The sequence below is a fragment of the Empidonax traillii genome, unplaced genomic scaffold, assembly GCF_003031625.1.
Source record: "Empidonax traillii isolate 1590-97213 ecotype Southwest subspecies unplaced genomic scaffold, ASM303162v1 scaffold396:size1303734, whole genome shotgun sequence".
NCBI classification, from domain to species: domain Eukaryota; kingdom Metazoa; phylum Chordata; class Aves; order Passeriformes; family Tyrannidae; genus Empidonax; species Empidonax traillii.
Genome location: NW_020955589.1, coordinates 381621 through 525799, shown reverse-complemented (window position 1 = coordinate 525799; position 144179 = coordinate 381621). Strand labels below are relative to the sequence as shown.

Here is a 144179-nt window from a genome sequence, read left to right as displayed (position 1 = left end):
CAAGAAATAACATCTTTGCAGAGACTGAAAGGTGAACTACAGGCTGGGTCTCCACTTCTCTATTAAAACTAATCGTTATCCTGAATTTACTTAAGGTTCATCTAGAACATATATTCAAGGTAAATATGAAGCTCTAACTTGGAGGACCAACACCATTTTTACCTTTGATCACCAAGACTTTAAAGTTATGTTCATCTTACTTGCACATCATTTCTTCCCTCTGTAATGCAGCCTCTTTGATTTTATACCTTCTCAGAAACAGCTGCATTTCCAGAACTACTCTGTGACTATTGATTTTCATTTTTATTCATTGTGAAAGAGTTTTGTGCTTGCTTGATATGCCAAAATCTTTTTCATGGGCTTGAGAAATTCCCAGATATACTCGTTATCCAGTCTGAGAGGAATGGGATACTTGCTATCTCAGCTCAGCATGTTTAAGCCGTTGCTAGACAAGTCTTATGAATCTATTAGATAATTGGCTAGCCCAAATGTTGTAGATGTTTGAAGAAAATTCTTATAGCTTTGCGTTCAGAGTGGTGTTTGAAGTTTGAGTATAAAGTATTTTCCTTACCCCTGTGCTACTTGTCATCATGCTCCACAAAAGTCCTGAAAGTCACTGACTCCTGTTACCATGCGACTGAGTGCCTCTGTCCTTGAGAAATAGTATTTAATGAAAGCCATAAATCTTCAATACAGATGAATCTAGTTTGCACTATACAGCATTGCTCATCATCTTTTGCCAGCTCTTGCCTTTTGTATTATTGTCACTACTTGAGCAACCACATAACTAGGTTTGTCACTGTCCTTGTTATCATATCTTGCATCAAGTTTTCACTGGAATTAACACTAAGTTTCTTTAATTGATGTTAGGTATGCTAGATCACTAATTTAATAGTCTTCTAAATATGGGTTAATTTCATGTATTAAAACAAACTCTTGTCAGTGAAGTAATTTTGGAAGAGCTTTTTAAATCTACCTATCAGGCACATATAAAGTGTACAAATAAATTAAACATGACAACCTGACTTCAATTCTACTAAACCCAATTAAATAGAGTCTTATAGCTGTTCAGAAGGTGTATCAGCACACAGATTTAGCTGAATTTGAACCCATTATATTAATTTGTATGTAAGAAATATTGTAGTCTATAGTTGACCTGGGTCTTAACAGCAAAGATAAATCTCAACAGAAGATATTTCTTGTGCTAAATTGACAGATCTAGATCCAGTTTCATTGGGTTTCTAACTTCCTGTACAGAGGTGTGACATTTAAACATTTCTTAAGAGCTGGTTACCTTTCTTTCTGTCAAGAAAGACCCGCAAAGATACCCAGATTTTCAGGCTAGAGCTGCCAAAAATTTCTTGACTGGTAGAATTTGCAGAAGCACAGTGCTTCACTATGAAGCACAATTGATTTTTAAGTGACCATTATTTGCAAAGTAGACAGTCTGTTCATTAATGGAACTGATGAAGACTGAGATGTTAACAGAGAGTATTTTAAGCCAGTTTTCAGATCTGTAAGGGGAATATGTAGAAGGAAAGTGAGCCTTTACAATCTCTATTCCTCATCATTACAGCTACATCTTTAGAAATGCAAAGAAAACAGAGGAACAATTTTGATGAGTTGCCTTTTACAGCAGTTCAAGCCTCTGATAGTTTAATTATATCACGTGCTTTTCTTCATATATCAGTTTGAGAGAAGTCTAGTCACTAGACTCTTATGACTCTTATGACTCTATTTAGCCTTGATTTATTGGAAGTTTGTGCCAAGAAAAATTCCAGACTTTTCCGAAGTGCAGAACTCTGAACACACTCACAGCTCTGCTGTCTTCTAGTGATGGAAGGTACATGTCCTTCTTTTGCAGCCCTACACAGAAACGGACTTGATACTGCCGGTGAAGAGTTTTCAGGGTGTATGAGAAGCATCTATATTCTCCTTTCAGCCCCTCAGTGGTTACCCCTTCTAACTCAGAAATATAACCTCCTCTCTCACTTCAAAGCTCCACTGCAATCAGGTTTTGACCATGAACCCTCAGAAGTATGGTATGGACGTGTTCAGTTTGTTTGAAAGAAGAACTACTTACCAAAGACAATAAGAGTAAAAATTACTTCTAAAATGTCAGTTATGGTTCTTAAAGGCTTTATTTTGATGTTCTTGGTGACCAAGAAGAATACTGCCAGGTATGGCTTCATTTCTATCACCTATGCTCAGAAACTTGTGAAAACAAAGGACAGAATGATGGACCTGTCCATGTTAATGGATCATAGGGTCAATTCTCAGTCATGCTCTTGTTCGTCAGCCTTGGAGGGGAGCTTCATTCAGCTTGGGCAGAAGAATCACTAGATATAAGTGTTTGGCAATAGAGATAAGGAGATATCAACACAGGATTTTTCTGTGTTCCAAGAGGCTCTAGAAATTCCTAGTGCTTTTGGATCTTGTTATGGTGACAGCATGAACCAAACTGCAGTTTAGTCATTTGACAGACCAACACATATCTCAGGAGTTCAGCCAGGAAGTTAGAAACAATAATTATGATCCCCTGTCTCAGTACATTTGAGATACTTGATGAACAGACCTTTTGGGCTAAGCCTTCTGCTAACCGCAGCCATCATGTTAATACACTTAGAAAAGACTGCAACAATCTTTTAACATTGAAAATATTAGGTAATTGAGCTGTTAAGCCATCCATCCAAACATACCATAACTTCTTTTCAAGGTCTGATGTAACTCCACTTACAGATGATAAATTTTAACTCCACTGTGACATTTTGACAATCATAATAATTTCTTCTGGTTACATCTTCCATTCACTATGCCATGGGATTTGCAGAATTTACACTACTGCCATAGGACCTGTAGCACACTTGTCTTCATTAATATTTCAGATTCTCAGAGACCAACAAGGGATACTATTAATTCCAAGTACCACATGAAACTGAAAGGAAGTTCTAATATATCTAACTTTTATACCTGGTAATCCACAATTTAGATACCATTTATGATTTCTGTTATGTTTTACATCAGTTCATAGTTTTTGTTTCTATCTGCTCTGTGTTGCAGTTCTCTAAGTTTTTATGCCAAGCAGTGTTATGTCTACATATATTTACAGTTTATTATTTATTCAAGCAATCTTGTCAAGGTGGGGTTTTCTTCAGTTTGATTTGCAAAGACCTTATCAGAAGCCCTCTCTGTGTTCTTGAAATAGGCAGTCTGAAATGTGAAAATTTGGTCAGAACTGAACAGCTTCTTCCCTTTTCTCTTAATGACACTTTCCAGTATATACCCAGAGGAACTGCAAAATTACATTATAAGGGGAAGCAAGTATGTGCAGAATAATTTGTTTTGCCTGAAATTACACATACTAAATGCATTGTAATAACACAATTTCCTTATCAGTGCCGATTGTGAGCAATGATGAAATATATTATATCTGATGATCCCAAAAGTGCTAAGCAATTGTCATGGCATTGACAAATCATCCCATGTAGAACATTTAATGCAACTGTTGGGGGCCTGTATTTTCCTACAGAAATAATAAGTAGGTTGCAGAGCCTCAGGTACAAGTAAAAGCCCCAGGTTCTTATTCCTAAGTAGTTTCTTTCAGTAAGAAGTCAGCTCATCTATTGCTGAAGTATACTGACCTACAGTTATTACTTATTAAAAAAAACAAATGAATGACATGACCTGTCTCAGTCTCTTCCCACTGAATTACTATGATGTAGTCTTTTGAGTGAATCAATCATACCAACGTAGATTAGAATCACTTGCTTTACGCTTGGGACATCTGACTCAGTAAAGACAACACAACTTCTTCTGTGAAGGATGATGGGTGAAAAATGCATGAGTACCTTGATCAATTTATTATTTTCTAAAAACAGGCTCTTAAACCTACAACACCACCTTCTCAAAAAAAAAATACAAATCAAACCAAAACAAACCAAAAAAAACCCCACACTAAATAAAAAAAACTCAACAACAAAAAACCCAACACAAACACACAAAAAACAAACAAACAAACAAACTGACCACAAAAAACCCCAAGTTGGTACTCAGCTGCCTTAGAGGATTATTACTAATTTTGTTTCTGGGTATATGTGATTCTGCTGTAAATCAAGTAAAAGCACTGCATGACAATTGAAGGATAATCTGTATATTTCAAGAGAATGTGCTGGCTAAAAAACAGTGTCACTTCTTCTGCCTGGAGGTTTGAAGAGCCATTTGATGGAATCAGCCTCAGGCAGATTTGGAGGCTGGAGTTCTACTCCCTCCAAAGCAACTAATGATGCTAAGTACGCAACTGAACTGCTTAAAGTAAAGCATTACAAAGCACAGTAATTTTAAAGGGAATGCATAACTTGTATGAAAGATGCTCTGTTATTTAATATTCTTTTTTATTGAAATTACATGTCTGATCTTCTGAATTTAACGTGTGGTGAAGAGCCCATACTCCAGCTCACCAAAATCACAGGCATGTTTGCTGCTCAAACACTTCCATGGAGCAGATTAATGCAGTAAAACGACTAGGCTTATGCAGTCTCTTCACTGCACATAGCAACTCAGTCAGAAAGTTTCTAATGTTATCGGGCCCATGGATGGGTACACAATGTTACTGTGTTGTTGACAGAAACTGCAAATACATGGGGTATCTTTTTATTCAATATGTTCTTATGGCTTTTTTTGGAGGAGACGGTGTAGCTGTAGCAGAATTGCAGTCTACAGCCTTCTCTTCTGGAGTCACTTTTTGAAGATAATGGGCTACCCTCCATGTCATCACAGTCTTCCCACAGATCTCACAGAAGCTTGGCCTTTGTGCTGCCTCTTCCACACACTGACAGACCTTCTTTGAACACAAAGCATGTTTTACCCCAGTGCTCCCTTCTCTACCTTTCATACCCTGTCTCCTATCTCTCAGTACCTTCAGCTCACATATCTTGAAATGTTCCTCCCAAACTCTCTACCCTGTCCCCAGCCTCTCTCATAAGGACTTTTAGGAAGAGAATTTCTAATCTTGATATACCTGAAATCTTATTAGCCAACATCTTAGAATACAGTTCCTTCCCCAGATGCCTCTTCCTCACTTCAGTCCTAGAGGTACCTTATATTCCCAGTGTAGCAGCCATTTGTACCTCAATAAATGCGGTCGCTCTGCCACAGGAGCAATAAGAAAGCAGTATCATCTGCTTGTCCTTGAAGCCACAAGTTGTGCTGGCAGCAGCCTTACCCCCTGCTTTCTCTGTCTGTGCACAGAGGACTTTCCTTCCTTGACTGTGGAAATTTGGGGACCAGTGGTAGTCCTTGACCTAGATCTCAGTTACAGAATCAACACTTCTATAGCAGTCTTGGACTTATTTGGCTTGGGGGTTCTACTCAGGAGAGTAACACTGTCACTCCTCCTTGAATGCACACCATGACGAGTGATTTTCTTTCCTTTAAAAGCATATCTAGGCATAAAACAAGATACAGAGACGTGAAGATTTAGATGTTTTCTTAACTGCCGCAAGCATACGTGTTGAATTACAACATTATTATTTAGACAAAGCCATGCATTTTTATGCTCTCTGTAATCAAGTAAACCCTCTGATGATATTAAGAAATTCTGTTCTGCAGTTTCTAGTTATGAAGAACAATTCACAAATTTAGATGAATTAGAGTTTTGACAACTTTGATTATTTCTGTAATTATACCATTACTTTTATGCAGAGCCAAAAATGTGAAATAATTTTCAATCATAGGTGCCTGTCCTAGGCAAGAGAACTTTGATGTGTGCTTGTGCATAATTTCCTGATGCATGGAAAGAACTGGAAAAGCTGTGGCAAAAATCAATTCCTTCCAATACCATTTCACATATATATCAGCTACCTTCAGGTTTAAACCCTGATTGAACATTTGCAAAGTTAAGACAATGAAAAAATAAACTTTGCAGATATTCTTATTTTATAAGAACAACAGAAGCAAGGGTGTGTTTTAGAATTATAACTGAAATACATTGACTGTTTTTTTTCCTCTTGCCTCTTCCAACCTAATAAAACCTGCAGTATCTCCGAGATATGTTCTCAGTTGCAAGAAGACTCCTATTCAGATGGATTCTGTAGAGTATGAATAACATTTTCCAAACTGTGGTGTTTGACATAAGACCTGTCCCCCACCATAAACAGCATTCTGCTCTTAATGTCTGCTTCATAGCTTTGTCAGGGCTTGCAGCATGGTTTTGCTCAATCTTTGAAAAATCTTCTGCAAGAGGTGATCAATTTTCCCCCTGGTTCATATGTTACAATTTAAATGCATTGTGATGAACTTTAAATGAGAGTATAACAAATTAAGCTAGAGGAGGCCCTAGGCATTTATAATATTAACAGCTGGAGCACTTCAACAAATATTTTTCCAATTAAAAAAGCTATAGGTCATTAAGTGTGAGGGAAAATTCATTTCAGATCTTCAAATGCAACAGGCTACTGAACAGTCAATTAACTTTTGAGTCATGTTTTGCCCTTCAAAATAAATGTTAATAGCACTTGAACATTATACCTAAGAGAGAACAAACAATTAATTTCATACCTAGTAATTTTTTTTAATGGGCTCACTGATAAGCCACTGTTAATGCCACATATATTACATTCCTAAGTTCAGCAGACATACTGCCTGCCTCACTGACTTGGAGATTTAAGTTCTGTGCAATAACCAAAACAATTATTATGCTGCCATAGTGAGAGTGATGGTTACAGATAGTCAAGGCTATGTTTCCTTTCACTTTCATATCAGCAATTTTACCATTTTACTATTTTAATCTATTGCCTAGTGCTTTCAGTCCTGCATGTTGCAGTTGGTAGACATGTGGATATTTGTCTTGCTTTTTTATGTTTGTAAGTACATCTTAAGATGCACAGAGTCCACATTTTAAAAAAATGCACTTGGGGATAAGAAAGGCATGTTCAGCTGCAGCTTGAAGTGGAGAATGTCTTTTATGCTGCTGAACCATCTGCTTTACTGTAAGGAGGAGGATTAGAAATGGCTGAACATTTTTCTACAAATTACTCAGAAAAAATAAAATTCCCAGAAGTATGAGCAGGGAAATGATAATCTGCAAAGAAGCTTTTAAACAGAAAGGTACCACAGGCACAGTCTCAATTCAGATAAGCCTCTACAAAGTAAAGAGTAGCTCCTTGTTGGCACAGGATAAAATTAGATGAACTTTTGTGACACAGTATCTAGTTGTATGCCAGAGATCTGCACAGACAAGCTCAGGGGTAGAGCTTGTAGGGACAGGGTTTTCTGAGCTCTATATTTTTTCCTGATATTTATAAAAGAATCACAGAATATCCTGAGTTGGAATGGACAAATAAGGATAATCAAGTCCAACTCCTGAAATGAAGAAGGAATGTTAAGTGAAGAGAGAAATTCCATAGATTTGAGGGAGGAAGATATTTGCATTAAGGAAAGGGCATGCACAGAAACATTCAGATTCCAGATATATATACCACGTTATTTTCAAGAACAAGAGTTACTGCATAGTTGTTAAACCATGATAATGTTTATCACAATTTTTTCATGGATAAGCAACAGGGGACAGATATATTTTGAAAAATAACTTTTTAAGCAGGAAGTAATGAAGAAAACCCTGTTCACAAAAGATAACTGCAGCCAGTTATCATAAGCCTGCTGACAGGTTGGATACTGAGAGATCTTAGCCTGAACAGGGATTTTCTTGAAAAACTTGCCCTTGGGCAGAGGAAGACAGAACCAACTTCAAAAGATTTTGTTTTCACTCTCCTTCATTTCATTTTTTGTTTCATGAAACAAGAATCCCCAGATCAGAAATCATTAACCTCATTTGAGGTGCAAGGATACAGATCAGGACCACCTAAGGGGTTAACACTCTTTAGCATAGCACTTGGTAACTTCATCCAGCCTGGGAAATAGCCTTCAGCTCCAGCATGTTAAACTGCTTTCCTTGAAGCTAAGCACACCATACCTAGAGTCAACTTTTATCCACATGGTACTCAATTCTGATTTAGACAACATTGCTCCTACTTGCTCTCTTGCTCCAAACCTCAGAAAGCATATCACATTTTGAGATAGCCTGTACAACTATATACAGAGAGAACACAAACCATAAAGCTATTTTTTCCAGAACAAGAACCACACTAATTTATGCCTTGGAGAAATCAAAGTTCACGGTTGAATTTAATGCCAATAGCTTGACAATTACTTACAACATCAGCTTTTACAAGAAGAAAGGGCAATAGTCCATTTTAAATTTTTTTCTGCAGCACACTCCCCTCTATTTTTACAGAGTAAAAGCACATCTTCAAAATGTTCTTCCCTTCCATATCTTTCAGAAAAAAAGCCCTCCATTTTTATTCTTACATTTAATCCCCGTAGCCTCTTGTTGGATACTATAAACTTTGAAACAAGCAATACATGTCTCCATTTCTCTTCCTCTTGTGAAAGTCTAATTCTACTCTATAAAGTTTATAGATTACACTAGCATTTTCATACCTGTTCTGTTTCAGAAAATCAGAACGTACGGATATTTTTAAATTGCTTTTACTTGAAACTGAATAATAATTGGTAAACATTAAAGGCAGCTTCATCTTCATCCTGGAGAATAATTTATCTTGGAGAAGAGAATAGGTTGGTAATGGTAGAATTGAGAAATGTCAGCCTCATTCAACTTGTCTCCACAGGAGCTATTCAGTACAGATGGATTTCAAAACAGCAAAGACAATGAAACGAATGTTAAAGAGCAATTCACTTTTTATGTGCAATCTCAAGCTACTACACTCTTCACATTCCTATCTGAATGCAATTTGAGGCAGTTATTGTAGTATAATTTCATTGTCTTAAGAATTCAGATCAGAAGCTCTTGAGCCATGAACAAAGATAACAAGAGCTGTTTTACCTGGAATACTAAAATTGTGTCTGAAGACATTACCTCCTAGGGAAACAATAAATAGGTACCATGAGAAATGTTTCCTAGCAAAATGTTATGTCACGACAGTTCTTTGCCAATTCTTGAGCTATTTCAGCTGAACACAGTCTGAATCAGTACTTACATGTATTTTAAAAAAGAAGAAAGCCACCATCTTTCCTGGTGAGTTTCCTTATCTGTTTTGATGGTTTAAAGTTCTCAAAGTTACATCACTTTACACTAGATGGACCAGGATGAATTAGTGCAAGATAAAATTTCTTGAGACAATGAGGCACCTCCTGAGATCTTTTAAAGATGTCTTATCTACACAGTGAGAGAAAACACTTTCTAAAAGCATCCTGAAGTTTTACTCAGAATAATTTCCCTTGAATGTACTACACTGGCATTCACATCTAGAGAGAAACTTGAGCAACATGAGAAAACAGAATATACATTGTATCAAGGAAAACATCCTAATGTTCAAGAAATTAAATTCCAAGTCCAGTAGAAAAGCCTATATTATAAGAACTATTAAGCAAAGGCTTGACAGTGCAACAATACATTTTCACAAATCTGTGGAGGTGTCTGGTTTGACATAAATATTCTTAACACCACCCTGGTCACCTCACTAGCATTTCAATCCATAGTTTAGGAGAAACTCTTGGACAGGTGTCAGCAGAGAGAAGTAAGACATGGAACTTAGCCGGGATGTTCCCCAAACAGAACATTTTAGTCTATTAAAGGCTAATATTAGCAAGAGACTTTAGTAGGTGACAGCACAAAATTGAGCTTTTCCCAAAGAAAACTTAGGTCCTGCTAAGAAAATGGACCAAATTATTTTATGTGGTGTGTTAGTCTATGTGCACTCCTTTTAAGTCTCCAGACAGATGCTTTTGACAGGACCAGGTGCAAACTGAAATACAGGAGGATCTCTCTGAATATCAGGAAACACTTTTTTACTGTGAGGATGACAAAATACTGACATAAGTTACTCAGAGGAGTTGTGGAGTCTCCATCCTTGGAAATATTCAAAAGCTATCTGCACATGGTCCTGGGAAACTGGCTGTAGTGGTCCTGTTTGAGCAGGGGGCTCAGATCACATGACCTCCAGAAGTCCCTCCCCACCTCAGCCATTCTATTATTCTGTTTTTCCTAATTTTGTGGCAGGTCCTGTGCCAGGAATGTGTCTGGAGACAACCTGGCTTGCATTCTGAGATCTTTAAACTTGATGCAGAGCTTGTAAGCCTTTATGGAGACTGTAATTCTCCAGGCAGAACACTTCCAAACGTCATGGTTCAAGGCACAGAAAAATTAATACTCATTTTTCATAAAAAAGATGGACTCAAATCCTAAAGGCATAGTAAGTAGCAAAAGAGAAATTTTAACTCATGATTTGTTTCTGGAGGATTCAGCTAAAGTCAATAGCTTGTGCTCAACTCTCCTTATGCAAGATGACAAATTCCTTAGTCTGAACTTTTACAAAGATGGTTTGTTAATGTCCTACTTAAAAGCTTGACTCATTCAAAACTTCACAAGGATTAGGAGTTGATTACTTTCAGGTCTGTGAAGTCTGTAGGATGAATATTCAAGCATTCATGCCCTCTGATCTGTCTTTTGAGTCTCATTGTTCAAAAGTAGTGAAAATCCCAGGTAAGTAGCTTCATTCAGAGTAGAAGTCACCAACTCTTTCCTGAGTTTTGCTGTCACCACTTTCATATAACATCTGTGACATCTTGAAAATTTATGTCCCTGAGCCTTTCAGTTACTCATGTGAAAGCTGAAGTATCCGCCCTCCCAATAAGGTACTTTTGGTTGCAAAACATAGACAGAAAAGTGACCAAGACCCATTCCTGTGGCCCGTCAATGGAAAGTATGCCTCAAGATGTTCCAGGCAGCACCAAAGCTAATATAAGAAAAGCTTAGGATCTTATGCATCAGATGCAAGGAAAATTATCTCCATGTGTATCTGGTATTCTCTCTCATGGCTGAGTTGCAAGAGAAAAAGGCACACCTACAAAGACAAGTAGCCTGAAGGAAAGTTCTTTTCCAGCTGAAGACCAGCTTTCTCAATGGATAGGGAGGAGGGAGGTGGATACCTGTGCAAGGGTACATGCTTATACATGTATTACCTTCATGGAAGAGAATGTGTTTAGCTTAGAACAGATCAGCACATTTCTGGCAAATATTTACAAGTTAGTCTGCAAGAGAAGATGTTTAGTCATAGAAACAGTTATTATTCCAAATACAAAATAAGGAGGAAACATTAGTCAGTGGTTATGTATGAATAATATTTAGGCCTCCTTTTACGAACACTTACTTAGAAATAAACTGTATTTAACTCATACTGACATATTACTTCAATAACCATCTTTGTTGCACAAAATATGCATTATAGATCAATGTGAAGTGAAATTTATTTTAATTAAAACTTTCCTTGTCTTTACTATGGATGCCATCTCATGAATGCGATTCACTAATTCTCATTCACTATACCCCTTTCATTCTCAGTGACTCAACCCTTAAGCTAGGGAGTAACAACAGTCAGGAACTCACAGATCAGGAATACCTGCTAATAGGACAGTACTTCTTTGGGGTTCATACAAGAGAGATTTGAAGTTTTTTAATGTGGAAGTTTTTAAAAGCTTAAAGTACTTTCAAGCATAGGACCCCTGATGATGCCAGCTGCACTTTGTTGTTGAGTAAGACACCACTCTGAAGTGATGAAATGAAGATGCAAGATGAAAATATCACAAAAGGACAGGCAGGACAGTATAGTTTCCCACTGTTTTTTACAGAAGGAAGCAGAATCAACTTTGCTTGCTTTTTGCAAGACCTATCCTCTTACAAGGACCAAAACAGAATCTAGATGTTGTTTTAATCACTACAGGATTTTAGAAGAGCAGCAGGAATGAAGGAACCCTGGGGCTCCTCTGAAGACAATGTCCAAAAATTATTCTAATGACTGCTGTGATAGTGACTCAACAGGTGGCAGTTGCCTTCTGCCCACAATGGAGCCAACATCATTCTAGGAGATTAGAAGATCTAGGAGATTTTATCAAAGTATTTTGATAAAAATTGCAGGAGTTATTTTATTCCAGTTCTTCATAGGGAACACTGACTCTTCATGTCTAACAAAGAAACTTTTGCATAAGAAGTGTACAAGTGGAACAGAAATTGTATAACAGGCATACCTGTTTATTAGCTGTTCCCAAAGATAGACTAGAGCAGACTCCACCCACTTTGCTGGTGGAGATACAAACCGGATTTCCCATGAATGGCTAAAGAATCATCAGGTAAGGGCCACTTAGCTTTGACAACCAAAAGAACCAACACAGTCAGTCAAGGAGTTAGGCTAGAATCATAGGATCATTGAATGGCATGGGTTGGAAGACACCTTAAAGAAAGACCATAAATATCTAGTTCCAAACCCCCTGCTATGAGCACGGACTCATTCTGCTAGTACACCTACTACTACAGGTTGCTCAAAGCCCCACCCCACCAGGTTTTGAACACTTCCAGGTACTGGGAGTCCACAAGCTCTCTGAACAACCTGTTCTAGCGCCTCACCACCCTTATAGCAAAGAACTTCTTCCTAATATCTAACCTAAACTTACTTACTTTCAGCTTAAAACCATTCCTCCTTGCCCTATCACTACATGTCCTTGTAACAAGTCCCTCTCCAGCCTTTTTGTAAGCCCCCTTTGGGTACTTGAAGGTGCTACAGGTCTCCCTGAAGCCTTCTCTTCTCCAGGATGAACAACGCCAACTCTCAGTCTGTCTTGATAGGAAAGATTTTGCGGCCCTCTGATCAACTTGGTGTCCCTCCTCTGGACTTGTACCAGCAGGTCAACATCTTTCTTGTGTTGGGGGCCCCAGAGCTGGAGACAGTATTCCAGCTGGGTCTTGCCAGAGCAGAGTGGAGGGACAGAATCACCTCCCTCTACCTGCTGGCCACATTGCTTTTGATGCAGCCAGTTGACTTTCAGGGCTGCAAGTGCCCATTGCGGGGACCTCTTTAACTTTTATTCCACAAACACCCCAAGTCCTTTTCTTGGGCTCCTCTCAATCCATTCTCCACCAAGCCCGAATTTGTTCTTGGAATTGCCCCAAACCAGGTGCAGGACCTTGCACTAGGCCTTGTTGAACTTCATGAGGTTTGCATGGGCCCACCTTTCAAGCCTGCTAAGGTCCTTCTGGATGGTATCCCTTCCCTCCAGCGTGTCAACTGTACCACACAATTTGGTGTTGTCAGCAGACCTGTGGGGGCTTTGCTCACTTCCACTGTTCATGTCACAGAGAAAGATGTTAAAAACTGCTGCTCTCAATACCTACCCCTGAGAAATGCCATTTGTCACTGGTCTCCACTTGGATATTGAGCTGGACACTGGGACATTGGCCACAACTCTTATTAGCAGTAGGCTAGTTCTCCAAGAAATGCTGGCTTAGAGGACCTAACAGTTCTCCCTCAACTCTTTTGGAGGTTTGTTCCTGAACCCAAGGCTCCTGCAGTAAGATGCTGGAGTCAGAGTGGGCTTTCAGACTGTGTTACCTTAGTGTAACCTACACACTAAAGCACTTCTCCCTGAGAAGACAGACATTAAGTACCATTTTACCTCATCAGAAATCAGAAGCTTTTACATGCACAGGCCTTACATTATTGAAGTTCTCTTACTTTAGGAATACTGGCCTGCCCCTAACTAATAGTGAGCAGTAAAAGTGAAAAGTATATGCCACTGATTAAGGACATGAAAAGCAGGCAGAGCAATTTATGACCATCAGTGCTGAAGTATTACAGGAAATAAAACCTCACTTAAATACAGTTAATATTAGGAAGATCCCAGTGACAAGGGCACATTTAGCAAACAATAGCACAATTTTCGTTTTTATCAGGAATTTAATAGTAGATGACATCAAGTGTCTTAACTATCAAATACATAAAAAAAGCTTTTGTGAAACTATCTAATTTTAATTCCACTTATAGAATAGACTAATAGAACACTTTGGGATAGAAGGGACTTTTAAAGGTCTTCTATTTTAACCCCCTGGAAAGATCACGGCATCTACAACTAGGTCATGTTGCTCAGAGTCCCAGTCTGACTTTGAATGTTTCCAGGTATGGGGCATCTAAGCAGTGCTTACAGTGTCAGGGCCTTTTCTGCCCCTTCACTCGACCACAGATCTAGAACCTTCCAGACGACTGAAAGAAGAAAGCCTGTCAGTAAAGGCATGAGATAAACTATCACACCAATTTAATACTCCAGGGAAAAAAACCCACAACATAAGGATTGTCTAATTTTTGTGATTATTTCCCGAGTCTTGTGTCTCAGTGTGCAGTTAAAGACTAGTAGGAATGAAATCTTCTGTACATATATATTATTGATTACTTAATTTCATAGGAGGTAATGTCCAGCCCTTTTAAATGTCTGGGAGTCCCAGGTTTCACTTTGCAAGGTGAGACAACCTTTAGCAGATGTTTTCTTTTCCAGTAAAAAAGCCTTCTGAAGTATGACAATGGCTCAACTTGCAAAAGGGTCTATATGGTTATAAACTTCATTTAACCAATAGAAAAGGGAATACCTTGTCTGGGGTAAGGGGCTGATTCAGGTGCTTTTGCCTTCGCTGCTGCTGTTGCAATTGCCCAAGATGCATACTTTCTTGATTCTCCTCAGACTGTCAGGTAATTTATTCTCAGTCTCCAGCACTGTGAAACTCATCAATTTCATATTACCTGGCAAACACTGTTTCCGCAGCCCAGTGAAAGGAGAGGCGACGACAGCACGAGGGGTTCTTGCTCTGTCGTAGGTGTTTATTAACACAGGGATACGTGAGGGTACAGAGTCAAGGGCGCTGTCCCTGACTGAGGGGAGAGCTAACCCTTATATAGGGTTCAGGGTAGAAGGATCTGGAAACTGGGAGGAGCATGGGACTAAACAACCAATGGGGATTCAGCAACATGCATAAATTAACTAGGAGCCAATAACATGGAAGGAGGGAAATGGTAGGACTGCCCACACAGCGGAAATCCTGGCCAATGAGGGAGAGGGAAACCTTGATCAATCAGGGAGGAGAAAATTCATGAGGGAACTAACATGTTCATACATGTCCAAATATAATATAACAAATATAACTGGGGTACAAACATTAAAAAGCATGCATTAACAGTAAACATTATAAACATTAGTCAAACGACTACAGAACATTCCATTCATTTACGAATCAGGCTTAAACTGCCTGCAAGCGTTCATGTTATTAGGTGAGAGTCCTTTTAGTATTTTTCATATATCGCGCGCCATTTCTTGTATTCCTCTTGCTTCTTTCGTTTGTCCTCCGCACACTGTGTAAGAACCCATATTTCCTTCTAGCATCTCACTATCCCATGTTAGAAAAACGTCCAAACCTAGTAAAGGTATATTCACAGATAAGTGTCAACAGAGTGTGTCTTTCTCACGGGCTCAGTGTTGCACAAGAGTCTCTTATCTTGGGCAAACTGCAGTGCAGAGAATAGCTGTATCCATTGCACACAGAGTTGCTGACCTTGATCTTAGCTCTGTTTTCCTGCTGCAGGTTTTCTGGAGCTGTCTTTCATTCCAAACTCCTTTGATTTGCTGACCCATGAGTTTGCTCTTCATCTCTGCTGCATTATTTCTCATAGTTGTGTCCACTTGCTGTGTTTGACTCTAGACACACAGGAAGCAATTTCTAGGATAGGCAGCTTTACCCCAGGCCTTGGCAGACTGTGTGAAGATCAAAGAGATTCAGAGAGACCAGAATTAATGAGGCTTCTTGCCCTGTGTGTGATGCCATCATACCAGAGAGACTGATGCATCAGTCTGTGTACTCTAGTCAGTTCATGCTGCTGCCTCATTGGGAGAAATTGTAATGTCTCTTCGCATTTCCTGGTTTGCTCTTTACACAGATCTTATGAAAGTGGGAGGCTGAAAAGTCTGAGATGCTAATCCACTGCAGAGTTTGCTTGAGGAAGATCAACAGAGCCAGAACTTATCTGGGGAAATGAAACATGGAGGACAACAGTCACACTGGCTCCCATGTCATGGTGATAGAAGTCTCATTTTTTTAAGAGGCTATACACTTTAGAGAACTTCTCCAGCTCCCCTCCAGAGTAAATTTTTTCTCTGTCTTCCCTCAATGGATGGATAGGGCTTAAAGTGTTAATTCACCTCCTTTTGCATGATAGCTTATTATACAGTGAAAGATAAGTAGGTCTGTCACTGTCTTTTCCTTCCATGACTGAAGAACCACCACCAGCATCCTTTGCTGTCCTGAAATATTCCGCAGTTTATGAAGTAAATAAAGCTTCTAAACCATATCTGGGATTATTTTTCTACCCTACCAAATACTCATGTAACTTGTGTTACTATAATTCCTACTTCTGAGGAAAAAAACAGAAAATTGTTGTGTCATTAAATTTCTTCTCAGACTTACGTTTTGCAACTGGAAGATCAATTTTCAAAACGTGCCAAATACAAACAATACATTATTTTCTTTGTGTGTTACATTCTACATTCTTATTTTTAAAGGAAAAGAAATTGGTTTTCCTCTCTGCAGCTATCAGTGTTTGAAAAGAATACATACAACTTGATCTTTACCAGCAGACAGATCATACCTTATGTTATTCCAGCCTTAGGAAATACATAATTCTGAAAATCAAAATTTTGTTATCACAACATAGCCACGTCATTAGTCCTGCTGGCCACAGGGAGAAGTCCCAGAGAATAAACATATTTGAGATCATGTCAAAGGTACTTAGCAGTCACTCTTTCATAAGCAACTTACTAGATCCTGTGTTTTCACTGCTAAATCACAAATAGACAAAGAGTCAGAGACATAAAAAATTTGCAGTAACAAACATGACAAATGATGGAATAACATTTCCTTCTTCCTTTTCTCCTTTACTCAGTAGAACACTCACTGTGATTGTGAAGGTTCAATGAAGTGTAGGTTGATGAAGATTAATGCATATTTAAAATAAGTCTTAGTAAGAGATGAACTGCTATGCACTATATCATTACAGATTGTGTATACAATTACAGGTATGCACTAATGTATACATAAGGGATTGCATTGTAAAGATTCCAGCTATAGAATTTAGCTACAAGTTCTTCTAAGACAAGAGACCAGTAAGCTGTTTATAATTCTTTATAATGCTTTACAGGCAAATCCCTAAAGACAGTGATGACATACTTATTCATGCCTGCCCTATCTTTACAAGTTTAATCTCATATTTACTTGTCTTAAGTGATTCCTAATATGCTATGTTGCAAAGTGTGATCAATAAAATGATCACTTTTTTTTTAATACCTAGGTAAGAAACTGACCATAGGATGGTCATATTTGTATGTGTTATGGTTTAACCACAGCTGGCAACTCAGTAAGTACCATGCTGCCACTCATCCGTGGTACGATAGGGAGAAGAATCTGCAAAAAAAACTTAAAACTCCTGGGTTGAGATAGGAACAGTTTAATAATTAAAACAAGTTAATATATAATGATAATGATAATGATAATGATGATCACAACAACAACAATGACAATAAAGGAGAGGAAAAGAGAGAGATAAAACCCAATAGAAACAAATTATACACAATCCAATTGCTTACCACCTGATACCCAGCCTGTCCCTCAGCATCAGTCACATTCCCCTCTGAGTAATTCCTCCAGTTTATATACTGGGCACGACATTTCTATGGTATGGAATTGCGCTTTGGCCAGTTCAGGTCAGCTGTCATGGCCATGTTCCCTCACGGCTTCTTGCGCACCTCCTCACTGGCAGAACATGAGACGCTGAAAAGTCCTTGACTTAGGGGAAGCACTACTTAGCATCAGTGTGTTATCAACATTATTCTATACTGAATCCAAAACAGCTAGTAAGAAAATATTAGCTCTACCCCAGGCAAATACAAGACAATACGAAAAAATAAATTTCTGTTGGGATCAAATAAGTACTGGCCTGATTTGAAAACTCACCAAAGGTAAGAAATAGGCATAGATAGTGGAAAACAGTTTTCAGACAAGAATAGTATAAATATTATCAGGAATAAATAAACTCTTCCATGTAAAAAAACCCAAATGTTCTGGAAAGCTCTTTTTCATTCATGAAAAAAATCAAACAATTGCACATTGTAAACCAATTTTTAAAATTCAGAAGAAGGTTATGCTTTTTACTTACAGAGAAGAAAGCTAAAGGTAGTAAATAAATAAATACAATAAATAATCTAGTGTTGAAGCCCTTTCATCAATTTTATTGATTACTCCTGTAGAACTATGGACGTCACTAAAAGGGAACTCTAGGAAGTGGACTTGGAAGCTGCTGTGACTTGCAGAGTACTGTGGTGGATATTTTAATTTTTTTTTCTTTCACATTATATAATGTGATATTAAATATGACAAGGACTGCTTCTGAAAGAAAAATACAGAAGAAATTAAGTACAATAAATCATCAACCCACAACTGTTAAGTTTTAGACAGTATTTTAGCATACTGGTTGAAAATATTTTACTTGTTCTCAGATAATGTTAGTAAATTAAATTTTTTTAATAAAAAAATGTAGTTTTCTTCTTAAATATTTAATTTGGAATATTTTGGTCTTATTTCAATTAATACATTTAGGTTTTCAGATGAAATTACTTGTATTCATACATTTCCTTAATCTTAAAAAAAATTTAAAAGACTACAAATTGAAGCAAACACATTAAACTCATTAAAACATAAGCAACAACTCTGTATGAAAAATGTTTACAGACTACTAAAATTACAGATAAAAAAGATGTTGTTTCCAGTGAATCAAAGGGGAGGTGATTTTTTTTTAATTACCTATTATGAATTATAAAATTAGGCTTCAAAAATTAGACAATAAAACACAAAAGGGAGAAATGGAAATTGGAGGGACTATTTTTGGGAGAGAGCAGGGAGGAAGGATGTAAGACACAAAAGAAGGGGATAATACAACACATTTATATCTGCAATTTTGTCCTAAAAATACCATTAAGTAAGCAGACTCTCTTCTGTTTCAAGTCACTTTTCAAAAGCTTGTTGGCCTATGTCAATTTATTGGCAAGAGCAAAAATAAATATATTAGTGGCAATTCATCCACAATGGCATTCAGTGCTTTAAAAGTATTTCTTCTCCATGGGGCCAGACCCAGGCATTTCGTCCACTGAATAGTCCTTCTTTTCAGCTGTTGGACCTAATTATGAGGACATTTTGGCAACAGGCTTAAGCAGCATGACTGTATTACTAGCTCTTGAATATGACGTCTAATTTGATGATCTTAAGTGGTACTTACTTACACTGTGCACAAGGTTATGACTTAAGGTAGGATTTACAATACTAACATTAGAGGTAGCTAAAGTAGAATATTTACTACTACAGCATTCAGGGCTTAGAGGTGTCTCATGCCTTATGTACTTTTAAGGCTGAATATTTGACTGCTGTGTAGAGTCAGACAATATCAAATGAATTAAAAGCTTAAAAGCAAAAAAGAGACAAGCAAGGCCAAGGAAGTAGATTAAAAAATAAGGATGAGCAAGTGTGAGGGGAAGGAAGAGAAGTTTTATTACTAGGATTGTTTGCCTCCTTGAAATATGAGAAACAGGAAAAAAGGGAACTAATTCTATTCTTCAGTGTCTAACGATACATGGAGTGACTTGTTAGAAAAGGAGAAGCATTCATACCCTAATCAAAGGCAGAAATTTTAATCCATAGGTTTTATTCTGTCAAATTTGCTATGGCAACCAGTATGCTATATATATTTTGTAAACATATTTCTATTATTGCAATTTATAAACAAGGAAGCCAAAATCAGTGAAGTATTTCTGTACGATATAATATTGACATGCTCTGAAACTTCTGGACTATCTGGGAAATGGAAGTCACTAACGCATCGGCTTTTTGACTTTCACTTCTCAGGAACTTCAGTGAGCAGTCCCATATTTACTTGAAATAAAATAGCATTTAGGGGCATGGAAACAAAATCCATCCATGTTCTGATTTTAGTTACAGGCATTCACAAAATGCTACACTTAAAAAAAGGAGCATATTCAGGGTTTGAGGAGGGACTGAGTTTATCACATCAATATTGCCTCTGGAGAAGAATTAGCACTATGTCCTGAATGAGGAGGACCAGACACATTCCAGTTTAATGACTGGCCTAGAGCCAAAGCAGGGAGTTACTCAGAGGAGCTAGTCTTATAGAAACAAGGGGGCATCTGAGTTTAGGCAACTGGAATTACAAAAATTATAGCAGAAGCTCAATGTTAATGGGAATTAGGTAGCTAGTGACCTGTACTACTTTAAGGTGATAAAATAAGTAAAGCTGAAGTAAAGAGAAGAAAGCTGTAAGGCAGGCTTTGATACATTTAAGTCAGGCATTTGAGTTAGCCTGGCTGTTAGTGTTCACAGCTGAGCAAAATCAAGTAGCAGGGAAGGATCACCTGGTGCAGGGCAGGGTGTTCCATAAGGCTTTTGTATACCTTGGAATCTTATTAAAGTCATGTTTATGGCAATTATAATGATGGCTGGAAGAGATGCTGGGTAGTAAAAAGAGCACAAAAGACATAACCATTAGAAAAGAATGTAGTACAGTGATATTCAGCACAGTATCTCAGCTCCATATTAATAACTCTGCTGGGAAATATTTCTTGACTAGCTGACACAGGACATTGAATAATTCTGAGATTTAGTATCGCTTAGGGCAGGGTATGTTAGACATGTTTTGGGAGGCCCAGCCCTAAATTTGCACATAATGCACCTCATTGCGTAAAGTAGTGAAAGACGAACACGAATATTTGTTTTGTCAAGGGTCTTAAGTAAAAATATATGCTAACAATTCTGCTAAAGGCATGCAATCCCATAAGAAGGCTCCCTAGCAGACAATGCAGTCCTCTGTGGTAGAAGATGGTGCAAAACCATTAGGACATTTAGGGAAACCAATGAAAATATTTAACTAGCATTTAGCATGCGAAGGCTGGAATGATTTGTCTCTCTCCAGTGAGATGTGTGCTTCCTTGAGAGGGCTAAGTATCACTAATTGAAATTATGTATACTCAAAGTAAATTGCTATTAAACTGTAAAAAAGTACCCAGCCACAACACAGAACTAGACAAAAATTCAGATCAGAGCCATTCCTTGGATATTTGGGGATATGGTGAGCAACAGCTTTCCTTTGCAGAAGAGAGTTATCATACCCGAGAGAGGAGGGAGATGAGAGTCCCTGTAAATTTGCAGGGAGGTGAGCACTAGCGAATGGATCCTGCACCTTCATGAGCTCTGCTTGTGACAGAGAAGTAGGACAGCCAGTGGCCCACAGCCTCAAAGACAGGTAAGGAATTATTACACCTTTTGTGGGGGTGCTATGATTCTCCATTGGGGCCAGCGCAGACTTAGCCAGATTGCCTCTCTCCCAGGACAGGCTTGCAGTTGAACCTGACAACAGTGAAGGAGGAAGCCTGTGCCAAGGCAGGAGCTGGGACTGGGTTTGTTGGGTCCATGACTTGCCATCTACTTTGGGGTGTGGGAGCTCCACCTCTGCTGTGGGCACAGAGGATTTCCTCCTGCAAAAGACACTGAAAACTAAAGGCAGAAAACTGGTGCCTTATGTCCTCCCTCCTGATGATGGATGGGACGTGGAAATGGTTTGTGGCACTCATGTGGACAACAGGGGCCATCAAGCAGGACAGAAGGGGCCCTTCCAAGTGCTGTTCAGTGGATGCATAAGGAGACAGGACCCATATGCTGTCTTAGAATCATGAAACTGTTTGCGTTGGAAAAGACCTCTAAGGTCATTGAGTTCAACTGTTAACTCAGCATGGTCAAGTTCACCGCTAAGCCATGTCCCCAAGTGCCACATCCACCCATCTTTTAAATACCTCCAGGGAAGGATTTCTTCCTCTAAGTCTGACCTTGTTGGATAATTATTTTCTTCTTTCACAATAGCAGCAGGAAGAAATATGTATGCAGTCGACTCTTCAACCCCACAGTCCAACTCTGGCTGAGACTAGGGTGATTGACTCACACTGCAGTTAGCAGAGGAAGGGAAGGGACAGAGCTGCCAGAGACAGAAGCCTCAAGGAGAGAAAGAAATGGTAACAAAGGACATGATAACCTCAGCCATCTGACTCATCTCCAGTTCATTTTTCTTGAAAAAGCTAATTTTGTTTTGCAGTGACAAGCTGGGAAACAGCAGTGTGGCTGAGGTGCAGAGCTGGTGATGCACAGAGAAGACACTACTCAGTATATTTGGTTTAAGGCTCTATTTCATATTGTATGGAAATGTGTAATAGTTTTATGTTTATATCAAAATGCTCAGGTTGATGGTCAATCTTGGAAGCTGAGCCACAACTATGACAGAACTATCTCTGCATATCTCTACTGCTGAGATTCATCTGCAAATATCTGCAAATGCCCTCCCAAGTGGGCATCCTCACTCCTAAGAGGTGCCAAAAGGAGCAGCAGAGCTGGCAGGGACATCCAGCTACAAGAAACAATATGAAGCTGCTGTTTTATATGGTGCTGCTATGCTAATATCCTCAAGTGAATTTATTTCTAATGGGCCTTCATGTCTCATCCTTATAGCAGTAATTAGAGGAGTTGTTCTGCATAATAGATATTTGAAATAAGCTGAAAGGACATTGAGGCAGATATAGGGAATGGAGGATTTTGTATGTGTGGTTAATAAATAAGCTATACATAGAAGTGAGAAATAGAGATACCTGTTTCTGGTTTGGCTTGATTACTTTTTGCCAAAGTAAAAAACAACCTTGCAAATATCCTTAATGTAGAAATTAATGACTCAATAACTGAGACTGGCATTTTCTGGAGTGTATTATACAGTTTGTGTTAGTCACACATTTCAGAAGATAACAATTTGACATTCATAAACAAAAACTGTGCTTGAAAGGAAGATTTCTTAAATAACTTGGATACCAAATAGACGATTCATGATGTTAGTTTAATTCTGCAGAGCCACAGTGAATATGTGTGTGTAAACCAGCACAGGCAGGGCACAGGAACAACCACAAAACCACAGACAAAATGCAAAGAGTAGATTTATTTTTGTCACCTCACCAACCAAGGAATCCACAAAGCAGCACCCAGGCAGAGACACAAACACTGCTGAGTTTGGTCCATGCTAAAGGTTCCCCCAATTGGATCCCTCGGCCCTGGCTGCTGGGCAGCATTTTGCCCTCCCTTGCCCAGCCTTTCCCCAGGGCTCTTGCACACCCGCCTTTGGCTGAGGGGCTCAGCTGTGTCCTACATGTGTTCCTTTCTTTTTGTTTTCTACAGCCTTATGCAATGCCCAGCAAGCTTCGCTAACTTTAAAAAAACCCCAATCTCTACACAATCATCCCATGATATGACTGTACTTCATTTCTATATGCAATGTATGGCTGTTTATAACTTATGAAATATTAAGGAAACTGGTTCCAAGGCTAGATATGTCTTTGTGACAGATGGGTCACAAAAACACAAAGAAGGTGGGTCCGTCGCCATGGAATTTATCCTACTGTAAGAGATATTTAAGAATGATTATGTATCTACAATCTATAATACGGCCATTTATATCAACAGCAGAAGCAATAAAAAAACTGTAAAAGTGCACAAAGTCACTGTAGTGCAAAGAGTGATGTTAGCAAATGAACTTAACTATTTCAGAAGAAATTATAAGCAAAATGTATTCATAATAAATAACAATATTCTAGGTGGCATTTTTTTCTTTCCCATTTCAGTTTCACTCCCAAATAAACCCTTGATTTCTAAATTAAACATTTCTAAAACTGTTATTTTCCAAATAGCAATATGGAAGTGAGCAAAAAACTGGTACAAAAAGTTTTGCTGCTGACTTCAGTGAAGCTAAATCTTTGTTTCTGAAGAAACTATCAATTCAATTCCTTACAGGATTCCAAAGATAAAAGCATGCACATGTACACACACTTTTTATCCTCAAAATTATGTAAAAGTGAAAATATCAAGCCAACGTCTGTACATTAGGAACATTATATGAGCCATCAATGAAATACTGAGGCAAAATAAGACAATATTAATGACAGAGAGTATAAATATAAATGATATTCTGTGGATGGGGCAGAAGCCATAAGCTGCTCTGTAGAAATGAGAAGTTCATCTCAAGCACAACAATTAAGAGAGATCACTATAAAAACCTACAGTCTTAAAGGTATTATTCAGATATTTTTTTAAAAGACACAGTGCAACTCATGAAAAAATCTGTTACTCATCAAACTCAAAAAAAAAAAAAGTACATAAAAGATATTTTAAGAAATTATATATTTTATTTTATTTTAAGAAATTTATTTTAAGAAATTATATATTTTGGGTTTTTTTTACAGACACAAAGAAATCAGACAAAAAGCGTCATTTTATAGACAAAAAGTAATTTCTCTTGCACCAATTTTAAGAAGAAAGACAGTAAAAATAAAAATCACAGAACTAATCTAAACAAAGCCAAACAGGTAACAAACAGTTCAGATGTAGCTGACTTAGAGAAAGTAATGCAACTCAAAACTAGCTCTGGGTCAGCTTGGGTTCTAGTGCCACCTGCTGAAATAACAGTAGTTTTCCCCTTGCAACCATAGCTAATATGCAATTTAAATTAATCCACTGCATTAGACAGCAATACATGAAGCAAGGTCACAAAGATGATGAAGTGCTTGAGTAATCTAAGTGCACATTCAGAGAGCCATACACCGAACCAAGTAAACTGAGAACCTTCTCTTGAATCATGTCAACCTGCTCTGAAGGGCAATAGTCATCCAAACTTGATCTGTAAAAAGGAATTGAAAAAGGCATAAGAGAATACAGATATCACCACCATGACCACCTTGTGTATTCTTGTAAGGCTCTGTGGTTAAGCTGAAGCTACTTTCAAACTTTGGCAAGTTCTGCCTCCCCATACTCCTTTAAAGTGTAGTTCTGTGGATCTTCTCATTACTTTTTAAGCTGAATAGAAAGTCTGCAACAGATCAGGAATGTGACCTAATCTTCTTTCCAATTTTACTCTCTTCCTGAATCTGACACAGAACATGTTGGCAGACAAAGTTAAAGCAAATGATCTAACTAAAGGACACATGGAAAGTTAACATTGAAATATTCAAATGCTACTCGTTAAGTAGGTAGGAAAACTTGAAAAACAAATCTTCACAATCCCTGGGATATAACATTTTTTACGGTATCTATTAATGAACTGCAAACCAATACTAGCAGAGCCGACACTTCTTGAATTTTTATCTGTCAAGATCTAGAGAGATGATTCTGTTTTCTCTGCAATACTGGATGACAATCCTGCAGCTGGAACAGGGAATACAGCTTTCTTTTATTGCAGGGATTAGCCATATTATTTCTTGTTGACAAAGACAGCTTCATGTCACCTTCCGCTATTATTGCCTGCCCTTTCAACAGCACACTAAGTATTTCTGAATGATTAAATTGCAACAATTTGACAACAGATACACTGCGGCCTCCAGATTAGGTTTTCCCATGACAGATCCCTGGTTCTCCCAGGTCCCTGGCCTCAAACTCCAACCTTTTCTCCTAAATAATACCCTTACAGTCCTGGAAACGTAACTTTTACTCCATAACAAAGCTTTACTAGAGCCTTAAAGAATATAGATTGCTTTCAGGCATTAGACGAAAACCAGTTCCAGCAGAAGTTTCACCAGAAATCCTACCTATAGTACAATAAACCCTAAACTAAGAGAAGAAGGAAGGTGGGATGGAAGCCCATGGAAGCCCATGCAGGCTTGTCCTAGCTTTGCTCTAATTAGCACAAGTAAAGGAAGTAGTGAAGATGCCTGAACTCCAGTGACAGCTCTCAATCCCAGCATACACAAGGTCTCATCACAAACTTTATAGAACGTGTGCTGAAGCAGATGAAGTCATCATGTTTTCACAGCTTTTGAAATCTGTGCCAGATACTTTAAAGCCCAGTAAAACTGGCCATCAGTGCAGAGTCTTCCCTTACCTGTGTAGATGCTGTCACTGCTTTATGATCAATATTTCCAAATGTCAATTTTTACTATACTGTAAGGCTTCCACTTTAAGACAGGACTTAAGATGTACCAACCAGTGCTATGCTGATAAAATCACTTATCTTCATGAGCATAATCTGAGCTTTTTAAACTAAAAATGTCTACACAGTCTTACCGAGCAACAGTCACAAGCGTGGGCTTGGGCATATCTTTTAGAAGAACTTTAATGGATTGTATGAGGCCTTCAATCTCGTCTTCAGTGCTAACATGGTGAGGAAGCTCCATATAATCACAGGTCAAACCAGCCTGATGGACCTACAGGTAAATTAAACAGAGATTTAATTTCTGTTGATGAACTATTGATACATACTATCTGCGTAGAAGCTCTCTAGCATGCCTTCCCTAGCCCAGTAGGTAACTTACACCTCTTCATACAGTAAGAGTTGCGGGTTTTTTGCCCCAGCTTGTTCTTTAAATGAAACAAATAAAAATCTGGAGGTTGTATGGATTGTTTCATTATCTCCAGTACACTGTACCTTTTCTATAAATTCAGACTGTGCTGCAGTCCTTGAAGATCATAGCTCTGGTTCTCTATAAATAGGTATCTTATCTTAAATTCTATAAAGAAGATCAACAGATCCTGATGAAATGAAACCTCCCTTCACAGAGTGAGGCTCAAGACATCACAGTCCTGAAAGATCACACTAATGTTGCCTAAATACAGACAAGCAGAATAGAATTTTAGCAGCTTTAAAAAGAAAAGCTGGCCTAAGTAATGAGACATAAAAACCCAGGAAAACTAACAAACTCTCACAAAGCCCTGAATCAAGAAGCAAATCTGAAAGGAAGTATGAATTTTCCCTCCCTACTGAAGCTATGCTTTTGAAATTTGTCTACTTTCTGCTCTTTTACCTTGCCACCTACCATTTCATAGTCTGGGCTTTCCATCCTGTTTTTCAAACTGTGAACTAGTTGAACAAGTGGCTTCATTCTGGAGTTAAAACAAAACAAAACAAAAACAAACAACCCCCCCAAAAACAAAACAAACAAACAAAAAAAAAAAAAAAAAGGAAGAAGAGAAAAAAAGAAGAGGAAAGTAGAAGTTATTATGGCCTAGGATTTGAAAATAAAGTTTGCCCCTCTTTGTCATCTTGCAACTGAAAAAGTGGAAATTATCAGTACTACTGCACTGTTTCACCAGGTCTTTCTCATAAAGCCCTTATACCTGCCTCTGGCAAGTCCTCTTTGTGCTTCTTTTAGGGTAGATCTGCAGAACTGTTGTGGCTCAAGTCGTACAAACTTTTACAGTCATTGTTACAGAAGTCTGACAGTAATTGCTGCATTATGTGGAAAATAAATGATTTTCCCATCAAGGAAAAGCTCAGATTTTCAGTGTCTCTTTTCAGCTGAAAACATTTGTTTAAAAGCACAGTGATGCTGTTCAGCATGGGAGACAGTTGCTGAGATACAATGTTTCACTCATTTTCTATTTTCCCATAGAAAGCTGACCCTTCGGGAGCACCAAAGAATTGCTTCTCCGTGTCCTCCTTGGTTTGTTGTTTTTTTGAGAACTCTGATACACACCAATGACTAAGTTTTTAGTCAACAAAATGCCTCCAACCACAGAAAACAGAGTTTGCACCAAGCTAGAGAAGATTGAGCTTCAAAGGCCTACAGTGCTGCTGAAGACAACAGACTGACTTTCTTTCTATTTTGTCTGACTCTTTCTCCCCTAGAACTAAAGGAAAAACAGTATCCTTGCATAGATGCTATCCTTCTCCATTATCAAAATGCTGGGCTAATCAGTTCCAAAACTTCTGTTTGCATTTCAAGCCATTTATAATTCTCCTACCCAGGATAGGAAGCCCACTTCTGTAGGGTTTCTTCATCATCACTGTCACACAAATCTGCAAATGCTGCTTCCAGGTCTTCCAGCTGATGAACACGGTTTTCAACACAATCCAGCAAGCTTTCCTTTAGATAAGCATATATAACAGTATGTTAGTAAAAAAATAAAGTAAGAATATCATGGCTTACCTTATGATTTAAACTCTGTAGTGACTGATCTACTGGAAGAGGGGGATTCGAAACAACTGATTAATTACCATGGCATATCAATTCAAGATGATCACAGTAAATGCCTGTAGAAGCTGTTATCCCTTCAGAATAAATCATCTCACTTTGCTCTGTCTTTCCCACAACAATTTTAAAAAAGTCATCTTTTAAATATGTACCTGTTTTTATTGTTGATTTACTAAGAGGTATGAAAATCGGTTTGCCAATGTTCCACATATCTCTATTTCTTTATACACATATATTAATTAGGTTTCACTAATTTGTGCTAATTATATGTATTGAATTTCTCTCTAACAGTGTTCAGATGAGATTACAAAAGCTTACATTTCCTAGACTCAGAAGCACAGATGACGTAAAATAAAAAGTACATTACAGTGGCATAATATCATCCTTTCCACATCTAATTAGAGAGGTAAAAATCCAATTAGACAATCATCACAACTCTGGCTATCGAGCAAGAGCAACTAGGACAAGGAAGGGAAGAGCCTGGAGGAGAAAAAAAAAAAAAAAGAACCTGCCACCAAAAAAACCAAAGGAAAAACCCCCACCAAACCAAAGCCCTGCTGAGCCATAAAAAGAACAACATTGCAGATGACTTACAATGTTTTCATTCCTTCCTTGTCAATTACCATTTGTTTACAGAAATTAATTTTCACACTCATGCTAAATATTTACGCAATTCACTCATTTAATCAAAACATTTAATAGGAAAGAATTCCTAAGATGCTGCTGATTAGCATTCAGCATGCCATGTAGTTTAATTTAAGACCACTTCATTAAGCACCTTTGATAGGTTCCTTCCTGTTGACGTAACTCATTTTTATTGGGTAAATAAAAAGAATCATTCCCTCATAAAAAGAATCATTCCCTCATACATCCCAAAAGGAAATATCATACCTCTGTTGCATTTTTATGCGGCTTCTTGAAATTATACAACTCTTGCAAGAGCCCATATTCTGTCTTTGATAAAGAAAAAAAAAAGAGGAAAAAGAATTAGACTCTTCAAATGTGAAACCAAATCTTCAAAGCTTTCCTTCTTCAAAAAAAGAATGTGATCACCATGATCATTCCCCTACTCTAGTACTGTAGACAATAATGAGCATAACAGCCTCTCATCAGGACAAGCTACCACTCTCTGGACATTCAACACCACCATGCCTTTTGAAAGGCAGTCTCCTGATACCACTGTGGTTTTCTAATAGCTTGTTATGAAGGGTAAAAAATGACACAATTTGCCATTCTATGGTTCCTCCCTGATGAATCTTGCTGTGGGTATTTGGAAGGTTACCTGTGGAAACCCAAGCATAGCTTTTATGTCCCAAGCAACAAGCACAAATGAGCAATATACCTCTGGACTTGAATGCACTCTCCATACTATTGTCAAATGTAAGAATTTCCCCATATTTGGTGGTTGTAAATTTTTGTCATGTACACTCCCTAGAATGTCTCTCTTTAAAATATTACCATGAATCTTTAACTCTGATCAGCTACTCTGCTAACTGAGCTTAGGTGAAAGTTTCTCCATAGACATAAACACTAAGACTATGACTAAACGAGGCCATTCAATCGTTAGGCTTACCTGTGTGTACATTTCTTTGAATGGATTTTTAACTGAAAAAAAATCTAAGTCAATGTCCAAAACATATGCATCGCCTTTCTGCAGCACTTGGCACACATCTTTAACAATTTCACTTATTGGGCATTCACTGTTTTTGAGACAGCTTGAAGCTGAGCACTCTGGTGAGGTTCCTGCCCTATTCAGGGCACTTGCATTTTGTACTTCCTTTTTCTTCACGTCTGGAGTGCTGTTATCAAGGTCACCAAGACCCACTGATGAAGAGGCAGAAGTGGTGCTTGCTATGTCATCTGTATTTAGCTTCAGTCTTTTAGCAGATGCTACTTCACCGTTTTCTTCATGGACGTGTGATGATTCAGAAGGGTTGATGAGAATGACGTGTAAATTTAGGGACTTCTGGTTTTCCAGCTGATCAGCAGGAACATAAAGACCATCACTTAGAAAGTAATGATCTGTGCCTGTAACCCTACAATCGACAGTAACTCACAGTTAATATACATCTTGGCAAAAAGCTTAGGAAAAAGCATTTTATACTTTAAAGATCCAAAGAAGAATAAACAGACTTGTTATGGGTAATGAAAGCAATAAAACTGTGTAGACAAAATTTCAATCCTTAGGTTTTTAAATTAAAATTTTTTCCATTTCTTTATTGTGGAATAAATATATATATAAATTCATCCTTTATTTTTATGATAATCCTACAAGGTTTTAATGAATAAGAAAAAAGATTCTATATTATGTGCTACTGTGATTAATTTGCCATTGCATTGCATTTTAAAGACAATATTCAGAACTGAACAAGATATTGTCAATATTATGGCATAAAAGACTGCAAAGCTATAGACAGTTTGTCCTTTCTAATTTTCCAGGAAAATTATGTTAGTTGGGCTTGAGAAGTGCCCTGAAATGTATAAATATTGATTTAGTAAAAGTAAAATATTATTAATTAATTGGTAGAATTTAACTAGAATTAAATTATTTAACGGTAACTAGAGGATAAATAGCTAGGTATCAACTGAATTCACTTATATAAAAAACCAAAAAAAAACCACCCGAACTAATTCAACAAAAGCAACAATACTAAAACCTCTGCTTATTTCAGCCATATTTCTGTACAATTAGCCTTAAGCATCATAAACTCAGACTAAAAATAAACTTAAGCATGAACTTCTGCTCATTTGTGTTAGGGCCTCATTTGATTACATTTGATACACGAAGACAATTAATTTCATAAGCAGGAGAAATCTGAAGCTCAGTTCCCCAGTGTCTTGTGGATGGATTTCCCTGAGCTTGCCAAGATGAGAGGCTGGACCACAACTTCATCTTGTTGACTGGGCATTCACAGAACCTCTTCCCAGAAATTCTGCAGGGTTCACCATGAGCTCATACTACAGCTTTTTCTTTAGTGGACACTAACTAAGGTATCTATTACCTATTCATCTGTTGTCAACAAAACTTTAAGCAAGTTTGTATTTCTGAGGACTCTCTCTTTCTTCCTTCACGGATTTGGCAAGCCTAGAACCTGAAGTGAAGATACCTGACAGTGTTCAAAAAGAAGCCTGAAAAGTTGTTTTCAAGACAGCTAAGGCCACAACTGGGAGAGCTATTCAGCCATCATGAAGTATTTCTATATATTGGTTAAATGATTAAATGTAATTGAAAGCACTAGATGCTTTACTATTATCATCATCATCATTGTTATCATTATTATTATTATTAAGGTTTACTTTAGGCTTCAGATTCAGAATAAGTAGAGATTTAGTGTTTTATTTAAGGTGGTAAAACAAAGGATTTCTCTGCTGTCTTCTGTTAAACTTGCTTCAAAAGATTTACTTCGATATGCTGAAAAGAGACATGATTTGTAAGTGTCCATTAAAGCTGTACAAAATCACAACGCAGTGAATATAGTGAATGCAAAATTATCATGGACTGCATCCTGCAGAATGATGAGGGGCTCTGATCAGAACCTGAATCACAGAATGATTAAGATAAGAAGAGACATCTGGTAGTCTCTAGTCAATCACCTGATCAAAGCAAAACTAACTTTAAAGGTAGATGAGGCTGCCTAGGTCAATCATCCTTTATCAAAGGATGGAGAATTCATCACCTGAGAACCTATTTCATTGTTTAACTAGTAGACTAACTTAAAAAAAAAAAAAAAAAAAAAAAAAAAAAAAAAAAAAAAAAAAAAAAAAAAAAAAAAAAAAAAAAAAAAAAAAAGCAAAAAAGCAAAAAAACCAACCTCACACCAGAAAAACAGAATCATGGCTGTTACCAAATAAAAATTTTACTAGGTAGACCAAAGAGTAAATAGATACAAGCTGAACTACAATAGGCATTTCCCAAGGAAATTACAAATACAAATTACAAATTAAATTTTCATCTTTATCCCAGAACACAAAAAAATTCCAGTGAAAAGCTACAGAGATAATTTTTAAATTACTAGCATTTGACAGCAGACAATTTACCTGATTGTTGTCGTTGATACATCTTTTCCAACAAGAAAGCTGTGTTTTCCTTCCGAGATCTGACGAGCCCAGGGTGGGTGAAGCCATACTACTTGAGAAATATGGCCAGCATAAACAGCAGGTATAATCCAGTTCTCAATACTTAATTCACTGTAATCGATGGAGAAAGACAAGAGGTAACAATATTACTCTCCTTATAAATAAAACATGGTCAAGAACATCACAAACATCTTCCAAATCTTTAAAACCCCCATGCAAATCATCTAAAATTAGTACTCTGTGTAAGGGTAACATCATGAAAGAAAGAAAAAAAAAGAAAATCTGCAATGTTTGTAGTAGATTTTAAAAAGTTTGGACACAGAATGCAATCAGCTTCACTCTTAGCATGGTGCTTTGATGATAAACTACTTAGTGGTGGACCTGGCAGTGTTAGGTTACTGGTTGGACTCGATAACCTTAGGGGCCTTTTCCAACCTTAATGACTGTGATTCTACATCCTTTTTCTCTTGATAAATCAGAGAGAGGAAAGTGCAAGGACACAACATTGTTCTAAATAACTCCCAACTGACCTCATGAGTGTTTTATTGTAAACTGCTCTAAGTAGATTTTAAATATCATCTCAGTAATTAAATTCAGTCAATCCACATCTGCAAGATTTGCATCTTTCCTCATTATCAAGACCCTATTTTATTTACGTGTATGATGCCAGCTGTATCCTGGACCGCATCAAAAGCAGCATAACAGGAAGGTCGAGGGAAGTGATTACGCCCCTCCACTCCACTCTTATGAGATGCCCCCCAGAGTACTGCATCCAGCTCTGGGGCCCTCAACATAAGAAGGGCATGGTCCTGTTGAACCAGGTCCAGAAGAGGCCACGAAGATGATCAGAGGGCTAGAATACCTCTCCTGTGAGGACAAGGTGAGAGAACTGGGGTTGTTCAGCCTGGAGGCTGCAGGGAGACCCATAGAACCGTCCTGTACCTAAAAGGGAAGAAAGCTGGAGAGGGACTTTTTACAAGGGCATGCAGCAATAAGACACAGGGAAAGGCTTTAAACTGAAAGAGGGTGGGTTTAGATTAGATATTAGGAAGAAATTCTTCACTGTAACGGTGGTGAAGAATTGAAACAGATTGTCCAGAGAAGTTATGGATGACCCAGGCTTGGCAGTGTTCAAGACTAGGTTGCATGGGGCATTGAGCAACCTGGTCTAATGGAAGATGTCCCTGCCAATGGCAGGGGAGTTGGAACTAGATTATCTTTAAGGTCCATTTCAACCCAAATCATTCGATGATTCTAGGATAGAGTCATTTGGACTTTTCATTAATCAAAAAAAGAGAACAAAATACTGACTATGGGTAGGACGATCAAAGTACTTACACAACAACTGCATCAGCTTGTAATTGCTATAAATCACCATAATAGTGAAGCAATCAATATTTATCTTAAAACAGGAAGAGGAAGACAATAGTAGAAACCACCCTGTGGCTTATTCCCTACCTACTTCAGATTGTGGTAGAAAATATTGGTCTTTATGATTCTAACATGAAAATCTTGTTCAATTTCACATATTCACCATGCCAACAAAGGATATGCTATTTCAATCTCAAAGTCAATTTTTCAGTGTGAAGAAAGAAAGACTCATTTAAAACTACAGCTCTTCAGAAAAAGCAACAACTTAGAGTGTTTTCCTGTTACCCAGAGCAACTACTGGGGCTAATATCATAATATACTACTGAACAACTAAACAAAGCAAATTAATACATCTTAAACTGTTTGATGCACCACACAAATATTTGGCCACATTCGTAAAACATAAAAGTAACTTTTTCCATTTAAAAAAAAAGTTTCAGCAAAAGTGAAAAGATGGAAGATACAACCTTAACCTGAATTATACCTCCTTTGTTCATGTTTCCTACTCAATTGTATCAATATTCACTGTGAATCAAAGGCAGCAAGAAGTAGACTTAAAGTGCTCTGAGGCAGTAACCAGGACCTACCTAAAAAGAGTTTCTTTGTCAAATACAGTGTCTGCAGGCATATTCACAGGAATAAGAAGGTCTGGATGGGAATCAAGATGAACAAAACTGATGTTACTAGCAGGAAGATGCTTTGAACCAATGGCACGATAGATGAAAGGCAGCACCTAAAGCAATATGAATAATAACATTTTAATGATAACCAGTAAGCTGAAAAATGCAACCACTTTAACAGCAAAAACATTAGTCCCACTCTTATTCCTTTAGAGTTTGGATTAGAGGAAGGAGGAGACAGAAGACAATACAAAGGGGAAATAACTCCAGAGGCAAGACAACTCATGAACTATAATCATTATAAGTCCAAGCATTCTACATGAGAAACTGCTAAAGAATCACAGCCTTTTTCCTTCTTTATAGGAAGTCTTGTTTGCAGTAGCTTCTCACTAAACTAATGAATCAACTCAATTCGTAGGGCTTTTTTTTCGCATTTACAACTAAACCCCAGTAATGCCTTTCCTCTTCTGCAGAACACTGCCCCTGTATTTCCTTCCCTATGCATTCCTCACCATGCATGGCTGCTGTGGAGATAAAAACATTTTGCAAAGAATCTAGTAAATAATCTGTTACTTAGGATGAAGGCCTAAATTTATGCTGCTATTAAAAATAAAACTATGAGAAACCAGAAACAGCAGTTCAAAAGCAATTTCTCCCTCACTCCCTTTTTCAATGACTTAACTAAAAAAGCAAAGCTCCACATTTAACATTTCTCAACAAGTGGCAGTCAATCTGCTTGCTGGGATGTGATTATATCTGCTGTCAGACACCAGAGTGGCTTGAGTTTCCAAGTACTGCTCTAAAGCCCAGCAAATTATAACAGCAGGGTAATGTGGGTATAATTTCTATTTAACTATAGCAACTACAACCCAAAGAAGAAAAAAGTCAGCAATAATTCCTTAAAAAGATGTCAAAATCCGATCACGGTAATGATGACAATTAACTTAATCGGTGAATGGGAAAGTCTCCTGAGTCCTGAACTTCATTTATGTTTCAGCAGTGGAAGGGAAGGCAGTTTAAGTGTCTGTGCATGGCTGTAGAGGGCAAGGCTGTTCCCACGGAAGCGCATGGAGCGGGCAGAACCCGGACAGACGGCAGGAAAGTGCATCCCCCCGGGGAATCCGTCAGCGCCAGCACAGGGGATCCACCAGCCAGACTGAGCCTCCGCGCCGCGGACAAACGAGCGAACGAACGAAGCCACTCCCCATGCACCACCGGAGGGACGGCCCATCCCACGGCAGCCCAGCGCCGGGCACTCACGTCCTGGTGGTCCTCCACCACCCACACCGGCAGCGCCGGGTACTCCCGCAGGCAACCTCCGCGGGGCCGACCCGCAGCGCCGGCCTCCGGCTTCCCCCCGCTCATGCCGCCGCTCCCTCCCTCCTCCCGGCGGGCGGTGCTTCCGCCCGCAGCACCTCCCATCGCTTTCCTGTTCCGGAGCCGGAGCGCTGCGAGCTGGGCTGGCCCGGGCAGCGGCGGCGGCGGGGCAGGTGGGCTTGGCGTGCCCGGCTGCCCGCAGCGGGACGGGCAGGGGCTCCCCGGGGTTGCTCGGTGCCGCTCTGGTGCCGCGGGTCGCCGTGCGTCTCCGCGGGCGCCGGGAGGGGGCGGCGCGCAGCTCCCAGGGGAGGGGGCGCGGCGACTCCGAGGTGCTGGCGGGGGTCGGGGTGCGGGAGGCAGGACCTGGCCGGGCGGTATCTCCGTGCTGCCGCCCCTGCGGGGGCCGTCGGGAGGACGGGTGTCGTGGAGTCACGGGGTGGAAGGGATCAGTGTGGGTCGTATGGTCCAAACTCCCTGCTCGAGCAGGGTCGTCCCAGAGCACGTGGCACAGGATTGCGCCTAGGTGGTTCTTGAATAAGTCCAGTGGGGAAGGCAATGAGTTCCAGTGCTTGGTCACTGCACAGTAAAGGAGCTCTTCCTCGTGTTCAGGTGGAACTTCCTGTGCATCAGTTTTTGCCCGTTGCTTCTTGTCCTGTTGCTTGGCACCACTGAGAAGAGCCTGGCTCCATCCTCTAGACACCCCTGTTTTAGATACTTAGAGACACTGATGAGGTCCCCTCTCAGTCATCTTTTCAAGGTGTGTCGGTGCCCTCTTGCTCTCAGAGGTGTGTCTTCAGGGAGAGGCGAGTTTGTTTGGTCTTTTTTAGGGAACCAGTGTTGCTTTGATGTGCAACGGCCCCCACCAGTGCAATAAATTTCCTCTTCTAGATGACAGGAAAAGGGGAGTTTGTGCTTTTTTGGTATTCTTGTACTTACCTAATTTTAAATAAAAATTGGATGTGACTAGAGTTTGCAGTGGAGGGAGCTTTAAAATAATTCAGGCATTTAAAATAGTTTCTTCTATTTTTTGAATTTCTTTTTCCAGCTGTGATTCTGTGCAGGCTGAAGGAGTGACACTAAGGCAGTAGAACCAGAGCAGTTCTCTGGTGTTGAGAAGATCTTAGAGCCTGTTTAAGAGTGCTGATGAAGAAAACCCTTTCTTTGAATGCTATGACCTATTAAAAAGAAACACACTTAAAGACAAGGCACTGTGGTACAGTGACCTTTGCTTTAATTAAGAGTTTAGCTCAGCGTGTTTAAATAAAATATGTATGTAAATGTTAGCAAAGTCTGAAACAGTTTACTGTTACAAGCGTGAACTGTGTAAGAGCATGACAGGAGAACTAAAGCTAAATTGATTCAATGTGTAATGGATTAGAATTACTAATAACAAAAGGTTGTACTATTGCCATATGAAATAATGGAAGTTGACTTTCTTTTTTCCCCCTTTTTTAAAATTTTTTGAGAGCCTTTACAAAGTTGGAGGGTATTGAGCAGGTAGAGGCTGACTGGAAGGAACAAGTGACTTTATACTGTTGTGGCTGCTACTTCTTAGAAACGTGGGATTCTCACTTACTTTGGCCTTTGGTTGTTCTGGAGAGGGAATGAATACCACTGCCACCAATTTCAGTGGCTTCCACTAAGCCCTGCATATGTAAGGAGAGTCTTAGGGTCCTCTTGATTCCTTCTCTTTGGTGTCAGTCCTTTTCCCCTCTGTTTCTTTTCCTTTCTCCCTGCAGTTCACCAGAAGTTGTCTGCTTTCTCTCAGCAAGAGCTACATCTTTTGCTGCAGTGGCACCGGAATGCAGCTGAGAGTAGTGCTCTGAGCAGTCCAGGTTGGCCATGTTGCATTATAGCAGGTGGGAGAATATTTTGTGCATGTACTTCACCGTCAGGAAAGCCTCAATAAAAGGGAGGCTTTGTTTTCTGTTTCTGGTGATCTTTCCAATTATATGTGTGTCTTCCCTTTCTTTATCTCACTTCCCTTTGTGGAAAACAGGATTTGAGTTCTGTGGCTGCTTAGCTAATTTTTTTCCCTCTCCCTCTCTTCCAGCTATAAAGTGGTTTTTCCCCCCATTTTTTTCAGTTTTTGAAACTTAACATTGTGATTAAAGAATCAGTTTTAACTGATGAAGCACAGTGGTTTTCATTTATAAACATTAATACAATGCCTTAAATATGTGCCTAGGTTTGAGCAACAGTTAAGCCTACTTGAAGCAGTGGCAACTGCTGAAAGGTAACAGGGCCAGGAAGGCAGCTGAGGGATTTCTTGGGAACCATTTATTTCAATGAAAATGAAGGAATAGCACAGTCTACACAAAATTTGTTTCTGTAATCTGTAAGATTCTCATTCCACAAAAATATACCTACCTCACTTTACATTTTTGGAACGGTCTGTTGAATTCAGTCCTTCAGTAAATTGGGGACTCAATTGTGAATGTAAATTACTACTATCTCATTTAAAATTTACATTATTTGTTGGATCAGGTAACTTGCAATTGAATGTTAGTCACGTTATTCTGCCCAAAGTTTAGAATTGTGTTCTACAAAGAACTCCTTTTTATGCAACTTTGGATGACAACTGCAGTTATTAATGAGTGGTTTCTTTGGTATGGGGTATTTGAGGTTTCTAAATCAAAGTTTCTAAATACTAGCAGAGGTGCTTGAATCCTTGACCAGTCCTCATACCAATAATTTTTTTGAAATTAACGTTGCCTTAAGTCAGAAAGCATGGTTCAGCTTTGGTTTAAAGACAGTAGAATGCATTCATGGACAGAGGCTTAAAGGAATCAAAGGGACATAAATGACCTGTACTAGAGGTCTGAGGAGCACAGAGCTCCCAATGAAAGTTCGTAGACATTGTTTACTGCTCCTGTTAAAGGAAACTACAGAAACTATAGTTTCAGCATTTTAGGATTAGTTCCTGCAAATGCAGTAAGAACATCTTACAAAAATTGTGTGACCCTGGACTTTTACTTTCCTCATTAAAGGTGAGCCATGTCTTTCCATTCTGGACGAGGATGTCCCCGTGGTCAGGGGGGACCAGGAGCAAGAACTTCAACACAGACCTACCGCCCTCAGAACCTACGGCAGCTTCACCCACAGCAGCCCTCCGTGCAGTATCAGTATGACCAGCAAACTGCCCCTCCAACAACCTACTCAAACCCTCCAGCCACTGGTTACATGCCTCCCAGGCCAGACTTTGTGCCCTATCCTCCTCCAGTGCCCCCTTCCACACAAAATCCCATCAGCCAGTGTCCCATGAGGCCACCATTTCCGAACCATCAGATGAGACAGAGCTTCCCAGTGCCTCCATGTTTTCCTCCCGCTCCGCCACCAGTGCCAAATCCTAGCAACACTCCTGTGCCAGGAACTCCTGCTGGACAAAGCACCTTTCCTTACATGATGCCTCCTCCCACAGTACCGCACCCTCCTCCCCCACCAGTCATGCCACAGCAAGTCAACTACCAGCCTGTGTACTCCACGGGGTACTCCCAGCAGTCGTTCCCGCCTCCTAGCTTCAACAGCTATCAGCACAATTCTGGCTCCTTCCAGAGCAGCACTGCCAACAGCAGTGGCGGCAGCAGCCATTTCCGGCACACGGGTCAGTACCAGGGAGAGAAGCCTCAGAGTGATCGGCGGTCTCCAGATAGGAGCAAGCACTATGATGAGCACCGACATCGCGAGCACGGTCACATCCATGGGGACAGGCATCGGTCTGCTAACCATGGCGATCGTCGGGATCGAGGCCGGAGTCCAGATAGGAGGAGGCAGGAGAGCAGTCGGCACCGGACAGATTATGACAGAGGAAGGATATCGCCTCATCACAGAAGTTACGAGCGAAATAGGTAACTGGAGATATTTTCTGCCTGCAGGGGGAGAGATGTCATCATTGCCCCATAGTATTTGTTTGCATCAGTGTTCTTCCCTCACCCTTGTTTTTCCCTCTAGCTCAGGAGATAGCCAGTACTCAGGTCTGATGGAAAGGCCTGCCTGTGTGGTTTTGTTCAGGTTTAAGACCTCAGCAAGCCAGCGTGTGATCTCAAGAAAGGACTGAAGTGAACATTACCATAAATCTGTTAAAGGAAATGGGACAGTTGTAGGCTGCGTCGACATCATTCAGATGGATGAGTGTGCACTGCTTATTCTGGGGTCTATCATGAAGTTTTCTGTTGCACAATAGATCCACAGTTGGGTGGACTAACAAGCTGTCAACTTTTAGTAGAATATGAAAACTGCCTGTGTGATCTTTCCTGCTTAATGTATACAATAATTTCATAGGATCATTTAGCTTGGAAAACATCCTTAAGGTCATCAAGTCCAACCCTTTACCTAAGGCTCCCAACTCCACCACTTAAATGTGTTGCTAAGTGCCACATCTGCATCTCCTTAAATGCCTTCAGGGCTCGTGATAACACGCTGGGAAGCCTGTTCCAGTGCTAAACAACCCTTTTAGTGGAAAATTTTTCGTAATATCCAAATGAAATCTCCCCTACTGCAACTTGAAGTTGTTTCCTTTCATTCTGGCACTTGTTACTTGGGAGAAGAGACTGACCCCCACCTTACTGCAATCTGCTGTGAGGTAGTTGCAGAGAGCAGTAAGATCCTCCCTGATCCTCCTTTTCTTCAAGCTAAACAACCCCAGCTCTCTCAGTCACTCCTCATGTGACTTGTGCTCCAGACCCTTCACCAACTCTATTGCCCTGCTCTGAACATGCTGCAGCTCCTTAATGTCTGTCCTGTAGCGAGAGGCCCAAAACTGGACACGAGACTCAAGGTGTGGCATCACCAGTGTTGCATATGGGGGAATAGTCACTGCCCCAGTCCTGCTGGGCACACTATAATACAAGCCAGGATGCCATTGGCCTTCTTGGCCACCTGGGCACACTGCTGGCTCACGTTCAGCTGGCTGTGACTAACATCTCCTGTTCCACTGGGCAGCTTTCCAGCCGCTCTTCCTCAAGCTTTCAGTTAATTTAAAGCTCTTTTGCCCCAGAAGTATGTTTGTGTTATCAAATACTTTATGCATATGTGCAAGCTGACTCTTGTAGGTGAGAGTTGTAGTTTCAGCATCATGCAGATTGTCTGTATCTGTCTTGTTTTTTTGTGTGTGCTTGAGGTGGCTGTAAAGAAGAGAGGGCTCACCTCAAACACTTGAATGACTGCTGTGCTTACAAAGCTGTTGTGCATGGGATAGGTTTTTTGGTCCCTTTCTTGAAGCTTTCAGAATAGTTAAGGATAGAGTATCTTACCCTTTTCCATTCCTAACTGGAGAAGAGGAAGAATGGTAACAAGTCCTGTGGTGAATTCATAGAAACTGCCTCTGCATGGTATGAATTAACTGTCCTATTGAGATAGATGGCTTTATGACAAAGGCAGAGGAGATGGATAAGTGACTTTTACACTTATCCAAAAGTCTTTTACAAATTTCTTTGACATCAGCATTAAGAATATCTTGGGTTTTAGCAGTCAGCATGTGGATATCATTTGCATAACATGATCTCAGGCTGCTTTTGTGCTCCTTTCTGGTGTGGAACGTACAAATATCAAGATTTCTCATTTAACTTACTTTTTGTACTTTCTAAGGGAGCGGGAGAGGGAGAGGCATAGGCATCGTGACAGCAGAAGATCACCATCACCAGACAGATCCTACAAAAAAGATTACAAGAGAGCAGGAAGGTAAGGGAGGTTGCATATGATCTCTTGAATATTTGAGGCTCTGTGCATTCACTCGTGAGGTTTTGTGTATGCATATGTGCCTGGTTTGAAAACTCAGAAATCCTGAGTGTCTTAAATTTATAACCATCTACTTCTATATGCAAATATCAGCTATCTCACAACATTGTAGAGTTAGAAACAGGATTTATCTCTGGAGAGAGAATTTCTCTGCTGTGTCCTAAAGACTTCTTCTTACATCTCCTTCCAGTCTGTAAAGTACCAAAATCATTTAAAGTCATTCTATTTTTAGATTATCTTTTAGGGGCTTTTCTTATATTGGTGCTCCTTCTGAATGCTGGATATCCGAAATCGGTGCAACATTATTGGTTTTGTAGGTAGAGGAGATGGAAAAAAGTAGGTATTTCTCCTAATTCATCTTTTGAAAGCATTACTCTTGCAATACATAAGGACTGTGAGAAATTGTGTTGTTCCCAGGGATGTCAGTGTTAGAGTAACAGCAGCGTGGCTTCTGTATAATCCTTCTAATAAAACCCTAAGTCTTTTGTAATGAAAATATTTCATAGGCTACGTACTAAAACTTCTTACTTTAACTTTTAGTTGTTAGTGATGTGAGTTTTAGTTTTTACTGATGAATTTTTAACTTTGGAACAAAATTAAAATAAATTCACCTAGAATGCTAGTAAGAATTTTAATCTAAGATAGCATATATATTTTATATATATTATTATTATTATACATTATTCTTGAGTAAGATTTAAAATAAAAAAGCACTTCCAGTTTTAAGTCATTTTATAGTACATCAGAACTACAAAGTGCTCTTCTACTCTATATGGTGCAAGTTAAAAGCAGGAAAGGAAACTGGATTTTGCTGAAATTTATATGATAGAATGATGTTCTGATCTGAAGCAAACTGTTTTTCATTATAAAACTGTCAGTGTTAAAATAATAAAGAGAATTGCTTTGGTTTGCTTTCTCCCACTAAGCCGATCTCCAAGCAGAGAGAGAAAGAGACCCCGATGGGAGGAGGACAGAGAAAGGTGGTCTGAGAACCAGAGCTCCAGCAAAGAGAAAAGTTATACTGCTGTCAAAGACAAAGAATCAGAGGAGAATGCATCTGAGAAAAATGAAGAGGAAGATGAGGAATTACTCAAGCCAGTCTGGGTTCGCTGTACCCATTCTGAAAACTATTATTCCAGTGACCCCATGGATCAAGTGGTATGTTTGTGAGAACTTTAAAATTACTGTACACAGTCCATTATTGAGTATTTGATTACTTGACTAACATGAACCCTTCAGCAGGATCATGTTTTGTCTCATTTAATTCTTCTCTCTCCCCAGTCATCTCAGTCTTTTAACCCTGTTAGGGGCTTTATATGTGGGTGCTATTCTCTATTTTCATCAGTTTCTTCTCTCTGTTAGCATTCAGAATAGTGGTACATGAAGCAGGGCTATTTTTTTTTTTTTGTCTCCAGGAGGGAAAGATTTTTTTTTCCCCGTTATACCTGTGTTTGAGCAAAGATACTTCAAGCACCATATATTCCCACAACCTTGGAGAAACGTTAAACTAGCAAAGGAGGTAATTTCCCTGCTAGTTCACTGGGTGAAGCAATGTAATGGTATGCTAAAACCTTAATAGGTATTTCCATGTTTCCTTGAACTACATAGATCTGTCTTCCCTCCCTCTTGCTTTTCTTCAGAAATGCTGGTACCTGTTGTGTTCATGTGCTATTTCAACACTGTATTGTTTTATTTTGTTGTTCTGATTATTTTATTGACAGGGGGACTCTACTGTGGTAGGAACAAGCAAGCTCCGAGATCTGTATGAAAAATTTGATGAGGAGTTAGGAAAGCGACAGGCAAAGGCCAAAGCAGCCAGGCCACCATGGGAGCCACCAAAGACCAAGCTGGATGAAGATTTAGGTAGGCTGAAATGATGACAAAGCTGAGGAGAAATGGAGTAATCTCTAGGTAACCTGTCTCGGTAGTTGTGTGTATTTAATAATGTTGGTAGGCTAATCTGTGTTTTTAAAATCCCTTTTTTGTGTTGCGTATCCATGGGAGTTTTACTCTAGCTTTTGACTGAAGTAGAGCTAGATTCTTTACCCAGAAAGCCTAGGGGAAAATGGAGAGTATCCAGCACTACTATATGCTAGTTTCTTCCATGGCATAAAAGCACCCTGAGCATGATCAGAGAGTCCAGAGAATGGTACATGAGAGACTTTGAGAAGCTCCTGGTCTTATATTTCTACAAATTAAGAAAAAGTAGTGATGATAAACTCATAGGTCTGCTTTTTATGTCACCACGTCTTTCTTCTGGATTGTATTTTTGTTGTGTAACTCTGCTTACTATGATCAGACTTACGCATCTGTTTACATAACATACTTTATCTTCATTGTCATGTACTACCCATATGGATCTTCTTGCAGTGAAATACATCTGCTAGCAGCATCACTTATTGGGGAAATAGTGTTGTATTAGCAGGGCATAGATTTTTATAGCAATTGGTCTACTCAGAAGTCAGTGAAAGCTCTTATTTAGTTTTGTGAGAACTGTTAGCTGTTCCTTTTATTCTTCCAGCATTTCAGTGTTTTATAGTGTGCTTTTAGTCAGTTGCTTTGGTTCAGGAAATTAGTAGGCACAGTAATTTGGATATTCTGTTGGGCTTTTCTTAACTGGTGCCTTGTGTTTGCCAGATGAGCTGCTTCAGACTCTCATATTTCAGCTTAGTAACTCCTTAGAATTTTTTGTATGTAATTCTTAAAGCTGAAATACAGACATAATGGCATAGTTGATTACATGCTGATGGTATAAAAGGATAAAGTCAAGATGAGAAAAAATCAACACCGATGAATAAAATGTGAATGCACTTTTGTGAAGGAAACAATTTTTTAACATTTTTTTGAACAGAAAATTTGCATATATTTGAATTAATTTCAAGAACCACTGACAAAGTTAACTGTAGGAGGTTTTAGGAGGTTTTTTTTCATGTGGATGAATCAAGGACAAAATTGCTACCTTCAACATACCTGTGTAAAGCTCTCACTTCCTCAGATCTCTGCAGGAAGAAAGCCTGCTGCTCCAGGCTAAAATATGATTGGGCCAAGAGCAATTTCTCTGTGTTTCTATTTCCAGTCTTTCTGGAGGACCTGAAAGCTCTCTGTCTTAACTGGTCCTCTGGGATGACTTGGTGTCTGAGCCAGCTTCTCCTACAACCATGCTTCCATAATGTCTAGTAGTTTGTCTTATTTTGTACTTCAGTAAATGCTGTCTCTGTTCTGCCTCGTGTTAGGAGTAATTGTGTATTATAGTGAGATAGCAGTGCACTCCAGGAACAATTTTTGATCATGAAAGGCTGATTACGGAAGAAATTCTTTACTGTGAGGGTGGTGAGGCTCAGGAACAGGCTGCCCAGAGAAACTGTGAATGCTCGATACCTGGCAGTGTTCAAGGCCAGCTTGGGTGGGGCAGTCAGCACCCTGATCTAATGGGAAGTGTCCCTGCCCGTGACAGAGGGGTTGGAAATAGATGATCTTTAAGATCCCTTTCAACCCAAATCATCCTATGACTCTGTGATTTCAGTGTGTGAAATCCAGAAGTTCTGGGTTGGCCTTTCAGAACTCCAGCTTTGTCTCATGGGTCCTTGTGCTCATTTTGCACCTGAAATGAAACCTAAACAATAACCACTTGTATATCAGAGAACTTTTATAATGTATGTCTTTGTGAATATTTGTAGTAATACATGCATTTAGAGAAAACTCAATTTCAGTTGAGCATATATGACCATACATTCCAAGGATGTATTTTAATAACACTTTGTGCCAAATTAAGAACTGTGTAAAAATATATCTTTAGAAAGAAAAAAGGGAAATATTTTACCAGTGATATTCTCTCATTTTTTCTCTTTCCTTTTTCTTTTAACTAAGGAGGGTCTTGTTTTCAGTAAGTACGTGTATTTTAAACCATGGTTTCACAGTATTTCAAAGCACTAACTATAGTAATATATTTTTTCTGAAGTCAAAACTTAGAAATAGAAGAAATGTTGCATTTTATTGCAAGAATAATAAACCTTTCTTGCATCCTGATATATATGTTGGCTATGAAAGCATTTATTTAAATTGAAGCTGAGGAGATCTGTGGAAATGAGTGACTAAAATTATGTGCATAAGAAAGTACCACAGGAGATTAGAGATATGTGAGATCAAGCTCTGGGCGTTTTGTGTGTGTGCTTTTTCTGATATCAAGTCGAGACACTTATTAAAATTACTTTGACAACACCACAGAAGAGATGGTCTAAGCACCAAGCCTGTCAGAGTTCAAGAAGTGTTTGGACAGTGTTCAAAGGCACATGTGATTCTTGGGGTTATTTTGTGCGGGTCCAGGAACTGGACTCAGGGATCCTTGTTGATCCTTTCCAGTGTAGGAGATTCTGTGAAAACATCTTCTTTCTTTTTCTTTAGCATTGTTGTCCCTTTTAATACACTAGAAAAATTGTTTTAGTTAGTAAAAAGAAAACCATCTTAAAAAAAGAAAAAAACACAAACCTCACATAACAGGACTTTCGTGAAACTTAAGACTGCATTCACTCAGCTAGTAGTTCCAGGTTTTCTTCTTGCCTGTGGTTTCTAATATGCGTTAATGGATTTATTAGAAAGAATTGATTTTGAAAAATTAGTGTGACAGTACATGTTCTAGAATAATTCTATACATATGTGTTGTTTAAAAAATACTTAAGTAGGCAATATCCTGCTAGAGACAGGACCATTTTTACGTAAAATGAAACTAGACATAAGCATTTTGCTCATAGGAAGAAGAATTAACTTCTAAACAAGAGGTTCTGCTTAGCTTGCGCTGTAACCTTATGTGTGTTTCTCTCTTTTCTTTCTCTTTTTTCTTTTTTTTTAATATGTGCTTTTTTTAACTTCACAGTAACACTTGTGTTGGCTATAGCTCTAAAATCTTCAACATCAAGTAACTGAAATTGGTGTTCTGTAACTGATCAGTGGTGCTCCCTGGTGGGCAGCCGAACAGCATTCTCTCATGTGTGCAAACAGGTGCTCTTGTTAGAGGTGTTTAATATCTATAGCATTTGCTGTCATTTTTAATTAAAAATGCAGTTGCTGTCCATCTTTTTCTTAGTGCGAGTGTCATGCACAACTTTGAGTATGCCAAAGTTAGATATGTCATGTTAGAGAGTGCATTGCTACAGAGGAGAGAGCATGTTGTGTTTTTCAGCTGTCTTTATTTCTTCTGTGTGAACCAGAGAGCTCCAGTGAGTCAGAGTGTGACTCTGAAGATGACAGCAGCTGCTCTAGCAGTTCGGATTCAGATGTTATTGACGTCATCGCAGAAATTAAGCGTAAAAAAGCACACCCTGATCGTCTCCATGAAGAACTGTGGTACAATGATCCAGGGCAGGTACTGGGAGAGGAAAGAGTGCTGTGTGTCCAAAAGTCATTCTCCCCACAGACTGAAAATTCTGCTTTGTTGTCAAACATGCCAGGTGACATCTATTTCAGAATGCTTTCTTTACCCCCTTTTCTCTTTCATCTTCTTCAAAGCTCTTCACTTTTGATTTCAAGAGTGTGGTTCCAGCTAATTAATCATGGGGATTATTCAGTTGGAATCATGTCTGACAGCATTAATAAAACCTGAATTGCTAATGTTGTCCTCTTAGCCTTGAGATAAAGGTACACAAATAAATTCTGTGATGGAGAAAAGGCAACATGTTTATGTCCTTTACAAATTTTTCACCTTAAAGCTCTCAGCTCGTAATGATAAATAATGTTTTAAATATGCAGTTAATGCTTCTAATTTCTTGTGTAGTGGTTCTTTTGTAATTGCATGGAGATTGTAATTCTCATTAAATGTAATTGCTGAACTCATGAAGTGTTGTTTTGAACACTGCACAGAAGACTAGCTTTTGTTTGCAAATTCACCATCTTCATCTTTCTTACTTAACTATTTTACAGTCTATTCTCTTATTGTCAAGTGGCATCTCAGTAAATTTATTTTTCTGGCACTTTGTGTGATGCATGAATTTAGCGTGCAACAAATCATAATGTGAAGAGATACTGCAGTGCATATTGCCACTGTGGTAATTCAGAGGTCTGTTGAATATTCTATTACAGATTCGTATTTATGCTTCTAGTTTAAAAAAGAAAAATTGATTGAGCATAGCTAGCTGAGTTTATTTGTATGGAAAACAGAATTAGCAAACTGTTTAGATATTTAACTATAAAAATTGCGTAGCTCTTGGGCACACTTCAAAGTTAATGTTTTATGCAGAATATTAGCTTAAAAAAAAAGTGGACTAACTGTAGAATGAATAGATTCAGGAATGTTTAGTATATGAGTTTCCTGCTCAAAAACTCTTTCCCAGAAACTTTCTTGAGATTACCTCTTCATCTTTCTTGAAAGGGCTGAAATCAGATCACGATGAGCTTGTCAGTGCTATATTAGTTCTGAGTAGATTTTACTTGAAAACATTTGAAGTTTGCATAGATATTTATTTGGCATAGATTTATGCCAAAACGCTTTCAAGCTACAGCAAAATAAAACAGGAATGCGCTGATTTGTACAAGTACACTGTCTGGCACGGAACTAGATATGTAGGATGCATCTTCCCAGCCCTTCAATCTGAGAAGTTTGTTTGTCATTTTGGATAATCTCCAGCAGTGCTGACAGTTGCCAGAAAATAAATTGTTAAATCCAATGCCACCATAGTGGCCTTTGCCTTACAAGTGTTATCTGCTTGTTTTTGCTGCCCTGTTAGTCAGAGAAAGTTAGAAGGCATTGCCTGGGTAAATTTGTGATCTTTCACCACCATTTTCATCATCACTTCCTAATTGCTCCTCTGTGTTTTTTTCCATGAGCAGTGGTCATGAGCGACAAGGTAATGTGTATCTGACTTGCTTTTCAAGTCCTGGGCTTTACAAGTACTTCATATATCTCTCAGCTTTGATCTGTGCATTTATTGTAACAGAGGCAGTATTAGTGCTGAACAATTCTAAGAATTAAGGATGAGATTTTTGAAAATAAGTGATGATTATTTAAATAGCCTCTGTAGGCCCTTAGTTGGAGGATGGATGAGCACTTAGCTGTTGACTGCATTTTTAACTCTCTTTTCTGGCTAAGACAGTGAGGAAGTATGCTTTTACTTGTAAGCATGCTTCACTTTCTTTGAGCCTGTACTCTCCTCAAGGGCCTCCGAGTGCGGGGGAAAGAATGTGTGAACAAGCTCTCATGTCACTCCATTGTTAAGACTGTATGACTTAAGTTGTCCAAGAAGTAGAGAAGTGTCCTGCTTCTTACGTTCCTTTTAACGTACCAGTCTTAAGAAACTAAACTGAGGTGGACATTCAGAGAATTAATATCAGAACTAAAAAGTTCCATCCCTATCCCGACTGCCTAAAACTAACATTTAACAGCAGTTTGGTCTTGCTTCCTGTGGCGTCTTCACATTATATCTACTGTGTGATGATGTTATTTAGCCCTACCATGGGTGCTGTTTATGTTTTCAGACTGCTTGTAGAAGCATGAAAAGTTCTGCTGGTTTTTGTATTGCATTGCAAGGTTATTGGCTTTTTTTTCTTAAGTCAAAGAAAGATTCAAGTTCTTAGATTCAAACTTTGATGAACACCTGGGGTTGGAAACCTAATTTGTTCCTCTGGTTTGGTTCTGGGCATCTTTTGTTGTATTTCTGCAACAAGCATAATGTTAAGAGCAGAAAACTTAAGGTTGTTGCAGTAATTGATAGTCTGCATTGATCTTGGTCATAAAAGAAAGACACTAGCTTTATAATGTGTGCATTGGCCCTTTTTAGTATAGCTACTTGATGCACCTGTACAGAATACTGAAGTGGTATTTTTCCCTCTTTATCTTTTTTACTGATCTGTTCACAGGTTGAATTTGAAGTGTTCCCATTAGTTCTTGAAAGTACCAAGTTAAAGACTCAAATGGTCTGCTTTTTCCCATGGCAGAGAGGTTAACTGGAGATGGATTTTCAGTTTGAGTTTAGTGGAACTGTTTCAGTGTTGATATTTCAGCATGTAAATATTGGCACATGCATGTTTGGGACCTGAATTTTATTTTAGACAGGCAATGTGCTGTTTGTATATATAGGAAATGGAAAAGATGTATATGATAGCAGAGAGGTAGAATTCTGCTGAGAATGTTGGTTTCCATCTTGTGCTTCTGAAACAGTGATAAGGTTCTAATGCTATTGTGCAGTTCTCTTACATTAGTCTATACTGTTTTCGGTTTTACTGGCTTAAGAACATCCACTTAATCTAAGCATGACAGGCTTTTAGAAGCATCAGCACTTTGGGCATTAAAACCAACATACTTTTCCAAAACCACTTCCAAGAAAACAGAATCCTATTTTGTTTTTGACAGATGAATGATGGACCTCTGTGCAAGTGCAGTGCTAAAGCTCGACGAACAGGAATAAGACATGGCATTTATCCTGGCGAAGAGGTATTAGTAATTCTAAGAATTGCAACTATGAATACAAACTTGCTGCTGTAAATTCCTACTTGGGTTGATTTGAGTTTTTTCTCCATGATTTACAGGCTAAGTAAAAAATTCCTGTGCAACTTTAATTCACTTAGTTGTGTAACCTCCTATTTAAAATGCAATATGGGTAATTAAATCCACCTGAAAACTATGGAAGACTTTCACCTGTGTTTGTCTAGTTCTATGTTTGTTTGGAGTTTAAGTTTCTGAAACACAATTGTTTAATAGAAAAGATCTTGTGATTTAAGTTCTACTATCTTAAGGTGTATGAGTATGTTGTGAAGGGCCTGCTTTGTGGAATGATTATTTTAAAAGGAAAACTAAATAGTAATTCTGCTGTTGAAAGGAGCACAGAGATTGTCAGGAGGTATTCTAGACTTAGCATATTGGTTTTACAATTTATCATTGTACTTTTTCTTGAAGAATTTAGTTTTCAGTTGGCCTTCTTACATATATTTACTGAAACAGTCTTTTATTTCTCTGCAGCTAGAGGAGTTATGCATATTTCTGTGCATTTATTGAATTTGGAAAAATGGCTTTGGTCTGAAGCTTACTAGAAACCACTTTAGTTCAGGATCAGTTCCTCAACACATTATCTCTAGTGTTTTTCTTCCAGAGAAGGCGAGATAAAATTTAGGAGGAGAAAAAAAAAAGTATAAATAAATAAATAAATATATAAATAAATAAAACTTATTGTACGAAGGCAGCTGCTCCCTGGAGCAAGGCCATCTGGAAGTCTGAGGTTTCAGAAAATCTCCAGGATGTACTGATTTTTATATTGTCCTGCAGACGAAACTGCCTAGCTTTAAACTAGCTGGCGTGTAACTGTTGTGTTGCAGCAGTGAGAAGCTTATTTTGGGGTTGAACAGCCTGTGTAATCACCCTACTTACTGGATGGGTTTTGTCAAGTGTCCAGAGCAGCCTCTGGTGTAGTTGTCTTGCCATTGCCATCAGGCTAACTTTTGTAGCATTGTTTAGAGTAGTAGTATCCTTCTCACTGCAGTGGTTTTATTTTTTTTTTGCCTATGCAGACAGATGTATTCTGAACAGGCTGGTTGCAGCCTCCAAAACGCAGTAATATGGATGTAGGGCATACGAGAAATGGTTTTTGTCTGACTGTCAAGGAGTTTTAGGTCTTTACACAGAATTTCTTCAGTAAAAGTAAGGAAATGTGAATCCCAGGTGTCTGGTGTTGCACCAGAGTGCATAGAGAGCTGGGTACCTTTGTACCTTATAGTCAGGCAGTACATCCTGGGAAACAGAGTGGAGTTACCAGAGCTGCCTCTGTGGTGATAGAGTAGTCTCCTCTCTTCAGGTCTCAGATTTGCCCCAAGCAGATGAGCTGATCTCTGTATGTTTTGATAATGTGCCTTAAGACCTTACCATGTGAGGTCCAGGTTCTTCTGTAAACTTTTAAAAATACATTTCCTGAAACAAATTTGTACAGAAGAGGAAATTAGCCTGATGTGTGAACAACTAACTGCGGTGTGTAAGAAAGATGGGAGAGTCAAATGGAAAATGAAAAAAATACAGCAATGTTTTTCACCTTTTTTTGCTTTTGAGTAGCATTAAAAATATTTCTGGAAGTGAAAGTGTAGATAAGGCCACACTTTCCCTCTTTCCAGAATGCTTAATTATGACTACCTACTTTTATTTAATTTTTCCTAATTCATATTTCATGGCTATTAGAAATGCTTTATTCTCTCTTTTAATCTAAATTTGCCTTGACTCTACATATAGTTCTACTTATCTCTTTCTTTAAGCCCATTAAACCGTGTCGCCCCATGACCAATAATGCTGGAAGACTATACCACTACCGAATTACTGTGTCACCTCCCACAAACTTCTTAGTAAGTACTTCATAAATACTTCTATCTAGGACTCTGATTTTGTTTTCACTGACAAAAGTAGTACTGCTTCTTGCTTACTCTGTGGTGATTTTGTTTGCTTTTTTCAGACAGACAGACCTACTGTTATTGAGTATGATGACCATGAATATATCTTTGAAGGGTTCTCAATGTTTGCACACGCCCCACTAACAAACGTAAGTATGTTCATTGCTACGTCTTGGGATTTGTTTAGAAGGTATGCCATTTCTGCCCTGAAGCAAAATTTCTCCAAAACAACAGTACATGCATGTTACAAACATCTTGCCATCACTGTGGACAGGGGAAAGACATTTCTGCTAATGAGTCTCAGGTTTTGTCTTAACTAATTGTGGTAAACAGCATCTTCAATCTGTGACTGAGGCTGTGATGTGCATCAAAGTAATGTTTTTATGTGTTTCACAGTTTGGAAGTGAATTAAACCATGGAATAACTTGTTAAAACTGCTAATTGGATTTAAATTGGATGAGTAGGTCTGTTAAGTTGTTGAAGTTTGAAAAACTAGCAACAGCACAGCAGAAGTTTTCCCTTTTGAAAATGAACTTTTCAGAGATCAAATCTAAAGGGTCTTCTCTCTTCTTAAAAGTTACCTAGATGTATCCAATACTTTCTAACTTCTGTTCAGCTTCTTCAAGTAGTTAGCAAATTATGATTTTTAGTAAAACTTTAGGTATTTACAGGCATTATATTTTATGTTTTCAAAGCAAGTATCACAAGAAAAGGACATGACTGGTACCTGACTGCCCTGCTTTTCCAATATAAGCTAAATCAACCAAATCTGAACAGAAAATATGCAAATACCTAATTTCTGTACACTTTTTTTGATACCTTGATTATTTCAGGGTTTTCTCAAAAAATCAGTGTGTGCTGGTTTCCATGGTTTTTACACAAATTACTAGCTACACCACCAATGCCAAAACCCAGTATAACAATGGTTATCAATACATGACTGGGATGCAACAATACCAGGACTGGAATGATATAAGGATACTGGGAACAGTCAGCACTAAGAAGAAATTACATTCTCCCCAACAGTTTGCTTTCATAATGTGTATGATAACACTTTACTTTTGGTGGGCAGGGGAAGGGACTGTTGTTGACAAGAAGTCAGGGAGATAGTGGAGTTCAGCCTCTGGCATGGCAGTGTGAAGCACTGCTACCCGGCAGTATTAACACACTAACAGCAGTATTGGGGTTCAAGGCAGATTTGTCTCAAGGCTTTACATTTTCACTTTGCAAATGAGCTGAAAGGAACGGTTTTGGTTTTCTCAAATCAAAACAATAAGGAGACCGCCTTATATTTACAATGTTTGTGTCTACTGCATCACAGGAAGGCAGAGAGTTATGGAAATCTTTAATATGTAGAGAACAAGGAAAGCACTTCTTGTCTGATATGAGTAGTTAGTGAAGATACTGAGCTTACTCTTACTATAAAGTGCATGTGTGTATTTTCTCATTCCAAAAAGGGGAAGTGATTAGCTGCAAATGATTACTTTTTAACAGAATTGAACAAAAAGCAACACTCTGGTGTCAATTTCTGTCACTAACAGATATAAAGCCCTTTGGAAGGAGTTTCTTGCTGCCATGAGAGGATTTTCAGCAACACAAAACCTGCTGTTTGAGGGACATTTTGGAACGTATTTGTTTAAAAGGAGCTAGGAAAGGGTAGCAAAAATAAAGATCTGAATACCAACATCTTTGCGTGAACCAAACTTCTGTAGTGTGAAGTCTTTATAAGTCTTACTGCTGTTATTACTGTGTAATAATTGAGCAGCTCAAGTATTAGGGAAAGTGGTTAGTACAGTCATCAGAGAAATTAAAATTTTCTTGGTATACATACCAAACCAATTTTACACGACCAACCACTTGTTCCTTTGCTATAATGTTTGCTTGGAACTCTAATTCATTGAGATCTTAATCGTGGTCACTTCTCTGAAGTTTTCAACTTCTAGTTGAAATTACATTTTAGGAAGTAAACAAACAGTCCCTGTATTTTTTTTAAAGCCCCAGTGATTTAAGTGGGGCAGGTTTTCATCTGCTCAGATTCTACATAATGTATTTAACTTCCAAGGTTTTTTTATTTTTATACTCATATGTAATATTGTATCAAATTGTAAGAAATGCAATTTTTGTTTGGTTGGTGCAGCATCCTAATTTATCATGCAGATACTAACAGATTTTTGTAAACAACATAGTCAAATGTTTGACAGGGGGCTTTAAGAAGATGCAAGCAAAATATTGCACCTCTGCTATGTACATGATTTCAGTGTAACCTAGCACTGTTCAGATATTTATTTGTGTACTTATTATTTGTGTGCTTATCAATGTAAAATAATCTTGGGTTGCTTCACTTTCACAGGCCACTGAATTGTTCTAAGATTCTTTTGTGCTTTTGAGGCCAGTGAGTAGTAAAATTTGCTAAGAGCTGCAGAGGAGCTGTGTAGGGGAGTACAGCTGTGTATAGCTCCCCTGTGTAGGGGAGAATTAGGCATTTTTGTAGTCTTTTAGAAATTTAGCATTTTTTTTTTCTGAAAATCCCATTTAAAAAAAATTACATGCCTTCAGGATTCTATGGATCGCAAAAAAAAAAAAAAAACCTTCTTCAAAGCTGAAAAAAAGGAATTAGATGTTTGTCTTGCTAGTTAGTTGAATGAACTTCTCTGTCTATTTGTTGGATGAAACTAGTATAAACCTCTCAGCTTATCCTGAAGTTCTTACGTGATGTTGCCTTGACTGAAAACCACATTTTAAGACAGTATAGCTAACAGAATTGGCAGTGTGCTAAAAATACCTTGCTTTGACCACTGTATCAATCTGACATGTTGCATCACCAACAACAAATTCACTTCCAAATATACAAGAGAGAAGATAAAGGTTTACTGAGGTTTACAGGTTTACTTTTTCTTCTGAAGAAAATTTCATCTCCAGTAGATGGCAATATTTAACCTTCCTTTACCATCCCTCCCATCAGCATTGTGTTATTACCGAGGTGGAGGTTAGAACTGGTGCTTCCTTTGCGCATGCTTGTGTCCCTGTTGCTTTGCACAATACCCCAGAGCAGATGTTTTAGTAAGTGCTGTTTTCAGTAGACAGTAATACCTTTGCATACGGTATTGTATTAACTATACATTTGATGCTGTATAGTTTTTCATGCTGAATTTCTGTTTTCCTTACAGATTCCTCTGTGTAAAGTAATCAGATTTAACATTGACTATACAATTCATTTTATTGAGGAGATGATGCCTGAGGTAAGAAGGATAATTAGTCTAAAAGTCAGAATGGGTTAAGAGTTGTTGATGTGCTTAATAGATTAAACTCTTCAGTAGCACATCTTGTGGAGTCTCTAAGAGACTGTTTGAGTTCTGAATTAATGGCTGAAGAGGAACTAGGATTCAGAGGTACTAGAGTAAATCCATCTACCTAGGCTATCATATATCAAAATCAAATAGTAAGAAGTGCTTGTATCCATAAGTTTGTTTAAGTTGTATGCAATATATATGTCAGATGCTCTTATTTGTAAGCTGAGGTAGGCATTACCCTTCTCTTGTGGATGACAAAAATAAGGCATATGTGGAGGTATCTGTTTGCCTGGACTGTTTGCCACTGACATAAGTCAGTGGCAGAGCTGAAACTTAATCGTAGGTTTGAAGTCCTGAAGATTGCTTATCAGTTCTTAATATAAGCTGTTGCCAAAACAAATTTCCTGTGGATACAAACAAAGCACGTTCAGTTCATAATCTGTTTGTGGCGGGTTTTTTTCTATCACAAACTAATCCCTGGTGAAGCCAGTTTGTGAAGTAAATTGCTGCAGTGGAGGTACAGAAACACCCCTGCATATTAACTACAAAGATAGGATCAGTGTTTAATTTAGTCACATATATTTACATTTTTCTTTCTAGTTATCTCTTTTTTTTGTTGCTCAGCAGCATCTAAATATATGCAACAGCCCTGAAATTCCTCAGAAAGAATAATGTGATCAAAGCAATTCATTTCTTGTTAGGGAATCTGCTGTGTTGTTTGCAAATCTTGATCTGAAACAACAAATACCCACCAGGGGAAATAGGGAAGTGACCATTTCGGGGGCTTCTGGTCAAATAGTTGCAGTGTTATTTGCAGACCATCTGTACTAATGATTTCTTGTGAGATAGGCTGTGGTGTTGGGTTTGAAATTTGTGGCTGATATTACACATGCCTAATTTATATCGACCTGGCCTGACTTTCTTTGTTCAGGAAGGCTTATAAGTTCCTTCATTGGACTAGCCACTTCCCCACTTGATGAAAAGAATCTTTTCCCCTTTTGTCTTTTTTCCTCCTCTTCTGTTGGCTGTTGAGATCATAATCCTCAATTGCTGTTGCACCAATACGTTGCTATGTAAGTGATAATGATACCACAGGTAGTGATTTATAAACTTTATTTATGAGTATTTAGGAAGAAGTGAATTATGAAAAAGATACATCTTGGAAATACGTCATCTGCTTAGCTTGCTCAGGTGGAAAGGATTTTAGTGCTTGCCTGGCGCATGATTGCAGATTTATAACTTCTGTCTTAAGTGTTGATTTGGACGCTGAATAAAGTCTTCAAGACCACTCTTTCTTGACAATGCTTTCTGAAGAGACCACTGTGCTATGTTACAGTTGATGATCACAGAGATATCAATACTGTTTCCAAGACCAGTATCTAATGGTTGGCAAATACGAAGACACTGGGGTTTTTTTTTGTTCTATTTAACTATACATGAGTGGCATTATTTGTGCTACAGTATTACATAATTATAGTTTTGGTTGCTTTCTTTGTTTTTGAGTGGCATTATTTGTATTACAGTATTATATAATTATAATTTTGGTTTATTTCTTTGTTTTTCCAGAATTTTTGTGTGAGAGGTCTTGAGCTGTTCTCTTCATATCTATTCAAAGATATTTTGGAGCTGTATGACTGGAATCTTAAAGGTAACTTTGCCTTTGAATGGATCCTCAAAATAGCAATGTAAATGCAGTTTTATGTGAGAGGAACAAACTTACACTTTATTCTTCAAGAAGATGAAATATATTAGAGTTCAGTAGTGTGAACTCTTTAGCAATGAAAATGCACAAACTTGGCTCTGTATTCTCACAGATAAACTAAATTTCTGCCTTAATCCAAAACTTTTTAATCAAACAGTAAATATTACTGTACATTTAATATTTCAGAGTATCATAGGCATGCTTTTTGAAAGCCAAAGTGTCAAGTCAACTATTCTCTTTTTTTTATGAGCTAACAAACAAGTTACTCATACAGTATTCCTCTACAGTCAGCTTACAAAGCAGTGTCATACAGACAGTTGTGGAAGGATAACGTATCATTAGAGCTGAAAGTTTTTGACTTGACAAGATGAAATGCTTGTTTCTATGAAGACTGCAAAAAGGATGATACTTCCCATGTTCTTAAAGAAAAATGAATTATATTTCAGTATCTGTAGGTCTTGGTGTCTTCACTTTGTGGAGATGTGCTCTGCACTCACTGCAGTTAAGCAGAGGAGCATTCAGGTTTAATACATTTTGTGTAGTCTTTGGCGTGATGCTAAATATATTGTTGTCTTTCATATCACTGCTTCTGATTGTTCTTTCATTTTCAACACTAGGTATTTACTGGTTGAGTTTTTATTTTTAAGTAAAGCTTTATATGATGAATAGGAAATGAGAATACCCCCACAAAATAGTACCATGGAAATTTCCTTGTTATCTAATTGGGAATTCAGGGCTTGTTATCTAATTGGGAATTAGATAACATTAGTTATGTTATCTATAACATAATAGCTATAGATAAATTATAATTATTACAAATAATTATTATTTTTATATTAAAACATATATTTTTATATAAAATATATAAATAAATATTAAATTATTATAAATAATTATAGATAAATTAGTTACAACTAATTAGGAGGAGCTAATAAACCAGTGCTTGTATCTGTAAGGCTTAAGTGAAATAATTAATTGATTATGTAAACCAGTGTGTTTGTATTACTGTTTTACATAAAAGTACTGGGAATTTTGTTAGATTCTTTTTATTTTGAAATTATTGTAGATTTCTTTTAAATTATCTATGTGAGAGCTTTCACTACAAGTTCTCTCTGTTCCTCTCTGCTGTGCATTTGTTACATTTCAAATTGCAACTTAGGCCCTATCAAATGTAATCACCATTCATTGATTTAATTTGCAGCAAAGTTGCTCTTCTTCTTCTTTGGCAAATATGTTGCTGTTCATAAATTTTCTGTATTTTTTTCATATTTAAGGTCCTTCACTTGAAAATGATTCTGTTTCCTGTCCCAGGTATCACTTCATGCCACGGTTTGTGAGATTTCTTCCAGGTAATGTTTGTATTACATAGCTTTATAGAAATGAGATTTAAAAAACTCTAAAGAAACTCCAAAAAATCCCCCGAAAAAAAAGATCTACAAAAAAAAACCCTTATTGCAAGTCCCATGGTTCAGTTGGTGCAGAAATCTGGTGCTTCTATCTGAAGTCTTTAGTGCAATTCTCTTGGGCACATAGCATGACTCTTGGGTATGGTCCTGTGTGGAGCTGGGAGTTGTACTCCATGATCCTTGTGGGTTCCCTCCAGCTCACCATATTCTGTGATTCTGTGCTTGCTGGCAATGTGGATGGTTTACTCAGAACTGGAATTCAAGATGGGCAGGCTAAGTCTCACTTCCAACTTTCGTTTCTGTAGTCATTTTAGGCAGTGCTGGGTCATCCCTTGTCCTGCTTTGCAGTGGAGCTGTGCCATTTGAGGAGTGCTGTTACCTAATCTCGCCTATTTCATGTCCCCTCTCCATGGTGTGATTATATTAAAAATCTTGATGTGCAATTTTGAGGGTCAGCACAATTGGTGCCCCTGAGCACGTTTCTCTTATTGTTTCTTTATCTTAATGCAAGCTGAGACCTTGTAGCAAATTGTGAAAGACAAAACCCCCCATTCCAATACAATTCAACCCCAGCCTGCAATCCAAGGACGAGCTTCAGTGTGGAGCTCATTTTGAGTGAACAGCTTTTGTAGACGTTAAACACATCCTAAGATACTAGGGCAGATTTCAGTTGATGTAAATGTTGTGGCTGCATTGAAAATGTGTCCTGCTGTGGTCCTGCCAGTGATTACTCCAGAAGGGTTGTGTGGACAGAAGGATGTGTTTCAGCTACTGGACTGAGGGTGCACATGAAACATGGAACAATATTCATCAAGAGGGCTGTGGCCTGGAGGTGCTCTTTGCTCTGGGCTTTGAAACTTAGCTGGGATATTAATTATAGCTGGAGCAAAATGAGGTTTGGCTCGTTACCATAGAGAGTACTGATAGTTAGATGACTATATTTCTAATTGTTCCTTCCTGGATACACAGCACTGTTCAATCAGAAGCAGAGCTCTGAGGCTTGCTAGCAAACACTGATTTGGTTTTGCTGAAGCAATTTACAAAATAAGCTATCAAGCCACATGTGGCTGATTAACTTGACCTCATCACAAGATGAGAACAAGTTTGACCTGCCTGGTTTGTGTAGCTTGAGGGTGTTTTCCTGTTCAGGGTTTTTATATTCTGATTCTTCTTTTTTTATTTTAATTTAGAAGTCAGCTCTTTCTGTGCTGTTGGATTGTTTAATGATAAAGAGAGATAAGTTTCTATAATATGTTATTCCTGTGTGCTACTTATTCTTTAAGGTTCCCGGCCTTCTAACTATTTTTAAAAATGTCTTTTTTCTGATATTTCTGCATATTTAGTTGCCTTTTAACATCTTTTTGACAGGCATTTTTTATTGATTATTTTTTGAGATATCCTTGGAGATTTTTAATTTTTAAATAGTGGGAATCTATTTCCTTCAGGTATGTTTGCAGAACATGTCTTATATCTAATCCAAGAATACGTTGGTGCATCAGATCTCCACACATCCATCAATTGTCTCTGTAAAGATAGAAATGAATTGCTGATTTCCTATCCCCTCTACTTTTTGTTCTTTCTTTCTTATTTTTGCAACATGGTCTAAAAATAATGAGGTTGGGGATATCAGGTGTTCTGTGTGGATTTACTTAAAGACAGGCCTTGGGGGGTAGCTCTGAGCTTCAAGCTAAACGTACCAGGTGTACTGAGTGCCAGAGATGCAAATCATGTTGCTGTATAGGAATAGTTGCTGTATTGTATTCATTGTCATAGGTTTTTATGTTGATAAATATAGTCAGAGAGTAAAAGACTAAAAAAAACCACACTTGAGGTTCTAAATACTGCGTGTTCTGACCAAGAAAGAGTTTCCAACTTTGACAGTCTGTAGTAACCTGTACCTTTCTGTACATGTCTTCAGAGGGTAAGGACACACTTTTATTTTAGTGATTGTGGGCTACCTCTTGCATAACAGTGTAATCTAGTTTGTTGACAAAGAAAAACAAGTCTAGTAAATGGAGTCCCTCTTTAATTTGAAGGAAAATTTTGCACATTGAAAAATCTGTCCCTGTAGCTATTTAGAAGTATTTTCTGTTTCCAGTGAGGCTTGTGATATACTTTTCCCATTTAGGATTCTCTCTTGGAGTTTAAGTGAATGTGGTGGTTTGACTCTGGCTAGACGCCAGGATACCTACCAAATTGCTCTCTCAGTCTCCCTCTGCAAAGTAGCAGAGGAGAAAAGAAAAGCCAGCAAGGAATTCATCAGGATACATAAGGGCGAAGCAGACTCAACGTAGGGAATAAAACTTAAATTTATTGCTAACAAGATAAAACTAAGAGAGTGAGAAATAAAACAGTCTTAAACACCTTCCCTCCACCCCACCACCCCCCTTCCCTCCGCATTCTCCCTCCTCCCCCCAGCAGTGCAGGGATATGGCGAAGAGGGTTTGCTGTCACTTTGAGTTCAATCCTCGGACAGCAGTTCTTGCCAGTCTGCTGTCCTGTGGGTTACTCCTCCATTGGGTGCAGGGATGGGTCTTTGCACCCCAGTGATCTTCTATGGGCTGCAGGAGGACAACCGGCGTCACCATAGTTTTCATCACAGGGAGGTCATAGCTCTGAGTCCTTCCCCTGCTTCTGTGGGGGTCCCTCCCCATGGGAGACAGTCTTTGATGGACCTCTCCTTGTAGGTCCATCCACCCGTCGGGCAAGAGTTCTCTTCAATTTGCTGCCCCATGGGTCATTCCGGACGAGTCCTACCCCGGAAAAACTTATTTCAGCGTGGTCTAGTGCAGGAGTTTGCTTAATCCTTAGGCCTCCCACAGGATCACAGCTTCCTTCATGCATCCACCTGCTCCAGCATGCTCTGCATCCCAAAGGTCTTCCACAGGCAGCAGGGGCCTCAGCTTTCAGTCTTACCCCTGCTGGAGGGGGAGAGGGAGGCCCCTCTGGGCCTCTCCTGCCCCCACCGCTACTCTGACCTTGGAGTCTGCTTGTTATCCCATGTTCTCCTCTGCTCTTCTCCGGGCTGGAATTTCTTCTGCTCAACAACTCTTCTCTTCTTCTGTTCTTAAGTATGTTATCACAAAAGTGCATATCATCACCAAGGAAGTCCTGTCTGGAGCTGGCTGTCATTGGTTTTTTTTCATAGGACAGTGAAAACTTCTAGCAGCTTTGAACTGAAACTACCTCTATGGCTTCCCTACTACCAAAAACCCAGCCACCTGAACCCATGACAGTGAGTTAATTGCTCTGCGAGGCCAGGTTACACCATTCCCTTTCATCTTTTCCCTATGATAGTGCTGTAATCCCAGCTGAAGTAAAAGAAGTGCTTGTTCCTTCACGTGTGTTGTAGAGGACATCATCCTGTTCAGAGCTGCTGTTATGCAGCAGTTCTGCAAGGCTTTTCCAGTGTGCCTGGAATCATATTCCTTGTGCTGTGGCATCATGCCCCATATTACTCCAAGGCTTCAGCATTACTTTTTTGTGGGTGTAGTGATAGAAAGAATATACTTAGTGGAAGAACCAGATGGTTTTTGCATCCTGTGGAAGAGAAGTAAATCAACGTTCATGCTCTGTGGAGATGAAACTTGAAGATTCCTCCATACCTACAGACTAATACCCTGTTATTGAAGGAGAGAGTTGGAGAGATGTATGTGAAGATTAAAGCATTTTAGTAACATATAGTATCTTTTTATTCCTGTGAGTGAGCATACTGAATTTGAATAGTCAGTGTCTTCTGAGTGGTGATCTGTGAGAACCATCACCTGTGTTTCCTGTTTGCATATTCACATCTCTAGCTGGCAACCTGAAGCCAGTCAGATTATACTGTCTTCTTTTGTTTCAAGCAACCTTTGCTGTGTGTTTTTCCTGGAGTCTCAGAAGTATTTAGCAATTTTCACATGCCCTTGATTCATTTAGTGACAGGAGACAGCATGAGGCTCTTAAGTCTTCATTACTGCAGTTACAGCATGTAAGCACTACAGATGATTTTAAAGTGCAGGGATAGCTTTCTACATTCATCCAGAAGTATCCCGTAAAATTTTGAGTGTTCTTAAAAAAAGCTGCATAACGCCTAAGGGCTTTTTAACTACTGTTGTAAAAAGAATGATAAAATTGTGAAAAGGAAGATATAACTGGACAATGTAACTGATTGTTCTGCCTACTCACTTTAAAGTTTTTTCAGGCTAGTTAGAAACTTATAGCTTTACAGTAGGATAAAACTGTTACTCTCGCTGCCACTTCTGTTACTGCTTTAGTTTAGCCAAGTGTTTATGGATGTGCAGTATTCATCAATAAAACATTTGCCTTCATATTTGTCAGATCACTTAAGCATTTTGCATTTTATTTTGCTCATACAAATAATTTGTGTTCTGCATATTGTGTCTTATGCTCATGCTTTTGGAGTGGATCTCTGACATGTGTTTTATTTATTTATGGTTTTAAGATGGAGGAAAAGAAGTACTGTCAATGCATCAGATTCTTCTCTACTTGTTACGGTGCAGTAAAGCTCTGGTGCCTGAAGAGGAGATTGCCAACATGCTTCAGTGGGAAGAACTGGAATGGCAGAAATATGCAGAAGAGTGCAAAGGGATGATTGTTACCAGCCCTGGCATGGTAAAGCAAATAATTGTTATTTATGAGCAATCCAATGACATGTACATGTCTTATTTCAGACAGTTTGCCACAGGCTAAATTGAAAAGGGAAAAGATGACCAATGGCAGTTAGTTGCAGATTGCTATAGGAACAGTTAATTGACTTGTTCCAACCCTGGGAAGAGTTATACCCTCTGCTGCTCTACTGAAGGGTGGATTTCCAGAGGGGTGCTTTTTCAATGTGCATGTTAAAAGGAATGGTGATATTTTACGTGTGTAAAACTTTCCTGTTTTCTCAGACAGTCTTTATGTGCATGATTTCATTCTCTTTTCCCCAACACAGGACCACAGAAACAGTAACTATTTAATATTTACTTTCCTCTTCCTCTTTTGACCCTCTATTGACAGCTCTGTTTAATGTGTGCTATTCAAATAATGCCCTGAATATGGAAAAAGTGTTTTTCTGCCTATGTAGTTTTTTCAGCATTGTTTCTGTGTTGCTCTCACACTGAGGAATTTTGTGTACATTAATTAATGCATGTATTAATTTTCAGTGCATAGTTTGAAACCCCTATGGCCTGATTATTTTTCGATCAATTAGTATTTTAAAGCATATGTTCTCTGAACACAACTCCTTTCAAATCTGATGTTAATGTGAATTCAGCCCATTTTTCTGACTTTCACTATTAAGAAATGTGGGTCACAAGAATAGATGAATGTCCTGCATTCAGGACCCATGAACTGCAGGGTTCTATTTGCATAGTTTGGTCAGTATCAGAGGGTGGTGCCTTGATAGTAGAGATGTGTTTTGGACCTAATATTTGAGACTCCATGCAGCATTCTCAGTGGTATTGTCTTTCTTTTATTTACTTCATTTTCCTCCTTTACTCATAGTTCAGCTTCTTAATTTCTGAAGAAGAAGTGCGTCTTGATATCATGCCTAAGGAGAAGTTTTGTTTGTCAACCAAAAAACATGTCCCCACACTGCAGCCAGGGCAACCTGCTAAATATTTTTTTCCAGTTCACATTTTTAAGTATGGCAGCACTACATTTAGTAAACTACTCGATAATAAGTAACTTGGGCAGGATAATTTTTCCCTTGATTTCACTCTGAGTGCTTTTGTTCTGGCTAAAACTTTCTAAAAGTTTCTAAAAAAGAAAATAGGACTGTTTCTGAGAACATGAAATACAAAAATACTTGTGAACTCTCACTGTGGAAAATTCTACCTTAGCTGCTTCAAATGTGTGCTAAACCAGGATGCCATAATAGAAACTGTTAGACAGCCTTAACAGCCTTAACTTGTCTATGGTTTCTGCAGTACAAGGTACATGTTGATCCACAAGTTGTCATCATTTGAATGGTATGCACTGACATAACTGCAGTGATTTTGCTGAAGATATGCTGATTTCAGCTATCTGACAACTTGCTTTTTTGTTTAGCATGAAGGAATGCATATATACTTGTTCCTTGTGTCACTGAACTGTGAATGTCTGTATTATATACAAGTCAGTGCTGTTTGTGAGTGGGAGTGTTAATTTTGAGATTTTGTGTGATTTTTTTACTGGCAAACTTTGTATTTTACAAGGAAGTGTTTTTAGAGATGCGTGTGGACATCAAAATAGGTAAGCATAAAAGAAATCTGTAGCGCTTTGAAATGTCATGTTATAATGGCATCATTAGAACATGTTTTTTCTTTCAAGATTGCAATGATTTTCTTCTTAGTTTGTGGATTTTTCTTGTACATTGCTGTACTATTGTATTGCGTAAGGGAAGAACAGAGTGAAAGTATTATCTATGCATTTTACAACATTAGAAGATAAAACGGTTCTGTTGGAGAGACAATGTGAAACTGTTTTAGAAAATGACAGTTCTTCAGTTGAATTTTATCCACTTGACACAACAAAGTAAAACCACTGAATTTTATTTTGCTCTTTTCTTCCACAACATCTCTTCAGAAATAATAATGCCTCTTTTGATGAGATCTAGGTTTTATATACATATGTATTTTAATTTTTTGAAATCTAGGTGTATGATGGAGAGGGGAAAAAACTTCAATAGGCATATAAATCCCATTTAAACAACGAACAATAGTTCAGCATTATTTAAACCTATTTAATTTATTCATGATGTTTCATTAGTTCAACGAAGCTTTGTGTTGAAATAGATTTAAAAGTTCACAAATTTTAGTCGTCTTTTATACTTCACTCTTCCTGAAGTATTGCTGCTATTCTCACTAGTACATATATATCTATATATATATTTTAAGATACTTTTTTAATACATCTGCTATCTCATTATGTGTTCTAATGTCAGCAGAGCCTTGGTTGATGAGATTTGGAGTAGGAAAAAAGATAACAGGCCTCGTTCTGTTAGAATTTCTTTGGGTTTGATGTGATTTTAAAGGCAAGGTTGTCATTTTTTGGTGGTCTATCACAGCACTTCTAAAAGAACACAGGGATAAAACTCTGGAAGAGTATCATCTAATTTGCTTCCATCCTGTCTACTGGTGCACCTGTTTATACTCCGTGTTTCTGTATGTTGCTGTTTGTTCATTTAACCTTCAGAAATGGCTCCAGAGAGGAGGCTGGTGTTCATCGTGAAATGAAAAAGCAGAGCCCAGCTACCCCCCTCTTATAACTGTCACTGCGGGAGCAATTGTGATTAGGTCTTAGAGAACTTCTCATCATGGTTGTTACTAGCCATCTGTGAAGAGTGTGTAACTGGATGGTGAAACTGAAGACAGTGTCATTCAAATAAATAGGAGTCTGGTTTTGTGTGGTCCTGAGATCATGTGTTTAATACAGACACTGCTGTCGGCATAGTGAAGGATCTCCTTTTCCCATTTTTGTGGATCACATTACTTCTGTTGAAGTACCTAAAATGGGAAACGTTTGAATGGAAAAATATTGTCTGTAAATTTTAAAAATGAATCGATTATAATTGGTGTATTGAGTATAATTATTATTTAATATTTTGTTAATCATATTTTTTTCCAACCTGGCTATCAGAGGAGTGGTGTATCAAGTGGTATATCAAGTGTTTTTTTAAGGGGGGGGAGGGAGAAGGAATTTTTTTTTTAATGGTATGAGTGGGAGGAACCAACAAACAACTTATGAGAAGACAAGAACTTTTCAAATTGGCTTTCTGCAAACCCCACAAAGGCAGATGAATTTCAGCTCTGGTTTAAGGAACAACATTTTGTCTGCTACAAATCCTTCCCATGTTTTTTTTTTTTTTTTAGGTTTTTTTGGTCTAATCCCTTTTTGTGAGAAATGCTGTGAGGAAAACCTTTTCTCTGATTTTCTTTCTTTCTTTCTTTCTTTCTTTCTTTCTTTCTTTTTTTTTTGTAAACTTGACAGCTTTAACTAAGGTAGTTAAATTTTAACTAAATCTTTTTCCCCTAATTATTGACTGGGGAAATGTAACTTTATATTCAGTTATCTTGTCCAAAGGGAAGCTGAGAAGCATTTTTCCCTTGGAAAATATTGCTATATCTGAAAGGCAAATTTTTAGTAAGTTTTTGTTTTTCTAGAATAGGTTAGAATTATGACCACTTGATGAGGCTGACCTTTATATATAGAATTAGATTTGCTTATCCATGCAGAAAATTATTCCTGTGAACAGTTTTACCAAGGTGGTTTGAAGGGTGAAAGCTTTTTTCTTGACACAGTTTTTATTGTTTTGTGAAGAGAATGGGGGGAGCTGTTTCTGTAACACTGAAACTCATCTCTGAGAAATTCACAGTGCTAAATGAGAAGCTTTGAGGTGCAGGTAACTAGAAGTAATGCCCTTTTTCTGAAATCTAAGACAAGCAAAATATACTGGCCTCATCCAGCTGATTGGAAAGAGGGGAGTAAGCACACACGTAACAAAGCAGCTTGACAGGTAATGGAGATGATGTTTATTTGGAGACAAACTGTGCACCTGCAGATGAGTTTTTAAACATGTTAGATCAAGAGCTCTGTAAGCAGCATGTCTGCTACAGTGATGCACAATTACTTATTTTCTGCATTTAGAGTTGCCTCCTTTTACACTGTCTTTTTAATAATAAAAAGAACTTCTATTTTGAACTGTAAAAAGGGCAAAAGTCTCCCCATTATACAAGACTGTCTTCCTCATTGTACACAGGAGCCTAGGAGCCTTTCCTAAGACTAGCGTGAGACTTTTCTTTTTGATGCTATTTAGTCAGTGTGATTGAATGGACCTGATAATGCCTTCATTTACTTTGGGAAATGAAAAACAGAACTCAAATTAGAGAGGTAACCTGATCTTAGCAAACTGCTCAGGCCACATGGGAGGCTGGATTCCAGAATGCTAATCCTGATCTTTATTTCTGGTGTGATGCTTGACCAGAGAAAGTTGTTTTACGTTCTTGAAAACAATTTCCAGTTTTGTGAAATTAAAATGTCCTTTTTTTTTTGTCATTGAGTGTTAGGTAATATAGCTTTGTTTCAGTCTCTCTAGTTGCCAAATGTTTAATATAGTATTAATTGTTAGTTTATGCTGCTTCTTGGTTCCTGGATAGTGTGGGCTGGAGGCAAAAAATTTTCCATGAAGCTGTTGTCAATTAGTTGTATTTTGTTTTTTTCTCCTAGAAACCCAGCTCAGTTCGTATTGATCAACTGGACCGCGAACAGTTCAATCCTGATGTAATTACTTTCCCTATTATTGTGCACTTTGGGATACGACCTGCTCAACTCAGTTATGCTGGAGATCCTCAGTAAGATGCTTTTCCTTCCATCTTTTGTTCAGGAACTCACTTCTGTTGTCATTTGTGGCTTAAATACGGCTTGTTTATGTGCTTAATTGAGCCTGACATAAAGCTTAGTGCTTATGGCATTGGACACAAGCTCTTGTAAATTAGAGAATATAAGGTATAACTTTTTCCTGGCATAATTCAGAAAATGCAGAATTAAACGTGCATGCATGTGCAGTATGAAATTTCTTAACCTGAGAACAGCTCTTCTGCGTCAGATGAAAAGTTCCTCAAGCTCCATGTTATTTCTCTGAGAGGCCAGTGGCAGGTTTTGAGAGAAAAGTGTAACAGGAAAGCAGAGAGGGAGAAATACTCACCCAAGCTTCCTAATGTCTGTAGCATGCAGAGTTCTGAGCTAGAGGATGTATTTATGTCATTTTGTTTAACAGCCCTGACTGGATCTTCCTTCTTTAAATTTCTCAAATCACAATTTGAATCTTTTTATGCTACTAACAGGGAGAAGAGTCCAGGTAATCACTTCCCCAGTACTATTGTGCATCATATGGAAAAGGACTGACTTTGTTTCAGAGCTGCTACCTGATTGTTTATTAGATGCTCTTTGAGTCTCATATCTAATAAGGAAGAATGTAGCCGTTTTCTCTTTGCTTTCTTCATGACATTTATGTTTCTTGCATACTTCCATATCCTTAATTGTCTCTTTCTGTACCTTGAAGGATCAAATCTACACATGCTACTTTTTTCTGTACCTTCTGTATCCTGAGAGATTTTGTGAGGAATGTAGAGAAGGAGTGGAGAGGGAATCAGGACTTCAAGTGGAGCAAGAAATACTGTTTCACTGTGGACTCATGAAGGGATGTACAAGTGATCATTGGATTTTGTTCCCAATTCTTTTCTTAAGCTCTGACAATTTCAGGGAACTCTTCCAGTGTTTGGGACATCTGTTTTCTGCATACTGACAGTATAGAGTCTGTCTCTGGTGTATGTATAGTTAAGGTTGTCTTTTTCCTCATGCATTTTCCTCTGGTGTCTTTTAACGATGTTGTATTTCATCTGCAGTTTTGAAGTCCAAACACTCGTGCATGTATGACAGTCATAATGTTTTACAACTTTAGATTTAACAGGAAGTGGGAATAGTGAATTGTTATCCAGATAAGAACACTTTTCTTTTTTTGCTTTGAGCATGACTTCTATTCCTCTTCATCTTCTAGTTTTCTTTTCCATCAAAATGAAATAATTAGACCCAAACATATGAGAATGACCTCTACTTTGACACTACATTTATTAATATTTGTGAAGTTCTAGTACTTTTCATTGAAATCAGTAAAAAGATACAAATGTTATTCTTCTCACACTTTTTAACTTTCTTTAAAATTTCCTTGTGGGTTTGTTTTTGGTTTGATTTTTTTTTTTCACCTCAAAGCTGCTTACAGAATACAGGTATACTTCTTTCTGTTAAACTAAACAAAGCAGTTTTTGTGAAGGACCTCTGTGGTGCCATCATAAATCTCAGGCTTAACTCTGGTGTATATGTGAAATTGGTAATGCACAGAGGAGATTTTCTTCTAATGTGTCTTTTATTTATGTTTTTCTAATATGCAATTTTTTGTAATGGTAATATGCTTATTAATCCTCAAACTCAATTGCAATGACAAAGTTTGTTTCACCCTATCAATACTATTATAAAAATGTGTCTTGTAGCTTATGGTTTCAGGTTCTTGTTTTAGAGTTGAAACCTCTCCATGGCGTTTATTTTTTTCTTTTTGGTTGAGTGTTCCTGTACTCACTTTTCTTCTTCAGATGGTGATTTGTCAGAAACAGATGTGCTATTCTGCAAATTGCGAAAGTGCAGAGAACGGAGCATGAGAAAAATCTATGAATTGACCATTTCAGATGTGTTCATAGACTGAAAAAATACCGGCATCTCTAGAGGCAGAAAGTATACATTCAACCATGCTGCAGAGAAATAGCTATGGAAAAAATGCCAATAAGAAAAGATCTGTTTATCTGCCTGTGAATGTGGGATCCTGGGAAGACTGTGAAATAGTAAAAGACTTGCTGCTTCATTTACTGCTAAGCCACTAGTGATAAAAACTCCTAATAAAACCACTGCTGCAAGTTGATTCCGAGGAGGATCTTCTTTTATAATGTATTTATTATTGTGGCTCATGTAATTGAAAACCCCCAAAATACGAAAAGGCTAGATGGTTGGAGGAAACCAGAAACCTTAAGTATGTGCTAACCACAGAGAAAACTTGAATTGCTGTTTCCATTCAGCACAAACCCATAGGGCAGGAAACTTCCATTTCACTGTTCATAGAATAACTTAATGTTGTGCATGACTTGTAGACCTCTTCCTCATGTTTGAGGAAATGTAAGGACAGACACTTCCTGGGAAAGGTTACTACAGCTTTTCAGTGAGGGATAGGTAAACCATGTGGAGAAGAGGAAGTTTTCACCTACTTGAATTGAGTTGTTATGTCGCAGGCAAGTCTTTTCAGCACGTGGACGTGGCCCTTGGGAGAGGATTGGCGGGTATCTGGGAGACCTGGGTTCTGCCCTGAGCTTTGCTGTTCTTTACCTCACACTGCACACTACTTTGTCCACCCTTCTGGAGCAACTGCAGAGGCACTGTCACCTCTCTTGGAAAATGCTTTGGGCTTATTTTTATTCTGGAGCAAAAAGATGCTTGTAGACGGTCTCTGTGTACATTGTGTGCGTTATTAGCAACTGATGTATTCTTAATGACAGTGAGAGACTTTTGTTGTATTGACCAAAGTATTTGTTTTCTGGTTTTGTCGTGCAGATACCAAAAGCTATGGAAAAGTTATGTGAAGCTTCGTCACCTACTGGCTAATAGTCCCAAAGTCAAACAGGCTGATAAACAGAAATTATCGCAAAGAGAGGTATGCTGGGCCTTCCTATGACTGATAATTGAGCACTGTAATTCGGGATGGAATAAAGCCATGTGACTGCCCTGTTTATGGAAACAAAAGAAATCTTTCACAAAAGATTTTCTTTTCAGGCTGTTAACAGGAATTTTATTTCTATCTATGATATTGGATTTTTTTTTCCTTTTTTCACCTGTCAAGCTACTACAAGTTTTTTACCAAATGATAGAAATTATCATTATGGAATCATAATGTCTTTATAGCTGTGGATATTAATGGTTTCAAGAATTAGCATAGAGAAGGACTTTTTATTTCACACTGTACTTTTAACTGGCTCATAATTTTAGGCGTTTCTCTTCTGAGATAGAAACTGCCACACCTGTGTTTTGTTTTAAACCATAATTTATTAGGTAGTCTTAGTGACATTGCTTAAGATCTTTGACTTGAAATCATGTGGTTGTTTTATGGTAGACAAAAGTATTTTTCTGGTTTTTTCCCCCACAGAGTGAGGAGCAATAAGCATTTCCAACATGCAAATGCTCTACCAATTGGGAATTAAAATCAGAAAAACAAAGACCCCTAAATATAGACTAAAACATCTTTTAGGTATCTATTCCTTTAAAATCTTGGACTGAAGCTTTGAATTTTTCTGATGTCTGTCAATCAGGCACTCTTAATTTAACAACATATGTAAAGAGTACATGGAAGAGAAATTAACATCTTGGGTACTGGATGGTATTTAATTAAATAGTGATATATTTCTATTTGTTGATTAGAAATACTGATTATTCATAAAATCATAGACTACCCTGAGTGGGGAAGGATCCATGAGAATCAGGGAGTAATTCCTGAGACTTCCCCAGTTTATTGTGTACCTTTGGTTGCTAGTAAGTGTTTGATACATTTGACATTGCACCTCGTTTTTATTATTGCTGCAAAGCGTAATATGCTGTTGCATAAGCAAGAATCTTAGTTAACATTTTATTTTTACTGATGTTAAATAAGCCCTTGGCTTTCTTACCTGTAAATTAATAGAAAAAAAAAACAACATTGAGACTTAACTGTGCTACAGTTGTAAGGGGCAAAAAATTTCATCCCTACAGGGGATGATTTTGTTTGTCGCAACTACACTCAGAGCAAGCAGAAGGGAAGACCATTGCTGTATGGGCATCTTTTTGTTAGGGGATAATGAGTGACTCAATTATAAAATTCTAGTGGATTGTTTGTAAGGGGGTGATCATATTTTGCTTCAAAAAATAAAATGTTCCTTTTGTATTTAGCACTTAATGCTGATTTTTTGTTTCTAGACTGTATTATCTATGATAACAAGTTTTTCCAGTAGTTTGCTATCAGAGGGGCACACAGGGTTGAAGCAGAACCTTTATGTGAGGATAACTTATGTATTTTCCAGTGGAGGTGTCAGTAACTCAGAAGGATCTGTAGGACTGTACCTAACTGATACATGGGCTTTTAGAGATTATGAATCATAAATTATGAGACAGTCAAACTGAAATACAGCTAGGTGTAGCAAATACTGTTGCACCTATCTCAAGAAAAACTCAATGACATAATTTTCGACAATGCACAAGGGGGTGCAGTGCTGTAAGCATCTCTGTTCCCTCTGCCGTCAGTCATCCACTACTATGAGGTTGTGCAATGGTATTATTTGTGACAAGGTTGTGCCTGGGGGCTTTGTTCCTCTAACCTAACTTTGAGCGTTTACAGCAGGTGCATAAATTGGGACCTGAGGGCTCACTTTGAAGTCAGTGGAGGGAGAAATGCATTTTGAAGCCATTTATCCCCCTTCATTGAATATAAAAGGAGCCAGGGCTAACTAGCCTCCTGCCTTAGACGCTTCTGTGTTGAGGTGTCTGAGGTTTGATGAATGCATGTCTGGACAGATGCACCTCTTGGAACTGCTCTGGGAGTCTCTGCAGAACAGAAAACAGAGCCTGTTCCTGCCCAGATATGCTCACAGGCTTCAAACTGGAAGCTGGGAAGAGACAACTTTGAGCAAGTGCCCTGTAGTGAAAAGGAGAAGGAGAGACAGGATAGGTTGCAGCCTTGAAGAGTTTTATGTTCTGAAGAAGGAAGAGCACTGAGGGAGTCTTTACTGTTAGTTCATGATGTGTGGAGAGCTTGCACACCCCAGGGCTTTATAGCATTGGAACCAGGAGATCTTGATCCAAGGATGATTTGTTTTATCTGGTTTTCTTTCATTCCATTTTTAGTGAAAAGATTTTCTTGGAATGATTCTGTCAAAATCTTTAATAATATCGGCCCTTTTATGGTTTCTAGAGGCAAATAAACTGTTTGCACAACACCAAACAGCCAGTGGTCAGGGCAAAACAGATATTTTTTACATATTTTAATTGAAATAATATTGGTAGATTTCATCATCATAGTCTCCAGGACCAGTGAATGTTGACCCCTTTTCTAGGCTGGGTGTACTGACATTGTTCAACAGAAACTATTGCAAAGTAGTCAAGATCACAAAACCAAGACCTTTCTTTTATTTAGTCTGTTTTACTCCTACTGAATGCTTCAAAAGAGGAGTACTCGTGGTGATGGACATAAATGAAGAGTTTGTTTTGTACATGGGGTAAAGAAGGTGCTTTCATTATAAGCACTTGAACTTTCTTACTTATTTATCATATTGAATATATGAGTTGGACTGGTTTGTTCTTTAATTTGCGGTAAAAAATGTAGTAACCCTGTTCTTTTCTTAGTCTACCAAAGTTCTCTGTTTAGACTGTGTTCTAATGCATCTGCCACAGTCTGTGGCTGGTAGTTAACAGATTTGTCCACAAAACTGAACCTTAAATGGATGTTGTGAGTGCACTCATGCACATTGATACTGCTTTGTTGTAGAAAGTTCTTCATGGGAGTTCTGTTCTCTCCCTGTTTAGGAAGCACTGCAAAAAATTCGTCAGAAGAACACAATGAGACGTGAAGTGACTGTCGAGTTGAGCAGCCAGGGATTCTGGAAAACAGGGATACGCTCTGACGTCTGCCAGGTGACTAAACTGCAGAGATGTCTGGTTTATTTTCTTTCTTGATAGCTGCAATTTACCTCTTGCAAGGATTTCCTGCAGTTCTAGGCTGAAGAACCAAATGGAAATGAATCAGTAAGTAATGAATCAGCTCAGTAAGATCTGTTGATTTAGGGAACTATTCTAGTGTCCTGTCCACCCCCTCCATACACACAAAAAAGATATTATAAAATTTTGGTTTGCTTGTCATTGGTTAATTAGCGCAAGGGAGAGGGATTAGGAATGTCCAACTTGAGGCTGGATGTTAAGTCTACTGTGGACCTCTAAGGTCTTCTTAATCCCATCAACTAGGTTAGTTTTAGATATCTTAATTTTAATGTATTTTTCTATTTAGATAGTTTAAAAAAAATTTTTCATGGAAGCATGAAGAAATATCTTTTTACTAAAGTTAAAAAACCCAAAATCTCACCATAGCTAACTTTTGGATTAAAACAGGTAAGCCTCAGTGGAAAGATATCTTTCAGATACTCTGTTTTATATGCATGACATCTCCAAGGGAAGATCTCCAAGGAATAGGATATCTGTCAGATCCTATTCTGAAGCAGTTGACAGCCACCAGCTTTGTGATATGAAAAAATAAGTGCAATTTTTATACAGTATTGTAATAGTAAAGTTCAAGTAATTGTAACAGCCAAGTAATTATTCTAGAGGTATGCTTGCATTTTTTTTTTTAGCTGTTGTTCTGGAGATGTTATTCAAGAATTAAATGCATGCAATTTAATGTTAACTTAACAGTGTGAAGTATAGACTTGGAGGGTTGCTAGGCAGAGATGTAGGTAGAAATCTCACTGTAAGTCCAGTAAGGCCAAAGTGGAAATTCTAGAGGGAAAGAAACACTAATAACTTAAACTGCTTTTTTTCTGCCTGAAACATTTCTTGTGCTTCTACTAGTGCTTCTGAAGTGGAAGAAAGAGAATAGTGGGACAGTATCTTCTCACATAGCTGAGGAAAATTACAGCCCTTTTCTAATTTTTTGTTGTGAACTATATCTGTTTTAACAGCTTAAGTCAACAGTGTAAATTTCCAATTTAGGAGCTTTGAAACCGTTCTGTGTTACTCGGAATATCTTTTGTGATTCATCTCTTAATGTCTTGGATATTCCTATTCGTTTTGTTGTTGAAGGACAGCAAAACACCAAAGAATGATGAAAGTAAAGCTATTTCACAACTTTTCTGCCCATCTGCAGCCATAACATCTAAATCAGCCAGTTCTGGTATGAAGGTCCTTTGATTTGATTTCTTTGAGAGGCCAAGAGTAGGGAACTGTATGTCTGTGAAATGAAAGATTGCTGCTGTTGCTACATGCTTTTTCCCAGATTAAAGAAGACTAAAACTAAACACGCATAAATCAAGTCTGGGGGCAGAGCTAAAGTGCAGTGATATAAAATTACTGCTTTTAAAAGCATTGGAGTTTAGAAGATTTAAATTCTTCTAAGTCACTCTTGATAGATTATACTTGCTCTAAGTTGCACATAGCAGTAATGACACTGGTCTTTCCAGTGTCAGAAATGAACCACTTGAAAGGGGAGGAAAAATGGTGAATAGAATGTTCAAAAAAATTTAAAATGGCTGTGTTCTGACAGACTCACTTGAAGTTACCCAGTAGATCAAGTGCAGCATTTGGCCACTAAGCGGGGCAGCACTTATTATAAAAGTCTGGTAGAATGGGAGCATGCTGAGAAGATATCTCCGTCTCCCCACTCCTCCCAGTTGTTACTTGTATTGCTGCTGGTGTGCCCTCAACAGCAGTGTTTAGTGTTCAGTGTGAACATCATACATTTCAAAATATTTAAGATCACTTGCTTCCTCTTAGTAGCTTCTGGTCAGGAGCATCTGCCATTCTGGGGGATGGTAGCACTAGCTGAGGGCACTTGAGAGAGTCTCTGCCTTGCCATGTCAGCTGCAGCAAGAAAAAGACATCCAGAATATTTAAAATCATACCTATTTCAAAACAAAAATAAGAAATAACCTGTATGTTTATAGCCAGATGCAAATACCAAGGTTATGGGATAAATCCTGTGGCTGTATGGTTTCAGAAGACTCTTTTTAATCACCAACCAATCTTTAGCCTAATAAAATTTTTAAAAGATATATTTTATTTTCTTCTAAAGAGATAAATACAAAAAACATTAGAAACGTCAAATAGTTATAATCCAAGATGACAGACATTAATTGAATCAATCAAGTAGTTAGTGCCATCAAAGCAGCACTTTGTCAATATGATTGCAAGAGTCAAATTAAAGTCCTTCTGTGTGCTCCCAGGGATCTGTCAAGTCTTCGTTCACTGCACCACAGCTGATAAAAGTCTAAAACTTTGTATTTCCATCCTCAAAGGTAGGGCCACACATAATGGTACAAAGAATGTTAACCCTTCCTTGAGGGACTCTTTCTGTCTGGTACAGTGGAGCATACAGGCAGGGAAGCAGAACTGTCCTGTGAAACAGTTTTGGCTTGAGTTATTTTGGGTTTTTCCATTAACTCCTTCTCTGAAGCAACACATATGAAGCACACCTTTACAGTTTATATAGCAATAACAGGGAATGTTCTTATAAATTACCTTGAGAAAACTCTAAATGAGTGGCATGGTAACAAAATAAAACTTCATTTACACTTACTCAGATTGCTTGGAGTGCCATTTTTCTGCCTTTCAGCAATCCAGGGAGTCTTTTTCTTGCTGTTATCTGGTTATTTCCATCCAACAGAAACAGACTAGGGGATGCTGTTTGACAGCTAGCTAAACATGAGCCAGCAGTGTGCCCAGGTGGGCAAGAATGCCAGTGGCATCCTGGATTGTATCAAGAATAATGTGGCAAAGAGGACAAGGGCAGTGATTGTCCCTCTGTACTTGGCACTGGTGAAACCACACCTTAAATCCTGGTTTCAGATTTGGGACCCTCACTAAAAGACAGATACCTGGGTGCTGTAGCAAGCCCAGAGAAAGGCAATGGAGCTGGTGAAGGGTCTGGAGCAGCTGCGGGAGCTGGGGTTGTTTAGCCTGGAGAAAAGGAGGCTCAAGGAGGATCTTATTGCCCTCTACCATTACCTGAAAGGGGGCTGTAGCAAGGTGGAGGTCAGGCTTTTAAGTGACAGGATAATAGTGTCACGTTCTATCAAGGGAGCTTAAAATTGGGTATTGGGGAAAATTTCTCCACTGAAGGAGTTATCGAGCACTGGAACAGGCTCCCCCAGGAAGTGGCAGAGTTACCATCCCTGGAGGTATTTATAAAGACATTTGGGGCATGGCTTAGTTGGTGTAGTTGGCAGTGTTAGTTTAGCAGTTGGACTTGATGATCCTAAAGGTTTTTTCCAATCTAAATGATTCTATGATTACCTTTCAGCTCTGCATTCAGTTCTCATTTCACAGTCTTTTACTTAAAGAGAAAGTAGTGTCATTGGTTAATCTTAATTTCTTGATCTTGTAACACTCAACAGTCTGTATCTTCTGCTGTTCTGTCTTTAGTGACCTGCAGAAATCCATAATGTCATTTATTCTGTAAATTATACATCATCTACTTTGTGTGCTTGTTTTTCTTGCTTCTCTCCATGCCATATACTCATTTCCTGTAATCATAAAATAATAGGAATTATTAGAAGAAATTAAGGTGTCATAAAAAGTCACATGCACAAAAGTCTTTAAATCCTGCATTTCTCTTTTCATTCTTATGCAAAATTCCTCCTCAAAAGGAAATGAAGCAAAATAACTGTGCTTGAAAATGGAGTAGCTACTGTTGTTTGGTGAAAGCTGGTTAAAGTTGTTTAAAAGGGGTTAAGAAGTGGTTAAAGCTGTGCAGATGAACAAATACAATTACTTAAGTACTCTGAAAATGAAGGATGGGAAACCATGAATTTTGTTTTTTCCTCGTTTAAAGCAAAACACTAAAACTCAGTGTTGTGACAGATGGAAAGCATTTGTCTTTATAATTTAGTCAACTGAGTACTCTGTACACTGAACTTCAATTTTTCCTTATTCCAACTGTTTTTTAGCATGCAATGATGCTTCCTGTCCTCACCCACCATGTCCGCTACCATCAGTGTCTGATGCATTTGGACAAATTGATAGGCTACACTTTTCGAGATAGATGTTTGCTGCAGGTAAGATATTAAAAAAAACAAAAAAAAAAAAAAAAAAAAAAAAAAAAAAAAAAAAAAAAAAAAAAAAAAAAAAAAAAAAAAAAAAAAAAAAAAAAAAAAAAAAAAAAAAAAAAAAAAAAAAAAAAAAAAAAAAAAAAAAAAAAAAAAAAAAAAAAAAAAAAAAAAAAAAAAAAAAAAAAAAAAAACACCAACCAAAAAACTGCTTGATGGTTTATCTTTATAATGTTACTGAGTTAATCCTGCCTGCTGTACAGCCTTGAGGAATGTGCTGCATTGCCACAGCTTGCATGTACTGGATTATTTCCACTGCAGATCTTTCAAAAGTTGCAGTTTTCTCTAGAGACTTCTAAATAGAAATATCTATTGGGCATGCAGATATACACCTACTTTTGCTCCCATGGTAAATCTGGACTTGCTTGTAACGTGTAGAAAGACAAAAAGATACTGTCAAGTACACGTTATTTCCATCTAAGTTATTTTTCTAGATATTTGTGGAAAATACAGTGTTATTCTGCAGATGAGTGAGTGTATGTGCCTTGCTACTTCTTTTTATAGTCTGTTTCTGCAAAAAAGAATAATGAAAGTGTTGCCTTTTTGGTTTTAATTCATAGGTAGTGAATAGAAATTTGTGAATTTCTGTTCAGCTCTTGATTTCTGCAAGTACAAGGTGAAATTTTTGCATTAACAAGCAAGAATAGGAACCGGAGAGGAGAGTTTCTTTTTTGTTTTAAAGGCATCCATGTCACATAGCCAGTCTTTTATGTTAGTGCATATTTGGAATTGGTCACCTGCAGAAGGCAATGAAACTAAGACGATCCCAGAGGAGGCAAGAAACTGGAATGGTTTATTGGACTTACAGGTTAATTTTTAAAGGGTTTAGGGTTTACATATTCAACAGGGAGTTGGAATTATTATATTTTATTACAAATAGGGGATTATTGGGGATGACGTAAGGGGAAAACCGAGGTTAACAAATTTGGGGTCGTAGCAATGCCCTCATGGGGAAAAACTCACTTTATATTAGGGGATTTTACAGGGGAGTAGGTATTCAGATTTACAGGATGCAGGGATTCAGGGGACACAAAGGGAGAGATAAGGTACAATAGGATTTCTGCAGAAGGTTGATGAAATCAAGATGTGGACTCTCTGGGCTGAGGCAGAGCAATCAACATCTGATATCTTGGTTGCTTCTCAAACTGAAGTTTTTTCCCCAGCTGTTGTAGCCCAAGGCTTTCTGCAAAGTCCACTCAAATCCCTCACTGCAGATATCATATTTTGGGATCCAACAATCACTTCTCAGGCTGATGCTTGTCATGGTGGCTCCTTTCCTCTTAGACTTTTTCTGAAGTTAGTGAAGACAAATGGGGACTTCTCTTCAGGATTTCTCCTGAATTAAGCATCATCTCTCTCTACTGACTGAACTAAGTTCAAACATGGCAGTTTCTGTATGTACCTAGAGACTTTACTACCAAATTAATTTAAACAGAGGTTTACAGGGGTATTTTTTCTTGTAGCTTTTCTGTTTTCTTGAAGTTGTTTCCCAGAGTTTTCCTACTGAAAGTTACATCAAACATTGAGCATCTTGTAGGGTTTGGTTATTGCCAGTCTGACTTTGTTTTAATGTGAAAGATAAAATTGCAGTGATGGAAATGTTCAAAATGTTGAGACCAAGCAGAAAAACCAAAAAGCAAATTCCAGTTGTAAAGAGATGAAAGCATAAAAATCAAGTGTATTAGCATTAGTCATGTTTGGTTATAACAAATGGGCTTTTTTATACTTGATCCCTACACAGATATATTTAAAACCTACAAACATTTTCCAGAAGAGAAAGAACTTTAAGAAATTTATATATAGCATCTGTCACCTACTTAAGCATAGGCAATGTTAGTTGTATAATTTTGCATTGATTTTTACCTATTTTATCATAATGTATTCTTTTTAAAGTACGGACAGGAAAAAAAAAAAGATTACACTAATTTATCTATTCAGAGAAGCTGTAATGTGCCATCCAGTTCAGATGGAGCAGAATTTGAGAATGTGCAATTACGGCAAACTTATTAATATTAACAAGGAATTATAAAGGACTTGGAGGAAGTTCTTATTGTTGATTAAATCTAATTTTACTCTCTAAGTCTTATGTTTAGAAAACAACAGAGAATGCTTGAATGAATTACTAAATGTCTTTGGTCACAGTCTGCAGCACCTGTCCTGCAAGTATGTCAGAAGTAACTTTCTGCAGCTTCAATTTGCCAATGTATCGCTTTTTTATATACAAGTTTTGTGTGCACGTACTTTTATACATACGCGACATTTTGAGCTGTGTACGTGTAAAGAAGGAGAAGAGGTGTGAGTTTGCAGGATGGAGTTCTGAGAGCAAGCTGAAGTTCTGTTTACTGCTGCCGTTTTTGTAGTGGTGGTGTCAGCAGCAGAGTAAGCTTTCGATAATGCCGGGTGGTACAAATGTAAAACAGAATCCTGCCGTTGCTCTTTACTTCCAGCTGAATAGTGAGCCCTGTATAGTCATGAGGGAAAGAGTTCTTCTGTGAATAACTGTGCCAGGAGTTAATATACTTGTTAGTTGTTGTTTGATTTTGTTTGAACTAGGAAAGCTTTATAGATACTTAAATAATGCAAATGTGGATGGTTGAGAAGCTTCTTTAATTGCTTGTATTTTTGATATGAATATTTATACTTCAATGTTAGAGTGAATTTGTGTTTAAATAAGCAAATATATTGAAATCAGGTCAGCAAAGCTGGTAAGCAAAAGTCTTTGGGCAAATTGACAGTTCATGCTTTTTCTCTTCTAAACTAATTTTTCTTTAAAGAAAAAAAAGGTTGAAAGTTAATTAGTTAAACTGATGATTGGGTAAAAATGTTGCTTCTTTTTGACATCTGAAATAGTACATCCTACATTTAAATTGCTGGAACCAAGCTGCTGATTGACTACATCACTCTGTAACCTTTCTTCAAACTGAAAAATAACAATTAGTAGCTGTTGTTCTTAGATAAAGTTTTTCTTCCATTTGCAAAAATACATCTAAGACTTTTTTTTTTTTCCTGTATGTGTTACACTATAGCTTGCCATGACTCATCCAAGCCATCACTTAAATTTTGGAATGAATCCAGATCATGCCAGAAATTCCTTATCCAACTGTGGGATTCGACAGCCGAAGTATGGAGATAGAAAAGTTCACCATATACACATGAGAAAAAAAGGTATGCTTTTACACCACTAGCATTTTTCATTTACTTCACACTTAATCAGTATGAACATCCTTTGTCCGTTATCATTTTTTTAGCCGTTGTTCTTCTAAAAGATCCCTTCAGTGAAGGATTTCAGTGGTTATACACAGACATCAGTGAGATCTTTTTAAAAGACTGGATATTGCAAATAATTCAGCAGATAAAGAGCTGAGAAAAATAAATGGGAGGATGTATTTTCTTTGATTTTTGGCAAGTATTGTTTTCCTAATTTGTTGATCAACATGGTGAGCAAACTGGAGGATATCTTGTAAAAATGTCATTAATGTGAACGTGTGGTCTGTCAGAATATTCCTTACCCCTTAAAAGTATATTCATTTGTAATGAAGTAAATTGTTTATTGTTTATCTAATATTTGGAATGTCTTTTTCATTCAAAGGTGGTATTTTTATTTGTCTCTCTGAATGGAAAAATGCAATAGTGTTGTAATGGGACTGTGGTCACTTAGGCAGAAAGCATCTGTAAAGATTATATTTGCTGTAATAAACCCTGTGAATAACAGGATGGCCTTCTGTACAGCAATTACAAAATAACGTTTTGAGTAATTATTTTCTATGTGTATTCAAATTGAATTATTGGTGTTTATTTAATGGTGCGTTGTTTATATTTCTAGGGATAAACACCTTGATAAATATTATGTCCCGTTTGGGACAGGATGATCCAGCTCCTTCCAGGTAATGAACATAGTTGTTTGCAAGTAGGAAAGCAGTTGCAGAGAGAGATATTTAATAGAAACAACCAACTTACTGTCAGCAACAGCTTTGGCAAATAGTAGAAATGAAAAGTAATTTTGAATTGACTTTTATATTATGAAGATGTGCTGAACCTCCATTAGCAGTGACATACTAAATGTTTGGTCGTGCCTGCAGAAAACTCCTGAGGAAGGTTCTAACAGATAATGTTATCATTTTTGTTGATCCCTGAAATGAGGAGGACTAAAAGGCTACCTTGGTGCTTTCTGCAGAATAAAAAATAAGATTTGTTGTTGTTGTCATTGCTATAAATTGGATTCTCCATCATGTTTTCTCAGAGTAGTACCTTCCTGGCCCAGCACCTTGTTAACACGAGTGTGATGCTGAACATGGGCTTCACTGATTTACTAGTCTAATTTTGACAGATGCAAAAATCATTAATGTTATAATGCAATAATCCTTAAATGACCACTAATAATTCTGTGCATATTAATAATATTTAAGATGTGGTTTATAGCCACAGGCACTGTATTAAGATAAAGTTGAATAAACCAAACCCACAGGGCTAATGTAGGAAACAGTTGCATGTGAAATCTCCTAAATACATGAATTAGATGACTGAGTGTGTTTCAGTTAATTAGTGCTGTGCCTTTTAAGAGTCATAATTTTAAGAGAATCCCTGAAATAAGAGAAGTTGAATTTTGCATAAATAGTAGTTGCATTGTTCCCCAAATGCTGTTTCAGCTCGGCCATGCCCCTTTCTTTTCAAGCTTATTTATAAGCATAACATGAGATAAGGCTAAATTGCATTAATTCTTGTGAAATAACCCACAAATATAAAGTCCCACTTCTAAGTGATCTATGTTTTCTCCTATGGTACTACACAGAGGAATTGTAGATTTGCTCACGCATTGTTTTACCCTGCACAGGTACTTGAATTCTTTCAGCCCATAACAAAAGCCTGCTATTTCAGAAATTACACTAATTGTAAAATTGTTGGGGGAGTGCAAATTACAATAAGTGCTGCCAAACACTTGAAAAAGGATCTTCTGGATTAAAAAATAAATAAATACATTCCTATGGCAATGGCCTTGATTCTGTTACAATCACACATCAAGTCAGAAATGGTGCTACTTACGTGCTTTGATGTATAGATCAGAAATACGTATATATTCAAACATAGACTCACATTCTTTCTCAGCTGTTGTGTCCTGTTAATCCTTTGTCATATAAGCAGGCAAAGAGCTTAGAGGAAATGAAAGTTTATGCAAGACAAAAGCAAATCAGGAGCAACTATAGGAGAGAACATGGGAAACAAAAAGATTGTACTAGCTTTTAATGGTGTCTTTGGGTGCATCTTCTTGTGCAGCCATTTTTTTCTTTTGAGCTTACAGGAAACAAGGCATTTAAAGGTGCTATGGAAACTGAAAGTACCTACTCCCTCATAGCTCTGCCATACCAGTGATCTGTTGCAGTCATCCCACCCTGCAGGTGTTGATGTTTATTAGGTACAGCTGCCTAGTTGCATCCACAAGGTTGAGGACAGGGTGTTTGTTTCGATCCCCTGGTGCCCTCTGATGGACAAAGAAACCCAACATCAGGGGCAGTCAGTGGTACTGTTTCTTTCTCCATTTGCGAAGATCTGACAATAGCTCAGAATTGAACATAAGGAAATTTCAAAGGTGGTGGTGTCATTCCTGAGTTTCATGATTCATACAGTTGTTACTCTGTTTTGCAAAGGACTGTAACGCGGAGAGGGTGGGGGAGGCTGCCAGAATGACTGTCATGGCTAATGAGCAATCAGCTCTTGATTTTTTCTATTTTAATTGTGTTGTGTAAATAACCAGCATATGTTACTTAGCTAATAGTAAACCATAAAATGTCTTTTTCAGGATTAACCACAATGAGCGTTTAGAATTTCTAGGAGATGCTGTGGTGGAGTTCTTAACAAGGTAAATGAGGAATTCTTCAACAATTCTCACCTCTAGATGGTATTATCATACTGTTTGGTTTATTAAGCTTTTCAGTGTCTACTTTATGACTCTGTATGTTTGCAGTCCTGCCTGATATTTAGACCTGCACATCTGCACACAACTCTCTTGAAAATTCCTTCAGTGCTGATGATAAAACAAGGAAGATTAGAAAATTAAAAGCTAGACTTTATGTTTCATGGAGTGCAATTTTAAGTTGATTTGGGTTAGAGATTATTCAGCTACAGACAAGTTGAACTTTGTACCCTTTTTAAAAAAGAGATATTTTTCTTAGCATGCTATTTTGTTTCCGTGGATCCTTTATCTCTAGTTGCAAGGGAGAAACATTTATTGGTAATATTGAATGTGTTGCAGTTCTTTTATTTCTAGTTATTAGGGCTGTAGCTTCCATAAAATCTGTGTGTAAATAAAGTAGTTGAGCACAAATATCATTTATTTAGCAGTAATGAAAAAAAGAGTTCATCAGAAGTTGCTTCAGTTCTGGTCTGAGTATTCTGAAATCAGTTAATAATACAGGGATATTACCAGTTATCTCGATTGGTCTATCTTACATGAGTAGCAGAGGCAGGCAGGTAGGTTGCACCAAATAAGGATTATAATCCGTTTTCAGCTACTTTGTTCTACTGTTTTTAATAGAGGAGTAGTCTTGTTGACTGGTGAACTGCTCTTTTAGCCAGGTTGTTATTTGAACAACAAAACTGCCTTTGTTGCCTCTGTTCTCTGCTAGCCTCTACTAGCCATTAGGTACAGGATATTAAAAACTATTAGCCTATAAAGGTCTTCACTGCCCTTAAAACTCATGGCCTTTTGTCTCTTACAACGGTACAGGCTGATAAGATGGAAGACTTGCTGATTAAAATGTCTTGCATTTTTCATTGTCATTGTTCATCAACCATCAGTTCACTTTCTGAGCTAACTTTTGTCTCTATTCAGAAAAAAAATGAGCTCCATTTCTGTTCAATAGAGCATGTAAGCACCTATTTAAGTCGGATTTTTTTTTTCTACCTCTCTTGACTTTAGGTGTCTGCTGTTGTGAATTATGATGCTTGATTAGGTTGCCTCTAAGTTTTATAGCAGTTTTCGTCCTTAAATAATCTTTCATCCATATGCATTTTTCTCCCTGTGTACCAGGTTAATAAAATATTTTAATAATTAGTACCATACACTGCTTTAGTTGTGGGATGTTGAAAGCCCTCTATGTGTTTACTTTTGTCAGCATGGGTTAGATAGTCTTATATGAGGATGTTCAAAATCATTGATTCATTATTCAGATCTTGATTGGGTCACTGAATTACTTGTTTTGTTTCAGTTCTATGAAGTATCTTACTTGCTTGATGAGAAATACCATTAAAGGTTGCTGAAAGTCTGTGATTTTTACTCAGTTTTCCTCTGTGGCATTAATGACTTCGCACATTTGATAAATATGAGTTGTTGAGTTTTGTTCTTTTTCTCCATTGGCATCTCTTAAAAGTACTCTAAGAAACTTATGCTATTGGTCTGGCCTGAACTAGCAGCATCACTGAAAGCACTGACCTGCAGCTTGGAACATCTCAAGGCTGAGGGGTTTCCCTTGTGCTTAATTCCTCAGCATCCTCTAGGTGTCAACCTTGCTGAACCCACCGCTGCTGATAGATAAAAACCTCAAATGAGGGAACTGGAGGTCATGACAGGAATTTAGATATTATGTGCTGCCCAGCAGAGAAATAGCACTCTTCCTCCCCTCCTGGCAGTGCTAACCTGTCAAATAGCATTGGGCATTGTTTCTTCATCTTACTTCAGGGTGAGTTTACACCTTGGGAAGGGGTCCGTTTTATCAGCTTGGGTCTGAGGGACAGGCACAGTTATCTAGAGATGTGTTCCATCTTTAATCAAATACTGACAGCATCTGTTTGGGATTTTTTTTTTGTTTTGCCAGTGTCCACTTATACTACCTGTTTCCCACTCTGGAGGAAGGAGGATTAGCTACGTACCGCACTGCCATCGTACAGAACCAACACCTGGCCATGCTGGCTAAGGTACAGTTTTAAGTGTCTCTGTACTTGACACTTGTGTGTAGAATACTATTCGGTGTGTGGATTGCTTTTTGAGGGATCTGCCTGCTTTGAACATCAGTTTCTTTACTGTGCTTTGAGTACAAGATTTAGGACACAGGAGCTCTTTTCAGTTGGAAAGTAGATTTTAAAGATAAAGTAGGATTTAGTGTTTCTCGAAAACATATTTTTGGGAATAGGAATTTTTGCAGGCAGAAGGATAAGGTTTTAGCTTATGTTGAAGGTATGTCTATATTTACCTTTAATTTGCGTAAGTAGTGAAGCTGATAGTAGAAATTTTGTGAAGAGAAAGAAACAAACTCAATGTTTGTTAAAGGACTTTCTAATAGAATATGTAGGGAATACACAGCAGCAGGTGGTAGAGAAAATGGGGGGACAATTATTGTATCTGCTCCATAACCTATGCAGTCATTTTCAGATTCACTGTGAACTGTCAGAGAGGAATATGTTAGAAATGCTTCTGGAGAAGGGTTCTGTTATCTCATGGGGAAAGTTCAGATGCCTCAGAATTTTATTTCATTTAATCCTGTGAATGACAAAACTACTTATATTTCTGTATGATACCAAGGTGTGGTACTATCGTATAGAAGATCTCTATTCATAGATAGGTGTTCCCTTATTCTTGATTTTGTAGCTTTTTTTTCTAAACAGACTTACTGATGTAATTGTTTAAGCTACACATGCGCACACACATCCACTTTGTACCACTGATAGTTTTCAAGTTGCTCTTTTAATCTTCCCTGTCTGTAATCACACAGTAACTTAAACAAGCGTATCAGATATTGAGATTTTGCTAAAAACAAAGCATGATTTCTAATGTCATCTTTTTGCTCAGCTCTCAGGAGAGACATAGGCTAGGGAGAGAACACTGTAATTTTTCTCCAAAGCTTTCTTTACTGATTTGGATAAGCACTGAATCATTTCAAATCAGGGTTTTGTTTACAAATGTGGTACTGAGGTGCCTGACATTTGAATTCATGATACTGTTTTTAAACCTGCATCAGGAAAGCTCATATGTTCTTACCATCTGTTCACAGCCTGTACCATTGTACATGAACAATTTTTGAAAATTTTTATTGCAACATTGTAAAATTGTAATTATATTAGATACAACTGTAAATATTAGATATCTGTATATACCAGATTTTCCAACTTACCCTTTGTTCTTCTCGTGTGTCTTGTATGATGTTCCTGGTTTCATCTCCCTGCAGTGTCGTGTTACATTTGGTTTACTTAATATTCTCAGCTTCTCCACTTCTCTTGAGCTTGTGGAATGCTCTTTTAATTGAGGATCAAACAAAGAATTTCTGTAGCTTTTAAGGGACATTGTAGCATAGATTTTAAAAAGAATCTGAAATGTGTTGTGATCAAAAAGGAGAACTGAAACCCTATGCAAAAAACAATGAATGCAAGATCTGAAAATGGATGTAAGCCATTGGAGGTGGGGGAGACACACCAACACACAAACAATACTTGTCAACATGAACAAATTATATAAGAAGTTTAAATTTTATATGAAACAGTTATTACTCTATTCTTATGTTGACTCTATGGAACACTCGCCATACATTATAAAGTGTGATGGAACATTGTAAGGGGTAATTCACTGTATTCTGGAGCAGTTAATAGTGGAAAACTCTTTTTTCCATCTGAAACACATCTACATAATGCACCTCAAACAACTTAGTCTCCAGCTTTACCCCTTAAATATAATCCAGGAGGATGAAGTTGAAAGTTAATGAGAAATTAATCAGTAGAAACTTACATCCAGTTGGGAAGAACCTATTCTCATGCAAACTTTGCAAGACGTACAAATCTCTGTAAAACTCCCAATAATGGTTTTGTGTCAAAAAGATAAATATGGAAAGAGAATCTTGTAGCTCTTGCTTGCATTTCTATAGCAGAATTATCATATATTATAGAAGATATCTGACTCACTACCTGAGATTCTGACTGGCAAGCAGAACTATAGTTCAGGCAACAGATGAATATTAATGATGCACATTTGAAAGGAAGAAGGAAGCTAGGTGGCACTGTGGATTATAATATCAACCTTCTGCTTGCAGTGCCCAGAGGCTTTTGTTACTACCAGTAACAAAACAACTACTGTTGACAGTGTTAGAGGAAAAAGCCATATGTTCAATGGATTGTGTCTACCAGATTTCCTATTCCTCACTGTTCTTGTAGGGAAAATATTTTTCCTCAGTTTTAACTCCTCTCCCTTTAAATGTACCTTTGACATTTCTGAAGGCTAATCATACGAGGGCAAACTACCAGCAAGAAGCAAAGCGTATTATTGCACCATTCCAGCAATTTTTTCCATCAGGCTATTTTTCTGTCACTCACTCAGCCCTTCTCTTGAACTCATTCCTAAAATTTACCCGTAACATGTTTTGATCTGGCTTTCTTTGACAGTTTGGTTTGATAATTCGTAGTTTTTCTGTGATATCACACTGTAGTTGCTTGCCTTTAATAAAATAATAGGAAGTTTTCTAATGTGAGCCTATGTTTGAACTGAAACTATGGAGAAAAAGGTCCATAGTTCCCTCACAGTTCAAACCTTGTTGCTGCATGATAACAGTGTAATTGAGCTCTAGTGGTTTTAACTATTTTCGTATATTCTGCAGAAGCTGGAACTAGAACGATTTATGCTTTATGCTCATGGTCCAGACCTTTGCAGGGAATCGGATCTCCGTCATGCCATGGCCAACTGCTTTGAGGCCCTAATAGGTAAAGTGTTTGTATTTGTGTGAGCAGACAGTCATGTTTTATGTGTGTCTATGTGACATGTTGACTGTGATGGAGGAGATGTGAGTCTGCTGAGCAGTGCTAGTACGAATAAGCAGTAGTAAAGCTTCTTGCATCTTCTTTGTCTCTTCCCTTCTCCTGCACATGTGCTGCATTTATAACACGAGTGTGTAGTATTACAGTGAAAATCTCGCCTTCCATATCCTGCCTCCCACGCACTGAAGATGAAGCTGTTTCATACTGTCGTGGCCCAGTCTTGTGTCTGTCACTGCCGAACTTCACCTCTCATGCCCACCATGGCCTGCCACCTGCCCTGGTGTGAGGGGAGCAGTTCAGTCACCATGACCTGGCAGAAGAAAGGCAGGTTCACTGCTTCCAAAAGTATTTGAACAGACCTGCAACCTCAGCCCTGAATTTTGAACTGCAGCTTGCTTTCTGAATGCAGAAGGCACTCCCAGCCAAGTCACCAGCCTACTTCCTCTGTGCCCTGCTAGCCTTCCATGAATTAAATGTGAAGTTTGCCAAGTAAATATTTTCTAGTCTTTGCATTCTCCTTACAAATAAAAAGCATGGCAATATGCCATGGCTGGTGTAATAAAACTACAAAAACCCTCTAACTGAGGGTGAAGGACAGTTGTATCAAATTTGCAGTTGGACACTAAGATGCTGATGAGTGACTGGCTGCACTAGTCAATAGATTTATGTTGGAGAAGAAATCAGGACCTGACCACAGTTACCAAATAAACAAGAAGTAAGGCAGAAATCTCTCTGGCTACATCTACACAAGTTCTATTTTAAATAGCATATTTTTATGAACTTCAGTACACAAAGCAAGCTAAATCTCACTAGTTTGACTTCATATTCATCTAATGTACTGTACAGGATATTAGCTATGGACATGGTTTAACCCTGATCCTGGTCATTATGTACTACACAAGCTCCTAAAGCATTTTGTCCTGCTTTGAAAAATAGATCATAGTTGGCTTAGAAGTCAGCAGTTCTGTGCATTCTGCCTTGGGCCAGATTGTGTTTCCTCTTATCAAGAAAAGAGTTTTCTTTTTAGCTCTATTTTGTTTTCCATGAATGCTTTGATCTTTAATTTAAAAATAAAAAACAAATAGAAGAGGAACACTAGATATGTATCTGTGTCTTTGTTCATATGCTTCAGCTTGTCTAGGATGTAGTGATGAGAATTATTTGGCAAGCATTGAGATGTGCTGAGAGAGCAGGCTTGCTGTTTAACCTCCAATACAAAGTTATTCGGAAAGGTAATTGAGCAATAAGGTTTTGTCAGGGTCATAGCTAAAATCTGGGAGCTTGTTAAGGGATTGTAAAAGTACTTGTGGGGTCTGGAGCTCCTACTTGAGACTCTTTTACAAAGTCTGGTGCTTATTCCCTGTGACAAAAATAAAAATGAGAAGTATAAGTAGGCTGCCTAGGAGATGTTTGAAATTCTGTGCTCTCATAATATACCTCTGCAAGATAGTCTTGTAAACCGCAAACTGTTCTCCAAAGAGTCCAAAGAAAGTAGTTGACCTAGTGAGGAATTTAAAGGAAAGAGAGAGGGAAAGACAGCAAGGCAGTCTTCTGTATGTGGAAACATGGACTCCCTTTCTCTGCATTCTTGAGATAACTGTGTATTCCATTTGTTTTTATGCAAATGTGCTTACAAGAAGGAGTTGGAGATTTTCAGAAACCCTCCTGTAAAGAGTATTGAAGGAAAAAATGTTGACACTGAATTTATGAAGTGCTTGTACAGATATAAGGTATATAGAGTACACCCAGAAATATTAACATGCTAGCACAAGTTTTGCAGAGCTTGTAAATGGCAGGCATGTGGAGGGGACTAGTGAGGGTTGTATGGGAAGTTTTAAATTAATAAATAAATAAATAAATACCATAATCTCCAAAATCTGAGAGATGCAAAGGTGCAGTTTCCAATCTATTGTTGTATCACAATGTATTATTGTGATACTGGGAAGACCTTGAGGTTTGTAATGTTCCTGATACATCATTTATATGCAGAATATGTTGTTGTTGGAAGTACAGAATAAATTGCAATTATTTGCTAGCTATTGAAACTTATTTCATTGGTTTCCCCATCTGCATATATTGTATAGTTAGCTGTTTACTGGGAAGGACTTTTAGAAATGTATTGCTTCTGGGCTAGTTTGTTTAAACTTTGCTCTTTGGATGTATCATTTTCTATCACTGATATAATTATTTCAGGTTTTTCTGTGCATTTTATGACGATTTATGTTGGTGTTTAATGTGCTTTAAACTTCTCCAAAATAGGTATTGCTGCAGAAAGCATGCTTTTAAAAATAAATGTGTTGGAGATAAAGAAGGCAAAGATCTTTTACTTTCCTGTTCTTAGTAATTTTCTAGATACTAATTGCATTATTGACCTTTTGGCATGTTGATCCCCTCACGTAGGAGCTGTTTATCTAGAGGGGAGCCTAGAAGAAGCAAAACAATTATTTGGACGTTTGCTCTTCAATGAAAAGGTATTTACATGATTTGATTTCCATTTTAAAAATAACTTTAAACATGCTTTCTTGTCCATTCTTTTACTTGAGGATCACAAACGAACAGGAATACTACATCTGTTGTGCGTAGTTCCTGGAGATTGAATGTAATATAATGTGTTTAGGACAGCAAACTGTACTGGTTCATGCAAAAAAGTTATGGTGTTTCCTCTGGTGTGCTGCAAGTTGAGTGGCTGAAATAGGAAAGGGTGACTGGCATGGGAAACCTGCAGGCTTCAATTCAAAGGGCTGCTGTAGCAACAGAAATGGGTGCTGTGGATCCAAGTGGCAGGCTTTGAGGAATGATACACATGTAGAGCAACTATTCCTGTTTCATCAGTTACATCATCCCACCCTTAAAAGCTTGGAGAAAAAAAAAAAAGGAGGGTGTTTCATCCAGCATCTACCCAATTGCATAATTCAAGTCTGATCTCTTCTTGCATACTGTATCTCAGATGATTTTTAGTTCGAATATAGGCCATATAATGGTGAAGGAAAATACGTACTGCTGAGGACAACATGTGGTAGTGGTGAGGGGATGAACTATACAGAATTCTCCTTCCTCTGAGTCTGTGAAATGACAAAACTTACTAGAAATAGAATAATTTTGAAGCTTATTGTAACTCAGTGTTTATTTGCTGCACAGAGGCTGTAGCAAAGAAAGCCTATATGAAATGGAAAATAAGTGGGTTTTTTTTTCTTTGTCAGTCCTTGCCTTTGTTGAAATCAAACTTGATACTGAGGAGCACTTGCAAATAAAGTTAGTCCTGAGGCTTAAACAAATCTTTTTCTTCCTTTAACCACTTTTTATTTGTTTCAAGGATTTTTCCACCTCTTTGTCACAAGCTAATTGGGAGAACTACAGGCAGTTTGAACAGCAAATACACGATTTTAAAAATTAGTTTGCCAGCACTATTGAATTTGCAATAAGCAGAGTCAGCATCTGAAATAGTTCAGTATTTCAAGTAATGACATTTTATTTAGTACTGTGGAATTTGTTAAATGACTCCCTTGAGCATTAAAGGCATCTCTCAATGTTTGCAGGACCTGCGGGATGTATGGCTTAATTATCCACTACACCCACTTCAAGTAAGTGTATCCCTTTCTATAATAAATTTCATAGCTCTCTTTTATTTTTAGGGATGCTTTTCCATAGGTTTCCATTGTGATGACATCTCAGAAATTGTGCTGAAAAGTAGCCAAAGGAATATATATATGTATTTGCCTTTGTGTTTGGTTTGAGATATGGGGGTTTTGTGTTTTTTTTTTAATAAATTAATTTCTGTCTTTCTGAGGATTAATCATTCACCTTTCCTGGACTTGTGTTTGTTATATAACTGTGCCTATAAAATAAATCCAGTGAGAGGTAACATTTTGGCAGCTTCTTGTCCATCTTCTCTGGGGAAGAAGGGTGCAAACACAATCTATGTACATATTCTCTTAACCTGAAATTAAGACTGAAACCTTAATAGTAGGAAGACACATTAGTTGAATGGAGTAAGAGTTTTGATTTAATTCTGTTTTGATAGGGGTGTGTGTGTGCAATGATACAGGTTGTTTCAGTGATGCCAGTAACTTTAATACCAAGTGAGCACTAAAATTGTGAAGGTGTCTGAAGGCTAACTTATTCTCCATGTGTCGAAGGATACAACTTCACAAGTTGTCAGTTTATGAAGCTGGACAATGGGAGAATGGTTTCCTAGTCCTTTTTCCAGGACTGAATTTTGGGGCATACCTAGAGCAAGTCTCAGAACTTCTTTGCACTGTAGCTCCTTGTCTTCACTGGACATGGGAGTGTGCAGGCGTGCTGCAATAACAGCAATGGGTGCATAGCCAAAATCTTCAGCAACAAATCAGAAACAAATGTGGTTTCTAGAACCATCTCTTTCTGAGTGTAAATAGAAATAAACTCTTAATGGCAAGATAAACTTGAGATTCAGAACCAGCTGTCTGCATGGTGGCACAAGCTCCCAAGAAGATTTTTCTTACTATGAATTTCTTTCTTTTCTCTTTATTTTAACCTTTTAGTCTCTGCTTTCACAAAGACTTAGAGACTGGAGACAGTTAGTGTATGAAGCTTGTAATTTCTCGCTACTGCCTTAAGTTGTGTGATGAAAATTTTCTTCCATGTCCCAGAAACCATCCTGGGTGGTTTTGCCAGTAAGTGAAACACAGGCTGCTCGGGTTGGCCTTTGGGCACAGCTAGCCTGAAAAATGGCATTTTAAAAGTACTCCAAATGAGATCCCAGTTAAAAAAAAAAAAAACAAACTCTGAGTAAGATACACAGAACTGGAGATCTGTAACCCTGTTGTTTTGCAGTAGCCAGGTCTGTAAAAATGGTAATGAGAAAATAATTAGTGGTCACCTGGATATATATGGACTCTTTCTAAAAGAGTTAACATATGAAGTCCTGCCTCCAAATGAAGAGAAGACAAAAAAGCATGTAATAATGCAGGTGATAATGTGTGCTGGGTTTACTAAGAGGCTATTGGAAAGACACTCAGGAAAGGCTTTTACAAATTTTTTTTAAAAAAGCAATGAAAAACACCACCCCAGTGAATACTGTCAGTCCTTACAAGATTTAAAGGAATGGCTGAAACATAAGAAATGGAGAACAGGAATGAAATGACCGCATCTTCCAAGAGGTGGTGATCACTGGCAGATTTCCTTAGAGATCTTTGCTTGAGTACAGGCTGTTCACATTGACAGCTTAGGGAAGAGGATGAGCAGTGAGGTGGCAGTTCGTTGACAATACCAAATTCTTCAGGGTAGCAGGGACAACAGCAGACTGAAGGATTTTAGTCTGATTGTGAGAATGCAAGAGTGACTAACTGTGGAGTTAAAAGAGCAGACAAAATTCTGTGTAGGTAAATAGAAAGGGCTGTGCGTGAGGAAGAAAAAAACAGTCTCAGCTCCACGTGCAACTGAACTCTGAACTGACCACTATCACCCAAGTGTGAGATTTTTATGCAAGGATATGTAGTTCTATGAAAATGTGAGTCAAAAGCTCAGTGCTGTTTAAGAACAAAGACAATTTGAATGTAATCAGTTAATAGAAAATGGACAGACAACAAACCAAAAATTATGTGAATGCCACTTTAAAAAGATGTGGCTAGTCTTACTTTTCTTTTAGGCATCCTCTTCTGGATGATTCCTCCTCTAAGGCGTTACTATACAAAAGATATGCCCAGAGTGGCTGGAGGAAATGCTTAAGCCATGTCCCAGCTCCACAAAGGCATTTAACACTGTCAGCACATCTCAAGGACATCAGACAGGAAAGTGATAAGAAAAGATACTCACCCAAAGCAATAATTTTAATTTTGTTGTTACTGCGCCCTTTTGAATTTCGTATACAAAGTATTTATTCTTGATTTTTGATATTAAAGGAAAGTGGGAGAAATTGATTTGGGTTTTGTCTCCCTTGACAAGCCGTCAGTCTGCCAGCCCTATTTTAATAATTTTTGAATCTGTTGCTCAGTTACAAACAATATGATAATACTGCAAAATGCAGACGTGCAATTGTACGTGTTTTGTGAAACTAAATATTCCATGCTATCCACATATAGAGACATGTAAGTGGTGTATTTAATGCCTCAGTTGTTAAAAAAGCATACATCAGAGCTCATATCATCTTTGAGTGGTAGTTAACCAAGACCAAAAAGCAGAGGAAACCTGGTTTTCTTGGTTCAGCTGTCCATATATCAACTTGTCCATTGCATTCTTTGCCCTTGTTTTACAGAAGGCTTGCTTTTCTCTGAAAAGTTCTGCAGCAGCGTCAGTTTGTCATTACTCACACTTAATTTTTCTTGCAGCTGCAGGAGTCCAATACTGACAGGCAACTCATTGAGACCTCTCCAGTTCTTCAAAAGCTTACAGAGTTTGAAGAGGCAATTGGAGTCATCTTCACTCACGTTCGGCTTCTAGCACGTGCGTTCACTCTGAGGACAGTAGGCTTTAACCATCTGACTCTGTGAGTACATAGCAAGAGTCCTCACATGACTCTGTTGTCAATTCTGTTATATAGCCCAGAGCGCCTTATTTGTAAACAAACTATGTTATATCTGTTTTCTGGAAGAGAATAGAGCAGCTATGTTCACAAGCCTCCCTGGATCAGTATTGCATCTCTGACAGTAGTCAGTAGTGGATACCTTGGGAAAGACTACAGAAGATTTTGGAGACCTATCCCAGTGTTTATCTTGAGTTTTCTGCATCACTGATATTTGCACATCACTGGTCCAAGTGCAACCCTCTTCTGTTGTAAGCAAAGATCCTGTTTCAAGGAAACAGTATCATAGAATCATACAATATGCTGAGTTGAAAGGGACCCATCAGGATCATCAAGTCCAACTCCTAGCTCTGCACAGGACACCCCAAAAATCACACCATGTGCCTGAGAGCATTGTTCAGATGCTTCTTGAACTCAGACAGGCTTGGTGCTGTGACCACTTTGCTGGGGATCTTTTTCCAGTGCTCAATCACCCTCTGGGTGAAAAACCTTTTCTGATCCAAACTAAATGTCCTCTGAGTCAGCTTCATGCTGTTTCCTTGAGTCCTGTCACGGGTCACAAGACTGAAGAGATCAGTACCTGCCCATCTGCTTCCCCACATGAGGATGTTGTGAACCAGAATGAGGTCTCCCCTCAGTCTCCTCCCCAGGCTGAGCAGACCAGGTAACCTCAGCCGCTCCTCATTCAGCTTCCCTTCCAGACCCTTCACATAGTATTGTCTTTTGCAAAAAGCTGCACACAATATTTAAGGTGAGATGACCTCAGTGCAGAGCAGAGCAGGACAATCGCCTCCCTTGACTGGCTGGCGATGCTTTGCCTGATGCCTTCCAGGACACAGAGGGCAGCCTGATGCCCTCCTGGCTGCCAGGGCACTGCTGACTCCTATGCAACTTGTCATTGACCAGGCTGCTCAGCAGCCTCACTCTCTAGTCTATAGACACAACCAGGCTTGCCCTGTCAAGTGCAGAATCTAGCACTTGCCCTTGTTAAACTTCGTATGAGTGGTTACCCACTCCAGGATCTTGTATGAGTTAAAACTCTGATTCTTTTCTTTCTTGTGAATGTTCAGACCTTTTTCTTTGTTGAAGTTGTTGCCTTTATTAGTTCACTTTCTTACCAGAAGTTTCAGATAGAAACCTTATCCTGTTACAAATTTGATGTCAAGTGCTCTTCTCCTTGAATTGGTTCCAGATCTGTGATCTGATGATTGTGTTTGTATATATTCTATCCTCATCTGTTTTTTGCCTGAAAGTTAGTGTTACAATAGTAATGAACTAGATTTTCATCTCACACGATTAACACTGGAAAATTGTCTTAAATGTGTTCAGAAATGAGCAACGCTCACTTTCAGATTGCTCTTTATTTTAATTTGTGTGTGCATGCTGGTTTTGTTTTTTTCCTCCCTCAGTGCTTATTGATTTTGCTGCATTGATGTCTCATTTTTCAGAGGCCACAACCAGAGGATGGAATTCCTGGGTGACTCCATAATGCAGTTGGTAGCCACGGAGTATTTATTCATACATTTCCCCGATCATCATGAAGGGCACTTAACGGTGAGATGGCCATCAATCATGCTCTCCATAAGAGCAAGAGGGGGATGGAGACTGAAATTATAGGAACAACTAGTGAATTATTCTGAGTTTGATTAATAAAAGAAGCCTCAGCAACCACTGCTCTTAATAAGGCTATGTTAATTTTAAGTCATGAGCACTGCAATGAATAAGAAATGGTGATTTATGAGCCCAGTGCAATAATTTCAGTAATTTCTGTTCAGTCTGTGAAATGGATCAATAATTTTAATGATGTCAGCAATGAAATTGGGACATAAGACTAGTTCTTGTGTAAAGATGGGTATCTTAAACCATTTATTTAAATAGGTATATCACATGACTTTTTTTTATTCATAAGTTTTGGTCTGTTGAACTGGCAACCAGGCAGGTTATACTTCCTGATAAAAAGTTTATACGATCTGTTTTAGTCTGGTTTTCCTGTTATCTTCAATCTGGAGCTCCTGTGGTAGCTTTTGAATTTTATGATACTCTTTCTATACTCATCTGTTGTTGATTACTGTAGTCTTTTAACTTCATTCTGAAAACTCAGTTCAGGGATGTTTCAACAATTTACAGTGCTTTAAAGATAGCGTAATAGTATATGTAGTTTTTTTCCTGATTGATTCATTTAGTACTGCAGCTGAACAGGTGGCATTGTTTGCAAGTAAGAAATTTTCTTGGACTTACTAAATTTTTTCTCCGTTTAAAAGTCTTAATTAGAACAAAAAAAGCAATACATGTATCAGGAGGGTAAGTCAAGTTTTCTAGTTAAAATTTAGGAAGTAGCCAAATTTTAGAATGGCTTCCTCAGATCAGTAGAGAGATGGCAATGCTAAGTGTCTAGCAGGCAATGTGTTATCAAGAATATGCTTCTTGGGTCTTTGGGGCTAAAGCTGTTTACAAGAAAGAAAATAAATATGTACTCTGACTAAAAGTAACTTCAGATTTTCTTCACCACTTCCTAAGTTTCAGTTACATATGTGTGTGCATTCAGGAGACAGTGGATATAAAGCCTGGTAGGATTTTTTTGCTTTGTACATGACTTTAAAGAATCTAGGCATTAGTGGTGTTATAGTAAGATAAATCTTGCAAGAACTATTTGGACAGAAGGAAATGCTATTAATGGATATAAATACTCAGAACAATGATCAGAACATCTTCATGTTGCTTAATTCAATGATTAGTGAGTTGGCAAGTACAAGTTGCACAGTTTGAGTCTGTAGGTTAAACTACGAAGTTGGAGTGAAATGGATGCTGAAGCAGGCAATACCTAGGATAAAATTTGAAATCTGAGGATGCACATGCAGAGAAAAAGAAAATTATCTTAAAATGTTTTTAATTTTGAGGACAAATGGAAGGAGACTGATAATGCAGAATCTGAAGAGAAACAGCAAACACTGAGCTCTTTGCCCTGTCATCTCGGACCATACTTAAATTTGAGAGAATAATGAAACATCAGCTGATTGGTGTCTGGTGCGCTAAGGGTGATTTTGGCCAAGGATTCCACTTGACTAGTAATGCAGTGGCTTCCCAGAGTGGAGTGATTGCTTGTGGAGACATGTCTATAAATTAACTATATTTAGGAAAAAGGAAGGAGAACATAGTCTTATCTTCATACTTTGAGATAGCCAAATAATATGCCAAAAAAAGTTAACATTTTATTGGATATTGGAAGATACAGCTTCCCCACTATGGGTTCTTCTGGTACAGTCACAGGTAGTAGTATGCTATGTGAAGATGAAAGAATTAAAACTTTTTTTAAAAATTGCCTTGTAATTACAGTTAAGCTTCAGCTGAGCATCTGTCACGTGTTACAGCATCTGCAGTGATGCAGGCTGTTTGTTGTCAGAGTGGAGACTAGTTTAGGAAAGCTGCTGGAAAGGCACAGGTAGTGTGTCTTCTCCATATGATTAAGGGGAATTGAGTTTCTTGCTGGATCACACTTGTGAAGGAGGCAAATGCTAATACAGAGCAAGTTATAACCACTGTGCTAAAAGGATACCTGGGTGGTGTTTTTCCATCTCTAATTCACTGTGTAGTGTGTATGTTACTCTTTGTTTTATGATACTACTAATCATGATTATGGATCCCATCAAAATAAATACTCTATAAACACAACAAAAGAAATCCTGTTACAAGAAACAAATTGTTGTCATGGGGCACTGCACTTCTGTCTTGTGGGTTTCATATGGTACTTTGGAATTTTGGAAAGAAACAAGTGGAAAACAAGTTTAGGCAGAGGTTAGAGAGGCAGGTGATAATCCTATCTACAGTCTGCCTAGTTTATGAAGATCAAGTTGTGGGTACCTGCTTCATACATCACTGCCAAACAAATTATGAACATACTGTTCTTTATTTATCTGTTGTGAGAGATGAAGTATCAAGTACTGCAAATAAATCTTGATTTTTCATAAGCTCAGTTGACAGGCTGGAGCCAGGTAGAATATAAGTTGAATCTAATAAGATGAGCAAATGTGATATGGAAGACAAAGAGAGAAAAAATGTGTATGCAGAGTCTCAACTCTGGATTACACATAAACAGTGGAAAAGAAAGACATTCTTTACTTCTCACCCCCACCTCCTGTAATACCTCTAACTTCTTAAATTAATGCTGTTTCATTTAAAGCAAAGAAGCAAACAAACAGGGAAAAAAAGCTCACCTTGCCAGGGGTTCAGAAAACTGTATAAACCTCTAAAATTCCAAAGGACTCCTTTAAGCTGCATGGGATTGTATCTTTGGCAGAGCTTTATGTTTAAGCAATCTGCCTAGAACCAAGGTTATGCGTTTTGGGGCACCCTGCTAGAGAACCAGGCATCCTTGACATTTTTACACATTGAAAATGTTACAGGCGAGCCTTGTGAGGGATGCATTGGCTCAGCTGTACTGTCTTCTGGTGGGAGCCCCTGGCGGTGCAGTGGTTAAGGATGCAGTGCTGTCAGTGCCGAGACCCGGGTTCGATTCCCGGTCGGGGACGCTCCCCGGGCAGATGGAGCTCGTTAGCCCTGTAAGGCAATCCATCTACGTCCTGAGGACCTCGCTGCCACCGTCCAAGCTCCCTTGGCCCCGGCAGATGAACCTTAGGATTAAAGGGTGGGCTCAGTTCCGCACACACTGTGTCTCACCTAAAAAATCCAGTGAGCAGGTTGGAAGGTGTAAAGATCTTCCCCGGTTCTTCGTTCGTGAAGACTGGCCATTACTTACTTACTGCCTTCTGGTAGAGCAAATAGTACATGCAGGCTGTCCAAGTATGCATTTTTTCTCAGGCCAAAGGAATGGAGAAGCTTCCTCATCTGCTTGATCTGAAACAGTGCACTGTCTTGTGTCAGTGTGTATTTGTTTTAATTGCTGCCTATTTATTTCTTATTTGATGGACACTGGGGACTGCTCCATAGACTCCAGAATATTGTTTACTTACACTTTGTGTGGAAAAATGTATATAACTGTGTATTACTTAAACTAGGGAACTGCACATTTGCTGAAAAAGTACAAGACTCCTGAAGAGATGGTATATAACTGTAAAGAAGTTCACAGGCATTTTAAATGCAAGACATATATACAGAAGTAATGTGTTCATATAATAAATAAAGATTGGTGAGAAGAATTGAAACAGAAGGAAAAATCAGCAGTAGAAGGAATGACTCTGTGTGTTTATGTAAATCACTTGAGGTGCCGTGAAACAAAATGTCACTAAACTGAGAAAAGTGAGTGACTTTGAATGAAACTTCTTTCTGTTCCAGCTGTTGAGAAGTTCTTTGGTGAACAACAGGACGCAGGCCAAGGTGGCAGAAGAGCTGGGTATGCAAGAATTTGCCATCACTAATGACAAGACAAAAAGACCTGTAACTCTTCGAACTAAGACTTTGGCTGATCTCTTGGAATGTGAGTTAATATGGTCATAACAACTCAGTGACTTCCTTTTCCTTGGGGCTTGTTTAAGAAAGCCATTAGAAATCACCCGAACTACTATTAAAACTGTATGTTCATGTTTTCATGTGAATTATGCCTATACCTCTGAAAGCCATATTTTTGAAATCTAGCATAGGTTTTTGAAATCTGTATGAAAGCATGAAAGAGGCATAATTGCAGATAGAAAGCTGAAGACATAGAAATTGAGGGGTCACAGTGACCAGGTCAAAAGCATGTTTTGAAAATTAAAGTTTGTAATCTGAGCTGAACTATTTAACAGCAGTTTCAGTGTTTAATTAATATTTTCTTGTCACAAAGTAGTTCCTTCAGGAGGTGAGTATTGCTGTGATTCATTTGTCTGGATTTTGGGAGGTTTTAAAATGTTCATTCCACAGGGGGGAAGGCTATGTGGACATAAAATTCATTTTAGTCCATTTTTGGAAGTTTGTGCTACCTTCTTTCCAAAGAAAGTGGAAACAGTGATAAATATTCTGCTAAGAAAGTTAATCCTTATCTTGTATATTTTGATATATTTTGTGATGCATTCAGACCACTTGGCTTTTGCCAAATCCTCTAAGCAAATGGAAATAGCACACAAACAGGAGTGATTTATATCTAGATTTTTTAATGGTACCCAATAGAGATTTATTTGTAAGTATCCATGGTCTGCTGGTTAAAATGTGAGATTAGGAGCTGAGTGTTGTTTCTAGCACTTTAAATGACTGGGTGGATTTGGGTAAATCACTTAATCTCTTGGTCAACTTGATTTTTCCTGAGTATGCAGGATAATACCGTCATCGGATCACTGCTGTGAAACATAATTGAACATGGCTTTAAAGTACTCAGAGATACTTCTTTCTGAAAGTGCAAGCACCTAATGTTCTTCTTAGATGAGTGACAGTACCTTTTTTCCCCCCCAGCCTTTATTGCTGCCCTGTACATTGATAAAGATTTGGAATACGTTCACACTTTCATGAATGTATGCTTTTTTCCACGGCTAAAGGTAAGATCAGTCAGGTTCCTACTTTTCTGCCACTATGTTTTAGCACATTATTGCATTTGAGACTCCTACCACAGTCTCTCAATCATAAAACATCTCTGTGAACTTCTTACAGGAGTTTATTTTAAATCAAGACTGGAATGATCCTAAATCTCAGCTTCAACAGTGCTGCTTGACTCTCAGGACAGAAGGAAAAGAGCCAGACATTCCTCTATACAAGTAAGAGCAGGAATCTTATGGATACCAGCTAATTATAGGTCTTCCTTGTATATGGAGGAAGATGTGGTCAGTCACCCTACATTTTTCCCATAGTTTGCCTTTATTGTAGTTATCCAAGCCCTCTAGTCTCTATCTGAAGATGGAATTGTTGAACCAGTGTTTTCTAGGCTTTAGTTGTTTTAAGCCATTACAAGGAAGAATTAGTAAGCATTTTACTTTGTACAGTTTCTAATCCATGGTCACGCACTGAAGGGCAACACAGGTTTTGGACGTTTTTTGCTGTGCAATTCATCCCACGTATTTTCTCCTGTTCAGTGACAGAGCTCACGGCAGTGGACCTTTCAACTTGTACATCTCAGTTACATAACTGAAGCTGGGTGGGATGGGTCTCCATTCTCTCTTTCCATTGTAAAACAGTGTAATAGCTGCTTCAAAGAGGCAATAATAAACCTAAAACTGTATATGGTACCCATATCCATTCAATTAATGTAGGATGGGTACAATGTTAGCCCCCAAAAGAAGAGATAAAGGCTGTTTATAAATTTCAAGGTTTGTGTTGTTGTGATTATTATATTAAAAAGATAGGAAGAATGATAGTTTAAGTGCATTTGTCACATTTGCTGAAGTAAGGTTTTCAGTGAAATGTAGCAGTTCAGTTATAGTGACAAACAGTGCACTTCAGAAGTGCTGTCGCTTTAATACTGCAACCATTGCCCTGCAGATCTGACTCCTCAGTGTATGGATGAGGGTTCTTTGAGTGAGGGGCATGAATGCAATAAAAGCAACCCCTGATTTTTGTAAAAACCACTTAGTATCAAGTACCAAATCTCTATTTTGTTTTGCTGTGATGATAAATTGATTTTTGTAGTTCAGCTTAGACCTAGTAATACACTGTTATCTTCCTATTATCTTGTTAAATTCCTTTTCTTCTTATCTGTTTCACTGTAGTCAGTACTATTGGTTTTAAATTCAGGGTGGGTTTTATTTGCTCTTGTCACAGTGCACAGATAATAGAGTAGTTTATTTAGATACTTTTTTTAAAATTGTTGTGAAATTCATGCTCCTTCTAAAGAGAAACAAGGTAGTAGTCAGAACTTGATCTGAATGTGGAGAGACATTTTGGACAGCAGGAAGAAACTGCAAAAGAAGCAATTCATTGCATGTCTAGGGGATTATCTTTTCCTCTTTAGATGGGTGTTGATGCATGTTCTAGACTTCAGCTCAAATGGAAAGTTTGATTTGTGACTAACTTTCCAAAGCTGATTGAAAATTTCTTTGTACTGTGGTAATTCAGTGTGTAGAGAGCTACCATATCCAATATAAAGGCCTTGTGAAACCTTGCTAACTGCAAAACTCTAAGGAACTAAAATTTTAGTGCACACAGAATCATAATGGTGTGTTTATTTGCAGTTGCACAGCTACACATAATTTATTGCTTTATTACAAGTCTTTTCACTATGTTTAAACACATCATGTTATAAGTTTGCATTTTTGCTTATAGGTTAAATTAAGTCTTAATTTTCATATGGTGGTCCTTATTCCATTGAGGAATAAATATAACAGATATAAACACCATTCTGGTAATATATACAGGCATCCTTCAACCCTTGCTCTACAGTTTGCACTAATTGAACTATGGGTATTGACCAGACTGAAAGTTTGATGATGTATGTGCCACAAACAGATTATGGTTTTTAATAATTCCTGCTTTAATAAAATATTTCTTCTTTCAGGACTTTGCAGACAGTGGGACCTTCTCATGCCAGGACATACACAGTAGCTGTGTACTTCAAAGGGGAAAGAATAGGATGTGGTAAAGGTCCAAGGTACAGTGAAAAATTAATCACATGGTATTAGAGTGTGGCAGTGTACAAAATGACTAGCCATGGAGATGACAAGTGTGTGGTTTGCCTTAGAAAAGGAAAACTGTAGAGCGCTCTTCAAACTATTCAGCTTCAGGAATACCTGAGGGGTTCAATGTCTGTATAATTTTTTTCTCTCCATTATAAAAGTAAATGCTTTCTTAGTGAAGAATGGACTGCAATATTTTGGTAGTGTTATTGATCTAAGTTTAAAAAATATTCTAACTGGATTGTAGTACTATTTCTCACATATTTATGGAAAGGCTGATATACGCTCTGGGAATTACTAGCTCCTGGTTATCCACTGAGTTTCATTGCAAGAATAGCTAGTGTTCCACCTTGTCAGAAACTTTAGTTAATTTTGTACAGCTTACATCTCATGTAACATGTTTTTGTTTGGCTTTTACAGTATTCAGCAAGCAGAAATGGGAGCTGCAATGGATGCACTTGAAAAATGTAAGATATTTAGACACCAAAGAAAATAATTTATAATTTACTTTCTCATTCTTTAGTGAGGCAAGGTGCAGGTTTTGTGGGGTATAAGTTTTGAACAGAACACATTTGCTAAATGCTGACAGCTTCTAAGCAGCGGGTTCCCTTTTTAGTACTTTCAAGACAGTTTTGTAGCAGTTGAAGTTAATATGATACCAACAGGTGCTTGTTAAATAGAGTTGCTCAGCTACGGAAGACAAAGAGAGTTGATCAGCTCTAGAGGATGCATCTTTGAGGGAGCCCTGTGCAGTGAAGATTTATTGAGATTTTCCATGCTTAAGTATGTAGCGGGAAAAGACTGCATAGTCCCAAACACTCTGGTTGTCTCACCCTTTAATTTAGAGGAGTAGGAAAATACTACTTCAGAAAAAAAATTTGATCTCAGACTATCAATTGACTAGCTTAAAATATAACAGGAAGATTCCCAACCAGTTTAAATCGATATTTATCCATGAAGAAGGGGTAATATCAGCTGAAGATCCGGGGATCTGTGTATACATCTCTCTGAATTATGCTCTGGATAGCTAGCATGGGAGCAGTCCTTCACTGAAATGGAGTCTCAGATATGAATGAGTGTATGCAAACTTCTTATATGAATTACCTTTGGTCAGCTGGGTTAAAGTGCTGGGTGTGGATGTGCTGTAAGGGGATAGATTACAAGCATTCTGTGCAGCAGAATCTCTCTATTGAGAAGAACATGGGGGTGCCATTTTTTGCATTTGATTCAAAGGAAAGACATGCAATTCCTCAGATGCCAGAGGCTTTTAATCTGTTATCTCTGCATCTGGAAATTCAAGGGCTTAAAAATTTCAGAAGGCGATGAATCTATGTAATTTAGAAATGTTTTTATGTACATCTGCTAGGCATATACTTCTGCCAGTAAATTTGACAATTAGAAAAATATAACTTCCCTTCTCTGCTGAATATTTACAAAATGTTACTAGAGTTTTCTTTGAGTGAATTTTCTTTTGACAGTATCACCACTCAAAGACCTGTGAGCTTCATGGCCTATCAGTCCAAGGACTTCACAACTCTCTTCTGACATATATATTTGTTTAAATGCCATAAATCTCTAGAGGGCTATGCTCCAGCTACCCCTCAAAACAGAGCCAACTTTCAAGTTAGTTTCTCAGTGCCTTGCCAGTCAAGTTTTGACTGTCTTTAGGCATGGCGGTTATACAACCTTTAAGGGCACCTGTTCTATTATGTATATGTTTGTGGAATGGAGTTTTTTTGTTTGATTTGATTTGATTTGATTTGTTTGTTGGGTTTTGTAAATCATAAGTAGTTAACTTCGAGTAAAAGTAGTTTTCATATACCTTTTTTTATATATGATAGCTATGATGAATTTATTGCATGAACTTCCTTCTTACCATCCTAAACAGATTAGAGAAACAGATTGCTACCGAGCTTCTGAGTTCTTCAGAGTTCTTAAAGAATCACGTTAGTGGCACAGTGATGAAAATCTGATTTTCATTTTATGGTGCACGTGAGCAAGAAAATATCCCAGAACTCCATTAAACAAAGCATAGTATTTTTAAAGCAACACCAATTTACAAACAATTTTGTTTAGATTGCTTTCTGGTTTAAATAAATACACTCTCCTATGCCCAAGTTGTAAATAACTGATTAATAAACCTTTTATTACTGTAGTATATATAATAAAAGGCACAAATTTCACTGGCCAATAAAACGAAGCAGTGGAAAGTTATTCTACTCTACAGCTCTACTTCTGCAGTTCATGTGGCTTCTGCACCATATTCTCCAGCTGAACAAATCTGTGCTACCTGGGACCCAAAAAAAGGAGGAAAGAGCTTGGTGCCAGGGTGCTCTCCCCTGAGGAGCCTCAGCTGAATTCTTTCTCAGTAGCCAACTAGAGAGAGAGCAGTCCTTTGCCAGTACATCTACCAAATTTGTTTGTGGCTTTAAAGGTCAGTGTAGTAACCTTTTGCATTCGTCTCAGACACAGATAGGTAGCCTGTGCTGATCCCAGAACTCTGTGTGATCCCAGCAGGATTTACCATCTACTGTAGCCTGTCATGTCCTGTGCTTTACTCTTTACTTTTTGACTAGCTGGAGGGTACAGGTCTCTGCAGCACAGACACATATGAATGTCAGCACCCTGGTCATGCAGAAAACATCACATTCTGTGAGCAGTGCAGTAAATTGAGAGCAATTCTGTTCACTTACATAAGCTGTTTTTACAGTCCTGGTTCTACCATGTACATACATAGCAGCCAATAAACAAATGTCTGAAAGCAGAAGCATCCACCTCCCCAACTATTTCTCTATCACCTCAGCCTTGTCCAGTCTGTTTTAGTCAGTCTTCACTCAGCCCTGCTCTTCAGCTATGAAGACCAGGCTGTCTTCTGGTACATAGCCAAAGATTAATTTTTTCAGGAACAGATTTTACTGCATTCCGTCTTGCTGCACTGTTACTTTCCCATTAGGATCCCTGCCATAATGTGGGACATCAAGTCGATTCTGTGTGGTCTAAAATAATAATAAAAATAATGGAAACATCTGTACAATGCTTGGAACCGGTGGCTCGTACTTTTTGGAGAGAGAACAGGACAAAAAACCCTGACAGCATTGACAGTAGTTTCACATTTGTTTTTCAGTATTGACCACCTGTTGCTAAGGGAACAAAATGTAAAATCCAGGTAATACCTGGCTGTGCTGCTATACCAGGATTTTATATTTTATTTTTGTGAGTGTATTAGATTTGGCAGTGCTTTGTAGCAGGGGAAACAGATGTAAAGAAATCATAAAGAAACCAAAGTCCTATACTGCAGTCTTGGTTTGCTATGTATTATTAGAAATAAATGGGTGAAAATGGTAGTAACATTATTCTCCCCTGCCTCTAATCTCATCAAAGTTAAAAAAGAAAAAGAGCTGAGACTTTCTGTGTTACCAGTTTGTTTATTAATGTAAAATATTTCTTCTTGTGTCAGATAACTTTCCCCAGATGGCCCATCAGAAACGGTTCATTGAACGGAAGTACAGACAAGAGTTGAAAGAATTGAGGTGGGAAAGAGAGCATCAAGAGAGAGAGCCAGAGGAGACTGAAGAAGCAAGGAAATAAAAGGAGGGCACAGAAGCAGTGGCATATTTACTTACTTAATAACTCTGACTGTGGCCTATGGAGACCTAACCTACTTTCTTGCAGATGGTGAATGAAGAGTGCCTGTTGATATCAAAAAGAAAATTGTTATCTCTTCTTCAAAAAGTGTGTGCATATATAGTATTTCTTTAGTTTGGTTTTAAGTTTGGCTTTTAATAAGATTTAGTTTTAAATCTTTTTAATTTTTATGAAAAGTTGTTGGATTATTTTTATTATTTTTACTGTGTTGTATGAAGTAATAAAGTATTAATTTAAAAATCTTATAGGAGGAAAAGCTATTTAACAGTTGTCTCCTGTGTCCAAATGCTGTTTTGTCAGTGACCAACAAAGTTACTGCATGAATTCTGCTGTGGAGGAGGAATGAGAAACCAATTCAGATGAGCACTTAAGCATGTACGTAACCTAAGTTTTGCAGCTAAATTTACTGCTTGATTCTGCTAAATCAGACCTGTAAACTTCAGGTCCTTTTAGAGAAAGTGGAATAGTAATTCAAGCAAAGGAGACAGTTTTGCTTTAAACAGTGAATTCCACATCTGGAATCCACTGGAATGTGACATAGGTGTGTGTGGAAGCATGAGGGTTTTTGGTTTTAAATCAGTGTCATAAAACTTGAAGAAAAAGATAATTATGAAGCAAGAGAATGGCAAATTTTTTTGCAGAGAATGTACTGAGTTTACATATACAAGTTTAATTTTTTTTCTTGGCTTCTTGCTCTATGAGGCTGCTGTCTAATGGATTTATTTGTTGAGAAGATAGCAGTGTGACCATAACTGTGAAATGGTATACTAGAAACTCTTTACGGGTGCTGTTCCAGATAGGTTCATTGAAATGGTTTTTATTAAAAGGAGAACAGAATTTGTCCCCAAAGTGTAGTATAAAGGTGTTGTACAGTTTTAAGTCACACAGTTTCCTTGAAATTTTGGTGTCTGTGGCTTGTATTAGACAGACAGATGTTTGTTCTATAAAAGCTGAGTGGCACCAGAAATGAAAATCCATTGTCTGTTGATGTTTTTTCCCACTGGTTACCAGCTTCACTGTAGCTGTTTGTGCGTTGTTTTTACTTTAAATGTGCCTGCTTCAAGCCCTTCATTTCCATTATGCTGGGTTCTCAGTTAAAACAGTCCCTTAGTACATACCATGTAGTCATTTTTTATCTTTCTTTTCTGGTAATTGAAACAGTTACAACCCTTATTTTCCTTAACTGTGCATTTTCTTCCTGCTTCAGATCCTTTTTGGCAAGTCAGTTATGCATCTTATCTGGTGTAACATAGAAGTACGTGTTAAGATACCGGGCAGCTTTGTGAGCATGGATGCACAAGTCTGACCCAAAGAATTCAAAGGGATTTATGAAAGAAGGCTTTTGCCCAAGGTCTACACTACGCCAAACAACTAATTTGGCGATTGTCTGAAGCACCTTTCTGTAGGTGTGTGATGGGCATCCATAAAAGCACTTTGTTGTGGATGCCCAAGTAGACACAAACAAAGCTGAAAGATTCAGCCTACCCTAATGTCTTCCCAGAGTTTAATTTCTGAGCTAATCAGTGTGTAATAATTACGCACATTTTTGTACACATGCAGTGTGAGATGCACTTAAATGTGGAGGGGAGTTTAAAACCTGAGCCCACAGCACTACCTCACTTCTCCCAGCTTCTGTGATTGCCTTTTCTTAATGGATTGGTGCTCTAAATCCATTTCAGAGGATGAGAGAGAAGAAAAAAACAAACACATTCTATAATTTAGAGAGTGATAATAAACCATTAAAACATAAAGAAGGAGATAAAAACAATGAGATAAAGGCAAAGAACTGCTCTCTGCTGAATGCTGCTGCCATTTGACTTTTGAGAAGTGATTGTAACTTCTTATAGCTTCAATTTGTTAATAAAAAGCTGTAGCAAGCTTGAAAAGCAGCAGCAACTCCCCTGTCCTCAAGTCTTTTGTATTTCAAATGCTTTTGTAAAATCACACATCTGCTTCTAGCAGTTGAAATGCTGTGGTTGTGAGGGTTAAGTGTAACTGTGTACACCATTATTATATTTTTACTTCTTAACTGTGACTGGTTTTATGTATTTAACAAGCAGAAAGCGCAGTGACTTCATTTTCAGGTGTACGGTTGCTTAGCAAATGCCTCTCAGCATATTTGATATCACCAAAGTACCCCAGTGGAATTCTCAGCTCATAGTTTAACATTACTTTCATTTGTCCTATACACCATTTCACTTTTCACTTGTAAGAAGACTGTAAGCTTATTCATAAACATTTTCATAAAAATAGATTGAATTTATCAGATAGGCTCTTTGGGGTGAGGAAAACAGAAATGTTCTTTTTGTTCTTTGACCCAGAAATTGCTTGAAAAAACTGAACTTTTAAACAATATCTGCATTCCAGTTACTGCAGTTAATGAATTTTTGGACTTCTTCAAAAGGCAGATGATAACTGTATTTTCATAAGCGGGCTATCTTCCCTTTAGTCATTGTATAAGCGCAGGCTGGAAAAATTGCCCAAAGCAATTTTGTTTTCCTTGTCTTGAGGACAGAAAACACAAGGTAAAAAATTTATGTTCCTTTTGTTTGTGTTAAAACTGCAGTGTCTTTCTGTGTGTGCCTGTCTAAAAAGAGTGGCTGTGAATGTTTCTGTGAATTTCAGGAGATGCACAGACTGTGTAACATGAGCACAGTTCTTTATAACAGACACTAAGGAGAGGAAAGCCTTTAAGTTGCCTTTGATAAAAGTCATTATTTTTCTCACACTAAGCAGTGGAACAGCTGTAGCTTTTTTACTAGGCAGCTTGGGCCTTTTTTTTGCAAATGTGAAGGGGTCTCTGGTTTACTGATAAAGTCAGGTCCTTTTTCGTTTGCTCCAGAGCCTGATCTGTTCTGATCTAGAGGCTCTCATGGCAGATCCATTGACTTGATTTGGGTACAAGTAGATGAATGGAGAACAATACTGAGAGCTGCATGAATCCAACAGGTACTGTGAAAGCACATTTTTTTTTCTATTTTATTTTTAATATAAATATGTACAGAGCATTTAATAGAATTGTAGCTGATTTGATTAGGGATTTTAATTGAATTTACATAAAATTCATGATTGTTATTTGTAGACCCTAAGTTTGCTTTGTAAGCTTTCAGTTTCTGGAGGATTATTTAACAGCGATACTAAGAGAACCTTGGTCTCTAAGATTGTTGTAAACATCGTTGCTAATAAAGTTTCCCAGAAAAGACTTCAGGCATAGTTGTTACTTGCTAAAACAATTTGGAAAGATCAAAAGGCAAATCCGGATCATCTGTCTCCCTACTTCAAAGACTCTGATTATACAGGCTGCATATTTAAATGAAGTAAGCGGTTCACTTGTGAAAAGTTTGTTTGGTGAAAGTTTGTAAAGCCCTGTAAGAGCTTAGGGGAATTGATCATCTATATCATTTACCGTTGCATTGTCTTTGATGAGGAGGGCATTGCAACAGAAATTTCTGTGACCCATAAATCCCACCCTGCTTCTCCCCCTTCCTGTCCAACCCTGCACTTCACACTTTCATGTTCTTTCTCAAGCCCTAAGATTAAATAGGTTACATGCTCCAGCCATGCATATTTCCCTGTCCATCAGGGAGCAGGTTTACCTTAGAGGCCCTTTTCTTCACCTGCCTGCTGGAGGTAACAAAGGGAGCACCAACTTACACTCAAAATCTTGCTAACTAGGTATATTTCTCTTTTTTTTTCTAAATCCTCACTGCATTTCTCAAAAGGACTTCAAAGTCTTTCATGAATAAGGGTATATCTACCTGTGACTTACAGTACATTCATACCTGGATGCCTCAAGCTCTTTCACACCGCCTTTGTGGAGGGAATAAGGGACTATTTATTCTATTGCTCAGGGATGAAAACTAGGATGAAATTGTCCCTTGGGTCCCGGCATCAGGGTGTCTGTAGTAGGACAGTGATGTCTCATCCAATGGATGCCTTAGTCTGTGTCTTTAGTATCTTCTTTGCAAGTCTGCTACATTTTTCTTGCCGTGCCTTAGAGGGTCTGTGAGGGAGAAAGAAGAATTGGTCCATGCAGGCACTGTCACCCTCATCCCCTTTTGCTGTGAATGATTCGAAAACAATGATCAGCATTTCTAGAACTGATGACTCTCTGTGATGGTTCAGACTTGACTCCTTGTTAAATGCCTAAAGCCCAGTAGCAGCTTTCCCCCCCTTTCCCCCTTCTTTCTTCCCCCAGGGCAAAGGAAAAAAAATATGCAAATTGAAGAACCTGAAAAAAAAATCAAGCTAGTTATATAAAAAATATATTTTATATATATTACAGTTAAGATACTATGTACACAGTAAACAGGAATCCAAACATCCCCTGAAGAGATAGGAAAAGGGGAAAAAGGGACAAAAGGAAACAAAAAGGGACACCGAATAGATATGTGCAATCAAACCCGAGAACTAGTAAAATAACTAGTAAAACAAATCTTACTACGTCCCTTAGAAAGCAGGATTGGCAGACACAGCCAGCGCTCTCCAAGCCTCCACGTAGCAGGTTAGTGGATGCTGCAGGCCTCAGCCTTAGATAAGCGAGACCAATGCAGGGACCCACTGTTCCCGAACTTCGGCAGAAGAGAAGAAAAAGTGAAGGCTTCTCCTCCGTTCTTATTTATACCTCGATTTACATAAAAATCATATGGAATACTGGGAACACTGCCCCTTCCTTGGTTACAAACTGGTAACTAGGGAAGGCTTAGATTAAAACCACCACACTCTCCTATGAGAAGCCAGAGCCCAAACAGTGGGTTGCTTGTACACCTTTTTAGAAAAAGTAAATAAATAAATAAAACCTTCCAGTTAGAGCAGACATTTCAAAAGTAATCCGTTAGCGAAGGACAGTCTTGAGCTGACAAATTGTGAACTTTCACTGGAGGCAGAAGCAGCTCATACATCAGTAGTCCAGAAGTGATGCAGCAGTGATGGGTAAGTGTTTGTCATTGGAGGTAGCTTGTTACTTATTTAAGGATGGAGATGGTGGTCATGGGAGCCCATGGGACCCCACTGATGCAAGCTCAGCCAACATTTCTGAAAAAAATAAAGTTACTTCCCTACGGATTTCCTCATGTCATTACTTCAGTTAGTTACTGTGTCAGAACAGTTTTGACATGGTGACCGGTTTTTGCTGCCAACTAGAATTACAATTCAAATATTGCAGCTCTGTTTCCAGAGGGATACTTGAACTGGCAAACAAAAAGCAGTGATTTGTCAATCCAGCATCATTTGAAAATGCTAGTGTTATTCAATGTCCAATTATAAATTTCTTCTTTTTTAAAAAAACCCACCTATTTAAAATTCTATAAGATAAGCATTTTCAGTGACCTCATTGGACAAGTCATCCAAAATTGCTGCTCTTACCTTCTGTTCTTGTGGTAAAAAACATGGTCAAATACATGAGTCTTTTAACTTGGTCATTATTAAGAAAAATCATACCATCCAAAGGAAAATATCATACCATCCAAAGGAAAAAATTGGAAGTTTTTTCCTTATCTTTGTTCTTCAAAATCCCTGTCATTCAATGCTGTTGTTTTCTTCCTTATTCCGAAAACCAAACAAAATGTTTTAAATGTGTTCCACCTGTCATAATTTGTCAGATATTGCAACCAATATCCCATTTCAAGTGGTGTCTCTATATTAACAATCAATCTATATGTTACTGCTAACTAGATTTTGAAGCAGAGCTTGACCAGACATCCAAAGTTGTGGGACAGTGCCAACCTTATAAGCCCTCAAAACTTTCAGAAACAGGTTGTCAAGGCTTCCCATTCCTTTTGCTCCCAGTGGTATTATTATTATTATCGTTGCTACTACTACTATTACTGTTATTATGTTTTTATTGCTTGTTTATTTAGTTTTAATGTGGTCTGTAGCACTACTGCCTCCTATTTCAAGGTTCCCTGATCCTCACTTTTGCTTAGCAGATACAGCATCAATTGCTCGCTCACTGTGAGACTAGAAAATAAATGACCTTGAACTCTCTGCCTTTGCAAGCCATACCTCAACACTTAGATCAGAAATCAAGTGCCCACAGCAAGAGCGAAAGCCTCACTGCACACCCGTAAAAGTAAAGTACTGAATTTTTCCAGTACAGTTTTGGGAGATTCTGTCAGACATTTTAAGAGAGACTCTGAATTCTTCAGGCATGTAGTGATGTACTTTTTCCAGCTCATGTGAATTTATGCAATTGGATTAAATTTGGCATCTATTTCAGCTGACAGCTTATAAATGGACATTTATACATGTAAGCATGGAGAAAAAGGTTAGAAAAGGCAAAATAGATGCCTGAAACACTAGAAAAAGGCTTATTTCAGCACTGACTGCTGAGAAACAGATTGATTTGGCTAGAAAAATTTTAAAAACTTTCAAATGCAGACTGAAAAATATAGGGTTTCATTGTAACATAAATGCGAGTCTGTGCCAGATGCTTGGGATAATGATGGATTTTAAAAAAATAATTCAGAGTTGAGTTTTATGCAAAACTAGAAAATAAATCTTAAAGGTAAGACATAGCAAATCTATACTTATTAAAAGTGAGGCGATAAAACTTTCATATCTTAGAGATACAGAGGTGGGAAGTAATCTAGCAAAGCTGTGATAGATTTCTAGGTTTTAATTAGGAACATATTTGAATATGTGTGTTTCATGTAAAGGCAGATATGTATATATTTATTTACTTATGAAATATCAGAAGTCTTCTCTCTGTGTTCATTGTTTAACAGGCATTTAGAGATTGTTCATATTGAAGTAGTGTCCGGAGATCTTCCCTAGGACTGAATCTTTTCATGCCAGCCACTACAAACACAAAATAATGGGCAGTTCCTGACCCAGAAAGAAATAGAAAGGAAGCAACGACTTACTGAAAGTCACTGAACAGGTCAAGGGTAGAAATGAGAACAAAACCTGAATCTGTCAAGTCCCAGCTGAGATTTGTCCTCTCTTCGTACTGCATAGCTACTTATTTACAGCATTTAGCTTTAGATGTTGTAGTTGGTTTATTTCTGCATTAATGTGAGTATTTTAAATTTCATGCACAGCAGCCTAGAATGGGAGTTTACCTAATCTCTTTCATAGTGAAAGCTTATAAAAGTGATTTTAAAAAAAAATGAAAGAAAATCCAAGTGGCTGGCCCTGCATGGTGTGAGCCTCCAGGTTTGCGTTTGCTTGCCTTGGCTGTTGAATTCCTGCTGTGGCTGCTCAAGCTTGTAGCTCCAAGGTCCACTGCTCAGCATGTCTTAGCAGGGTGTGTGACAAGCATCACTCAGGTAGTAACAAGCAGCACTGTCATGATGCATTGGGGCTGAGCTTGGCACATGCAGGGGAAGGCAGGTTTCTGTTCTGGATTCACAGCTGGGTGTTAATGGCTGTTGGTTTTTTTGAGCCTGATTGTATCCTCACCAAATCCTTAAGAGGTTAATATGACTCGAAGCACATATGATATACTTCCAGCATGATGACAAAAGGGAATAAGCAGATGAACAGCTGTGCTCTCTGTTTATGAAAAGTACTTGGCTTCGAAGTGCCTAAGCTATTTCCGTGGTCCCCCAAAAAGAAAGAAAACCTTCCAGAAATGGCCACAGATAGGTAGAAGGGTCCATGAGTTAACGTCACAAAAAGAAAAGAGCGCCCCCCCTTCTTAGTCTTGTGCTGCCATGCGTGCTTGTTGCTGCAGGAGGGTTAGTGGCTGCCAGCCCCCATGGCAGTAAAGGGAAGATGGAAATGGGGGCTTGAGTACTATCCTGGGCTGGGGGCATTGTGTGCTGCTGCCGAGGCAGGCTCATGGGAACACGTCCAGTGCGTTTGCAGCTGATAAGAAGGCAGGCAGAGGAATGAGCATGGAGTTTAGCCCAGCCTTGACTGGCAGAAACTATTGAGATGGTAATGAGAGCTAAAAGTAGAAACAGGTCCTTCACTTTAAAAGATGTGGTTAACCTCTGACCAAAACATTACTTCCTGCGAAGCAATGAGGAGTAAGAGGAAGTCCAGAGGACAGTACATGTGCGGAAAAGCTCAGTTCCACCAGCTATTGCTTCCATACTGTTTAGTGATGGCTTACCTTGTGGATTCACATATTTGGAGGGATTTTTGCTTGGTCCCGCACATGCACACATTGTACAGGCATATGTAGACATGCATGTCTGTGGAATTAAACAGAGAAGAGCACGTGTGTGTGTGTGTGTGTACAAAGAAGTTTGGGGCTATGCAAATGTGAGAGTACAGGAGGCCCAGAGAGACAGCTGCATCAGCTGCATGACTCCTTCGCCTCCTAGGCAGATCTGTCATTTCTGGCTATAGGATTGGTTTGTTATTCTGTTTAATGATGCTGACCTTTGTGTTGAATAGGTTGGCCTATTGCAAAGCTAGGATTTGTGGCCTTTTGGGACTTTAGTTGTTTGGAAGACTGAGGATATTTTTTCCTACTTTAGGTCCAAAGAGAAAGACTTCTGATGACCAAGCTGCCCTTATAACTCATTTGCCCTTTATCTTTTGACAGACAAAGTGACTTCAGACTTAGTCATATGTTAGAGGCTGTCTAAATTTGAAGAATATTCTGGAAATAAATTATGTCCTATGGCAAAGAAAAATTCAAAGTTGTTTTGAAAGTTCCTATTTTTATTAAGTTTCTTAGGAGAAACTAGTCTTGAATCTGCAGCATAAACTTTTAGAAAGGACTTATCTTGAAAAGCAGAAAAAAAGTAATTTGGATACATTGGAGGGAGTCTTGCCTCCAACTGTATTGTCTTCCACAAGGGATCTTACGTCTCTGAATGAACAATCAGTTTCTTAAGAAATTGTCCCCAGATCTTATTTGATTCTGGGCCCCCCCAATTTGATTCCACAATCTATTTTAGCTAAGCAAATCCCTCAGGATTAGCGCAGAAGGGTTCAAACCTGAGATGTTTTCCAGCACATAAACGAACAGCTTCATCTGGTTTCCAGTCCCTAGAATCTTAATGGCCATTGTCCTGCAGTTCTTATGCCCAAGGTTAATCTTAAACTTATGACTGTCTCTGTTGAGTTGAGCACATCAGCTGGAAGTGGGAAATCAGATTGTTTTGACTTGCATGTTATCAGTGGCAGCAGCTTTGCAAGGTCTGCTGGTAGCTGCAGCCTTCTGCTGTCTGTAGCAGGAGGGTCACTCTGGTCACAGCCCAGAGACGCACAAGCTGCCCCAGGTGGCCCTAGAGTTCAGTTGATAGTCAAATAAATATGAAAGTTAAAATCCTGTTATGTTTTCTTCCCACTCGCCCCCATCCCCCCCCCACACACTGCACTGGCCATGTTGGGTGAAAAGCAGGGAAGGGGAAAAGGGAGATTTTAATACTCTTTATGGTAAGTTAAACAACACTCTTTCTGACTTCACACAGGAAAGGGATCTGCTGAGTAAGAAAGTGCTAATTTCACATCGTTGTTTTTCGCAGTAGAGCTATGTTGTAAGTACCAAGCCCAAGAGGAATGACAGCATAGTCAAATTAATGAAAAATAGGTTATGATGATAAATTATTCAAGTGGATAAAATTACTTTGGATTTGGAAGACACTGAAACTTAAGGGCCAAATCCTTTTGTGGTGTAAAAAGATTCAACTTCATCACTTTCAGGGAAACAGAGGGAACTTATATCATTTAATTCAGAATCTATGACTGGCAGCATAAGCAGTCATTTAAAACTCAGTGGCACATATTTCATCTACTTTGGGTGACAGCCATAAGGTGAATATTTTAAATTCTGACACGGCAAAGCCTTTCTTTTGAGATCCGTGGTGCAATTTTAAAGGAGATGAGATAAAAGCCATGCCTCTCCAAAGGCACATTTTCTCTGATGTTAAAGGAAACAATGTAAAAATATGCCCACTAAATAAATCATCAGGGATTTTCAGAATAGATCACATCCTTATGTCTTAAAACTTGTAATACAACTCAAGTTGTTCACCTTAACTCAGTTTCTTTTGTTCAGCAATTTTTCTCTACAAGGTGGCATGTGAAGGGAAGGCAAGTCTGGAGGAAACACCCCATCAGAAGAGGTTCCTAGTGAACAAAGATAAAGAGGGTCCTCTTTTGACTTCTGGTATGGCACTTTCAGAGTTTAATCCTCAGTAATCCCTCTCACATTTCCAAGGAGGTGTTAGTGGAGAACAGGCTATACCGCTGAAGGTGAATACCAGCAACCTACGAATGTACTTGGCTCTGTAGAATAGCCTCTAATTTTTCAAGTACCTTAGCCATCAAAGTGGGGAGGAAGTGTGCTGATTTGACTTCTGCTGCTCTAGGATAAATTTTCAGTAACATTTTACTTCAGCTTGCATGCATGTAAGCATACAGAGTAGTGGAGGGAAGCATAGGCTGGTCATAGGCTGGTACAAGCAGCTTTTAAGGACCATGTTTGAAGTTAGAACTTGCAGTCAGTTGCACCTATAGAAAAAGAAAATACCCCAAAATCAGGCAAGTTCATTTATCATACTAAACTCTGAGGCTGAAATGTGTAGCAGACACTGAAGTCATAGCTGTGGCCCCCTCTAGCTCCCTGCTGTGATAAGTGGGGAGAGAAAGCCGCATCTCCAGAGACTAGTTCATGGCTTAGGCAGGATGAATCACCCCTCTTGTCTGCGAACCAAAGGGTGACACCTCTTTTATCTTTCTGAACAGTCTAATGCCCATAGTTAAATGAGTTGAATCCAGGCTTTAAACATTTGTGTCATATAGCTATAATAAGCCTCAAGTGTTCACATTAAGCCAGCATGGCATGGCCTCCTTAACACTTAACATAGCCATTGCTGTGAGGAGAACACTTTCTTATCCCCAGATGACTCTTTCAACCATCTCCCTATGTGCAGATGTGAGGAGCAGTGACAGTTTCTCCAAAGTGAGAGTATTTTCAAATGTCAAGAAGCTTTATTTTCTAATGTGTTAAACCATATAAAATCCCCAGATAATATACCTCATAAATGAAATGAGACTAATTAGTAGGAAAGTAATGAGGGAGCATTTACAGAGGTTACATCCCGAGGTCTGGTCACAGCTATGGAAAATGCTGGAGAGGGGTAAAAACTGCAATCTACTTTGTTCCTCTAGCACTGGCATTCATAGTTGATAATTATCCCCAGCAAGGGCAACTTTAGAATGGCAAAATGAGGAGAAAAATGTTAAAGGACTGTGAACTTTGTCTTTTCTTTCTTTCCCCTTTGTCTTCTGTCAGTGTCCCTGGGCAGGCAGAAGCTCCTTACTGCTGAGCTAACCTGCCCTTGTATCCATAGTAGTGCTCCGTCTCTACCCAGCTTTCTCTTTTGTTACAACGACCCACTAGGAAACTTGTATTCAAGTGCTTTTTCCGGGAAAAACTGAAGAGCTACTGGGTCCTTTTGGCAGTGGTCACCAAGGTTGTGTAGGTGCCCAGCTTCTTTTTAAATGAGAGTCAATTGTCCATCTGCAAAAGTTGAAAATAGCACTTCTTGACATTGTAGTATTGGAAGGTTAAGTCTGTTACAGGGTTTTGAGCACTTGCATACAAAGGTATGGAGAGTTGCTTGAGGACTTAGACTGTGGAATTGGAATGCCATCTGTGATGGCAGAATTGGAGGCTATTTTACTGGCTGCACAGTGAAGGATCCAAATGGCAAATTTACATCCAGGGTTACTTAAGCTTGAGTAGAAGTATAAGGTCTCAATCTAAACTCATCTGAGTCAGTAGGGTCTTTCCCTTGACTTAAATAAACGTCTATATTGAGCTGAAAGTGGAACCTGGAAATGAAACCTTGGCATACAAGTAACTGAGACTTTAAAAGCATGAATTTACAGTTTGTCAAAATATCAAGGAGATACTGCTGATAAAACAGCATCTATGCTGTGTCTTAATCATAATGTACTTAGTGAAACAGAGATGTCTTTTGAAGGAAAAGGCCTATAGAAAACCTGCCCCATGCTGAAAAAGGGTCACCCATTTGCACAGCTTTTAACAGTCACCTACACCTGAACAGCTAGAGGCTCTCTTGGAACATGACAGAATTCAAAATGCTTGAGGCAAATGCAACTGAAGGAGCATACAGTCAAATCAGTGCTCACTGCAAAAGCAATGTGTCTATATACTTATTAGAGGAGCTGGAGGGAAAGGGAACAAAATGATGAGATGAGGACATGGTGGCTGAAGTAAACTGATGAGATGTCAAATAAGCTAAAAAGAATAAAGAATAGGACTGATGTCAGCTGTCGCAAAAGAAAAAAACTATGAACAAGCAGGTGTAATGAGAAAACAGGTATGTTGCAACTAACACAATTCGAACAGAGTGCCAATCTGAAGTTGATCAGATCATTGTGGAGAAAAATTGCATATGGAGTGCCAGGAAAGACTTTCTTCTTTGTTTCCTCTCAAAACTTAAATTTTACAGATTTGTTCTCTTCATCATTTCATTTTTGGTCCAGTGTCCTTGAATACATGCATTATTTGCACCTCAACTATCTTTGACTTTTTCACTAGCCTCATTACTCTTAGTTTTTTGCTCACGTTTAACCTAAACTTTTTCTTTCTTTGCTTATGGCCATTACTTCTCTGTTTTCTTCTGAGACTTGCTGTAATTTCCTGCTTTCATTTACATTGTTACCTTGAAGATATTTACAGGGTATGTTCATTTTCTTCCTGAGGTTTCTTTTTTCCCCTGTGTTGATCTTTTCAGTTCCTCTGTTTTTGCTTCGCTCTCCCTAATTTATATGCTCCTCATCTCTTACTACCAGTGCAGCTAACATTTTGACTAATTTTTCATGTGTTTTTTTTTTTTTTCTCATATGTTTAAGATTAATAGTTAAGTAGCAGAACTGACCTTAAAAAGCTGTGAGGGACATTTCCATAAAAATACTGCCTAATACTTTTTTCACAGCGCTTCATGCTTTTAATGTCCATCAGCAGTAAACTTGTATTGCTAAGCCAGCTGCCACAGTTACACACACACACACACACAAATAAATATCTCTAGCCTTCATTTTTTCAAGTAGGACTTTATATTCCCATTTTTAATATCTCCCTGGTGCATATGTTATTTTCAAACTGTCCAGACTTGCATAGTTTCTGCTTAACTTGTGATAAATAAGTGAGACTGCTGTGTACATTTGAACAAACAGGCAGAGTTTGTTCTTAACTGAGAAACACAGGAATGGCATTCAGTTGGCATGTCCTGCTTCATATGCTTTTTGGATGCCTGTCCAGGTTTACAGATATATTTAAGTAAGTTGACCTGTATGTAGTTGTCTAATAGGATTTTCAGAAGTGACTAGGCTGAGTTCCTAATTTCCTGATTTTACTGGTTTACACATGAATTCTTTCAGATATTTTCTGCCTATTCTGTGAAAGTTTGCTGCCATGGGAATTTTGTCCTTACAGTACTGAGAACAGCAGAGCCCTGCTCTGACCAGTTCCTCAGCAGCACAAACCTGACAGTGCCAGAACAAAACCAGAGCAATACCAAGGGTACGTGCAGTGGGAATTAATATGAAGTAGAAGGAGTCAAGTAAAAAGACACCATGCAATTGGTTTATCTGATAATGAGAGAGTGAAGCAATGAGGATCAGAAATATCTTAGCAGTGCAAGAAGAGGCGTTGTCTTTCTGTTCTTTGCAAGTAGACTGATCAAAAATACTCCCAAATAAAGAAAGAGGTTGGATGTATAAAGAGTATAAGAATGTACTTTTTCTTGCACTCTCTGGCCTCACACTTGTTTATAAAAATTATCTATTAGACAGCTGCAGTCTGAGAATGTGTCTGTGCAGGTAATATGATGCCAGGGAATGGGAATCTCGAGTCTGTCAGAAAAAGAAATGTGTTTAACAACCCACAAGCTCAAGAAGATACCGTTCCTTCTCCCTGAACCCCCTGTTGTCACTGGCTGCTGTCAACCAGAGGGTTTGATTTCAATGTTGTGAGAAACCTTAGGCAATCTCACACAGTGCAAGTGAGAAGATGACAGCCCTCTGATGATGCAGCCAGTTTTCCTGATCAGCGTGATTGTATGAGAGCACTGTACTTAGTTATATCGATTTGTCTCTGAGAGCTCTTTCTGCCACATAAATCTCATTGAAAATCTTTAAAGATCTTGCCCCAGAAGGCCACTGTGTTTTCTTTCTCAGTAAAAAGAAGCAGAGCTAGGAATTAATTTCTCAAAGTTTTAACTAGAATGGTCCATTTATGAGGAAGATCTGAATTCATCTGTATTACATTTTGAAACATTTAAAAACAGCACCACACTTTATGATTAACCTTTACATCTAAGCATTACTACAAAGAGCTGTATCTATCTTCTCTCCTTTTCTTTCTTGGTTCAAGAGGCTTGAATAAAGAAAATCACCTTTCATTTAGATGGGGGAATTGGAAGGAGTATTGTGCCTATTGTAGCTCAAGCCTTAAGTACAATAGGCACCACATTATAAAGTTACTATTTGTGCCACTCTAGTTAAAAAGACTCCAAGTGCTTCCCTGATGGAATTTTTCTTTTAGAGTGTCTAAAATGATTTAAAAAATAAATAACCACTTTAAATTAAGAATCTAGTCTTTCAATTCAACCAGAGATAAGAAAGCTCAAAATACAAATTCACATTAAGTCTCCATAGAATTATCAACAAATTTGAGTCACAGAGTGTGTCTTTATGCCTGGCAGATTCATTTTTTTCTAGCATATATAGAAGTAAATATGAGAAAACACAAGAAGTTTGGCCTTTTTTTCCTTGACAAAACCTTTTTTTTTTTTTAAAGTGACTGTTGAATTAGCTGTAACACAGAAAAAACCTCAACACCTACATATGTGTGTTTTAGGCTGTTGAGGTGCAGAATAGCTCGTATGATGGGGCTATAAATGTTTCAGTAACACCAAATATTTGGTAACATCAGTATTTCTTCCTCTTTGATAGCATAGCAAATTACTCCTTGGCTTGCTCTGTCACCCTTCACAGATGCAGTGATCTCTGCACTCACTGTAAGAGCAGATTGAGGAGGTAATTTCCTTTTCCTCTTTTCCTCTAAACAAACTAATTTCAAGACCTTCTACAACCATTATATGCCAAAGTGTCATTTATTCATTTAAACTGTGCAGCCTAGTGCAACTTAAATATAATTACCGTACAACAGAACAAAGCTAGCATCATAAAAGCATGACATGGCAACTAACATCTGATTAGACAAGCATTCTCATACAGGTGCAGAACCACTGGCAACAAAGAAGGATATTGCATTAATCCAGAACATAATAGGAAATTAGGCAGAACATAATAGGAATTTTGTCATTTATTGCAGAGAAATACACTAGTATACTTGTATGGAGCTGATTTCAAAGGAGTGAGCACTATAGCCATCCCCTCCAGTGGAGCACGTTTTTGAATATGGGTTCATTAACACAATTAACGCCTAGAGTATATTCCTGTTTTTGAGTTCTCTCCTAACCTTCTAAGTATTCTTGTTCTGACTTTATAGTAAATTACTTAAAGTTACTACAGGAAACAGATGAGAACTCTAATGCAGTAAAGCAGCTGGGTTTTTGAGGACTGGGATAGATAATGCTTAACAGTACCTTTGATAATTTTGTCACAAGTATGAACTCTCATACCTGAAGCATATCAGTATATCTTCACAATTGTGGAATCATAGAATCATAGAATTAACTGGGTTGGAAGAGACCTCCGAGATTATCAAGTCCAACCTTTGATCCAGCCCCACTGTGATTACCAGATCATGGCACTCAGTGCCACACCCAGCCTCATCTTAAAAACCTCCAGGGATGGTGAATCCACCACCTCTCTGGGCAGGCCATTCCAATGCCTGATCACTCTCTCTGTAAAGAACTTCTTTCTAATATCCAACCTAAACCTCCCCTGCCAGAGCTCAAGCCCATGCCCTCTTGTCCTACTGATGATTGCCTGGGAGAAGAGACCGACCCCCACCTGGCTACAACCTCCTCTCATGTAGTTGTAGAGAGTGATGAGATCACCTCTGAGCCTCCTCTTCTCCAGGCTAAACAACCCCAGCTCCTTCAGCCTCTGTTCATAGGATTTGTGCTCAAGTCCCTTCACCAGCCTCGTTGCTCTCCACTGGACCCACTTCAGCACCTCAGTGTCCTTCCTGAACTGAGGGGCCCAGAACTGAACACAATACTCAAGGTGTGGAAGTGTTTTTTCAAATGACAGTTCAGACTGATTAGAGTTTGAATCCTTGTCCAAGACTTGAATAAACAAGGCATGAGTCTTGCCTAGATTTATGTATATTTTTCATTTTTTGCACCAGGACTAGTGCCTTTCGTTTCACTGAACTCACAGAATAAATAATCATATGTAAAAAAGATCAAAGCCCATTTCTGAGCCCCCATCTGGTTCTAGAAGCCAAATCCGTGGTTTTTTTGGAGCAGTCTTTGGATTTCTGAGCTCTCTTTGATTCCCCTTGTCCACAATATTAATGGTTCAGATTTATGGCAGAGATGTAAATGGCCACTAATGCTTTATGACAGTCCAAGTTATATTTCCATCAGGAACAATGTTTCTCTAGATGACCCTCAGCATTCCTTTACATTTCCTTCAGTATTAACCCCTTTTGTCCTTAGGTGAGACAAACACAGACTTCTATCTCCCTCCTCCATGGCTGATAGTAAGGAGATGGAGGGGTAGGAGGAGAGCACTAGCTGGCCATTGTTTTCATAGGAAAAAGGTCTTCCTAAAGTTACCTTTTGGGTCATCCTTTCAGTGTTGGAGGGATGATATTTGTGTCTCTCTTCCCTAAACTCAACAACCCTCACACCAAATAAAAAAAAGTTCCTTATTTGATCAGGAGCCTAGAAAGAGTTCTGATGGTCTCTTACTCACTGCCTCCCAAATAGATTGGGCAGTGAGAAGGCAGTTTAAGTGGAAAGTGTTTTCCCTTGAGTAATCAAAATATTTTCCAGATATTTCTCACTTCATCACCATATTAGCTCCAGCAATAACAACACTAACTTGTGTTAACAGTACTACACATAGAAAAACTTTTTTAGAATTTACCAATGATCGAAAGGTACCCAGTGAGTGCCCAGAACTATCTACATCAGTGAAATGCAAATAGTCCATTCACACTTGCTGGGTAAATCAGAGCATAGGCTAAGTACCCATCAGGGTTTCAAAAGACAAGAAAGAGTAAAATTATAAGACTGAGTAATCATCACCATAACAGCTTCATATATATATAAAACAGTTAGTATAAAGTGTAAATGTTTATGAATGTATGTAGGTTACCCAAAGGATAAAAGAAAGGAGATGCAAGAACAAGAGCTGAATGAAATAAAGTTTGCGGTTCAGCTTTGGTCTGGTTGGTCGAGGGTGGATATGCAGGAGGGGTTGCCAGAGCCAGAACAAAACAAGCACTGCCTGCAGAGAGGGATGTGACCTTCCAGTGGAGAGGAATTGAGGGAGAGAAGGCAGATAGCTGACAGGTTTTGATGATTTCTCAGCTGACATACAATGAAGGTTTGTTTCAGTTTTGCAAGGTAATTTTTAATGGGCAGTAACATGAAATGCTGAATGTTTGATACAATGTTTTATATGTTATGGTCTTCCTGCCAGAGATCTTTGTTTCAATGTTGTTTTTTTTTTTTTTTATTTCATAGTCTACAAGAGCAACATCTATAATCTAGTCCCTTTGTCCTCTGCTGCACTTCATGCTGGTCATCAAACAGTTAACCTGTATTGTCTTTCAGGAGTCCCATCTCCCTTCTGCCAAGATCAATGATAAAATTCTGACTGCAAAAGTGAACAAGCCTGTGGGCCAGATGGATGTTTGGTAGCAAAACATTTGAAAGGCTCTTACTGCAATAAAGAGCTGTATGAAGTATTTGCTCTAAACACAAGTACCCATCTCTTGTCTCCAGGGTATTTGTAATCAATATTATATTACAGGTTGATTAAATACCAAGATATTGGAGCAGTGAATCTCAAATTGGAGGTTTGAGTTTTCTTTGTTTCTCAAAAACAACTGTATAAATTGTTTAGAGAAATGTTGACAATACCAGAAAACAACAAAATCAAAATAGCATCATAATCAATATTTCTGAACATGTGATCTTGGCAAGGGGGAAATATTCATCACTGGATCAGTACCTGGCAAATGCTGTAGGTGGGCAAGAATATTACAACTTTGTAAACTAAAAATTTGGCCCATATATCCTGTGTCGTATATATATAGTATATAGTATATAGATGTATATAGTATAACATCTGGAATAGTTTTTACACATAGCTTCTTAGACTAGCATCCAGTGTGTGCATAAAAGGTGGATGTCTCTCAAAAAGCTGATGACATCCATGGGAAGCCAAATAGAATGCTTGAAATCTATTTTTCTTCACAGATGTGTGATAAAGGATATGCATGGTGTGGAAAATTGAATTTGGTGCATTTGACACTGTAACAAAAAATGTGTAAGCAAAAGAATGATGTCCATGTGAAGAAGTACAGCTAACTGAGCCATAATTCGTAGCAGCAACAGGTGGTTTGGCCCTCTTGTCACTGGATTCCTTTTATCTCTTTAGGCTTTTTGTCTTTGGCAATAGTTATTAGATTCACGTCTATTTGAATGTGAGTGTTGAAGTCTGGGGCCAGTGTGAGAAGAAGAAGGCAGAGAGAACCTGGCTCCAACTATAAAAAAAAGTTGGGCCATCAAAATTCTCAGCAGTGGCAAAGCATAGGTGCATCTGTCTCTGTTTTTTAGTTTTGACAGGTACAACTTTGTATGTGAGGGGAGAAAAGTATATGAAATGAGTAAAAGCTGAAGAGTGCTCCCTCTGTGAGCTGCCAGCAAAACGAAATTACAGGAATGCTGTGTCAGAGACCAAGCCAATCGGACACACACTGTCTCCTTGCATCCCTACACCAGCTTCCTCATTCTTTCATTTACCAGAGCTCCTTTATTCAGTCCTCTTTTTAATGTCTTATTTCCAAAGTTTAGGTTTGTTCTTCGGGGGTGGGTTTTTTTTGTTGTTTTTTTTTTTTTTTTTTTTTTTTTTTTTTTTTTTTTTTTTTTTTTTTTTTTTTTTTTTTTTTTTTTTTTTTTTTTTTTTTTTTTTTTTTTTTTTTATTTCATTAAAGGAGATTTGAGAGTTTGTTTGTTCTAATACGCTGGAGCTGTAATTTGGAAATGAGTTAAGCTTGCTTCCAATTAAGGAAGTTGACGTGAAATAATTGCATTCGGAGAGAGAGAGAGAAATCAGTTCCCCAGCTGAGATGAGAAGAGCACAGCTTTGTCTAATAATGAAGGTAGAAGCAGATGCTTAGAAAAACATGTAAAAGCAATCAGAGGGGGATTTATACATTTGGTTATTAATTAAGATGTATGCATCTTAAGTTTGCTTCTCTTGGGCTTAAATAAAGCATACATGATAAGGTCCTATAAGGCCATGAGTATGTCCACAGCTAGTAAAAATATACATGGTTTTGTGCACTCTCTGTTTTGTCAAGGTTAAAAAACGTGTATTGAGTAGCAGAGTAATCAGAAATAGTGAGTGACTGAGGACCTCTAACAGTGCTCATGTTTGCTTTTTAATTTGTGGGGAACAAGGGAAGTGGAATCAGCCTTTCTGACTGGAGAGACAGATGTGCTTCAGGATCTGAGGTGGGGACAGACAGCTGCTGAGAAACCGTTAGTTGTTGCAGTCAGTTTAGAAAAAAGAAAGAGCAGAGGGTGGGTATTTGCTAGATAACTGTCTGTGCTGTAATCAGGCAAAGCTGTACTAGTGTGGGTAAGAAAGAGTAAAGGCTTCAAAACTTTGGATAAGAATATGTATGTACCTTTTTAAAAAAAATATCTGTGCCTTATCCAATAAACTCGAATTTCATTTACAGCATAAAAAGTAACTTTATCTGAGATTAAAATTTGAGGAACCAACACTTAACTCACTTGGCTGTTCATGTAAGTGATCATTCCTGCAATTTTTATGCAAGTAATAAAGTGTTAGTTAAATGGTTTCTCTCTTCTTGGTTCCCTTGTTTGAGCTGTCCTTGAAATTCTTAGAACCATAGAATCATTTGGACTGGAAGGGACCTTGAAGATCATCTAATTCCGACATCCCTGCCATGGTTAGGGACACCTTCCACTGTACCAGGTTACTCAGGGTCCCATTCAACCTGCCCTTGAACACTTTCAGAACATTTCTGCGTTCACAGCTCTACAATTTCTCTGGGCAACCTGTTCCACTGCCTCGCTAACCACACAAGAAAGAATTTCTTTCTAATATCCAATATAAACCTACTCTTTTTCAGTTTGATGCCATTCTCCCTTGTCCTCTCACATGCTCCTGTAAAAGGTCCCTCTCCATCTTTCTTTCAGGTTCCCTTCAGGTACTGGAAGGCAGAAATTAGTTTATGCCAAAGCCTTCTCTTCTCCAGGCTGAACAAGCTCAACTCTCTCAGCCTTTCTTCATAGGAGAGGAGCTCCATCCCTCTAATAATCTTGATGTCTGTCCTCTGAACTCACTCCAATAGGCCAACGTCTTTCCTGTGCTGGAGACCCCAGAACTGAATGCAGTACTCCAGGTGGGGTCTCACGAGAGTGGAACAGAGGGGCGGACAGATTCAACATGAACTTTTAAAAAAGTAACAGACTGTTGGCTTTTATGGCTTCTCTATCTGACTTGTTTCTGAGGTAACTTTGATAGTATTAATGAAAGATGAATACTGGCAGGGGTTGCGATCGGTGTGTTGCTTATTGTGAGGAGGCGTTATTTTACACAGATAAACTTCGTAAATTAATGTCTGAGAATCAAATACATTTTCTGGCTGAAATGTTACCCTTAAGTTGACTTTTCTTTGTGATTAAAGTGCTCTTTGATATAGTAAATCAAATAAGAAGTAATATGATGGATTTGTCTTTCATGTAAATCAAAAGTGGTTCTGCTCCTGGAGTCTCAGTACACGTGGAGGGTTGCAGAGTCTGGATCCCCTTTCAGCAAGTGGACAATCAGGCTTTCTGCTGCTGCTGCTACTGTTTTCATTCAGAAGATGAAAAGCTCAAGCTGATGTTTTGTGAAATCTTGTAGGGCTGCTCTGATGCACAAAGTAACAGAGCTGAGAGGGGGTAACTGCAGCCTGCCTCTGCTTGCATCTGCAAGCGTGTGTGTGCTTGTGTGTCCTTACTGGAGGGCGTGGAGGGAAAGTAGATACACCTTCCATGTACAAGTGCTTAGTTTCTGTGATTTGGTGTTCAGATAATGAGATCATTAAAAATAAACATCTTTAATTACTATTTAGACTTATGTATTTATAGCCCTGTGACCTACTAGTGTCTTTAAAAGCTGGGTTGTTTTGGCTATTCATACAGAGACTTTCTTCTGGAGGTTCACCAAAGATTGCAGGTGGATGTTTGGGCTCATTTCTCCTTGGTTACAAAAGTTACTCAGTTGTGTCATAAACCACATGCAGGTTTCAGTGTTAAACTGCTTGCTTTTTGTGGTTCATTCTAATGCTTTTGATGAAGTACCACTTTGCTGTGACCTTTCCCACTCTTTTCTTTGTCCTTGTCCTTTAAACATGATGGAATTTCTGGAGATAGAGACAGGTCTTTTATTAAGGAAGTGTTAAAATGAAGAATTTTCTCTGGAGGTTGCCCTCTTTATGTAAAAGGATATTGCAAACGACATTTGGACTTTCCATAACTGAACTGAGACTTTAAATCTTTTCTGAACCTCATACGATGAAAGTCAAATAAGTGAACACTGCTATTATAAATTATGTGAACTTCATACGCTTCAAGAAAGGCATTCTACATGCTTTACTTTGACAAAGCTTCTGCCACCTTCCTGGGAAACCTCGGCAAGTCAAAATTTGGCTTGTGATCATAGGCTAATCCTCTTCATAGTAAGCATCACTAAATGCTGCCTTCTGAAATTATCTCACTCTTGGGAGGCCTCACTGATCACAGAATAGTGATCCTACTGTGCTTATAGCATGTTGCGAGCCAGACACTTATGAATGGCATTTCAAACACTGAGTTAATTTAACCCTTTTTCTTAAAGTGATCATTTTTTCAAAGGCTTATCTTTGTGATAGTGTTGTAAATAAATAACATAGATTAAGAGAATTAGGAAAAAAAAAACAAGTTAGAAAAAAACAATTTATTAAGTAGTATCATATAAATAACTCGTTACAAAAATCAATTTGCAAAAAGGCAAATTCGCTCTGTCTGTGAGAAGTTGTTGTTCAAATTGGTTCCTCATCAAATCTTTAAATTTCATTTCCCCTGCCCCCCAACCCCCCAAAAAGAAGCCAGTACAATGAACAGGAAATGTAATAGAGAGTGCACACTTTCCATCTGACCATAACAAATTGCCCATTCACGCTGCAGAAGAAATAATCATTCCAGCATGGGTCCCTTTGCAAAACAGGTAAGTTCCTAAGTGTAAATCTCTTGGGTGACAAAAATATTATCGCCCACAAGTCCCTCTCTGCTGAGCATTGACCAGATCCATCCAATGCTGAGGCTCCCTTGGCACAACTAGGGGATGACATCATGAGAGACTAAGTGGCTGGAGCATGCCAGCAAATAAATCTTCCCAGGTGGAGGCACTGGTTTCAATTTATGCTTGGAAGTATTTTTAATTAAAAAAAATCAATACCAAAAAGCATTTATTTTAAAGGGTTTAAAAAAATCACAAATCTCAATAGGAGTTTGCCAGATTGATTTTGCTCAGTAACACAGTTAAGATGCACATAGCATTTATTATAAGGCCTTTCTTTTAAGTTTAATTTTTCAAAGCAATGAAAGTAATCACAGAATTAAAACAGTACAGTGATTTTAAAGTTTTTTATGTGTCAAAATCCAGAACAATTTCGTGTTTGCTGTGTTGTTTCTTTGTTGTGTTCACCTGAATGCTTAATAATTCTATACACTTGTATCTCTAATATACACTAAAGTCGTGGATCATAGAAAACTAAAAGCTTATAGAAAGTGTCTCCAAGTATATTTACATAAATAGTGCAGTCTCATAGGAAAGGTCAAAAGCCCATGGGAGTAGAAAGGATTTCTCTATATGCTGGACTTATGCCTTATCTATCAAATTGACTTTGGGGACGGAGAAATTTAAAGATAGCAGCTCCTTTTTTGGTTTTTTTTTTTTTTTTTTTTTTTTCCCTTTTTTTTTTTTTTTTTTTTTTTTTGTAATTTATTTTTAAAGAAAGCAAAAGATACATGCAGAAAAAAAAGTCCCTAAGGACTGTAAAAACCTCCTTTGAAATCCAGTAACTCTATGCATGATAGCTTTGTGGCTTTTAAGTGCCACGGGCCTGCCTTGCATATGACTAATTATCTCCCCCCACCCTCCCATGCAATTCACTTTCTGTTCTTCTTCCTGAAACTCTCAGTTCTCTGACACTTCTGCTCCCTGTAATCCCAGCCATAGGTTTTGGATACCTACCAATGAACTTCATGAACAGTTCAGGATAGTGTTTAGTGCATGACAAACACAGTTTTGGGTTCAAAAGTGTAATATTGCAAAATGATGGGCAGGATCAAGATTGTTTCAGCTGGCTTAAATAAAACAACTGAGGGGAGAGACTGGTATTAAAGCATTGTGTTGGCTGTTGTGGTTTTTTCTTTCTTTCTGGATCAATGCATGAGTCTGTAGACATTAAATATGCTTTTGTTCCTCTTAAGTACAGAAAGAATATCTGAGAAAAAAGTCTTTCTGAAGACTAAACTGAAAACAAAAAAAAAATGTATTGTGGCTTTGACGTTTATTGAAGGAGGCTGCTGTTTCACAGGTCTGAAGGGGTGGGAGAAAACCTGCCTTTCACAGCTTATGTCATAGTTCATATTCATTGGAAGTAGTGTAATGACTGTTAATTTGTCAACTCTCATTTGACAAGGGAGCTCAGACTGCAGTTAATTGAAATGCAAATGGACAGGGGATGGCAGCATCCAACTGGGACAGTGATTCTTCTGAAAAATTTTAATACTACTTATAGCCAAAGAAAACATGGAAAAGATTCTAACAGATGGTGGCAAGTAGAGCTAACACAGTGCAGAAAGTTACTGCTTAGAACGACTGTCAGTAATTCACCCTGCATCAAGATAGTTCTGCTGCAGAAATGTAACGTTACTTTCTTTCCTAGAGATCTGCATAGAAATGGCTTGATTTAATTTGCTTGGTCTGAAAAAGATGATGTCTTTCTTCCTACCCATGCAAATCTCCCTCTGGCTGCAGTAGGAAACCTGAAAGTGTTAGAAGTGACTGTGTAGTGTTGATTCTGCTCAACAAGGATAATTCTAGTTCTGAAACACAGGCAGCTTCCAATGTTCATTATTTCCCTTCTTTTTAATCATAATGTACATGTGTAGACACATATTTCTGAAGCAATTTCTTTCTGCTCTACTTCTTTATGACTGTTCTGGTTTTTTATGGTACTGCAGATATTCAGTTACTTGGTTTGCGGGATTTTTGTGAAGTCATGTATCCTGCTACTTCCAAAAATGGATTATTTGAAGGCTGCCTCTCCCATTCACATTTAACAGCTAAGAAATGCCTGTCCTTAGAATGAATTAAGACCAGAAAAATATATATTTTTTGCTTAGGAAAAATTTAGAAAATATTGATGTCGGTACAGGTGAAGTGTTCTTTTTCTACTAGGTACCTTAGCCAGCAATTTTTTTACCAGAAATAACTGAAAAATAGAGACAACTTTTTTCTTCTCACGATTAGACACAACTCTGTCTATGTCAGTTTTGGGAATACATCCCAGTCCTGTGGTCCTGTTGGTAGAGCCCGGTAGAAACCCCCAAATTCCCTTGTGCAGAGCTTTCTGCAAGTGTTTGCCTCATCTTCCATGTACTTGTCTACACAGAGAGAGGTCCTGGTACAATTGTATTGGAGTCATGGGCTGCTGTGTCTCCCCATACCAGTGCTGTTGTAGGATATGACTGGATTTAACCTGAAATAATCATTTTACTGGAGTAAAAAAAAAACCAAACAAACACAAAACAAAAACACCAACTTCCCCCCCCCCCCCATTTTCTGAGATAAAGTGACTCTTCTGGGAGATGGCATGAAATAGCTATAGTAGAAACATTATTCTAAGTAGAGAGACTATTGTTCTGCAATAGCACAGCGGGACTAGTCTCCCAGGTCCCTGTTTCATCTTGACTCCACTGAATTCCTTGGCATCTTTTAATAGGTCTCCTGCTGTTAGGTCAGATGCTTTTCCAAATTAAAAGCCAACTGCATTGCTATCTCTCTGCCTGGCTTAGCTAAACTTCCTAATAATATTACTTCTTAAATGGGCGTGGTTGTAAGAAAGCAGGCTTAAAACAGCCTTGAAACCCACTTCATAGCCCATAGTCCAACACTTGTTTATCTGTAAATGACAACTGTAGCACGGTGTGAAAGCATTGTTAAATACTTATTTCTATCATCTAGCACGCTGCCATGCAATAAAGTGCAAAGAAATACTACTGCAAAGTTTTGTATTCACTGCAATATGGCACTTTCAACATTTAATATGCAGTACTGATTTTATAAATTGCACTTTGTGGTACTGCCAAGCAAGAAGAAAAGGAAGAATTGAACTCTTCTTGCTGTGTGAGAGATGCTAAATTTGTGTAATTTGCAGGAAAAAATAGACCTTAAAACCTAGATGCATAAATGATAATCTGGATGCAAGTTGGCCTCAGATTTTCTTAGAAGAATGCATTTTCTATTCAGGCACCATATTCATGGTGACATAACATAATTTTATATATATAATATATTTACATAACAGGCACGAGTAGCCACTCTCTATTATTTACTGTGTCACTCAATGGACAAGAAAAATCCAGCTTTGAATTAAAAGGAAAGAAATCAAACCAATCCAAAACTTGTGCTTGGACTGCTACTAACAATCACGAAATCAGACAAAATCACTGTACAAACATAAGAAAGTAGTTACAAGTCATTTTCCTGTCTTGTTATCCCACCCCAAGAAGTGACCAATGCAGGTTGACCCGCAGGGTGGTCCAGCCCCTTCAGGGTGGAGGGTCTGGCTTCAGTAAAGTGCCAGTGATTCCCTCTTCCCAGGGATCTGGGGATGTCTCATAGGGCTGAATACCTGTGCAGTTTCACAGCCACCTCTGCCATCTCCTCCACACATAAATCTGTTTCCTCAGGGCTTAAGGAGAGGAAAAAGGACAGTTCACTGGCTCGCTTTGGGCATCCAGCTGCAATCTGAGTTTGAGGTTATTTGCTGGAGGCAACCCCACAGTGAAGGATGAGAGGGGCGCAGGTTTAGGAGCCCCTGGAGGGATAGATTGGCCCCACTGACTGTATGAGGGGAGCAGCCAGAAGTGAGGGACTTGTGGCAGGTGGTGCTGAGCATCTGCTGCTCCTCCACATATCTGAAATCCAGATGGTCTCTCCAGTCTGCCAGAGCCAGATTTTGGACAGATTGCTTCCTAGAAGCTCTGATTTCAAGGAAACCATGAAGGGCTAGGCTTTCAAAGGCTTTTATCATCTTAAATTACTTAGGGGCCCTCAGGAGGACATAATAAGCACCTAGCTGTGCCGTTACCATCATGATGGGTGCAATGGGCCCAGGCCCTCTAAGTGATGGAGGGCCCAGGCCCTCTAACTGTGCTCTGCTGACCTTAAAACAATGTGAGAGGCTGCCTCAGGGAGGCTGGGGGCTCAGGACCCTTGGAAACTCTGGGCTCCTTTGCTCTGTAAACCCATACAGTCGATCATGCTGGGCATCTGAAAACCATTACCTACTCTGCCTTACACCCACAGGTGTGCAGTGCTCCCCACCGAAAAGGAGTCTCAGCCAGGCATTGCGGCATGGCCGGCTCATCCTCTTCCATGTGAACTGGCTTGCAAAACCTGAAATTATGTCACTGAGGTTGTAAAAGTCTAATACTTGGGACTCTTAACTGCGCTCTTGAACTCACTTGGAGTAATGAATCCCAGGGATTAATTTTTAATCCCTCTTAATTTTCTGTTTATTATTTTTTTTCTCATCTCTCTTTATTTCTAGAGTAAATTGGAGCTGCTTAGTTTTCTGACTGATTCACTTAAGGTTTGGGGAAGGGGGAATAGATCCATTCCTGTAATTATGGCATTAAATACTGTTTCAAAATGAAATAAATGAGAATAGTTACATATGAGGTACATTAAAAAAAAAAATTCCTTCTTTCCTTGACACAGAGCCATGGGTTGGTTCCTACTTTGGGACTCAGGATGGCTTTTAGCTGCTGGAAATTGGATATGCCCCATGGCAGCCCCTTAGGATTTTCTCCAGACAGTTTCTTCTAGATGGCTGAATTTGAAGAGCAGCCATTACACATTTGACAAACCTACTGAAATACTGAGTGGTGCACAAGCTATAATGAAAATAGTTTGGGCCCAAAATTATGGTGTCTCCCCCCACCCCACCCCTGGACAAAAATTACTTAGCTTGGCAAAGTAGATAAACACACACACAGAGACTTGTGGTAAGGTGATACATAAGGTCACACAAAAGAAGGAAAAAAACCCCTTCCTATAGATTCCTGGAAAACTCTGGAACCTGGGGAGACATTCCCAGAAACTGATAAAAGGATTAAAATGAAGAAAGGAGTGTTATGGAGATAACACTGCCTTTTTTTGGGACATCCTGGCTTGCTGGGAACTGAGGAAGTGGACCTTTGGGCCTATTTCATCTCTCTATCACCCCCAAATTAGTTTACTGACTATAACCACTCAAACTTCCAAAACAAAAAAGGTATAAAAAAAGACTGGACCCAAGCAAAAATTGGGGAGAAGTTCCATCAACTCTGAAGAGGTAATCTATGGACGACCTTTTCTTCCTCCACCTTCTTGGGACACCTTGGGGTCAGCGATTGCTTTATACATATATACTAATTTTACTTTTGCTCCATAGTACTTTAATTTTTTTCCTTCTTACTTCATTGTATGTTGCTTTTGCTTTATAGTGTGTACTTAAGTTTTTTGCTTTACTTAGTCTTTGTAAGTTGTCTTACTTACTTGTAAGTTGTTTTTGCTTTAGCATGTGTGCCTATGCTTTGCATTATTATTGTTACTACATAGTTTAAGTGTGGTTTTTTGCTGTATGACCCTATTCCAGACACAGCGGACCCCATAAATTGTCACAAATTTGCATTAACAAATGTGTTATTTCATGAACTGTTAGAGTGAGTTCGTTCTTAGATGCTGACAGTTTCATCAACACTGAAATAACTCATAGGAGAAACCTGCTGAGGGGGGTTTCTACTGCTATTAGGTGCAGTGCCTATTTATTAAAGATATCAAATGTCCTGTCCATCTCAGCGAATCTGTTAGCGAAGGGTCTCATTAGATGAGACACTACCAGGCTGTTTTGGACATTAAAAGGCTTTGATCTCCTGGAGGGGGGACACTGACAGACAAAAAATAAATTAATACAGGTTGGACAGAAAATTCTTCTTCTGTGCCCCTCTTAACGTGACAGAAAATGGTACCAAGAAAGTGGGGTGTCATGAACATTATTCTGCAAAAATGCATGGACCACCTTAAAAAACTCTGCTCGCAAACCACAAAGAGAAACAACTGCTAGAAAAACAAACTCTTGTTGGAGTCAAACAACCCCAAGAGTCAGTAACTCATCCAGATATGGGAATCTAGAAAGGAGATATTTGCTATCATAAAACCACAGAAAACTGTAATTCTAATGAAAAAAAATGTACTGTTTTGCAAAACGATTCCTGCTCTCCAATACAGGTGGCAAAAATGCAAGAAAATATAGAGAAACTGGAATTACAATTCGAACAGCAAAGTGTGTTTTGTGCACAAGAAAAATATAAAAATTTACCTGCTTCCAAACTGATTAGTGATGTTGAATATGTGGTTTTGAAATCAGAAAATAAAGTATTAAAGTTATCATTACCCTATAAAAGTGGAAAGAGAAGAAAAATTGAAAACTCCAGATTCTGAACTTGTTGCTAAAAACACGTTGTTTAGAACTGAAGCGAACAACCTTACATTTTCACTTGCTACAGCAAGCTTCGAACACAAAGAGCTGCAGGTAAAAGAGGTGTTATATGCTAAAAAGAAAAAAAAAATTGCCATCAAAACGGCTTGCTGTTAAACGCAATCAAACAAAGCTGTGGAATGTGCAAACATTAAAGAAAAGCTACAAAGTGTTAAACTCACTAAAGTTAGCGTTTGCCAAGCTACTACAATCCACCAAAATAAACAGTTGTTTCCTGCTAGCCTTGAGATTAAAATCTCTGGCATCTGCAGGGTGAAAGAGAATTTTAGTAGTTGATACTGACTCGGAAAACCAATTAATATTAACTCTTCATTACAGGCACTTGTATGCCAACACATTTCTACTAGTTAAGCTGCTGTGCTTAATATCGTGAACTGAACAACTAAAGTACACCAAGCCTACTTAGGTATTCAGGGGGTAGTAACTCCCTCTCAAAAAAAAAAAAAAAGATGTTATCACTCAGGCTTTGTTAATTTTCCTGTCTGTCTGGGGAAAACTGTGAAGAGAAAATTGTGGATTATCTTTTGCTGCAAAAGATTACATACTAATTTTTTGACTGCTATTAAACTATCAAAATTTGACCATAAATCAAGCAGGATTGAAATCCAGCCAATACTAATGCAGTAGGATGCTGAGAAGCTGCATCCACTTTCCAGACAGCATCCAGCCACTAGAGTAAACAGAACAAGTGTTTACCTATTGAACTGATAAGTTAACTCATGGTTCCAGAGTGAGAGGCAGAAGCCTGCAAAAAACTCTAAAGAAATCTAGCCCAAACAGTGACTCTTGTCAAATTTTTATAAGCAGTCTCACTTGCTCTGATCAAAAAGGAGATCCACCCCTAAACTTGGAGACAAACTGTAAAATCTAAGAGGCAAATACTTTGTGAAGCAGAAGCTGAAATCTTTTTTTTGAATCTTAAACACCTCTCTCTAATCAGCCTCTCTAGTTCAAGAGTGAACCAAGCATATTTCTTTTTTTTTGCTTGTTTCACAGGAATACGCATAAAAAGAAGAAAGCGTACTTGAGCAAAAATGATGTGATCTTACACTTCTTCTTTGTTTCTCTTACCTAGCTGGTTTATTGTAAACAGTTAAATATCAGTGCTTGACTTTTAACCACTGTGTTAAACAACTTGACTCACTAAGTGATAACCTGTAAGAGAAAGCCCTTAGGGACTTTCGTGGGGTTTTTTTGTTTGTTTTCCTCTTTCTCTGGGAATGCAGCACACACACACATACACTAACAATTGAGTGAAGAGACTGCCATCAAACTTCTCTTAAATTCTATTAACTTTTGTAATACACAGAAGCTAAGTCAACACTTAATGAATTATTCCTTCGGTTGTTTTTTTTTTTTTTAATGATTAATTTATAGTAGGCCGAATTTTCACCTTATCTTTTTAAAGGAACAAGATACGAGTGAATCAGAACTGCCCGAGACCGATGAAATTTTAAAAATTACTTAGATTATTAGTTTACTAATTCTTCTAATTTGTTTGTGTTTTCATCAAGAACTATTTGTTGGAAGACCACCTATTAACCAAGTTATGTAAAACAAACCATTTTATGTATTGTTAGTTTAAAATTTTATTAGTTCACTTTTCCTCTTCTTTTCCCTTTACTAAATAAGAGAATAGGGTGGAAAAATCTTTTCCCTTATGAATATATAACTTTATTTCAATTAAAAAAAAATTTAAAAATTCAACCAATTCAACTTGGAAGTAGATACCAGGATTTATGCATATCTGAAGTTACATAAATATGTATTAACTTTCCAATTCTTCCGCAGAAGACTTTGGATTTATTAAAATGATTTAACTAATTTCTTCTTCCTGTCTAAAAGGAAAGACAACTCTAGAATGCAAACAAGACCTGCAAATAAAATAAAATCTAAAAAGCCTATAACCAATTTTTAAGAAATACTTATATTCTCTTAAGTACTTTTTACTTTACTGTACTTCTCTTTTTTATGCTAATCAATTATTGTTCAAAGAATTGATAAGAGCAATTTACTCACTGAAGAAAAAAAAGGGGGAAAAACAATTTTACTTTAACACAACCTATGCTTGCATCTTATTTATAACAGAAACATGGTATAAAATTATCATTTAATTTTATAAAATTTATGTGTGATGGGGTGGTCATAAATAAAAAATGTGTACTTCTACATATACTTTTGCTTAAACTACTTTTTATAAACAGAAATGGACCATCACAAAGAAGAATGGAAATGAACACTTTCTAAAAGGAATTAACAAAACCATCATCTCAATAGGACGCTAAATTAAAAATAATGCTCTAAATGCATGACAACAATGTTACACATTGTTGTAAACTATACTAAAAAAAAAAAAAAAGATATTCCTGCTTTTTTAAGCATGAATACTAACATAACTTTAAAATATATCATTAAACAGACCCTAGCTCTCAAGAGAGCTTGGCCTTTCAATTGTCAAATGAGCCAAGTTGTTGATACAAAATAATATTTCCGCAATTACACTATCCCTGACAACCTTATATGTGGAATGCAATTAATATAACAGGATTGAAAGTTCTAATAATGTGAGCTCTCAAATATTAATATATTAATTAATAAACTGGTTACAGTTACCGCTGACCTAAGTAAATCAAAACAACCATCTGCAACTTTTCCCTTTTAGCTTTGGGAACTAATCAATTGCCTTTAACAAACCTGTTATCTCAATGAGAGGGAATTGATAAAAAAAAAAAAAGAAAAAAAATCATCAATCGATCACAGATGCATTCAGCGTCTTCCAAACCAATGTCTCTTTGACTCTCAGATGTATCCAGACACACCGATGGATACAATCAATAGCAACTGCCATCACAAAAGAAAGGTGATGGAAAAACACCTTACCTATTAAAATTCAAAACATGGCTTGGAATAATACAATTAATTTAAAAAAGATATATATATTAAAAAAAAAATTGAAATCCTGATGGTATATAGTCAATTTTACCTATGATCCTTCCAGGAATACAATTACAGCTTTTCTGCTGACAATACCTTAAAACTAAATCACCACAGAACTATGCTGTACCCTCTAAAGCATAGAGTACAAATCTGAAAATATGAAAATTCTTCCTTTCTGCCCATTTTAACATGACACTTAGGATTAAAATTTTACCTTTTGGTGAAGTCTTTAACAAACCTGGCTGTGTAGTTTATTTTAAAAGATGAGTTATAGTTATAAGCCCTACTTTTTCAGGCCACTGGAATGACAACTAATTCTCACTTATTTGTGCATTCAGGGCTTGAATCTGGAAGGAGAAAAAAAAACACAACCCGAACCCAAGACAATTTACTTCCAGCAGTAGAATGCCAACTGTAGAACGTTTTCCATTTCTAAAGCATTTTCTAAATGACTTACATAGTTCTTGCAACATCCTGATGAGGTAGGAATTATTTCCCCATTTTACAGATAGCGAAACTGGGCAGAGAGTCAAGTCAGGAATCCACCCTGGACATCCACGTAGAGAAGGTGAGGACAAAAAAAGCAGTGTGCCCTTCTCTGCAATTCCTCCGTTTGCCCCAGTGGGTGGCAGAGTCACCTTGAGGCCTCTCCTCCCCACCTGCACATGAGAACAGGCAGAAGTAGCTGGATATGAACATCCTGACTCCCACCTCCCCAGTGCAGTGACAGTCACTGAACTGATGTGCAGGTGGAGGCCAACAGAAGTACAAACAAAAGCACAGTAATGATCTGTTCCTTCATCCGATTCATGACCTAATCTGGGGCTGGATTTGATGACTTTCCCTGTATCGCAAAGCAGGTCTGGGTTAGAACTGGGAATTCATCTAAGAAGTAGATACTGGGGCAACTGACCACACACGCGTGCACACACACACATCTCTCCAGCAATGCTAGGTCAGAAGAATATATACAGAGAAGTCAATGAAATATATATATGTGTGTGTCAGTATGATTCAGTGCATTGGGGGCATGGCAAGTTCTAGAGAAACACTTAGGTTTAAATGACCATTAAGCCTTTCTACCATCTCCATGAGTAAAATGCATGTTTGATGTTTTTTTTCTCAGCTTACTCTACTTGTATAATAAACCTTCATTCCATCACCACTACTTTTAACTATAATACATAGGGTAAACTAGGGTACCTCATTACATTGGGATGTGCAATACACAATCGACAGAGCAATTGTCTGAGCTGAATAGTCTGAATACAAGTAAAAAAAGCAAGTGAGCTTAAACAGTAATATACTCCAATTTACAATATAAGCAGAACAAGTAAAAATATTGCCCCTTATCTGATCCTTTCTTTCCCCTCCACTACTGCTGTGCCTGTAAGACTAGCCTGGTAAACTGGATGCACTAAAAAATAAGGATTTTGCCTCTTGGAAGCTCATAAAATGATACTAGAAAAAGTTTTCTGATGGCTAACCCACACAGACTTCTGTCATTAGACAATTCAAACGAGTAGAATAGAGAACCCTTTTCACACAGCTGTGGAGAAATAGAAAGAAATAGCCACTTCACATATCCCAACGCTGTTTCTGAAAATGAGGACAGGAAACAAAAAGAAAAAAAAAAAGGCAACATATTAGGAGTCTTTGTCACTGTCCATTGAGCCATACATATCTGCCAGCTTTTTAAACCGAGGTCCCCAGTCACTGAGGTAATCATAGTCCTGATCTCCATCTGTAGTCACTGACTCCAAGGAGCTGAGGGACTCGGCCACAGAACCATTACCTTCATATGCGTAGGTTGCTAACGAGTCATATGGGGGGGCTGTTGGATCTGTATCATTTTCCTTTAACCTTTGGTTAATGAAATCTCTGACATCCGTGTTATCCCGCGCTGTTGCAGTCCGCCGTGGTATAAAAAGTGTTTCAGGCACAATGTCTCTGCGCAATTTATTATCATCTATAGCTTCAGGATTTCTCAGCGTACCAATATCAAATGCCTGGGTGTCTTCCTCTCCACCACCTTCATCATTATAACTGACAATGTTGTCTCTGATGTCTTCTTTGGAAATAATCAAAGGCTCTTTTTTCCGCTGCCGTCTCAGTGCTGCAAACAGCACCACTGTAACTAGAAACAAAAACAACAGTGAAAGAAGGTTAATCCCCAACTCCATTAATGCCCAGAAGAAATGCTGCACCTCGGCTCAAATTTAAAGTTTTAGAAAATGTTTTGCAAAACTGAAAATGTGTGTGCCAGGTTTTCATGCTGTGCTTGCTCTGCCTGTGAGTTCCCTGGGAGATGAAATGGCATGGATGTGCACTAGAAAAAAGGTGACGCCAAGCTTTAAGGAAGCGGAGTGTCATTTTGTCGGGGACACTTTTTGTTACCCAGAGTCATAATAGTAATTTTGAAATACCTTGAGAACAGAACTAGTTTCATAACAGTTGGGATGGGAGAAATACTTTCTTCAAAATAAGTAACATCAGATGTTATTTACCTTGAACCTCTGGGACAATATGCAACTTCTGCTATGGACAAGGCTGGAATCCACTGAGTTTAGCTAAGCTGAATTTCAAGATAAGTAAACTTATCCTCCTCTGGAAAAAAAAGCCTGGAATATGGAGTGGATTTTGAGACAGCATAAAGTCTGAGTTTATTAACTTCCATGGTTTTTACAATGTACACCACCTTAAAAAAGTACATGACTTAAATCTTAGACTGGTGATATATGATAAAGTTATTTTTTAATCTGCCAAAGACAGATTTCTGAAACATATTTTATGTCCTTCATTTTAAAGTGTGCGTGTATGCATACATATATTTTTCATTTATTTTGAGGGAAGAAACTCTTTCCAATGACCCTGGTCCAAACTTTAATATTTTGCTCAATAATGATTCTCAGAACAGTTGGAGAAGTGGAACAGAAGATGGAAAGGAATATGGTAAATACTTTTGTATAGAAGCTGATTTCAGATTTATTAGCTGGATTATGCATTAAGGTGGTAAATGGCTGAATACTGACAAATGAACAGCAGCAAGAAGCAGGGTTATTTCTACTATTAATATTGCTTTGGTAGTTTGAGGTCTGCATTGCCCAGTATTTCACCTCTGCTGTGCAAACTCCAAGGGAAGACACATCTTGCTGTTCTTATAGTTCTTTCAAAGCAAAGGAAAGCAGAAATGCCTAAACTCATTAATATGAGATGATAAGGTGGATCACAATTATCTTTCATGTCAGTTGTGTTTCTAAAATGGTATGTGAGTCAAAGCACAGTAACTTTTAAGGACTTTTTGGTAACCTTTCAAAGGGAAATGGTGAGTCCCCAACCCAAAACTTTAGCCCATTGAAACTTCTCATTCTTAGCTTCCTTTGACAGACAAAAAGCTGGTTTGTTGGGGGTTTGGTTTTTTTTTTTTTTGTGGGGGACTGGGGTGGCATGGTGTTCATTTCATTGGTTTTAGGGGATTTTTGTGGGGGATTTTGTTTGTTTGTTTTTAAATTATGAGCTCCCCTGCAGGATTGCTTAGAGCAAGATACTATCCGTAGGTGTGCCCAAGCATGTTGTAGAAGATGTGTTTTTCCTCTCCATTAACTATGGAAGGATACCAAGAAGACAGGATAAAGCAGGAAAATGCTGTGTCTTGTTGTGGGAATACTGGGAATAAAGAAGAACATCTGTCAATATGAGCTGAAAGGAAATAAGTGAGGTGGTGCAACTGGAGGAATTAGGAGAGATGGTTCAAATGGTGGCAATTCAGGCTTTCAGCCTAATGATAAGAATTCACTTGTGGTGTCACAAAAGGGTCCTAATCTGAGTGATGCCTCTTTGTGCTGCTGTGCAAAAACGCAGTAAGAGATAATTCTCTTCCTCGAGAGTATAAAGCTGTGACACTCCGTGGGAGGACTGGGGAAAGGTGTATGTGACAGAACAGAGATAGCTAGAGAATATTCTGGAGAACTTGAAAAATAATGTCAATTTTGAATGAGCTTCTGGAATAGCAACTGGTAGAATGGTCTGAGAAAGTGCAAGAATGACAGATTTTACATCGAAGGGTTGCTGAAGTAGCTCATTACAAGAAAGGTGTTACACAAAACATGCAAGAATGAACCTTTGATATTATGTCACATGTCTGATATGTGTATTCTATTATTTTGTGCTGAACTTGCAGGCAAAAAAGCCCATTAGAAGTTACATGATAAAGGACATCACCTTTATTTGCATGTCAGTGTTTAGCAGTGTCTGAGGCCTCTTGATAAGCTGCTAGACTTACTTAAACTCCAAATAAACCTAGCAATTTACAGTCACTTTTTGTTGCTGCTAAATTTTGAGCTGTGGTTCAGGTCTGCCCAGAGTATTGTTTTTCACTCAGTAGTGGTTGCACATTCAAACTCTGCAACCAACCTGAAAATGGAAAATTATATAGCTGAGTTAATTGAAAATCTGCTTATGGTGCATGGTGGCATGAGCAGTAATTGACATAAAGTGCTGCTTAGCACACAGAATCAATTATTTTCGATTGACATAAAACAGGAAATCGTTTAATGTCAGATTGATATTAATGAGCACAGTTGTACTAACGAGTGCGAGGCTACCTGCAGCATTACATTTCTTTTTCTGGTAAGGAACTTAACACAAAGTGAGCTCAGCCCTTAGGGGCAATGATACTATGTTTTGAAAAATGAATTCAAAAGTGAATTAAAGACAAGATGTTATTGTGGGAATCTTTTCTGAAAATGGGATAGTGCTTATTTGAACAAGCCATACTATACTGTTGGTCTGAGAATCACAATGTGGTCTTTGACTCATTACCGGAGAGGGAAATTTTGTTAATAGTGAAGGTCAGGATGATTCTGCAGTGGTGCTGAGTATGTCCAAGGAAGATACTAGCATGGTAAAAAGAAGCAGCATCACTAAGGAAAAAATTTCTCCCCTGATTGTCCCTATTGATATAAAAATTGTTTGACTTTCTTCTTTCCTGACCAATAACACTTCCCAGAGAACAGCCTGTGCTGTGTTGTAGAGTTCTCCACAGACAGACAGATTTTGGCTAATGGCCATATCTCTGTTTGCAGTACGAGAGCGGTAGAATCCCAGAGGAATGTGAGAGATGTTTCAAACTGTCCTTATATATATATATCTATATCTCCTGTAAATGTGAGCTCTGTACATCTTCCACACACAGGATCCAACCTCTTCCTACTCACAGGTGCCTGAAATGGAGGACCCTGCAGCCTCTGAGAGAGTTCTTTAGAAGTTTTCAGCATATTTTTCCAATTGAACAGAAGCACTGAGACTTGTTTCTCCTCAGTTTAGACATGGGAAGTTAATTCTTTAAACCTATGTTATCTGGTCTCCTTCTACGAACAATGGAAAGGGATGGACACCTGCAGAGGGTGATGAGTCTGGTCCTCCTCAGATACCAATAAGGAATGGGATTAATGTCTCCCTACAGCTGTCTCTTTCCATCAATCGGGGGGTGGAGCCAAGCTGTCTCCTCTGGCTTGTACATTGGATAGGTTGTATTCTACACACCCTATCTGTAGCAGCCCTCAGAGGAGGAAATAGAATAATGTATATGAAGGATAAGACAAAATGT

General features: G+C 38.2%; 3 protein-coding genes across 4 annotated transcripts in view; 1 reads left to right on the top strand and 2 right to left on the bottom strand.

The window, feature by feature from the left end:
• Positions 1-24257: 24257 nt before the first annotated feature.
• On the bottom strand, positions 24258-35432 carry CUNH5orf22 (chromosome unknown C5orf22 homolog). The gene is made up of 9 exons (XM_027893565.1): positions 35319-35432; positions 34026-34171; positions 32029-32178; positions 29564-30026; positions 28882-28944; positions 27761-27882; positions 26833-26899; positions 26084-26223; positions 24258-24704 (listed from the first exon to the last, which is right to left on the bottom strand). Exons 1-9 carry the CDS (start codon positions 35421-35423, stop codon positions 24572-24574), a joined length of 1389 nt encoding a protein of 462 aa, XP_027749366.1. The 5' UTR covers positions 35424-35432; the 3' UTR covers positions 24258-24571.
• Positions 35433-35499: 67 nt separating this feature from the next.
• Positions 35500-106914, top strand: DROSHA (drosha ribonuclease III). Of its 2 annotated transcripts, none has more exons than XM_027893564.1 (32): positions 35500-35548; positions 38366-39223; positions 40962-41054; positions 42038-42269; positions 42833-42974; positions 46316-46470; positions 49450-49530; positions 51333-51419; positions 51527-51613; positions 54632-54703; positions 56321-56402; positions 57731-57805; positions 62307-62476; positions 67052-67176; positions 69977-70076; positions 72971-73078; positions 77098-77205; positions 80283-80421; positions 81080-81140; positions 83051-83110; positions 85065-85164; positions 87828-87930; positions 90385-90455; positions 91521-91565; positions 94290-94447; positions 95932-96037; positions 99773-99914; positions 100862-100944; positions 101057-101160; positions 102894-102986; positions 103432-103478; positions 106469-106914. In XM_027893564.1, exons 2-32 carry the CDS (start codon positions 38373-38375, stop codon positions 106597-106599), a joined length of 4011 nt encoding a protein of 1336 aa, XP_027749365.1. In that variant the 5' UTR covers positions 35500-35548; positions 38366-38372; the 3' UTR covers positions 106600-106914. The 2 variants fall into 2 exon arrangements, with proteins under 2 accessions (XP_027749365.1, XP_027749364.1); XM_027893563.1 differs by lacking the exon at positions 35500-35548 and adding an exon at positions 37113-37234.
• Positions 106915-136835: 29921 nt separating this feature from the next.
• Positions 136836-144179, bottom strand: part of CDH6 (cadherin 6) — a 50203-nt gene continuing 42859 nt past the window's right edge. The window contains exon 11 of the mRNA XM_027893578.1: positions 136836-140708. Within this exon, the coding sequence (XP_027749379.1) occupies positions 140218-140708 (491 nt within the window). The 3' untranslated portion in view covers positions 136836-140217. The remainder of the gene's footprint in view (positions 140709-144179) is intronic.

Bases quoted from the DNA above. Each gene is read 5' to 3' on its own strand.
- CUNH5orf22 (XM_027893565.1), bottom strand. From the start codon at position 35,423: ATGAGCGGGGGGAAGCCGGAGGCCGGCGCTGCGGGTCGGCCCCGCGGA. The intron at 27,883-28,881 runs GTATGATATTTC...GCTTATCTAAAG, and splicing joins CGCATAAAAATGCAACAGAG to GAAAGCTTGCTGGATTGTGT. The intron at 26,900-27,760 runs GTAGGAGAATTA...TTTTAACTCCAG, and splicing joins AAGTGGGCTTCCTATCCTGG to AATGAAGCCACTTGTTCAAC.
- DROSHA (XM_027893564.1), top strand. From the start codon at position 38,373: ATGTCTTTCCATTCTGGACGAGGATGTCCCCGTGGTCAGGGGGGACCA. The intron at 51,420-51,526 runs GTAAGTACTTCA...TGCTTTTTTCAG, and splicing joins CACCTCCCACAAACTTCTTA to ACAGACAGACCTACTGTTAT. The intron at 96,038-99,772 runs GTGAGATGGCCA...TTTCTGTTCCAG, and splicing joins ATCATGAAGGGCACTTAACG to CTGTTGAGAAGTTCTTTGGT.